The 144,179-nt window shown below is 38.2% G+C and overlaps 1 pseudogene; it reads right to left on the bottom strand.

Annotated features, from left to right (window-relative positions):
* Positions 1-24,979: 24,979 nt before the first annotated feature.
* On the bottom strand, positions 24,980-123,627 carry LOC119249952 (60 kDa heat shock protein, mitochondrial-like; annotated as a pseudogene).
* Positions 123,628-144,179: the final 20,552 nt, after the last annotated feature.

Below are 144,179 nucleotides of genomic sequence, written 5' to 3'. Positions count from 1 at the left end.
CTTTGTAGATATCAGCCCCTTGTCAGACATATGATATGCAACTATTTTCTCCCATTCAGTAGGGTGTCTTTGCTATGCAGAGTTTTAGGTTGACGTATTCCCATTATTTATGTTTTCTTTTGTATCTCTTGCTTATTGGGGACAAATCCCCAAATGCATGTCTGATGCTTATATTGTAGACTGTTTTGCTGGTGTTTTCTTCTGTGCATTTTATAGTGTCAGGTCTTACATCTTTAATCCATTTTGAGTTATTATTAAGTTTTTGTGTGTGCTATAGGATAGTGGTCTAGTTTCATTCTTTTGCTTGTGGCTTTCCAGTTTTTTCCAACACTACCTATTGAAGAGACTTCCCTTTTTCTACTGTATACTTCTGTATCCTTTGATATAGATTAACTTTCCATATAAGTATGTGCTTATTTCTGGTCTCTTAATTCTATTTTTAGAATTCTATTTTTATTCTAGTACCATACTTTTTTGATTATTGTGTTTTGGTAGTATAGTTTGAAATCTGGGAGTGTGATAAAACCATTTGTCTTTTTTGTCAGAATTTCTTTGCCTGTTCAGGGTCTGTTAGAGTCCCATATGAATTTAGGTAATGTTTTGTTCTATTTATTTGAAGAATGCCATTGAAATTTGACAGGGATTGCATTGAAATATATATAGTGATTTAAGATGGTCATTTTAATAATGCTAATTTTCCAATTTATGAACACAGTATATTTCTATTCTTTGTGTCTTCTATTTCTTTTAGTAATGTCTTACAGTTTTCATTGTACAGGGCTTTCACCTCCTTAGTGAAGCTTATCCTTAGATACTTAGTTCTTTTTTATATGATTGCTTGCTTGATTTATCTGCTTTATAATTCATTTGTGTATAAAAACACAACAGATATTTGCACATTGATTTTGTAGCCTGCCACTTTACTGTAATGACTTATCATTTCTAACAGTTCTTTTTAGTCAAATCTTTAGGGTTTTTCTACACATATATAATCAGACCTTCAAATAATGACAGTTTTACATCTTTCTCAATTTGGATTCCTTTAATATATTTCTCTTGCCTAATTGTTCTAGTTAGGACTTCCAATACTATTGAATAGTAGCAGAAAGAGTGGACGTTGTTGTCATTTACTTGATAGTAGAGGATACATTTTCCAGTTTTTACCATTGAGTATCATGTTACCTATTGATTTGTCATATATGGCTTTTATTTTGATTAAGTATGTTCCCTTTATCCCTATGTTTTAGAGAGTTTGTGTCATGTTGAAACTTATTAAATGCTGTTGACTCATTATTAATATGACCATATAATTTTATCTTTATTGACTTGGTGTATGACATTAAATGATTTGTGAATGTTGAACCATCCTGCATCCCTGAAATAAATCTCGTCGGTCATAAAGTATAATCCTTTTGATATATTGTTTGAATTTGGTTTGCTAAGATTTTGTTGAGGATTTCTGCATCTATCTTCATCAGGAATACTGCTCTGTAGTTATTTTATCTTTGTCTAATTTTGGTACCAGGGTAATATTGACCTCATTAATGTGTTTGGAAGCATTTTCTTCTCTTCAATTTGATTGGATAGTTTGAGATAGTCCAGCTTAGATGTTTCTATAGAATTCATTAGAGAAACCATCTAGTCCTAGGTTTTTGTTTTTCAGGAGACTTTTGATTACAATTTCAATTTCCTTTCTGATTAAATTTTCTGTCTCTGCCTGGTTTAGTCTTGGGAGCTTGCATGATTTTAAGAATTTGTCCATTTTCTAGACAATATAATTTGTAAGCATAACAGTGTTTAATAGCCTCTTTTTTTTTTTTTTTTTTTTTTTTATAGAGGCATGCTTTATTATTTATTTGTTTGCTGGTTTCTTTGTTTGTTTTGTTTATACATGCACTGGGTACAGTCAGAAGCGCGGGAGGGCGAGAGAATTCACCAGAGCCAGAGCGGGGAGCAGAGCAGGCAGAAGGACCGAAGTACACTGCTGAGGGGAGCAGCGGGCGGCAGGAGAGGTCTGCGCGCCATGTGGGACCCTCCTCCGGTGGCCGGGGAGCAGCCGGGGATCGAACCGGCGCCGCAGAGGCCGCGCGCAGCTTCGCAACCCAGCGCTCAACAGCTGCGCCACCGGGGAGGCCCGTTTAATAGCCTCTTATTTCTTGTATTTCTCTGTGCTTCTTGTAATTTCTTTTATCTTTCATTTCTGATTCTATTTATTAAAGTTTTTGCTCCCTTGTTCTCTTATTGAGTTTGTCAATTTTATTTTTTTTTCAGAGAACCAATTCATGATTTCATTCATCCTTATTATTTACTTTTTGATTTCTATTTCATTTATTTCCACTCTAATTTTTATTTTCACTTCTTTCAAATTGCTTTTGATTTCATTTTTTCTTCCTTTTCTACTTCCTTAAGGATGTAGTATTAGATGGTGCACTTGAAATCTTCCTTACTTCTTGGTTGTATATCTGTATTGCTATAAAACTCCCTCCCACTATTGCTTGTACTCTATTACATAGGTTATGACAGCTGTTGTCTTTATTTTCATTTGTTTCTAGGTATTTGAAATATATCCTTTGATTTCTTATTGACCTAATTGGTATTCAGTCATATGGTGTTTAATGTCTACATATTTGAAGTTCTTCTCTTTTCCATTTGCCATTGATTTTTAGTGTTATACCATGGTGATCAGAGAAGATGGCCATTTTAACAATGCTAACTTTTCAATACATGGACATAGATATCATTTTTTTTTTAAGATTTCTTTATTTATGCATACAAGAGCTGGGATGCAGGCTAGAGATGTGGAGGGGGTAAGGGGATTCACCAGAGACAGAGTGGGGAGCAGAACAGGCAGATCTACTGAAATACACTGCTGAGGGGAGCAGTGGGAGAGACAGGAGAGGTCTGCTGCACCATGTGGGTTAGCTCCTTCATCGGGGATCGAACTTGTGCTGTAGTGGCTCTGGATAGCTTCATAGTGCTGTATCTTAACCCCTTGTGCTACCAGGGAGACCCCCATGTCATTCTATTTTCTATGACTGATGCTTGTTTCGTGACCCAACATGTGGTCTAGCCTCAAGAATGTTCCATGTGTACTTGAGAATAATATGTACTTATTATTGTTAGTTTTTTTGAGTGCCCTGTAAATATCTATCAAGTTTGTATGCTTTAATCCCTTGTTTAATGTTGCTTCATTGTTGATTTCTTTTTTTTATTTTATATATTTTTTACATCGTTTTTCATTTTTGCACAATGTGTGCATTTTCATCTTGGTTATAGTCCCCATACAAGTCCCACCACCCTTGTTTTGATCCTACTCGCTCCTCTCCCCCTCCCCGCCCCTGTAGTGTGTCTCTGGTTTACAAGTGCTTGTTGCTTGTTGATTTTGATTTGTTTCCTTGTTGATTTCTATTGTCTGTCTGATTAAGCTGCCTATTGATATAAGTGGGGTGTTAGAGTCTCCAATAACTATAATATCACTGTTAATATCTCTTCAGGTTTGCTAATAGTTGTTTTATATATTTTGATGCTCTTTTGTTTGGTGCATATGTATTATTGAGTGTTACATTTTCTTGATGTATATATTCCTCCCTGTCTTTTGATACTGTTTTCAGCTGAAAGGCTATTTTATCTGATATAAATATGATTCACCAGCCATTTGCTTGTAGGATTATTTTCTGAGCTTTTACTTTGAGTCTATAGAGCTCAGGGGAGTCTCCGGACAAGTAGAAAATTGGGTTTTGTTTTCCAATCCATTCAGCCGCTTTATGCCATTTAAGGAAATTATTGATGAATATTTCTTGCTATTATGATTTTTGTTTTGGCGTTTCTTTTTTTGTTGTTGTTGTTCTCTTATTCTCCTCCATTGTACTTTAATAGCTTCCTTTTTGTGTGATATTTGCGTTTTATTTTCATCTTATATGTTTCTCCTAAGTATTTTTATTCTGAGGTTACAATGAGGTTTACATATAGTACTTTTTGCTTTTAAGTTATTTTGAATCAGAAGGAAGTAGATATAAGCTCATTGTAATAGTGCCTCTTTTTACTCTTCTCTCCATATTTTATGTTTTTGGTGTATATGATGTTTCTTTTGATTTTATAGAAATGTATTAGTATTTCTTATAAGGCCCGTTTCATTGAGATGATTCCAGCAACTTGTTTGTAAAGCTCTTACTGCTCCTTCAATTATGAGTGTTAGCCAAGCTGGGTAAATTATTTTTGATTGTAGGTCATTTTTTCCCCAGCATTTTGAATATACCATATCATTTCCTTCTGTCCTATTAAGTTTCTGCTGAGAACTCCATTGATAATCTTCTGGGGTTCCCTTATGTGATTCTTTGCTTTTCTGTAGGTGCTTTATCTTCAATTTCTGGCATATTGATTATAATGTGTGTTGGTATGCATTTATTTAATTTATTTTGTCTGGAAACTTTTGAACTCCCTGGATCTGAATGTCAGTTTCTTTCTCTGGTTTGGGGGAGTTCTCAGCTATTATTTCTTCAAATAACATTTCTGTTCCTTCTTTTCTCTCTCTCTCTCTCTCTCTCTCTCTCTCTCTCTCTCTCTCTCTCTCTCTCTCTCTCTCTCTCTCTCTCTCTCTCTCTCCCCTCCACCTGTAACCCCTGTGATGTAAACATTCCTTTGATGCTTTCACATAAGTCTCTTATGTTATCTTCATTTAAATACAATGAGTATTATTTTGTTGATATTTCTGAATGCTTGTCATCCCCCTGTGTTCTAACTCACTGATTTGGTCCTCTGCTTCATTAAGTCAGTTGCTGAGCCCCTCTACTGTATTTTTAGCTAAATTATTTTAATTTTTGGCTCTATGATTTCTGTTAGGAACCTTTTCATTTTTTTTTTCTCTGTTCTTGTTATAATTCTCATTTTGTTCATCCAATTTAATTTCAGTGAACATCATTAAGACTGTTGCTTTTGGGCCTCCCCGGTGGCGCAGCAGTTGAGTGCTGGGTTGCGAAGCTTCCCGCAGCCTCTGCAGCACCGGTTCGATTCCCGGCTGCTCCCCGGCCACTGGAGGAGGGTCCCACATGGCACGTAGACCTCTCCCCCAGCCCGCTGCTCCCCTCAGCAGTGTCTTTGGTCCATCTGCCTGTTCTGCTCCCCGCTCTGGCTCTGTTGAATTATCTCACCCTCCCGCGCTTCTGACTGTACCCAGTGCTTGTATAAATAAATAAATAATAAATAAATCTTTAAAAAAAAAAACTGTTGTTTTTAAGTCTTCTTGTTATTTACTTAGTTCTACAGCATTAGGGTTTTCCCCTGGGTTTGTTTTGATCCATTGATTGGGATGAATTCCTGTGACTCCTCATTATGTTTGGTGATCTGTGTTTTTATCTATGTGTCATGCTAAATTGTTTTCTTCCCACTCCTGCAATAGATTTGTGTTAGAATAAAGGCTGTAGTGTATTATCCTAGGGTGCTGACTTTGGATGCTGTGCTTTCTGCTGTCGTATTGGTTGAAGTCTCATCACCAATCAGGATATTTGGAGCTCAAGGACCAGCATGGGTTAGTGGCCCAGGAAACCAGGGAGGTCCCAACCCGGATGTGGTCACTTGTGCCTTGTTGCTAGTTGCTAAAGCTGAGAGAAGGATATGTAATCACTGCTAAATCTAGTCAGATTCCACTATTGTGTGTCCCTGGACTCCCACATTGCAGCTTCCTCCCTCAGCTGCAGTCTAGCTCTGATAATGGAAATCTGGGGACTGAGTTTTTTCCTACAGTCTTAGGCAGGAGCAGAGTGATTCAAGGGCTTGGTAAGGGCCTTGGTCAGGCACCATGACTATTGCAATCTAATTAGTAGCCAGGTTGCTAAGAAGCTTTCTGAGACCAGAAAGGAAGGGGGTATGTGTTTCTTGGGCATGGGGTAAACTGGCAAAAAGCAAGTTCATGGAGTCCAATGAGAGGGTGTGGGAGTTTGACCAGATGTTTAATACAAACAGCTGTGGGTGTGATCTGAGCAGAAGTGCGTGCTGTATGCATAGCCTATTAGAGAACTTCATGCAATGGAGGAGGGAAGTGTGTAACCGGCCCAGCCTTTACAGTTAAACGGGTGTCTGGTAATTCTCTGCCTTCATAAAGTACATTCTTAAAAGTGACAAAGGAACTTAAAGTAATGCCTTCAGCCTGCCTTCAAGATGGGAGGATTGTTGTGTCCTCAGTGCTGGCTGGTCCCAGGGTGAATTAGAGACGAAACTATTTCCTCTGAGGTCTTTTCTTATCCTCTGCTTTTCTCCATCTTGTCTTTTGTGTTTGTGGAGGAGGGGAATGGCTCTGTAGAAATAAACACAAACATGTAAAATATAATAATATAAATGCAATCACTATATGATGATATATTGCTTTTAAATGCAATAATTAAAAAAAAAATACCCTCTTTTGTTGCTACAGCTGTCATAAGACACTTATCTACACCTTACAAGAAGGATCCTGTCCTGATCCTGATCTTTCAAAATTCTTTGCAACACACCTGGGGAAAAAACAAAACAAAACAAAACAAAACAAAAAACTCAAAACATGTCTCACAAGAGAAACAAAAGTATGGTGAGAATACGTCACAAATGTCAATGAGTTGTAATGGAAACTACATTTGGACTTATAGTGTTGGCTTTTCTTGGTGGGCAATAATGCTTGAGAGTCATGTTTACATGATAAATACTGTTGTGAAGCAATCACTTCCATATTGATAAGCCTAAGACAGTGACAATTCTTTCTCGTGGCCTTTTAGGTTGGCTGGGCTTAGCTATGTAGTTTCTCTGCTGCTTGTGGTCCTTGCTGGGTTCATTCATATGGGTTCATGGCTGGACTGGGCTGGAAAGTTCTGAAAAGTTTGTCTCACACATTTAAGACCTTAATGTTTATTATGGATAGGGTGCCTTGCTTCTTTATGTGGCCTCCTTTCTCACTAAAGGAGAGTGGTGATTTTCCTAGAGTATGGCAGCTGGGGTCCAAAAGGGAACTTTCTGGGACAAGACACAGCAGGAAAGTGCTTATCCACTGGCCAATGTGAGTGACATGGCCAAATACTGAGTCAGTGTGGGAAAGGACCTAGAGTACTGGGAGGTATGCTCATTGGGGGTCACCTATGTTGGGACACAGTGGGAAAGTGCTTATTCACTGGCCAATGTGAGTCACATGGCCAAATACTGAGTCAGTGTGGGAAAGGACCTAGAGTACTGGGAGGTATGCTCATTGGGGGTCACCTATGTTGCTATCTATGCCATACTACTGTGTGACAGAATAGACCAACTTAGGCAACTGCATAAAAATGCTCCTGATGGTGGGGTTCATTGCTGAGAGTCTATACACAGGAACAGAAGAGGAATAGAGAATTCTGTGACAAAGTGTGGAGATTAAAATATGTCTATTGCCACTGTCCATGTGTCCTTCTGTGGATATTCTCTGCCATTCTATGCACAACTCCCATAGAGGCAGGGTCTGACATAGCTTGTTCAACTATACTACCAATGCCTGGTGTTTCATCAGTTTGGGAACATAAGAACTTACTTTGGTATAGAGCAACAAATCTACTATTGAGGTCAATATTCAATAAAGTATCCAGCGTGACCAATGCCCAAGAGTTACTCTCAGTAGTTTGCATAGATATCATAACTGGGGAAATGGAAATAGGTCCTGTTCTGCAATGACTGAAGGTTTCAGCGTCAGGGCCTCAATCCTTATTCATCTTTTAAATCTCATCTTTACCTTCATTTCTCAGAGAAGTCCCTTAGATTCTGTTACTTTTAATTTTAATTTTTTTCTATTACTTTTAATTCATATCAATCCTCTTTCCCTTATTTCTATTTTGATATGTATTGCTCTTACTAAGTCAATGTCTACCTTCTTATTGGCCTATCAGCTCTGGGAATAGAAGAATCATCTATCTTATTTATCACTGTATCTCTAGTGCCAGTACCCTGAGTGTTGTCATTAAAAATTGAAAACTGTTTTTCTTCTTATTTGCCACCCTCTCTCCCCTCCCCAAGGTATCCATTCACCTGTGAAACTTGCTGACCACAAATCAGAAGGCCAGTCACTTGAATCACTCTGACCATGGCCCCAGGTAAGAACTCTGTTATAAGGAATGGTGTCCCCAGATGCAGTACAGATGGAATAATGTGACCCTGACCTTTGACATACTCATGTATCTCAGATGTCAGTTGGGCACTAACTTCCTGTCCTTCCAGAGTCAAATGACACTAGCTCAAACTCCATTCTCTTTGTAATGGGACTCTTAGACAAAGTCTCAATCTTAATGTGAATTCTTGAAAGTCAGATGTTTCATGGGGTCTCAGACTCAGATTTTCTGCCTCTTGTAAACCCTCAATCTCTCTTCCTGAATATTTTAAGATTTCCTTTCTCATCCTGCATCTACCTAGGGATACATAACTCCTTTGTTTCCCATAAGCAACACTCATCTAGTGTCAATTACATTTATATTACAGATTCAGAATGTAAGTGTGGTGGTTACATCAGAGAACAACACAATAGGCAGAACAGAGTGTCATGGATCTTTATTTTTAAAGCCTTTGGGGTACCCTCTCTCCTGGGGCACCGAGCCTAACCAGGCAATGTGCACTAATCCCTTCTGTTAGCACTACACTCAACTGGACCCCCTTTGTTCCTCTATCTCACCTACTCCAAATTATCCCACCAAAAAATCTATAATCCTCTTTAAAAATGTTCTGTTTTTATTTTTTAGAGAGCTTAACAGCTCTTTTTGAGGTATAATTGATGTACACTGAACACATATTTATAGTCTACAAATTTATCAAATTTGATATATTACACCCAAGAGACCATGATTTCTTAAATAATATTTCCATCCCCTACTAAAATTTTCTTGTGCCATATTAACTCCATTACTCCCTCTATCCCATCCCTAGGCAACTGTTGATCTGCTTTTTCTCAAAATAGATTACTTTGTATTTTCTACAGTTTTCTTTTTTTTTAAAGATTTATTTATTTATGCATATAAGAACTGGGGTACAGGCCAGAGGTGCAGGGGGTGAGAGGATTCATCACAGAGTGGGGAACAGAACAGGCAGACTGACTGATATACGTTGCTAAGGGGAGCAGCAGGTAAGACAGGAGAGGTCTGCTGCACCATGTGGGTTTCTCTCTGTCCTGTTGGGGATCAAACTCATGTTGCAGAGGCTGGGGACAGCTTCACAGTGTGGTGCTTAACCCCTTGCACACCAGGGAGGCCCAATTTTTCTACAGTTTTCTATAAATGAAATCATGTAATATGTTCTCTTTGCCTAACTTCTTTCATGCAATGTAACAACAAATTTGAGATTCTTCCACATTGTTGTGTATATCAACAGTTGTTTGTCTTAATTGCTCAATACTCTTCCAATACTATATGTCCTAGTTTGTTGACCCATCATCTGCATATGAATTTCAGTTGTTTCTGATGATTACAAAAGGAACTCCTATGAACAGTCTCACACAAGTCTTTGGGATTCATTCTTTCATTTCTCTGTGGTTAATGGCTATCAGCATGATCTTAGACTTCCACTAACGAAGTTTCAGTTGTTCATGTTCTAATTAAAAGTTGGCATAGACAGTCATTTTAAATTCAATCGTCTTATGACTGTTCCTTTACCATTATTTTCTTTATTTTTAGTTAACACTGCTACTTGATTCATTTCTTCTGAAAGGGAGCATATACCTAGGTGTACAAGGAACAATACCAGAAAATGTCTGTTATCTCAGTGAAGTCATTATCATTACCCCACCATTCCCTCCAAAGTGTCCTGGTTTGGGTGATAAAATATGTGATTCTTCTACTTCTAGCCCAATTGGCCATGGCAGGGTCACAGGAGGAAAGGACTGGCTCAATGTAACCTGCTACTACTCAGAGGACCAATCTTGCCATCAAGCAAGAAGAGCTTGCCTGAAAATGAAAGCAACAATAAGCAAGTGGAGGCAAACAGGGGAGGAGTCATGTCGTATCTGGAGGGCATTACCTACCGTCTTGGATCTCTGTACTTTTGTTTTGCTGAGAACCTAATACTGCTCTGAAAAGTAAGGCCTATTGAAACAAACAAGCATTTGTCAAATATAATGGATTAAATCTAGTTGAATGACCTGGCTGGATCATAGAAAGTATCTTGTTGACCATGTGTATTTTTCATTACATATTTAGAAGTGGTTTTGGTGGCGATATCCTTCCTCAAATCCAGGTAAGTGTGGAAGCCCCCTCTCAGTCCTTATTGAATCACTGCATGGACTATCCAAAAATGTCATTCTCCTATTGGGTCGTTTGTTCTTTCTTACTTTCATCACTTAACAAATCTGTCTGCACAGACCCACAGTTGGCAGCAGAGAAACTTAAATTATCTTCCAAGATTTATCATTTTGGATTTTGTATTTGCTGTAAGGCTCAGAAAATATATATCTAGTCAAGGTGAGTATTAGTATTCATATAAATATTCTTTTTTAATTTTAGTGATTTAAATAAATTTAATATATTGCATCAGAATTTATATTGGTTTATATTATGAAGTATGGGTATACCATTTTAAAGTTGATGTAATTTTAAAATTATATCCTCACTCTTGTGCCTAATATTACATATCTTTGCATCCTTTTGTATTTTCCTGACTAGATATTATGTTAGTTTCTTCATTTACTAATAGATATTATAATTATTGAAAGTTTTCTTCAGTTTTCATTTAGTCTTTGTAGGGTAAATGCTTTTCAGGCTTTTCTGCCCTCCCATCATTAGGATTGCATGCCGATGGGGGCACCTGCATTTTGTTACATTGTTATTTTCAGTTGTGTTGTTTACTCTTATGGGCCATGGCTGCAGTGTTGATATATTCGCCAATGGAAGCAGAGAACAGGAGGAGAGAGAAGGGGAGAAAGAACACCAGAAAGCCTGGGGTGAAGACTTGGCTGGGGGCTTGCAGCCTGCCGGCCTCCTGGTCCCCTGGGCGCTCCTCCCAACCCTCTGCACTGCTGCCTGCTGTGTACCTGGTTGCTGCACTACATGAAAAAGCTCAATAAAAGCCTGGGAAAGCCACCAAGGGCTCATGGGCTCTTACTTGCCTGACTGCTTGGATCCTAGATATCCTGCTCTGTGCCTTCCTGCCTCTAAAGTCTTTTATTAGTTCTTTAGTTTTGAAAAATTATTCATTTACATCTTTATGTTGTGGGAGTAATAAAGCCATCTAGACATGTAATTCCTGACGAGCAAAGCTTCAATATGTCTTGTAATTTAATGTGCCATTCTCAAATTGACATTGCATTTTTTACAAACTTTTATACATGAATTTTTACTTCCCCTTTGACCACGGAGTTATTTAGAAAGCTATTACATAATTTCTAATTGAAAAAAATATTTACATAAACCATTACCTTTAATGCTAATTTTATTTTATTATTTTTTTTTTAATTTTTTTTTCTTTTTTCTTTTTTAATAGAGGCATGTTTTATTTATTTGTTTGTTTGTTTATACATGCACTGGGCACAGTCAGAAGCACGGGAGGGTGAGAGAATTCACCAGAGCCAGAGCAGGGAGCAGAGCAGGCAGAAGGACCGAAGTACACTGCTGAGGGGAGCAGCGGGCGGCAGGAGAGGTCTGCGCGCCATGTGGGACCCTGCTCCGGTGGCCGGGGAGCAGCCGGGGATTGAACCAGCGCCGCAGAGGCCGCGGGCAGCTTCGCAGCCCAGCGCTCAACCGCTGCGCCACCGGGGAGGCCCTTTAATGCTAATTTTATATTGAAGACTGAGAATAAGGTTTTCCAAAGATTAGGATTTAGTATGTAGCTTAAAATAAGATCATTTTTCTAAAAATTGCTCAGAAACTTAGCAAAGTGATACTTTGTTTATGAAGTAAAAATTTAAAAAAATGAAAGTTTTGAATTGTTAATGTTGTATTAATAAATTGTCTTATAATCTCTTGAAATACTTGTTCACTTATTTGATAAAGCCTCAAACAGATGCTCACTTCTTCTATTGTTATGTTTTTTTCTCATAGTTATTTTTATTTTCATTTTTAATTTGAACATCTAGACATAAGATTATCTGTCCATAAATCTTTGCAATTGATATATTCTTATTGTGAATTATACTTTTGAAAACTTGAAATGACTGACGTGTCTCACTGCTACTTATAATATGGGTTATTATTTCAACCTCAGGCTTTTATATCGTTTGCATTTGTCTTGGACACACATTTAACTTTTTCTTTGACTTATTTTATCTATTTGTTTTAAGATGACAATGGTTTCTGATGTTGAAATTATCTGTCCTGTCTCCCTTTGACACACTTTTTTTAGATTTATTATTATTTATGCATACAAGAGCTGGGGTTACAGGGCAGAGGTGTGGAGAGTGAGAAGATTCACCAGAGACAGAGTGGGGAACAGAACAGACAGATTGATCAAAGTACACTGCTGAAGGGAGCAGCGGGAGAGTCAGGAGAGGTCTGCTGCGCCATGTGGGTTGCTCCCTGGCCATGGATCTAACTCACGCTGCAGTGGCTGCGGACAGCTTCATAGGTTGTGTCTTAACCCCTTGCATCACCAGGGAGGCCCCTTGACACAATTTTTTGAAAAGATTTATTTATTTACTTTTTCCATGGAATTTTTGTGGTTCTCTATGCATATTATAATACTATCTGCAAATAATAATAGCTTTATTTCTTTCCCAAATTGGATTCATTTTATTGCTTTATTTTGCCTAATTGCTCTAGCTAGGACTTCCAATACTATGTTGAATAGTAGTGGTGAGAGTAGACATCTTTGTCTTGTACCAGATCCTAGTGTAAAGGCTTTCAGTTTTCCAACATTGAGAATAATACTTGGATTGTCATATATGACTTTTACTATGTAAATATATGTTCTATTTATCCCCAGTTGTTCAAGGTTTTCATCATAAATTTATGCTTCACCTTATCAAATGATTTCTTAGCATATGTTGATAGGATCATGTTTTTTTTTTTTTTTTCTTTCCTGATGTGGTAGATTGCATTTGTTGATTTTTGTATACTGCACCATTCTTGTGTTCTTGGTATCAATCCCACTTGGTCACATGTTGTATAATCTTCTTAATACATTGCTGGATTTGGTTTGTGAAGATTTTATTGAGGATTTTTGCTTCTGTGCTCATTTAAGGAGATTGATCTATGTTTTTCTTTGTTGGGGCTGTATTTGTTTTGTTTTTGGTATTACCATGATGTTGACTTCATAAAATGTGATTGGAAGAATTCCATCTTTCTCAATTTTTGGAAAGAGTCTGAACAGGATAGGTATTAGTTGGACTGTGAAGGTTTGGTAGAACTCACTTATGAAGTCAGCTTGTCCTGGACTTTATTTATTTATTTATTTTTTGGTTTAAGTTTTGATTACTATTTCAATTTCCTGCTTGTGACTGGTTTGTTCCAGTTTTCTATCATTTAGAGTATTTTTGAATGAATGTAAATCGCCTATTTTTCACATCTCCAGCTCCCTCATGCCTTACATTATCTTTATCCTCTTTGTTTCAGCAACCATCCCACATTTGGGAAAGGTGAAAACTTGATTCTCTGAGGATTATTCAGCCTTTCATACCATCCTAAGGGAGTGGAATGTGGAATGTGAAGAGGGTGGAGAGAGGATGATGAAGGGTGAGTTTGGATCATGTGGCATATAGAGGAGCTCAGTCCCAGGTTATGTTTGGGGGCCACGCATGCCCAAATGAGAACTTTTAGGTCCTTGCCTTAGAAATAAAACCCCATGCTCTTGATGAATGACACCTAGTTTTTCTGAAGTGAGAAACACAGGCAGCTGTAGAGGATGTAACAAACCCTCAATGCCCAGCCCCTATTTTCAAGCTTCAAGTTCTCTTTGAATATGTCACTCATTGCTGCTCTCTCTACCACTAAGCTTAAAAGGCTAACTCACTACATGAACACGCTAAGGTTTAAATGCCTCTGCAGGGATGAGAGGGGGAAGACCTCAGACTGGCCAAAGCCTACCTTTCTGCTGACCAGAGCCACTCCTTCCAAGCTTGGGTGTCCTCTTTAGAGCTCCTACTCAAATGATTGGCTGCCTAAGGAAAAGCTTCTTCCTCTAAGAAATGTCCTCTCTTTGCAAATAGCAACCTTTTACCCTAACAACCTCACCAAAACACAGGAAGTACAAGATAACTTCAATATATATCCAGTCAATGGGAATGATGAGGGCCAGGATGGATTAGCCCTTTGGGGGTAAGGGAAGCAGCAAACCAGAGGAAGCAGAAAATGAAATATACTAATGAGGTTACAAAATTGCCCACTTTCTCTCTATTGTGGGGGAGGAAATACAATTACTTTGTTCTCTGGAATCCTTTAAAATTGCCCTACCGTTGGTACTGGAATATTAATTTCAGTCTAGCCCAGTGATTCCCAAATGTGTGTACATATTGAATCGCCTGTGATCCTAAATCACCCCAAATCCCAAGCCTCAACCATACTGATTAAACCACAGCTCCTGAAGCTGGACCCCCATGGTAGATTTAGAGATCCACAGGTCATGCCAATGTGGACAAACTGGAGAAACTCAAGTCTAGACTGGTGGTTCTCAAAGTTTGGCAACATCAGAATCCCCTGGAGGCTCTGGCTCCCATTCGCTGAGTTTCTGATTTAGGAGAACCTGAGAGGCTTGAGAATTTGAATTCTAAGAAGTTCTCTGGTGATGCTCATCTGCTGGTCCTGCGACCACAGTCTGTGAATCATTGGTCTAAATATTTTAAAACTTAACTTTTGTCAATAATTTACATCTACTTTTATGATTTATTTCAACCTCTATGGGGAAAACTATTTGGCCTTTAAGATGCCTATCTGCTGTGAGAGATAAAATTTCACAATCTGTGGGTAGGGGTCTTTCCATTGGTTCTCTGGACTAAGGGATTGCTGCTCTGTACCCATTCTGGACTCTTGGTATTCAAGGCTTATGTCTATAGATGTTGAACTTGAAGTTTATCCTGGTCTGATATAGCTGGTGGCTATATAGCTGATATAGCCACCTGATATCCTGGTCTGATATAGCTGGTGGCTATATCAGCTGGTGACTCAGCTTATGAACTTGGCCTTTCACTCTTATCAATCCCATAAACCTAGACCCTGCCTCTGCCTTTGTTTGCAGTGCATCATTTTGCCCCCACCATACAGACCCTGGCCAGACCTTGAGTCTGGGGAAGGAGGGAATCCAAGGCAAAACCTCTGTCTGCCCAACATGCTGCTTTTCCCTTTTAGCTTTATCTTAACAGAGAAGAAGTCAAGGTCCTAGTGCTTCCCACTTTGAGTTCTGGAACAGAGAGATGAGAGACCCCCCAATCATATGTAACTACTGAACTAGAGAGAAACTCCTTCAAGAATGCCAGGTCGATGTATCTGAAGAAGCCAGGGCTGGGGCAGCAGTGCCCTGCTCTTTCAAGCACGACCTCTTCTATCACTCATAGCAACTGCACTATGATTATGCTCTTTTCTGGTTCAGCTCTCATTAGATCTGGCTCTACTTCCAACTCATGAATTTTGTGACATATTCCTGTATCCCATCCCAGGGAGTCCCATACCTGACCAGTCAGACCTGTTTGGTGCCTGGATCCCAGTCCTCTGGGATGCTTATTGAGTGGTAAGTTGTCAAGCCTTAGCCCAGAACTACTGATTCATAAACTCTAGGGATGGGACACAAGAGCCTGTACTTTAATAGCACCCCACATAATTCTTATGTACACTAAATGTGAGGACATCTGTACTAGGCTATTGTCTCCAATCCATGTGTGTTTATGTGTTGTTGACAAGCGTATCTTCACCATCTGGCATAGAGCAGACAAGAGTCACCATAGGAGAGCTCAATTTCAGAGTGAAGGTGACAATCATAGGTATTGCAATGCCATGCTTTCAAGTTTTTCCTCTCAACACAGTCTGAATTCTCTTCTGCTTTGGAACAGATCCTGGATTTTGCTTACACGGTACTCACCAGAAATGATGGTGACACTTTAAACACTCAAGTCACAGCTTGTTGCTCATAGAAGAGACGCAAGGAAACTAAGACCCACACGATGGAATAGCTGGAGTCTCCCCTGTCCAGACTTCTGTTCTCTCAGGAGCACTTGCTAGAGGATGAGCAGTTGGGACTGTGCTGTTTAAATGTTTCTTTCTCTTTGAGTCTGTGTGGTTTACATTCACATGAGCTGAAAGCATATATGACATAATTCCACTTTCAACACAAATAAATGCTTGTTGAATGAATGAAGAAACAACACAGGTAGCAGCTTATGGTCTGCCATGAGACTGCTAGAATAAATTAAAAGAGCTATCATATAGTTAGCACTTTTCATGCAGGCCTTGTTCCAGACGTTTTATATATGTTATTCATTTTAATCTCTGATTTTAAAAAGTTTTCCATTCAACAGAAGGGGAGGCACAAATTGATGAAGAAACTCATCCAAGATCACAGAAACAGAGACTGAGGTTGGTGTGAACACCGGCAATCAGTCCTGAGTGCCAGCTACCTCCTCACTGCCTCTGTGAGCATGCCTTCAGGAGACTCAAGGGTGCATGTCTCAAAGTCTTTCTCAGGCAGACCCTTTTTCATGAGTATACAATGCCATCCTCTTGAATTAGGTCAAACCAGAAGTCCAGGTAGAAACATTTCTGAAGACAGAATCTGCCTTATATGACAAGGCATGTTTTATCAAATGTTTTGAACCCATGAGAAATGGATATTTGGATAGAAGACAAAACTCTTTTCATTTGCAATCCACCAAAAGAAAAAATGCCCACAGCTCATATTTAGTTTGCTTCCTCCTATACTTTATATTATGTTGAATACAGGAAGAATTTTGATATTATAAGTCACTGTATATTTTATAGTTAAATAAACATTCAAACCGCATGCCTTATTCCATAGTCAGGGTTGGGTGTAAACATGAGAAGGTTTACTGGAATTATTATAATATCTAACTTTTTGCATTTCAAGACTATAAAAATTCTACTCAAATGAAGTAGTATAAACAACATAACAATGAATTATGTCATAATCATTGCACATCACGCACAAAATTTGGAGGCATTACATTGATAATGATGGATAGTTTCAATAATTTGTACCTTTTCGAACAAAACTAGAGAGTCTGTTTTGCTTGTTAAAATGCCTAGTGATTTACAATAGTCAAAACTACCTTTGGCAGCAAGTTATGTTGAAGACAAGATAGGTAGGAAATATTTTCTTGATTAGATAATGGTTGGTTGAAATTCCTTCCAGCTTTTGTGAAACAAAAGTTAGCAATTGAAAGCATATCAGATGATGCATCAATTTTCCATAAACAGAAGACTGTGCAACCTACTTTATTGAAAAACCTTTATGCCAAGCTAGATTTAATCTCTCAATTTGAGAAGCAGTGCCATGAAATAAGATGTTTGCATGAAAAATCTCCAGATTTCCAATGGAAATATAAAACAAAGAGGCACTCTGTTCCCTGGGGGATGGCACCTATCTTGAGTTAGTTTTTTCTCTGATGTTCTTGCCTGGTTTTATCAGTGGCTTCAGGGAAGTGAAACAGTAGTTTGCTTCCTCGAGAACAAAGGCTTGAAGAATTTCTGAAGAAGAAGATAATATATTAAAAGTACTTTTTCCTAGTGTTCTTTTTATTTGTTATGAATTTCCTGAGGAGTAATCATTGTTCCAAGTAATTTGTCTCTTACTGATTTTAATATTTAATCTGTCTACTAAGTATGACCGAATTTATGCTTTGTTTTCCAGGGCTTTTTTGTTTCCTTAAATCATACATGAAAATGTTCTTTGCAGTAGGCAAGTTCTAACAATATGAGACTGAATAGTATGAACTAAAAAGCATATAGAGCAAACTATTTTCCATAAGTATCCAGTTATTTTGTTAAAAATTACACCTTTACTAGCATCCTTAAATTTAGTTGGTAACAAAATATCTTGTACCAAAAATCAAGTACATGGTATGTGCTTGATAAATGAATGAATGACAGATAAGACATGGTCCTGTAGTCAAGGTTCAGCAATGTAATTATGCATGACTGGTATATGCTGCGAATTGGTGTCCACGGAGAAAACGCATCTCTTCCAGCATGTGTCCCTCATGACTTTCTGGCAACCACTTAGTTTCTTCTTTCAGTTTCTAATGACAGTCATTTCACATTCTGTAACATAGTTATTTACAGATTTCTGGTTTTTATTGTCAAATGTCCCAAAGTTGTATACACTTATTTAAAGTACTGCCACAAAAATATTAAGATTATTCAGTTTGTTTTTATAAAGCTGTATTTCTTTTTTAAAAAATATTTTATAATTCTTACATCATTTTTCATTTTTGCACAATGTATGCATTTTCATTTTGGTTATATTACCCATACAATTGCACCCCCCCTTATTTTGATCCTAATCCTTCATTTCCCCGCCCCCCCCCGCCCCCGCAATGTAATATGACTCTGGTTTATAAAGCTATATTTCTCAATTTATTTGTGTTTTAACTGACAGTTTTAAGCAAATTAAGTATAATTTCTTACAAAAGCAATATAAGCAAACAACAGATTAATTATCTGAAGCCATAAAACTATGATCTGCCTAGATTGCATTCATTAACTACCATTTCCAGGTAAGGGAAGCTGATATTCTTGGGAAAAGCACCAATTCTTGATCTAATTCATGCAGATGGAAAGGGACAAGATAAGCCTAGATCATTTTAAGATTGTGTTAAAAGGAGGGGCCTTCCTGGTGGCATAAAGGGTTAGGTCTCAGCACTATGAAGCTGTCTGCAGCCACTGCAGCACTGTGAAGCTATCCATAGCCAATGTAGCACAAGTTCGCTCCCAGCCAGGGTGCTAACCCACATGGCTCAGCAGACCTTTCCTGTCTCACCCGCTGCTCCTTCAGCAGTATTTTTCAGTCACTCTGCCTGTTCTATTCCCTACTCTGTCTCCAGTGAATCCTCTCACTCCCCCCACACATATCTGGCCTGTACCTCTGTTCTTATATGCATAAATAAATAAATCTTTTTAAAAAATTTAATATCTGGGAATAAACCTAACAAATGGGATGAAGGACCTATATGAATAAAATTATAAAACATTCTAAAAAGAATAGAAGAAGATACAAAGAAATGGAAAGGTATCTATCCCCACACATGAATAGAATCAACATTGTCAATATGCCCATCCTATCCAAAGCAATTTACAGATTTAATGCAATCCCAATAAAAACCCCAGTGTCATTCTTTAAAGAAATAGAATGAAGATAACTGATACCCCCAAAGAGTGAAACCCTAAAAAACCCACTACTGTGAAAATTGTCCTTATTCAAAAGGAGAAAAAGGGGTCTCCCTGGTGGCACAAAGGGTTAAGCACAGCACTGTGAAGCTACCCACAGCCTCTGCATGATGAGTTCGAACCCCGGCCTGCCAGTGAGCTACCCACATAATGCAGCAGGCCTCTCCTGTCTCTCCTGCTACTCCCCTCAGCAGTGTATTTCAGTCAGTCTGCCTGTTCCGCTCCCCACTCTGTCTCTGGTGAATCCTCTCACTCCAGCACCCGTGGCCTGTACCCCAGTTGTTGTATGCATAAATAAATAAACCTTTAAAAAAGGGGGGAAAGAGGTATCACACTTAAGGGTAACAATGAAACTATACTACAAAACCATAACAATGAAAACAATGTGCTACTGAAACAAAAACAGGAACACAGAACAGTGGAACAGAATTGAGAAGACAGAAATAAGACTACACATTTATGTTCAATTTATTTATGACAAAGGAGAAAAGTATATACACTGGATCAAGGGGAAAGCCTCTTCAATAAATGGTATTGGAAAGACTGGACTGCCATACACAAAATAATGAAACTAGACCACTCTCACACCACACATGAAAATTAATTCAAAATGAAAAAAGGCTGGGATGTAAGACCTGAAACTATAAAATATATAGAATATATAGGCAAAACACTTTATAACAAACTTCAGAAATAACATTGAAGAATCATCTCCAAGTGCAAGGAAAATAAAGGAGAAAGTAAACAACTGGGGCTACATAAAAGTAAAAACTTCAGTAAGTGAAGGAGACAGTAATCAAAACAAAGAGACATCCTATCTTATGGATGAAAAATATTCACACACCATACATTTGCCAAGGGACAGATATCAAAGGTACATTAATACAAAGAGCTCATACAACTCAACAAAAACAAAACAGGACCTCCCTGGTGGCGTAGGCGGTTGAGTGCCGCACTCTGAAGCTGTCCATAGCCTCTGCAGCACAGGTTCTATCCCTGCCGGCTGGCGAGAATCCCACATGGCGAGCAGGCCTCTCCTGTCCCACCCACTGCTCCCCTCAGCAGTATATTTCATCAGTCTGCCTTTTCTGTTCCCTGCTTTGTCTCTGGTGAATCCTCTCACCCTCCCGCACATCTGGCCTGTACCCCAGTTCTTGTATAAAAATAAATAAATCTTATAAAAAAAACAAACAATGCAATAAACAAGTAGACAGAAATGCTAAATAAGCACTTCTCCAAAGAAGACATATGGATAACCATCAGACATTTGAAAAAATGATCATCATCATGGATTACTAGGAAAATGCAAGTCAAAACCACAATGAGATACCACCTCATACCCATGAGAATGGCCCATATCAAAAACTAGAAGAATCAAGTGCTGGTAGGGATGTGGAGAAAAAGGAACCTCTGACACTCTTGTTGGGAATATGTAGTAGTCCAGCTTATATGGAAAGAAGTGTGGTGATTCTTCAAAACACTAAAAAATGTTTCTTCCATATAACCCAGCAGTTCCAGTCCTATGTATCTACCCAAAGAACACAAAAATAATAACTTGAAAGAAAACTGCACTCATGTTTATAGTAACACTATTTATAATAACCAATACCTGGAAACAACCTAAATGCCCCCAAATACATGAGTGGATGAAGATGTGTGTGTGTGTGTGTGTGTGTATGGAGGTATATGTATATTACATTTTCTTGATCCACTCATCTTTTTCTATATACTCATACAATGGAATGCTACTCAGCAATTAAAAAAGATAAACCTGCATTTGTGGCAACATGGATGGAACTGGAAGGGATTATCTTGAGTGAAGTGAGCAGGAGGAGAAAGATAAATACCAGATGGTTTCACTTATGTGTGGAATACAGAGAAACTATAATTAATCAGATAAAGGCAAACTTTAAAACTGACCCTTGAAAGCTGACCATAGATCTGGTCTGTGGCATCCATGTGGGATGGTAAGTGGAGGGAGAGTTGGAGTGAAGAAAATGGGGAAGGAAGGGGAATAAAATGGACTATGGTGGAGGACTGTGGTTGCCTTCATGATGGGAAAACTATGATGACCATGCCTAAGTGGAGAAATCCTGTATTGTAAAAAACAAACAAGGATAAAAAATAATACATCATTAATAAAAAATGTCAAGTGAAAGGTCAGCAATCTATATGTTAAATAAATATCTTGACATAATTTAAAAATACTATAAATGTGTGATAATATGTATTATTAGCATAAATGACTCAACACCAATTATTTAAGGCAACAACTAAATTACAGACATATATAAGAAGCTGCGCAGTCCATGGAGTAGTGCTCAGTTCTAGTGATTGATACAGTACTGACAACTGCAATTCATTTAGCTACAGCTCTAGGGGTCTCTCTCTCTCTCTCTCTCTGTGTGTAATTTGCATGTAATCTTCAATCATGCTCTTATGAAACCTCACAATTCAATAATAAGGATGGTAATAGGGAAAGCTGTTTTGTCACTCCTGTGACATAAAGTATATTTACACATTTGAAAATAACCTTTGGGAGCTGTAGAACTCAAACTTGCAGTATTAAGTGGTTGTCTGTGGAACTGAGACCTTGAGGGCAAAGGGTAGGACATGAAACTGTGGGTTTAGTTTTGTGTGAGAAGGGACAGGTGAAGGAACTGAACAGAAAATATAGAGATGTTCCAGCCTACATTTGGTGTGACTGACAACTGAAGAGCTTATAAAGACATAATTGCATTATCTACCCAGAAACCTAGGATAAAACTCAACCTGAGGAAGGGGCTGGGTGACCTTAAAGGGAATGAACTTTCCCTCCATTTTTTATCCTAGGAAGAGGGGAGCCCTGATATGGGCAGAACAGGTGGGGTGCAATGTCTTTTCTCACAGAGTGTAGTGGTCAGGCCTCATTCATGTCTATCATCTTATCTCAGAGGAGTGACACCTCACTGGGCTAGCACAACTGAGGGGGCATGTTGGGACTTATTATTGGAAACCTAATTGACTGCACATAGAGGTCACATTCTTCAAGCCTTGCTGTACCAGTTAAAAGAGATGATGTTGCTTTTGTCTAATTCTTCAGCTTGTCGAGAACTTGGGTAGAAAAAGAAGCATGTTGTACTGGGCTCTGTCAGTCCCCAATAAAATATGAATAACAAATGAGGGCTGAAAAATCAACCATGGAGAAAATGTGCTTGAATAAGATGGTAGTGATGGTTGTACAACTGTGAATATATTAAAAAAAATCAATTATACACTTCAAGATGATGTATTTTAAACTATGTGAATTTTATCTCAACGAAAACAAAGAAGATTTTTAAAAAAGTTTTTAATATGACTCACACAATGGTATAAAAAAGGGGGGTATCTCTTTGGAGCTTCCTGGTGGGTTGACCACCAAAGCTCTCCCAGAGCGCTACACAAAGTCAACCCCATTTGGCAGAAGTGCAAGCAAGCATTCAGAGAGAATGTTTTTTTTTTTTTTTTTAATTTAAAGATTCACTTATTTATGCATACAAGAGCTGGGGCACAGGCTAGAGATGCAGGGGGTGAGAGGATTCACCAGAGACAGAGTGGGGAGCAGAATAGACAGACTGACTGAAATACACTGCTGAGGGAAGCAGCAGATGAGACAGGAGAGGTCTGCTTTGCCATATGGGTTGCTCCCTAGCCATCCGGGCATCAAACTCCTGCTGCAGAGGCTTTGGATTGCTTCATAGTGCAGTGCTTAACCACTTGCGCCACCAGGGAGGCCCAAGGAGAATGCTTTTTGAGGCACCCCAACCACGTCTTGGTAGGTGGACTCTTTGTAAGTCCATATTTAGTTCTTCATTCGTCTTTGTGGTGTTACCTATGTTTATCCATGACATGTAATTGCTATCTCATAGGGCATTATAGTCTGATCCTTACTCTAAGTCTAGGCAATGGAATACAGTGTCGGAGCCCCCATTGGACACTTATGTGCAGAGAGCAGTAACATGAAGCTGTAAGTTTTGAAGCGATGGGAGACCTGTAGGTGATCAAGCACTTCCCAGGGGACGATAGCAACAGGATAGGAAACCAGACGAAGGTGGTGCTAGAACCAACCATCAGGAGTTCCTCCAAACACATAGCAAGAGGGCTTTCTGCAAGGGCTGAAATGATGATGTTGTACAAAGTGTCCATGAGGATTTAAGCCACCACTTGGTGGTTATTTGGATATGAAAAGGAAATTTTCCCTTAATTTTTAGTCACATGCTATATCATTTGCAGGATATAACTTAAAAGGAAATTTAATTCATGCTACATTTACCTTTTTGTAAAAAATTACATTTCCCCTGCAAATCAAAACCACAATGAGATACCACCTTATTCCAGTGATAATGGCACATATCAAAAAAAGAGGAAACAACAAATGTTGGGGAGGATGTGGAGAAAAGGGAACTCTCCTGCACTGCTGGTGGGAGTGCAAACTGGTCCAGCCACTATGGAAAACTGTCTGGAGGTTCCTCAGTCTACTAAAAATGGAGCTACCATATGACCTGGCAATTCCACTTCTAGGGATCTACCCAAAGAACACAAAACCATTAATTCAAAAGGATATCTGCACCCCTATGTTTATTGCAACACTATTTACAATAGGTTAGCTACAGAAACAACCCAAATGGGTTCTCCCTGGTGGTGCAGTGGGTTGAGCACAGCGCTGTGAAGCTGTCCGCAGCCTCTGCAGCACAGGTTTGATGCCGGGCAGGCCAGGGAGATATCCACATGGTGCAGCAGACCTCTCCTGTCTCACCCGCTGCTCCCCTTAGCAGTGTTCTCGGTCTGTCTGTCTGTTCTGTTCCCCGCTGTCTCTGGTAAATTCTCTCACCTTCCCGTGCCTCTAGCCTTACCCTGGTTCTTGTATGAATAAATAAATCTTAAAAAAAAAAGAAACAACCCAAATGCAGAAATAGATGACTGAATCAAGATGTGGTATATATACAAAATGGAATATTACTTAACAATCAAAAAAGATAAACTGATGCCATTTGCAACAATACAGATGGAACTGAAAAGGATTATGCTTAGTGAATTTTTTTTTATGCTTAGTGAGTTAAGCCAGAAAGAAAAAGAAAACTATTGGATGGTTTCACTAAGAGGAAGAATGTAGGGGAAATGAATAAGGGATCAAGAAAAAAAATAATTATAATAAATTAAAAAAACTAAATTAACAGACAAACATAAATCAGAGATATTCTGCAGGGGATGGGGAGGTATCAAAACAGGAGAGGAAAGGGCAACAAGGACTATGGTGATAGTGCATGGGTGAATTGGTGGTGGCAATTTTATGGGTTCTAAACCTAAGAGGAGAAAACATACATTGTAGAAAAAGGAAGAATGATGTAAAAACTGTCTTGGTGATTAAAGTTAAAAATGATACATTGGTGCATGGCTCTTGCACTCAGTTATCAGGAATATACAAATGTTTTTATTAAAAAACACAAAATAAACTATCTGTGGGCATAGACAATGATAGCAATAAGCCATTTTATGTTGTTAACTGAAACATATAATGATGATTATAGTGATTTGTCTTAAACATCAGCCAGTCATTTTCAGTCATTTCCTTCACTGACTCCTCTGAAGTTAGAGATGAGGAACACTGCTTTGAGATCCACTTATAATTCATCAGTCCTGGTAAATGACTATTCTAGGAAATAGAATATGCCACTTCACATACCAACGACCATTCCACGCATTCTGCCCATTTCTGACTCCTCTTCCTTAGGGATTTCTGTAACTACAGCTTCTGCTGTAATCAACAGAGATGCTACTCCAACAGACTCCAATAAAGCAGTTCTTACATTCTTACAACCTTGGTTGAATCAGTGATTCTTTTTTTCTACCATAGCCACACAATCTCCAGGCATAGCAACATATAGCCAACTTCTAAGGAACTCCACAAAATTTTCTCAATTATTAACAATCCTGCAACACCTGCATTCTCAGCAATAGTCATTGCAGAGAGCTTAAGTGTCCTTTTAATAATTTTTTTTTGATTTATTTATTTTATTTATACAAGCACTGGGTACAGTCAGAAGCGCAGGAGGGTGACAGAACTCACCAGAGCCAGAGCGGGGAACAGAACAGGCATAGTGACGAAATACACTGCTGAGGGGAGCAGCGGGCATGGCAGGAGAGGTCAGTGCTCCAAGTGGGACCCTCACCGGCGGCCGGGCATCAAACCAGCGGGGCAGAGGCTGTGGGTAGCTTCGCAGCCCAGCGCTCAACCAGTGCGCCACCAGGGGAGGCCCCCTTTTAATAATTTCTATACAAATTTTCATTTAATGAGTCAAAGGCTGGAACACACCAAAGCAGAACACAACTTTCTCCCAGAAAAATGCCTTCCTCCACAGCAGCTCTTGTAACATTGCGGACATCTGTAACTCTTTCTTTTTATTCACTTCAACATCACTTATTCAACCAAACTGCAGCACAGCTACTCCATATGAGAGTTTTTCCAGATGTTCATTTAGCTTTTCCTTCTCATATTCACTAGTGGGATATCAAATTGCTTGATGATTTCTTGAATACATTTTTTTTTTTTCAATTTGAGGTTGTCAATTTTTCCTTTCAACAGTATGGCATCACCTTTTGTCACAATGACCACTCCAACTTTTGCTAAGTCATGAGGCTGAACATCTTCAAGATTTAGTAAATTCTTCTTATCCAAATACTGCACCACCAGTAGCAATAGCTACATCTTTCAGCTGGTTCTTTCTATTGTCACCAAAACCTGGAGCTTTGCTACAACTTGAACACCAACTTTTAACCCATTCAAAATAAGTGTACACAATGTTCCTCCATGAACTTCTTTAGCAGTTATGATCAGAGGATTATGCTAAGTATTGGCAATTGAAATATTAGGTACAATTGACTGGTTGCTAGAAATTGGCTTTTCACTCAATAGAATATATCATCTTGGAATTCACATTATAATTCAACACTCATAACATTCATAACATTCATTTTTCCATCCTTTTCCTTGTGATGCCCTTTCTTTCTACCTTTTCCATTGCATCAAAAATGATGTTGCCAAATATCTTTCTTTGCATTTGCAGAAATCACAGCAACCTGAGAAAATCCTTCAGGGATTGTTACAAGTTTTGAATGATTCTTAAATTCAACAATTTCAGCATCAGCAACTAACAATATAGCTCTCCACATTTTCACTGGATCAGCATTGTTGCTATTCTTCTTGAAGACTTCCTTGGCAATAGAGAAGGCCGGTATAGTGGTATAAGTAGTAGCACCATCAGCCTCTTCATTTGCGTTATTGACAATCTATTGGACAATTTTTTCCAATATTTTATAGTTATATATTTATGGCCAATATTTTATAGTTATCTTTTTTAAAGATTTATTTATTTATGCATACAAGAACTAAGGTACAGGCCAGAGTTGTGGGGGGTGAGAGGATTCACCAGAGAGAGAGGAGGGAACAGAACAGGCAGACTGACGAAATACACTGCTGAGGGGAGCAGCAGGAGAGACAGGAGAGGTCTGCTGCGCCATGTGGGTCAGCTCCTGGGGCAGGGATTGAACTCGTGCAGTAGTGGCTGCAGATTGCTTCATAGGTTGCGTCTTAACCCCTTGTGCCACTAGGGAGACCCTGTAGTTATCTTTGAACCAATGGAATTTGTAACAGTCACACCACCTTTTGTTATTTTGGCACCTCTCCATCTCTAGTTAGTGATCACTGGTCTTCCCTTTGGCCCTATAGTAACCACCACTTGGCATCTGCACCAAATTTTACATCTTTGGCAAAAACCTTAGTGAGATGAGCAGCCAGTGCCCTGAACACCAACCTAAGAAAGACTGTGGTTAGTCAAAGCATTTCTGTGAGAGACAACAGGGTATATGGTCTATAAGGCAGGCCATAGGCAGTGAGAGAGGGATATTTATATTTATTTATTTTTCAAAATCAAATTTAATGTAGTCAGCAAGTCATTCCACACATAATAGTCATCAACTCCTCCTCTTCACCATTTTTATTCTGATGATCACTTCATTGACTTTATCTGAAATATTTAAAATTGTAAGAGAATTGACACAGCTGTATTAGTCAGTGTTATTCCAGAAAAACAGAATCACTTGATTTGTGTATATAGGGAAGGAGAGATTTGAAAGAATTATCTCCTGTGACTGTGGGGCTGGCAGGTTTAAAATTTGCAGGCCAGGTCAGTAGGCTGGAAACCCAGGACAGACTTGATCTTGCATTCTCAAATCTAAAGGCAGTTCAATTCTTTTTCCCTAGAGGGTCCACAGTGTTTTCTCTTGAGGTCTTTAACTGATTGGATGGGACCCACCTGCAATGTGAAGGGTACTAAGCTTTACTCAAAGTCTGCTGATTTGAATGGTTATTCCATCTGAAAAATAACTTCACAGCAACCTCTAGTGTTTCACCCCAAATTTGGGACCATGGCTTAGTCAACATGGCACATCAAATTATCCATTATATAAGCCATAAGATTTTTGTCTTCTCTTATACTGAAATATAATATGATTGGGATTTATTCAAATCTTCTTTTATGTGTATCAATACTTTCATATATTTTTCCTATTGCCTTAAATAACTCATGAAAATTTATTTATAAATAGTTAAATAATTTTTGTCACCATTAGGAGTGTGACCTATTTATTCTCTTAAATTTGTTTATAGGTTCTTTGGTGGAGACTGTGTGAAACCAGCAGAAGGCTCCCCGAGGAGCCAGAGGTAAGCTGGGAGGCTTGCCCATGCCAGGCGCCTTCTAGCCTGCAGTCCCAGCCCAGAGAGGAGTGGCACCCACCGCTGGGGCAGACCAGGCGTGCAGGGGAGCGCGTCCCTGGCACCGGCATTTTGCAGCAGGGACCTTTCTTTGGTGGAGACTGTATGAAACAAGCAGAAGGCTCCCCGAGGAGCCAGAGGTAAGCTGGGAGGCTTGCCCATGCCAGGCACCTTCTAGCCTGCAGTCCCAGCCCAGAGGGGAGTGGCACCCACCTCTGGGGCAGACCGGGCATGCAAGGGAGCGCTTCCCCAGCACTGGCGTTTGCAGCAGGGACCTTTCTTTGGTGGAGACTGTGTGAAACCAGCAGAAGTCCCCCAGAGGAGCCAGAGGTGAGCTGGGAAGGTCGCCCAAGATGCCTGCCAGTACCAGCAACACAGGGTCACAAGGAATACGGATAATTAGAAAACAGGCAGTAGGGAGTAGAAAAACCACATGCAACCCAGCAACTCCTCAGTAAAAAAGCACACCGCAAAAAGAAAACCATCTACCAGATTGCAACGACAGTAACTTGGAAGAACTTCTGAGCCTTCCAGATAGAGAATTTAAAATTGCTGTGATTAAAAAACTGACAGAAGTCATAAAGGAAAACAATGATAAGGGAAAAATAATTAATGACCAGAAGAATGAAATTGAGTCCCTAAAGAGGGAAGTAAAAGAAATGCAGGAGATCAAAGAATTAATGGAGGCGCTAAAGAACTCTGGGAAAAGCAGAATAGATGAAATGGAAGAACGAATAAGTACTCTTGAAGACACAGAAGTAAGAAGAACTAAAACAGAAAAGGAAGGAGAAGTATGAAGGAAAAAGACTGAAGAGAGACTTAGGGAACTATCTGACTCCATGAGGAAAGGAAATGTAAGAGTTATAGGAATCCCAGAAGGAGAGGAGAGAGATGTAGGAGCAGAGAAAATATTCAAGGATATAATTGAAGAGAACTTCCCAAACGAGAAGAAGGAGCTGAAAATTGATATACAAGAAGCAAGAAGAACACCAAACTTCCATGATGAAAGGAAAAATACAGCAAGACACATAATAGTAAAGCTCCCAAGAATCCAAGACAAGGAAAAAATAATGAAACTGACAAGAGGGAAGAAACAGATAACATTCAAAGGGAAACCAATCAGACTGAAAACAGACTTATCCGAAGAAACACAATGGGCAAGGAGAGAGTGGAGGGACATAGTCAACAGACTCCAAGAAAACAGATGCCAACCAAGAATACTCTATCCCGCAAAGCTCTCCTTCCTCTACGAAGAAAGAATAAGGACCTTCCCAGACAAACGGAAACTCTGGAATTTCATTATGACTAAACCCCCACTCCAAAAAATACTACAAGGAATCCTAAAGCCAGAACCTCAGAGGGACGAATAACAACAAAAGAAGGCCAAAAAAAGTTATTAAAAGAATAAATAAATAAAATCAAAGGAAAGACAAACACAATGGCAAATACAGATGCTAACATATCAATACTAACTCTAAATGTAAATGGACTAAACTCTTCAATAAAAAGACACAGAGTTGCAGGCTGGATTAAGAAACAAAACCCAACCTTTTGCTGTCTCCAGGAAATATATTTAGCTGCAAAAGATAAAAATAGACTCAAAGTTAAAGGATGGAAAACAATTCAACAAGCAAATGGACCAAAAGAGAAGGCAGGAACAGCTATACTCATATCAGATAAAACAGATTTCAAACTCAAAAAGATAAAAAGAGACCCCAGTGGTCATTACATTATGATCAAGGGGACAATACTTCCAGAAGAAATAACACTCATTAACATATACTCACCAAACGAAGGAGCACCAAAATATATCAGACAACTGTTGTCCTCTCTGAAAACAGACATCAGAGAAAACACATACGTAGTGGGAGACTTCAACACACCACTATCAACAATGGATAGATCAACAAGACAAAAAATAAGTAAATACACTAAAGCTCTAAATAAGAATCTAGAGCGCTGGGCTTAACAGACATCTATAGAACACTAAACCCCAAAAAATCTGAGTATACATTTTTCGCAAGCGCACACGGATCATTCTCCAGGATCGATCACATACTGGGGCACAAGACAAACATCAATAGATACACCAAGATTGAAATCATACCAATCATCTTTTCTGACCATGAAGGCATCAAACTAGAAATAAACCATAAAAAGAAGTCAAGGTACTCTCCCACCTCATGGAGATTGAAACCCACACTACTGGAAGTCCACTGGACTAATGAGGAGATCAAAGAAGAAATTAAAAAATTATTTGAATTGAATGACAAGGAGGACACCAATTTCCTAAATGTATGGGATGCAGCAAAAGCAGTAATAAGAGGAAAATACATAGCAATAGATGCTCACATCAAGAAACAAGAAAGAACTCAAAGAAACAACCTAATCTCGAAGCTCAAAAATCTAGAAAAAGAACAACAAAAAAACCCCAAAACCAGTAGAAGAAAATAAATAATAAAAACCAAAGCAGAAATAAATGAAATTGAAACTAAAAAAACAATCCAAAAGATCAATGAAACCAAGAGCTGGTTCTTCAAAAAAAATAAATAAAATAGATAAACCCCTAGCCAGGCTCACAAGGGAAAAAAGGGAGAAAGCACAAATAAACAGGATCATAAATGAAAGAGTTGAAATCACAACGGACACAGCAGAAATCAAAAGAATAATCAGTAACTACTATGAACAGTTATATGGAAACAAGTTCAACAATCTAGAGGAGATGGACAAATTCCTACAACTCTACAATCACCCAAGCTAGATAAAGAAGAAATAGAACACCTAAACAGACCAATTACAACTAGCGAAATTGAAATGGTAATCAAAAACCTCCACAAAAACAAAAGCCCAGGACCTGATGGATTTACAAATGAATTCTACCAAACATTCAGAGACGAATTGGTGCCTATCCTTCACAAACGCTTCCAAAAAATTGAGGAGGAAGGTATAATACCTAACATGTTCTATGAAGCCAACATTACACTAATACCAAAACCGAACAAGGACAACACAAAGAAAGAAAACTATAAGCCAATCTCCCTAATGAACACTGATGCAAAAATCCTCAATAAAATTTTAGCTATCAGAATCCAACAGTGTATCCATAAGATAGTTCACCACGACCAAGTAGGATTCATTCCAGGGACACAAGGATGGTTCAACATCCGAAAATCAATCAACATTATCCAACACATCAACATAAAGAAATATAAAAACCATAATTAATATCAATAGATGCCGAGAAAGCTTTCGACAAAGTGCAACACCCATTCATGATAAAAGCCCTTGAAATCCTCGGGATACAAGGAACATACCTCAACATCATAAAGGCCATATACGACAAGCCAACAGCCAGTATCATTCTCAATGGTGAAAAGTTGAAAGCATTTCCATTAAGATCTGTAACTAGACAAGGATGTCCACTCTCACCACTGCTTTTCAATATAATACTGGAAGTCCTAGCCAGAGCAATAAGACAAGAGAAAGACATCCAAGGAATCCAAATAGGAAAAGAAGAAGTCAAACTATCACTATTTGCAGATGATATGATAATCTACATAGGGAACCCCAAAAACTCCATAGAAAAACTAATTAAACTCATCAATCAGTTCAACCACGTGGCAGGATACAAAATCAACATGCAAAAGTCAGAAGCCTTCGTATACACTAACAATAAATCTGAAGAAGAAGAAATGAAAAAAACCATCCCCTTTATTATCGAAACAAAAAAAATCAAATACTTGGGAATAAATCTAACAAAAGAGGTAAAGGACCTTTACAAAGAAAACTATAAAACACTGTTGAAAGAAATAGAAGAAGATACAAAGAAATGGAAAGACATCCCCTGCTCATGGATTGGAAGAATAAACATTATTAAAATGGCCATCCTACCAAAAGCAATATACCGATTCAATACTATTTCAATAAAAATTTCAATGTTATTCTTCAAAGAAATAGAACAATTATTGATGAAATTCATATGGAATCACCAAAAACCCCGAATAGCCAAAGCTCTCCTGAAAAAAAAAAAGAAGGGAAGGGAGGCATCACACTCCCAGATTTCAAACTATACTACAAAGCCATAATCATCAAAACTGCATGGTATTGGAACAAGAACAGACACACAGACCAATGGAATCGAATAGAAAATCCAGAAATAAACCCACAGATTTATGGTCAACTAATCTTTGACAAAGAAGCAAAGAATATGCATTGGAGCAAAGAAAGTTTGTCAAATAAATGGTGCTGGGATAACTGGGTCGCTATATGCAAAAGAATGAAGCTTGACTACTACCTCACACCATACACAAAAACCAACTCAAAATGGATTAAAGAACTAGACATAAAACCTGAAACCATAAAATACATAGAAGGAAATACAGGCGAAACACTACGGGATATGCACATCAAAGACATCTTTATAGACATATCACCCAAAGCAGTGATAGTGAAGGCAAAGATCAACAGCTGGGACTACATCAAATTAAAGAGCTTCTGCACAGCAAAAGAGACAATAACAAAAACTAAAAGAAACCCCACCAACTGGGAGAAAATTTTTGCACACAACACTAATGATAAAGGACTGATCACAAAAATCTGCAAAGAGCTGATGAGACTCAACAACAACAACAACAAAAAATCCAGTGAAAAAATGGGCAGAAGAGCTAAAAAGAAACTTCTCTGAAGAGGAAATGCAAATGGCCAAAAGGCATATGAAAAAATGTTCACCATCACTCGTAATCAGGGAAATGCAAATCAAAACTACCATGAGATACCATCTAACACCAGTGAGAATGGCACATATTTTTTTTTTTTTAAATATTAAATTTTATTTTTATATTCCCCCATACAATTGCAAACGCCCCATTCTGACCCCAATCCTTCCCCTCCCGCCCCCCACCCCCCAAAAAGTGTCTCTGGTTCATAGTTTTTTGTTGATTTTGATTTTCACTTTCTTATATTCATTTTCCTGGTCCCTTATTTAAGTTTTCTAGATTCCTGCTATGAGTGAGACCATCCGGTATTTTTCTTTTTCTTTTTGGCTTATTTCGCTGAGCATGATCCCTTCCAGTGCCATCCATGTTGCTGCAAATTGCATGTGTTTATCTTTTTTGAATGCTGAGTAATATTCCATGGTATATATGTACCACATCTTCTTGATCCAGTCATCTATTTTTGGGCATTTGGGTTGTTTCCAAAGCTTAGCTATTGTAAACAGTGCTGCTATAAACATAGGAGTGCAGGTGCTCTTTGGAATTGATGTTTCTGTGTCCTTTGGGTAAATACCTAGGAGTGGAATTGCTGGATCATATGGAAGCTCTATGTTTAGTAGGTCCAGAAATCTCCACACAGCTCTCCATAGTGGTTGGACCAGTTTGCACTCCCACCAACAGTGCACAAGAGTTCCTTTTTCTCCACATCCTCGCCAACATTTGTTGTTGCTAGTTTTTTTAATATGTGCCATTCTCACTGGTGTGAGATGGTATCTCATGGTAGTTTTGATTTGCATTTCCCTGATTACGAGTGATGGTGAACATTTTTTCATATGCCTTTTGGCCATTTGCATTTCCTCTTCAGAGAAGTTTCTTTTTAGCTCAACAAATGTTGGCGAGGTTGTGGAGAAAAAGGAACTCTTCTGCCCTGTTGGTGGGAGTGCAAACTGGTCCAACCACTATGGAGAGCTGTGTGGAGATTTCTGGACCTACTAAACATAGAGCTTCCATATGATCCAGCAACTCCACTCCTAGGTATCTACCCAAAGGACACAGAAACATCAACTCCAAAGAGCACCTGCACCCCTATGTTTATAGCAGCACTGTTTACAATAGCTAAGCTTTGGAATCAACCCAAATGCCCAAAAATAGATGACTGGATCAAGAAGATGTGGTACATATACACCATGGAATATTACTCAGCATTCAAAAAAGATAAACACATGCAATTTGCAGCAACATGGATGGCGCTGGAAGGGATCATGCTCAGCGAAATAAGCCAGAAAGAAAAAGAAAAATAATGGATGGTCTCACTCATAGCAGGAATCTAGAAAACTTAAATAAGGGACCAGGAATAATGAATATCTATAAGAAAGTGAAAAATCATAATCAACAAACAACTATGAACCAGAGACACTTTATGAGGGGAGGGGGGTGGCGGGGGGGAGGGATTGGGGTCAAAATAAAGGGTTGCAATTGTTTGGGGAATATAAAAATAAAAAAATTAAAATTAAAAAAATTGTTTATAGGTGATGGTTGACACATAAAAGAGTTATGGGTCGGAAAATGCAATCTGGTTATCAACAAGCACAATTCAAACCACAGATCTGTTCTAGGGGCTATACACTTGTAGCCTGGCTGCAGTGCTTTTTGTTTTTGTTTTTGTTTTATTTTGTTTGTTTTTGAACTTGAGTTATATATACATATATATGTATAATTATTATTAAAATCAGGAGATTATAATAGCAATCTCGAGTTTCAAATTCTCTTATAGTCCAGAAAATCTTGCAACCCTCGACCTCCTCTTTCACATGGTAATGCCCAACAATGTTTTTCTGCAGCCATTCTTTTCAGCTGGAATATACAGTCTCCCAGGGAACATAATAGCTCTGTTCTTCCTCTGGTTTCCTGGACACTGAGGTTGAATGTCAGTGTCACTTCCAGTTATATTTGCAATATCACTTCTCTTATCTAAAGTTGTATAAAATGAATTGTTTTTCTTAACTATGTCTTTTTTAAAATATTTATTTTATTTGTTTATATAAGAACCGGGGTACAGGCCAGATGGCAGGAGGGTGAGAGGATTCACCGAGGCAGAGAGGGGAACAGAACAGGCAGACTGACTGAAATACACTGCTGAGGGGAGCAGCAGGAGAGACAAGAGAGGTCTGCCATGCCATGTGGGTAGCTCCCCAGCTGGCCAGGATGGAACCCACATTGCAGAGGATGCAGATAGCTTCACAGTGCTATGCTCAACCACTTGCACTACCAGGGAGGCCCCTGTTTCTCTTAACTATGTCTTTACCAAAATTTGGAACAACAAATGACTGAGAAAGTGTATTTAAAAAGAAAAATGGAAGATAAATTATGGAAGTGGAAAATTTCATTTCAAGTGTAAGATGCAAATTTTATTGAGACGTCATATAAAAGTATTTGTTGCATATTTGGGTATATGTATGTGTTTACCCATATATGTAAGAGATAAATGGTTAAAATCTTCATAAACTGAAATAAAAAGACTAAAAATTTAATTTCAGAATTGAACAAAATAGATGTGCTGCAGTAGTTTGAAGTCATATGTTAATTCACAAAATTGTCTAGTCATCAAAATATTTTCTAGATAATACATTTAAGACTTCCAATTCAATCCAGAAAAATTTTCTGACTCTAACAAATGAAAACTTAGTAAAATAATAGTCTAATGAAAAATACTGACACTTTCTCTGGTAGAGGTGATAGTTTTCTGTCAAACACTATATGGAAACCATGTTGGAGACTGTATTTCCCACATGGCAATGGTAGCCATGTAGTGAATTTGAAACCTGGGCAATGTGTCAGCATACAGAATGTGAACAAAAGGGAAAATATTAATTCTGTATTGCTTACTAAGAAAAACACTTGTCAAGTTCTTCAGCAATTCTTTTTCCCTGCAAGTATACTCCCAGAATCCTGTCTCAAACATGTGGAGAATGTAAACACCTCAAAAGAAGGTTGAATAACAGGACAGAACTTGGTGGCAATATCTGATGGTGATATTCTAGCATTATCTTAACTATAAATAAGTAAAGAAGTTGGGGGAAAAACAGAACCTTGGTTTTCCAATTCCTCCACAAAGCAAAGCAACTTGGTCAAACTGGGCCTTTCACACCTTGAAGCTATTACCTGAAACTGAAATAAATTTCTCTTTTGTTATGTCACTCACTATTTTGTTCCAGAAACCTAATTTTACCAAATACCCTCAGCATGTTGCAAATTGGCTGAGAACTTACAGAACAACTGGCATGGAATTTTATTTATTATTTTTTATTAGTTTCTTTTTTTAATTTAAATTTTATTTTTATATTCCCCATACAATTACAACCCCCTTATTTTGACCCCGCCCCCCACCCCCCATAAAGTGTCTCTGGTTCATAGTTGTTTGTTGATTATGAAATTTTAAACCACTCATGACATTGTTTATCATAGTTGATACTATCACCTCATTAGTTTAATTTATGATGCCAATGAGAAATTTTATGTGTCAAAGAATTAATTAATTTATTTATTTATTTATTTATTTTTTAGAGGCATGCTTTATTATTTTTATTTATTTATTTATTTTGTTTGTTTGTTTTGTTTTTACATGCACTGGGTACAGTCAGAAGCGCAGGAGGGCGAGAGAATTCACCAGAGCCAGAGCGGGGAGCAGAGCAGGCAGAAGGACCGAAGCACACTGCTGAGGGGAGCAGCGGGCGGCAGGAGAGGTCTGCGCGCCATGTGGGACCCTCCTCCGGTGGCCGGGGAGCAGCCGGGGATCGAACCGGTGCCGCAGAGGCTGTGTGCAGCTTCGCAACCCAGCGCTCAACTGCTGCGCCACCGGGGAGGCCCGTGTCAAAGAATTTTTGAACACATTGTCCATGAGAAACAAAATAAAGAAATAACTTATTTTTATGCGTTGCTATATCTTAAGAATTTTAGTAACATTTGTCAATTGGTAAGTCTACCTACAGATGATATTCCTTCAATGCTGGTGCTAACACCTTACTTGTCAGGGAATAGTTTCATTTACTCACTGCCCCCATTAACTCCTTTTGAGTTAAATAATTAGAAATGGAATTTAACAAGGATATGGGGGGAGTTAACACCATAACTCCTGGATACACACAAGTCACTTGACTCTGAAAGGAAGGTTCAATGCTGCTTTTCCTGACATGGAAACACATCATAGTAGTCTGCTGTTCTGCTCAGGAGGCAGTAGCTTGAAGCACTGGATTGGAAATGAATTGACTTTTAGATTATCCAAGGATTGGCTTATAGATTACCCAGCTCACAATGAAAGTTTGATCAAGGACTTGGTCTTTGCTTTACCAAATAGGCCTATAAACTTTGGAAACATTCGATGAAGGAGCCTGTAAGATCGATATCCATCTTTCCACAGCCTCTTCTAACACTTGTTGTTTCTTGTCCTTTGAATAAAAGTCATTCTCAGAGCTCATCATCTATTGAGCAGCTGCAGGTCTGCTTTGCATGTGATCTGCTTATACCACTTTTAGGAATTTTCCCAAAGAATGCAAGAATAGAAATTTGAAGAAATGTATGCACAACCATGTTTATTGCAGCATTTTTCACAATAGCAAAGAACTGGAAATGTCCTAAGTGCCCGTGACAGACGAGTGGAAAACGATGTGTTTTAAACACACAATGGGATTCTTCTCAGTTATTAAAAAAAAAAAAAAACAAAAAAAAACCACGATGGAATTCTGCCATTTTCAATAACATGGATGGATCTAGAAAGTATTTTGCAAAGTGAAATAAGTCATAATGAGGAAGACAAACATCATGAGTTCACACATATGTGGTACATAAACCAATTTAAATAAGTTAAAAAAAAAAAACTTTTAGATTATAAGGCCAAATTGGTGTTTACCAAAAGGGAAGTGAGTAATTCAGGCAAAAGAGTCAATTTTAAGTTGAACATTGGACTTTTAATGATGAACTTAATGTATTAATAGCATGTACAGCTATTAATTTATAATGATGTATACCTGAAACTAACATAAGTTTGCAGTATTACTTCAACAAAAATATACATGTGTATGTGTGTCTATATGTGTATATATATATATAAAATTATATGTATATATGTGTTTATATATGTGGCTGTGTTTATGTATTCATATATATGTATATATATGCATGTATGTACCCAGTTATGGTTTGACACCCTAAGACATGGTGAAATTGGACTTGATTCACTTTTTTACATTGTACTCAGTTTTCAAAATAGAAAATATGCAGGAATGAAATATGAACTATATTCCCTAAATAGTTCAATTAAAGACTCAATTCAAAACCAGATTATTCAATTAATTAAGTTTTTTAATTGAGGTAACATTGGTTTATAACCTTATATGTTTCAGATGTACAACATTACAATTTGATATCTGCATATATAACATCACCATCAAAATTCTAATTTCCATCTATCACCTTAAATTGGCCTCTTTTACCCATTTCACTGACTCCTCAACAAAAACAATAATAAATAATTCAATGTGCTTACTATGCAGAGGCCACAGTACATAGCTAATATACTTCACATAGGAAATTGAATCTTCCTTTTGCTCTAAGGGCTACGGTTGTTATCACTTTCCATAGATTAACTGAAACTGAGAGAAATGGAGAAACTGACCCCAGTTCACAATTCCTGACTGTTGTAAACAGGACAGAATTCAGGCATTCTGGCCATAGAATCAATGCTCTAAATTTCTAAACTAAATAGTCCACACACTGTACTATGTGAATATTTCACATTTTGTAGAAAACAACCAATAATGTTAGCTTCATCTTTATCAGAAGACTGGATGAAGAGGTATAGATGAAATCTTACAAGCTCACTGCAATACTGTGGGACATGCTATTTACATCATTATGTCAGAATTCTACAATTCTGCAAATATCCAGAGTGTGGTTGCACTAAATTGAAAAATCATCATACAAAAATTGTGAGTTTAGGAATTTTCTAAATTTGTGAATAGCTGTTTTCTGAAATATGAAGCCATATAAAACATTGTGTTGCTCCCAGTTAAAAGATGCAAAACTGAATTTTGTCTGTATATTACAAAGAAAATAAAAAGTGAGGCCAATATCTTAATACAAATATGTCAATTTATTTCAGGCTTACATTTTTAATGGTATTTTTTCTACTTCAAATTTGCATATAATATTGAGTATAGCAGACTCTTATTTATATCAATTGTTTAAATCAAAACTCAATAAGATAAAGATTTGTATTACCTTGTTAGCAGTGTTTTTCATTCATTTAATTAGACAAAAATACTGTAAGCATTTGAACTGTGGCTCCAGTTATTGATCACCATGAGTTTATTGATTTGCTGGCAATCTTACTCTCAGTAGTTCTAATTTTTTTTCAATGTATTTTTGGAGATTCCAGAGGAAATCTGCAAAGAGTTAACAAACGGAAAATAACTCTAAAATAAAAATGATGTTAATGTGTGTTCTGTCTTTCTGAGATGTTATGTTCTGTGGAAGGCACAGATTTCTAGTGTTCAGTTCTATGAGTTTTCCACCAAATGTGAGCTCCATGTAAACCATACTTCAATCAAAACTCGATATAAATCATCAAGAGGATCTTAGTTCTATTTCCTGTCCCACTAACTTGGGAAATTGTTACATATTTGATTGCAGCAGGATGGCACACATAGACAGGAACATATCAAGACTTCATAAAAGCTATGCAGAGTTGAGGAAACTAGATATGGCGACCAGACCAGGTCTTTGATATTTGGCACTCCCCCTTGCCTCCCACATCCTAGAGTGGGTAGATCGTTTTTGCTTTGGATGGGTTTGTGGATGGCTTGTAGTCCAAAAGTTGACTGGTGGGGTGGCGACAGAGATCGTGATCCATGGAGCTCTGTAGGTTCAACGTTTGGGCTTCCCTACCTATTAGGGTAGTTTCAACCCTTTAGTATGCACATTATAGGACAGGGCATCTGATATTACCAGGAAAGCTTAAAGTCACAGCCCAAAGGGGCAGTGGAAGAACACAAACACTTAAAAAAAAAACAAAACAAACAACTGGCTACAAGTGTAAAAAACCTTTAGCAAAAAGTGATGAGATCAGATGAGAAAAGAATTTTAAAAAAGCAAAATTATACCTTCAAGGCATATGGGAGATATTATTAAGAAGCTGAAAGATGTCTTAAAAACAGCCAAATAAAATATAAAATGCAAGGTATAGGAGTTGAAATAAAAAAATAATTCCGCAATCTCAGTCAAAATTCTGACTGGAAATTTTATAAAGAAATGGGCTTATTCTAAATGTCTATTGAAGGATAAAGGTCTATAAATAGTTAACTTGAACTAAAAAATAACATTGAAGAGAACTTAGTCTCTCTGATATTAAGGCATATCACAAAGTCACAATAAAGCAACAGTATAGAAATGACATGAAAATAGAATAGAATTGGGAACTCAGACAGGTCCATGTATATAAATGGAAATTAATGCATAATAAAGAAGAAAATTATTCCTAGGAGCAAAAAAAGGTGATCACTATACAAATAAATAAATAAATAAATAAAACTGGATCCTTATCTAAAATGGCATACAAAGGTAGCTTCCAGATAAATAAAAAAACCTAAAGGTAAAATAGATAATGATAATAGAAGGAAATTATAATAGAAGGAAAGAAGCATGAAAAGAAAAATAGAACAAAAAGCTTTTGCGATTTCTCTGTATTGTGTATATCAGAGTTTGTTCTCTTGAATGTTGTGTTGTGTGAATATATGCGTGAAGTATGCCACCGTATGTTTATTCTTTCTCCATTGATGTTGAGGTTCTTTTGTCTAGTTTTAAACTTATGAAAAATAAAATAAGCACTGCTATGACCAGTCTTGCATAGCTTTTCTTGTGAATACATACACTTGTTTCTCCTGGGGTTTAGGAATGAAAGTGCAGGACCATAGAGTAGCAAGTGTTTACTATTGTCAGAGTGCCAAACAGTTTTCTGAAGAGTTTGAACAAAGTTATGCTTTTCCCAGCTATAAATGATAGTTCCAGTTGCTCTTCTTTTTTTGCTGACACTTGGTAATCTCACTCACTAGTTTTAAATATGGAGAGTGTGTAGTAGTATTAGACTACTGCTTTAAAAGTAATTTACATTTATCTAATGGCTAATAAGGTTAAATGACTTTTATTTATTTACTTTATATTTATTTTCTTGCATTATTTTTTTTCATTTTTGTACAGCATTTGATTTCTCCCCTCAGCTGTAGTACCTGTAGTTCTCCCACCACCATAGTATCAATGATCCATCACCACACTCCCCTGTTTTCACTCCTGCCCACACCCTCCCATTCTGTAAGTTTCAGATCTATGATCAGATTATAAATTTTGTCATCTTGCCTAATCCTTTGCTTTCTCTATATTCTACATGTAAGGTGAAACCATCCACTATTTCTCTTTTTTTAATTTTTAATATATTTTTACATCATTGTTCATTTTTAAACAATGTTTGCTCCCCTCCCTTCAGATGTAGTCCCCATAGATTTTCCTTCACCAATGCTGTGCACCATCACCATAGTCCCCTGTGCTCCTCTTTCCCTCTCTCTGATTCTTGTCTCTCCTCCTCCAATGCAGGATGTCTCTGATTTATAATTGTTTGTTTTTGATTTGTTGTGTTTTGTATTATTATTATTTATTTCCCCTGATGTCTTATTTGGTTCCCCTATATTCCTCCTATAAGTGAAACCATTTGATATTTTTCTTTTTCCTTCTGACTTATTTCACTGAGCATAATTCCTTCTAGCTCCATCCATGTTGCTGCAAAATGGTATGAGTTTATCTTTTTTGATGGCTGAATAGTATTCCACTGTGTGTATATACCACATCTTCTTGATCCCGTCATCTATTTTTGGGCATTTGGGTTGTTTCCAAAGCTTAGCTATTGTAAATAGTGCTGCTATAAACATAGGGTACAGGTGCCCTTTGGAATAAATGTTTCTGTGTCCTTTGGGTAAATATCTAGGAGTGGAACTGCTGGATCATATGGAAGCTCTATCTTTAGTAGGTTGAGGAATCTCCACACAGCTCTCCATAGGACCAGTTTGCACTCCCACCAACACTGCAGGAGAGTTCCTTTTTCTCCACAACCTCGCCAACATTTGTTGTTGCTAGGTTTTTTTTTTAATATATGCCATTCTTACTGGTGTAAGTTGGTATCTCATTGTGGTTTTGATTTGCATTTCCCTGATTATAGGGATGTTTTTTCATATGCCTGTTGGCCACTTGCATTTCCTCTTTGGAGAAGTGTGGACATAAGACCTGAAAACATATAATACATAGAAGAAAATATAGGTAAAACACTACAAGACATACATCTCAATAATGTCATAAAAGACTCATCACCCATAGCAAAGAAAGTCAAGGAAATGAGAAACACCTGGGATTACATCAAACTGAAAAGCTTCTGTAAAAAGAGACATTAACCAAAACAAAGAGACACCCCTCTGATGGGAAAAAAATCTTTGCACTCCATTATAACGATAAGGGACTGATCACAAAGATATACAATGAACTCACATGACTCAACAAAAGCAAAGTAAACAATCCAGTCAAGAAATAGGCAGAAGAACTTAAAAGACATTTCTCCAAAAAGGAAATTGCAAATGGCCAATAGGCATCTGATATTTTTCTTTCTCCTTCTGACTTTTTTCACTTAGAAAAATCCCTTCTAGTTCCATCCATGTTGCCCCAAATGGCATAAGTTTATCGTTTATAATTGCTATGTAATATTCCTTTGTGTAGATGTGCCACATCTTCTATATCCCCGTCATCTGTTGTAGGGCATTTAGTTTGTTTCCATATCTTGACGGTTGTAAATAGTGCTGTGATAAACATAGGAGTGCAAGTGCCTTTTGTGTTCTTTAGGTAGGTTCCTAGAAGTAGAATAGCTAGATTGTATGGTCTATTTTTAGTGTTTTAAGGCAGCTCAACACAGCTTTACATTGTTCCTGGTCCAGTTTACATCCCCACCAGCAGAGTAAAAGGGTTCCTTTTTCACCACATTCTCATCAGCATTTACTGTTTCTGACTTTTTAAATATGAGCCATTCTCACAGGTTTGAGGTGACATCTCATTATGATTTTGATTTGCATTTTCCTGATAATAAGTGACACTGAACATTTTTCAAATATGCCTGATGGTTATTAGCATTTCTTGTTTGGAGAAGTATCTTTTTAGGTCTTCTGCCCATTTTTTGATTGGGTTGTTTGTTTTTGTTGTGTAAGCTCTTTGTAGATCTTTGGTATCAGTCCCTCATCAGAAGTATGGTGTGTAAATATTTCTGCCCATTCAGTAGGGTGTCTTTTTTTTTTTTTTTAAGATTTATTTATTTATTTATACAAGCACTGTGTACAGTCAGAAGCGCAGGAGGGTGAGAGAATTCACCAGAGCCACAGCAGGGAACAGAACAGGCAGACTGACGAAATACACTGCTGAGGGGAGCAGCGGGTGGCAGGAGAGGTCTGCGCACCATGTGGGACCCTCGCCGGTGGCCGGGAATTGAACTGGCACTGCAGAGGCTGCGGGCAGCTTTGCAGCCCAGCGCTCAAACATTGTGCCACCAGGGGAGGCCCTCAGTAGGGTGTCTTTTTATTTTGATTTCTATCCCTTGCTAAACAGAAGCTTTTTAGTTTGATGTAGTCCCAGCTGTTTATCTTATTTGTTTTCCTTGCTGCTGGGATGAATCCTCAAAGGTGTTTCTGCAGTTTATGACATGGAGTGTTTTGCCTGTGTTTTCTTCTACTATTTTATAGTTTCAGGTCTTATATCCAAGTCTGATAGCCATTTTGAGTTGATTTTTGTGTATTGTATGAGACAATAGCTTAGTAATTTTGCATGTGGCAGTCCAGTTTTCCCAGCACCATTTATTGAAGAGACATTCATTGTTCCAGTGTATATACTTTGCTCCTTTGTTTTAGATAGTTGACTATATATGTGTAGTTTTATTTCTGGGCTTTAATTCAGTTCCATTGGTCTGTGTGTCTATTTTTGTTCTAGTACCATGCTTTTATTATTATTATTATTATGGTTTTGTAGTACAGTTTGAAGTCTGGGAATGTAATACTTCTGTTTTTCCCCCTTTTAGTCAGAGAAACTTTAGCTAATCAGGATTGTTTGAGATTCCATATGAATTTCAGCAATATTTGTTTGATTTCTTTGAAAAATGCCATTGGGGTTTTTATTGAAATTGCATTGAATCTATAAATTGCTTCGGGTAAGATGGCCATTTTGATAATATTGATTCTTCTGATCCATGAGTAGGGAATGTTTTTACATCTGCTTTTTTTTTTCTTTTAACAATTGTAATTTTCCTTGTATATGTCTTTCACCTCATTTGTTAGGTTTATTCCCATACATTTTTTTTTTTTTTGGTACACTTGCAAATGGGATGGTTTTCTTAATTTGTTCCTCTTCAGACACATTGTTTGTATATAGGAAGGCAACTAGTTTTTGTGTATTGATTTTATAAACTGCTACTTTACTGAACAAGTTTATTGATTTATCATCTGCAAATAATGATCATTTTACTTCTTGTTTCCCAATTCAGATTTCTTTTATATCTTTCTCTTACTTAATTGCTCTAACTAGGACTTCCAGATTTATATTGAAAAGCAGTAGATGAGAGTGGACATCCTTGTTTTGTTACAGAATTTTATGAAAAAATCTTTCAGTTTTTCACCATTGAGAATGATCTTAGCTGTGATTTTGTCATTTTTGCCCTTTATTATGTTAAGATATGTTCTTTTTATCTCAAGTTTCTCAAAGGTGTTCATCATATATGGATGTTGAACTTGATCAAAAGCTTTCTTTGTGTCTATTTAGATGATCATACGGTTTTTCTTTTTGTTGATATAGTGAATTATGTTAGTTGATTTTTGGATATTGAACCACTGTTATGTGGTTGGACACCTTTTGCTATACTACTTAATCATTTAAACATCCACCTAGGTGCCTATTTAAAATGTTCTCCTATTTTAATAAACAGGTATCTATCCTTTTAGATCATAGAAATTCTTTGTATAGTATGAATATTAATTCCTTGACAGATATGTTTTATGATTATATTGTCTTAATCAGTGATTTGTTTATTCACATGCTTAATAACATCTTTTGATAAACACAAGTTAGCAGTTAAGCTAATGTCAAAATTATTTTTTTTTTCTTTTTTGCTTAATGCTTGTGGTCATATATTTGCAACTCCCAAATCCTAAAGATATTCTTCTATATCTTCTTTGTGGACATATGGGGCTACTATCACCATAAATTACTTTTTTGTAAAAAAAAAGATTTATTTATTTATGCATACAAGAACTGGGGCACAGGCCAGAGGTGTGGGGAGGTGAGGGGATTCACCAGAGAGAGAGTGGGGAGCAGAACAAGAAGACTGACTGAAACATATTGCTGAGGGGAGCAGTAGGTGAGGCAGGAGAGGTCTGCTGTGCCATGTGGCCAATGGCGCGGATCAAATTTATGCTGTTGAGGCTGCAGATAGCTTCACAGTGCTATGCTTAACCCTTTGCGCCACCAGGGAGTCCTGAATTACATTTTTTAATATGGTGTGACATAGGCAGAGAGTCAAGGATTCTTTTCTTTTATGTATAAACAATGGCTCCAGCACTATTTTTGACTCTATCATCTTCCTTGAATTGTAGTAGTGTTGTTATATGTGTGAGTGTATTTTAGGACTAATCTATTTTAGTGTTTGTCTAATCTTGCACCAATATCATTGTATCTAAATTATTATAATTTTATAGTAGTCTGAATATCTGATACTGAAAATCCCCTAACATTGCTTATTTCAAGATGGCTTTGGTTCTGCTTGGTCTACTGTTTACCCTATAGTTTTAACACATAGATCCTTTATCTGTTAATTTTCCAGAAAAAAATTCCTTCTGGAATTTTATTTATTTATTTTTTTTTTTTTTCTAGGTTGTTATTCTGGATTTTTTTTTTTTTTTTTTTTTTTTTTATAAATTTTATTGTTATATTCCCCATACAATTGCCGCCCCCCATTCTGACCCCAATCCTCCCCTCCCGCCCCGCCCCCCTAAAAGTGTCTCTGGTTCATAGTTTTTTGTTGATTTTGATTTTCACTTTCTTATAGTTTTTCATTTTCCTGGTCCATTATTTAAGTTTTCTAGATTCCTGCTATGAGTGAGACCATCCGGTATTTTTCTTTTTCTTTTTGGCTTATTTCGCTGAGCATGATCCCTTCCAGCGCCATCCATGTTGCAGCAAATTGCATGTGTTTATCTTTTTTGAATGCTGAGTAATATTCCATGGTATATATGTACCACATCTTCTTGATCCAGTCATCTATTTTTGGGCATTTGGGTTGTTTCCAAAGCTTAGCTATTGTAAACAGTGCTGCTATAAACATAGGGGTGCAGGTGTTCTTTGGAATTGATGTTTCTGTGTCCTTTGGGTAAATACCTAGGAGTGGAATTGCTGGGTCATATGGCAGCTCTATGTTTAGTAGGTCCAGAAATCTCCACACAGCTTTCCACAGAGGTTGGACCAGTTTGCACTCCCACCAACAGTGCAGAAGAGTTCCTTTTTCTCCACACCCTCGCCAACATTTGTTGTTGCTAGTTTTTTTAATATGTGCCATTCTCACTGGTGTAAGATGGTATCTCATGGTAGTTTTGATTTGCATTTCCCTGATGACAAGTGATGTTGAACATTTTTTCATATGCCTGTTGGCCATTTGCATTTCCTCTTCAGAGAAGTTTCTTTTAAGCTCTTCTGCCCATTTTTTGACTGGATTATTTTCTTTGTTGTTGTTGAGTCTCATCAGCTCTTTGCAGATTTTTGTGATCAGTCATTTATCATTAGTGTTGGGTGCAAAAATGTTCTCCCAGTTGGTGGGGTTTCTCTTTGTTTTTGTTATTGTCTCTTTTGCTGTGCAAAAGCTCTTTAATTTGATATAGTCCCAGCTGTTTATCTTTGCCTTCACTATCACTGCTTTGGGTGATGTGTCTGTAAAGATGTCTTTGATGTGCAAATCACGTAGTGTTTCGCCTATATTTCCTTCTATATATTTTATGGTTTCAGGTCTTATGTCTAGTTCTTTAATCCATTTTGAGTTGATTTTTGTGTATGGTCAATCAACGTTATCCAACACATCAACAAAAAGAAATATAAAAACCATATGATAATATCAATAGATGCTGAGAAAGCTTTCGACAAAGTGCAACACCCATTCATGATAAAAGCCCTTGAAGTTCTTGGGATACAAGGAACATACCTCAACATCATAAAGGCCATCTATGACAAGCCAACAGCCAGTATCATTCTCAATGGTGAAAAGCTGAAAGCAATTCCATTAAGATCTGGAACAAGACAAGGATGTCCACTCTCACCATTGCTTTTCAATATAATACTGGAAGTCCTAGCCAGGGCAATAAGACAAGAGAAAGACATCCAAGGAATCCAAATAGGAAAAGAAGAAGTCAAACTATCACTATTTGCAGACGATATGATATTATACATAGAGAACCCCAAAAACTCCACAGAAAAGCTAATTCAACTCATCAATCAGTTCAGTAAAGTGGCTGGAATTTTAAATGTGATGGTCTGGATTTCTTTTTTTTTCCTTTTATTTATTTATGTATACAAGAACTGGGGTGCAGGCCAGAGGTGCGGGGGAGGGGGTTGAGAGGATTCACTAGAGACAGAGTGGGAAGCAGAACAGGCAGATCTATTGAAATACACTGCTGGGGAGCAGTGGGTGAGACAGGAGAGGTCTGCTCTACCATGTGGGTTATCTCCTTGGCCAGAGATTGAACTCAGGCCTCAGTGCCTGGCTATAGCTGAGACTTTAACCCCTGAGCCAACAGGGGAGCCCTGGTCTGGATTTCTAATCACTTTTAGGATAATTTCTAATGTCAGAAATATTGATTTTACTATCTCATGGACATGTTATATCTTACCATTGTGATGTCCATGATCTCCATCTTCTTGGATTCATTCATTCTTATAATCCCTCTTTCTGTTTTCTTTTTTTTTTCCAAGATGACATTTTCACTTTTATTTTTTAATACATAACTAACCATATTTATTCCATGAAGTTAAGTTTTAATTTGAAAGGAGCTAGAGTGATGGTTCTCAGACCATATGTATCAGAACCAGCTGCTGGACTTGTCATGTGACTGATTATTGAGTTTCAGATACAGAAGACTGGGATGGGGCCTGAACACGTCTTTTTCTTTTCTTTTTGAAATTTTTTTTGTCATTTTTATTGAGGTAACATTGGCATTGGTTAACTCAATATATAGTTAGAGTTGTGCCTATTTTCAAACATGTTGCCCACCACCGAAGTACCGGTAATCTACCATATTCTCTCTCCTCACCTTTGCTTCAAGCCCTCAAATTTCCCTTCTGGTAACCTCAACTCTCTAGTTAGATTTCAAGGGTTTGTTTTGTTTTATTTTTGTCTGTTCCTTTGTTTTGTTTCTTTATCTTTCACAATTAAGTGGAATCATCTGGTAGTTGTCTTTCTCCTTCTGACTGATTTCACTTGTCATAATCCCCTCCAGTTCCACTCCACCCATGTTGTCACAAATGGCAATATTTCATCATTTTAGAAAAGGGCTGAGTAGTATTCCATTTTGTAAATATACCACATCTCCTTAATCCACTTATCATTCATTGGGCAGTTGGTTGTTTCCATAATTTGGCTACTGTCAATAGTGCTACAATGAACACTGGGATGCATATGTCCTTTCAAATGAGTGTTTTTTTGTTCTTCAGATAGATACTGAATCTTCTGGATTATAAGGCAGATCTACTTTTAATATTTTGTGCAACTCCATATTATTGCCGATAGGTGCTGGAACAATCTAAGTTTCACCAACTGTGTACAAGGCTTCCTTCTTTCTACACCCTAGACAATGCTTGTTTTCTTTTTTATTTTCTTTTAATGTGGTAATTCTCAAGTGTGTAAGGTGCTATCTCATTATGGTTTTGATTTGCATGTCCCTGATGATAAGTGATGATGTGTATTTTTCTCATGTGCCTGTTGGCCATCTGTATGTCTTCTTTGGAGAAGTGTTTATTTAGCTCTCTGCAGATTGCCTGCTTTTAAAATTAGGTCATTTGTTACTTTGTTGTTGTTGTTGGGTCATATGAGTTCTTTGTAGATCTTGGATATTAGCTCTTTGTCACATGTGTGATGTGCAAATATATTATCCCACTCAGTAGGGCGTCTTTTCATTTTTGGAATAATTTCTTTAGCTGTGCAGAAGCTTTTTAGTTTGACGTAGTCCTGTTTGTTTATTTTTGGTTTTGTTTCCCTTGTTTTTTGGAGTAAAGGCTCCATAGACATCCCTGAAGTCAATGTCTCAGAGTTTTGCCTATTTTCTACTACCTATTTTATGGTTTCAGATCTTACATCCAAGACTTTAACCAACACTAAATTAAATTAAAATGGAATTCCCTTATTTTGAGTATGGAATAACAACTTGATCCTAACCAACAAAATGCAGGTAATTGACTGTCACTGCTTTGGTTGCATTGTTATTAACACTTCACCTTGTTATCAGATTTACTTTTACTTACCTGGTAACCTTGAAAAAACATGTTACATTCTTGTAAACTGCCTACACACAGCAGGCACATAGCAAATAACTGCGGACTAACTCCAGGAGAAGCCAACAATTGTACATACTTATGTGGTTGTAGTATCAAGATTTTACCGGGACTGTAAAATCATAGGAAGATGTCTTCCTTTTTGTTCTGAGAAAGAATTTATGTAAGATTTTTATTTTTTTAAATTAATTGTATGAGGAGATTCACCTGTAAAGCCACCTGGTCCAGCAGTTTTATTTGTGGGAAGATATTTAATTCATTTTGTGAGACTATAGAACATTTCAATTTTTCAATTTTTTCTTGTTTTCCTTTTGGTAAGTTTTGCTTTTTTTTCCCTCAAGTAATTGGTTCAGTTCATCTAATATTGCAAATTTATTAGCATAAGTTTTTTTTTTTTTTTGTAGCATCCTTGAATCGGTTAAGCACGGCGCTGTGAAGCTGTCTGCAGCTTCTGTAGTGCGGGTTTGATTCCGGGTGGCGGGCCTGCAAGGGTCCCACATGGTGAGCAGACTTCACCTGCCTTGCCCGCTGCTCCCCTCAGCAGTGTATTTTGTCAGTTTGCCTGTTCTGTTCTCTGCTCTGTCTCTAGTGGATCCTCTCACCCTCCCGCACATCTGGCCTGTATCCGGGTTCTTGTATAAATAAATCTTAAAAATAAATAAATAAACAAACAAACAAACAAACAAATAAATAAATAAATAAATATTAGAGAATATGGAGTTATGTTCTTTTTTTTATGAATGACATTGATCACTTTTGTTTCTCTTTTTTCTTGCAAAGCCTTATTATTTATTAAATTTATTTTTTCAAAGAACCTACTTTTGGCATTGATTTTCTGTATACATTTGCTTTATTTATTTCATTTACATCTACATTTAATTTTATTATCCTTTTCTTGTGCTTTTTAATTTGCTTTCTTTGTCTAGATTTTGGACTGAATACTTAAGTCATTGCTCCCACTTAAAAAAAAAATATTTAAGTCATTGTTCAGATACTTAAACTTATAATTTTTTCTAAGTAACTGGGATAATCTCACAATTTCTGTATGCATTTTTAATCTTTCAGGTCAGAATAATGATCTGAAATTTCTATCATAATTACTTCTTTTACCTATTAATCGTTTATAAGTGTGCATATGTTTGATTTAATTTTTAAGAGATTTTCTATTTATCTTTCTTTTTTGAGTTACAATTTAATCCCTCTTTCTTTTATACTAACTTTAATTTTACTTATGTTAGATATTTTGGTTTTTGTCCTACATAAATATTTTCTTTTCTTTCTTGGTTTGTGTTAATTAATTTATTTATTTGGTTTATTTTTCTCTATATACTTCCAATTGGTTATTTTCTATCAATTTGTCCTTAAGTTCACTAATTCTGACTTCTGCTGGCCTCCAGTTGTTAGTTCACCCATTGACATCTGTTGGTTTTCACTAATTCAGACCATTCAATTCTCATATGTGAATTTAGTCCTTTAGGAAAAATTTAATTCTGTATAAAATATCCATCTTTATTACAATTATAATAAAGTAAAAATCAAAATCAACAAGCAACAAGCAACTATAAACCAGAGAAAAACTATGGGGGAAGGGGTGGGAGGGGTAGAGGGATTAGGGTCAAAATAAGGGGTGTGTGTGGGAATTGTATGGGGAATATAACCAAGATAAAAATGCATTCATTGTGCAAAAATGAAAAATGATGTAAAACATATATAAAATACAATACAATAAAATATCTAAAGTGTAAAAAAAAAATTAAAAATCCATCTTTCCAACCATTTTATCCATTTTTGCTTGTGCTTTTAAAAGCATATTAATCAAAGCTATTTTTAGTCCTTGTTTGCAGGCCCAAGCTAGCATGAGACAAGTGAGTTCCCAGAGCACAATATTAAAAGAGTCACCCTCAGAATCATGCATGTTTGCTCCCTGGGACCTCATCTCAGCATTTGCTTTTGTTCTGGGACATAGCATTTTCTTTTAGAATGTGCACTTTTCTGGGTTCTCTAAGGTATTGACCAAAATCCTTCCTCTCCGAATAAACCAGAATTATTTTAACATACGTCCACTCCGTGACCCAAAAAATCTCTAGTCAGCTTTCAACCTCTCAGAAATTTCTTGAGTCTCATCTTGGGAATGCACGATTTCCATTCTGCAGTTTCTCGTTGTTAGCTTCTTTTTCTCTAGTGCCTGAAACCCAAATTCCTGTCACCTTAGCAATTTCAAACTCCTGTCTTTTATCTTCCATCCTAAAAGATTGCTATTCATTGCTCAGGCTCCTGTGCTATGGTTTGGAAAATGCTCCAAGAGAGAAAACCTAGGTGAATGTGGAGCTAACTTCACATGCTTCTCTGCTTCTCAAGGAGTCTAACTTTGTGTTGGTTGTTGTCCAACACTTATGAGCCACTGTGCTTTTTTTTGTAGCTTATACAGTTGTTGATAAGAGACCACTTAAGGCTGGGAAAGTCTTTTTTAGGTATGATACCAAAACTATAAACAATAGGGGATACATGATATATTTCATTATCTAAATTTTAATGCTGCTATTATTTAAAAAGATGATGTCTAGGGAGTAAAAATAGGTGTAGGAAATGAAGAGGCATAGATAATTAAATATGGGCCCAGCAACTTTATTATCAATGGATAAATTGAAAAATGAGTAAAATAAGTGGCCTTTCTTGGACAACATTGTGAGTGTGCCATGTTGTTCAAGTAGTAAAGGGCAAGCTCTGCTGGAAAGGTTGCCATAGAGTGAGATGATATTGATAGGTCAGAGGGGTGTTAAGACAACACTTGACATTCTACACAAAGTGGCACCTGATAACAAGGAATTGTCTCTGGTTTGCTTGAATTTTTCTCTAGATCTTTGGACAAGTAGATAGATAAATGTAAGAGTATGACTCAGAAGAGAGAGGGTAAAAATGTTGATTAACTCCCAGATAAGATCTTGGATGTAGAATAATGTTGGTAGTTTCCTTTTTGCTATATGCCCTAAATATTTACTTCTTGGGATAACAGGTAGGAGATGTTGTAAAGCATATCTTTTCTTTGCCTAGGTAGTTTTGATTTCATTAAGCAAAGCCAAGATATTCTATGAGATAAGCCCTGATCTCCTTTTTCTCATTCACGTGTCATCTGACATATAATTGGTGTGAATATTATATTAAGTTAGCAGCTTGACTTCAACCTTTCCTGTGTCTTCATGGAAATTTTGGGGAGACCCCAATGGAGAACAAACTGCAGACTGATATCTGATTGCCCTACTCAAAAAGAGGTAGCTCATTAGAATAACTTATTACAGTTGTTAAATCAAGGAATTTGTTAAATCAAAGTATTTAATTTTTGAAATCTTCCCAAACTCTTTTTGAGTCCACAACCATATAGCATGGAATCTTTGATACTTTTCCTTTAATTTTTTCTGACATTTAAAGTATATGTAAATAGTTTTTTAAAGTATGTGTGGGCAGTTATTTTATTAACAATAATTAATATAAAATATGTAAAAATAAATCTAAAGTGGAATATAAAGAAACTAAGTAAGAAGTTGAGACCTTAATATAGACTTGTCTAAAGTGAAAGGCTAAGGATGTTGCTGGCCCCTAAATTACCATATGTTATCTGAGAATTCCATTTTAACCAATGTTGTGAAATTTAAAAATGTTATTCATAAATTCATCTGGATTAGCACAATAGATATCCTGTATCTTTTTTTAGAAGAAGAAATGGGATAGGAGAGAAACTTGTTTATTTAATTTGAAATAATCAAAATGTATTATAAAAATCACTGATTAACTGGAACATAGTGGGCCACAAACAAGACCTAAAATATATTGGAATTTTGAATATAGTTCAAACAATATTGCAAATTACAGGACAGAAAAAATGATTCAAGAAATGTTTCTGCAATGTTATTTGATGCCTTAGAAAAAATACTACACTAGGTCATTTTAGTGCTAAATAAGGTTAGTGTTTACAGTGTGGATAACAGAATAAAGTTAATTCACAAAAGTATTTTAAAAGTTTCATAGTAAGTAGAAAAACTCATTTAAAGTACATAAAATATGAATAGAAGAGTAAATCCAAATAAAACAAATAACTTAAGTGGTAAATTCAATAAACATATAGGAATATTCTCCACGTTCCTCAAAGTCAGAGAAATTACAATTTGAGATAACAGGAGAATATAATTTATAACCACCAACTTGGTAAAAATGAATGAATGAAATCAGTCTTGTACCAGATCTAAGTGGGAAAGGTTTCAATTTTTCATCATTGAAAATAATGTTAGTTGTAGATTTGCCATATATGCATTTTATTATGCTAAAATATGTTCCATTTCCCCCAGTTTTTCAAGGATTTTCATCATAAATGGATGCTGAATTCTACCAAATGTTTTCTCAACATCTATTGATAAAATCATGTGGTTTTTATTCTTTTTGTTGATGTGGTGAATTATGTTGATATATCCTGCGTCTCTGGAATAAATCCCATTTGGACATGCTGTGTCCACTTTCACCACTACTATTCATTAATATTGGAAATCCAAGCAAGAGCAATTAGGCAAGAGAAGGATATAAAAGGAATCGAAATAGGAAAAGAAGAAGTAGAGCTATCAGTATGCAGAAGACATGGCCATATGCATGGGGAATTCTGAAGACTCCACTGAAAAACTAATTGAGAAGATAAATCAGATGAGCAAAGTGGAAGGTTATAAAATCAAAACAAAAATATCAGTTGTTTTCTTGTCTGAAAACAATGAGCTTGAAGAGGAAGAAATTAAGAACATGGGAGGCCTCCCTGGTGCAGCGAGGGGTTAAGGTGCAACCTATGAAGCTGTCTGTAACCACTGCAGCACAAGTTTGTTCCCCAGCCAGGGAGCAACCCACATGGCACAGCAGACCTCTACTGACTCTCCAACTGCTCTGCGTGGTCTGCTTCCCACTCTGTCTCTGATGAATCTTCTCACCCCCCAACACCTCTGCCCTGTACCCCAGTTCTTGTATGCATAAATAAATAAATCTTTAAAAAAAATCTTAAAAAAAGGAAATTAAAAACATGATTCTATCTACAATTACATCACATACACACAAACCCTAAATAACTATGAGAAAACTTAAGAAAGCAGGACCTAACGAAGGAGGTGAAGGACCTATATAAAGAAAAAATATGAGAGAGCATTAAGAGAAATGGAAGAAGAAACAAAGAAATGGAAAGATTATACCCTGCTTATGGATTGGATGAATTCATATGGTCAAAATGACCATCTTTTCCAAAGCAATATACAGATTCAATGAAATCCCTATCAACATTTCAATGGAATTCTCAAAGAAATAGAACAAACATTATTGAAATTCATAGGGAACCACAAAAGAACCTAAATAGCCAAAGAAATCTTAACAAAAACAAGGAAGAATGGTGGCATCATACTCCAAGACTCAAACTATACTACAAAATTGTAACAAACAAAACAGGGCAGAGTATTGAAACAAAAAGAGACACACAAAAAGAAACCTGCACCTACATGAACAGTTAGTCTATGACAAAGGAGCCAAGAATATACACTGGAACAAGTAATGTTTCTTCAACAGTTGGTCTTAGGAAAACTGGAAAGACTCATGCAAAAGAATTAAACTACACAACTATCTCACACCACACACAAAAATGAAGGCTGAATGAATTTAAGACTAGAATGTAAGACCTGACCTGAAGCCATAAAATACAAGGAAGAGACCATTGGCAAAATACTCCATGACATAGTCTTCAGAGATGTCTTTGTGGCTACTTCTCTAGCACAAGTAAAAGAAAAGAGGATATAATTGGGACTACGTCAAATTAAAAGTCTTTTTCACAGAGAAAGAAACTGCCACCAAAACAAAATGGCATCCTGTGAAATGGGAATAAAACATTTGCACACCAGACATCTCACTGGGGTTTATACCAAAAATTTACAAAGAACTTATACAACTCAACAAAATGAAAACAATAAAAAATGGGCAGAAGAGCTAAATAGGTTTTTCTTGAAAGAAGACATACAGATGGCCGAAAAGCACATGAGAAAATGTTTATCATAATTTATTGTTAAGAAAATGCATATCAAAACCACAGTGAGGTACCACCTCACAATTGTGAGAATGGAGCATATAAAAAAAGACCAGAAACAACAAGTGCTAGCAAGGATGTAGAGAAAAAGAAACCCACTTACACTGTTGGTGGGAATGTAAACTTGTCCAGCCCCTACGGAAACAGTATTGGGGTTTCTCAAAAATTAAAAATGGATTTTCCATACAACCCTAGGCATCTATCTGAAAAATACAAAAACATTAAATTGAAGGTAAACATGCACTCTCATGTTCTTTGTGACACTATCTACAATATCAAAGCTGTGGAATCAACCTAAGTGCCCAAATACAGAGAAGTGGTTCAGAAAGATGTGGTATGTATACACAATGGCATACTACTCAGTGATCAAAAGTGATAAACTCTTTGCCATTTGTAGCAACATGGATAGACTTTGGTGGGGGAGGGAGAGTGTGCTAAATGGAATATTCAGAAGGAAAAAGAGAAATATTGGATGGTGTTATTTATATGTGGGACATGGAGAAACCAACAAATGGTAAAATATAGCCAAACTAAGAATTAACCCTAGAAAGCCGATCATAGATGTGAGGTTACTAGAGGCAGAAAAGGAGGAATAGAGACGCGGACTACGTGGGGGCCTATGGGTATCTTGGTGGTGGGCACAACACCTGAGGTGGTAGAGCCTATACTTCTAAAATCCAAACACTGATATAAACCAATATTACCTCAATAAAAAGTATTTAATGCGTGATAGCACCAATTCTCTGAAATGGATGTTAGAGAAGATTTTCATCTTACTGCAGTTGGAAGTATACACTGTTTCAGCATATTTGCAAAAAAAAATTGAAAACATCTATTAAAATTGAAAATAAGCATACTTTTGACTGAGTATTTGACTACCAGAGATCTAGCCGATAGAAATCTAAGCATAAATATGGAAAACAGTGTAGGGCAAAGAAGTGAATTACATATCTGTTTATGACAAAAGTCATATGACAGTATGAACAAATAAAGGGTTGGAAAAAATTTGGACTATCAGTAAAATAAAATATAGAGTTAACAAAAGAATTAGTAAGATCTTTGTAAACTTACACAGAGTAACTTTTAAAACATTGTTAATTAACTTGAATGGGAGTGGGAATGAGTAGGAATTTTGCTCTCAAATCTGAGATGCATAATGGAGTAGCAAATGAGAAGGTACAGCAAAAGAAAGCAAATCTAATCCACAATGAAGTATGTATGTAATTGTATGCCTTAAGATTGAGTTGGGAATTTAGAGCAGAGGAGTAGATAAAGGGGAACAGATCATTTTAAGTGTCAAAAATAATTATCAATATTAATTCAAAATAAGGGTTTGCCCCATCACTTGATGGGGCAAAATAAGCTGATCGTGTGTTGGCAGCACTTTCATTCCTATGAGCCAAAACTGGACCTGGGTGGGAATCTGCTCCTGGGAAGGGATGTAATGGGTGTGTAGTGCATGCACAACAAAACAAGATACCCATGTTTGTATTTATTTTATGTGACTTTGAGCTGAGTGTAGTCTTCATAACTTTACAAGCCTACAGAGTCTTGGAGATCAGACAATTTTACAACATAGCTACACTTGTTTTGGGATCTCTAGAAAAAAGAAATTCAGGCTCCCCACACCCAATCCTGCCTCATCAAGAAACTTGAACCAGGACTCCTTGGTGGCACAGGCATTAAAGACAGCACTATCAAGCAATTGGCAGCCACTACAGCACTAGTTCAATCCCCAGTTGGCCAGGGAGGAACCCATATGGTGCAGTAGACCTCTCTTGCCTCGCCAGCTGCTCCCCTCAGCAGTGTGTTTCAGTAGATCCTCCCATTCTGCTCCCCACTTTCCCTGGTGAATCCTTTCACCCCCCACACACTTCTGGCTTGCACCTCAGTTCGTGTATGCATAAATAAAATAAAAAAGAAAAATACCTGAACCATCAACATAAAGAGGGTCCTTCAATCCATTTAGTTCCTGGCCCCTGGCTGATTGCCACCAACCATCACACTAGGGGCTGAGATTTTACAACAGGTAGAGCTCACTCCACTACATGCGTGACCAAAAATTAAAACCAGTTTTTCCAGGTGAACATATCTTTGTTATTATTTTTTTAAACTGTATTGATGTATTTACTTAAGCAGTACTACCAGTATAAAATAAGGAACATCTGGGTCTGTATAATGGATCAATATCTTTTATCATCTGTAATGAAATTAACCCTAAGGATTACTCTGAAGATAAAATCATACGTCTGATATCATACTGTATATGCTAAAGAATATGCAAAGAGTAGGGGCCTCCCTGGTGGCAAAAGGGATTAAGTCTCAGCACTATTAAGCTATCAGCAGCCACTGCAGCAAGAGTTCAATCCCTGGCCAGGGAGCTAACCCACATGGTACAGCAGATCTCTCCTCTCTCGTCTGCCTCCCCTCAGCAGTGTATTTTAGTATATCTGCCTGTTCTGCTCCCCACTCTGTCTCTGGTGGATCCTCTTACCACCACCACCCCCATACCACTGGCCCACACCCCAGTTCTTATATGCATAAATAAATAAATAAAGAATATGCAAACAGTAGATACTGACATTAATGATCACTAATATTATTCTTAAAGATATATTAGGCCAAGTGAAAGGAAAAAATAAAGAACAAGTTTATCTTTTAACCTTTCATTATTATGAGTTTTTGGAGATTTCTGACTGAACTATTTCGGATGAATAATGACCCTAACACTTCATGAGCAGATGAGACTTAGAAATGCTATGCATATGTGTATATTACACTTAAGGAAATGAACAGCTTCTCAGTTATCTCTAGCTTCGGGGTTGGAGTTGCGTTCTGCTCTCACATTTCAAAATAAAGTGATGCTCATCCTAGCATAACCAGGAAGGGGGTGACCAACAACTAATTTTGTGACCCTGGTCAAAAAGTTTGAGTTTGGAAATTCCAGAGTGGAATTCTATGCAGAAATTTATGAGGGGAGTACTGTGATGTCTGCCTCCTTTCATGGATAGAGGTTTTTCCCTGATCTCACATCTAGAGAAAGAAAGAGAAAAGCCCTGGGAGAAAAAATCAAGGCTGCCTCTACCAGTAGATGGCTGTGTCTGGGAAATAACTCAATTACCATCCACCAACTACCCTATGACTAGATGGGGCCGAGCATGTGATAGAGAAATAATCCTGGCACCTTCTTAAAGGCATGACACCACCTGGAGTGAAGATAGAATTTCAATAGAGAAGCTCTGAATGACTGACAGCAGAGGACTGAGACTCAAACGGAAGGCAGAGCAGGCCATCTGAGTGTGCTGCGTCAGTGTGAGTGAGCTGCACAAGTGGCAATATGTCATCTTCAAGAGAATAGAGTCACTTTAAACGCACAACATGGGCAGAACCAGCACCAGGTTGGTGCCACTGATTTATATCTGGGATCACATCATGGCCTCGAAAGCAGGAACAACAAAAGAACCTACAGAAGATTCAATTCAAGGACTGGAGAGCTAGAGACAATCCAGCAGTGCAGCCAGGTCTTTCTTTACCCAAACCCTCACTCTTTGTCTCTTTTCCCCTCTTTCTGATGTCTACAATGCTTTTAGTTACATTTGAACCTCTGCTTTTTTTCCTTCTATTTCTCCCCAGTGTCTGTATGAATGGTGCAAAGACTCAAACACAGCCCTGACTTACAAATTTTCTTATTTCTAGAGAACCCCAAACTGGCTAGCATATATAAGGTCCCAGTTCCAAATTCCATGGAGAAAGATTTGTCCAGCCCAGTTAGAGTCAGATATCTCCCCTTAGTTCACCAGACTATGGCTATTGTTGTAGGGTCCTACTGCATAAATGTGACTGCAAAGGCAACATCCATAGGGCTGCGAGGAGTAGCATTCTCAGGCAAAAAGGCATAGCCTGAGGAGATACCAAGCATTGTCTACCATGTGTACATACTAAACTATGGATAACATAATGCAAATAAAATAGAGTCCATTTAGCAAAATATGGAAAAATGAAACAAAACACAGTAAAGAGAAGACCATAGTAATTAACTAGGTCACCGAATGTAAGTGGTCTAGATGCTTCATTAAAAGACAAAGACGTTTGGGCCTCCCCGGTGGCTCAGTGGTTGAGCACTGGGTTGGAAAGCTGCCTGCAGCCTCTACAGAGCCGGTTAGGGTTCTATCACTGGCCGCCCGGCAGGGGTCCCACATGGCTCACAGACCTCTCCTCCTGTGCCCGCTGCTCCCCTCAGCAGTGTGCTTCATCAATCTGCCTGTTCTGTTCCCCGCTCTGGCTCTGGTGAATTATCTTACCCTCCCCCGCTTCTGACTGTACCCAGTGCTTGTATAAATAAATAAATAAATCTTTAAAAAAAAGAGACAAAGATTCTTAAGTAACATTATAGAGAAATTAAATAAAATTCAACTTTATCTTGTTTACAGGTGATTATGCTGACTTGAACCATTTAAATTGGTAAAAATGTGTGATTCAAAGATGTAAATAAATTTTATCACCTTGGAAGTTACTCGGACATCACTTATTGTTCTGGATAACATAAAGAAAGATGTAAAGAATCAAGCAGTGGGCCTCCCCGGTGGCACAATGGATTGAGCACATTGCTATGAAGCTGTCCACAGCCTCTGCAGCGTGGGTTTGATTCCCAGCTGGCCAGGGAGATACCCACATGGCACTGAAGACCTCTCCTGCCTTGCCTGCTGCTCCTCTCAGCAGTGCTTTCAGTTTGTCTGCCTGTTCTGCTCCCCACTCTGTCTCTGGTGAATCCTCTCACCCTCCAGTGACTCTGAACTCTACCCCATCTGTTGTATAAATAAATCTTTAAAGAAAAAGAATCAAGCATTCATCAATCCTCTCTGGGAGTAGATATTATATTTCAGGGTGATGTTTGTAGATAAATTCCACCTAATAATAGCAGAAAGATTAATAAAATTAGATAACCCTTTTGTAATACCTTTAGGGGAGATGCACTTAGGCAATCACCGCGCTGCCCGTAAAACCATTTGCTGGATGGGGAACATATAATAACTGAATGAGACTTACCACACATAATCTACTGACTCAATCCTAACATCCAGTACTCTGAATAGGACACCTATGCTGGATTCTTGACAACAAAATTTAATCAGCATCTTATGCAGTCTCTTCTGCCGATTATTAGTTTGGAGGAAACAGAGAGTAAATGATCAAGTTAAATGACACCACAAAGAGGCAACCAACCAAATAGCGAATGTAGGAAAAACAACAGGTTTGGTTGTTTTAGCAAATAAATGACATAAAAGAAAATGGGGTGGGGCATGGTAACTGTTAGACATTAAAAAACTTTAGATCCTTATTAATTAAAAGAAATATAGACTTTATTTGGATCTTGATTTAAATAAACTAACCAGACAAAGTTATTTCTGAAGTAATTAGATAAGTTGAGGAAATGATAGTAAGGAATTTTTTATTTTATTAAGTGATATCGTTGTACCATCATTATCTTTTTCAAATAATAGTAAAGAGATAGATGCAAAGTATATCTGAGTAAAATTATACTAAATACGGAATTTTCTTAAAGTCACGCTAGTCATCCTTTCAAAAATGTGTGTGGGTGAAAGATTAAACAAGATTGCATAAATATTGATATAGCGATTAATAAATATTGATATAATATTGATATATTGATTAATCTAGTAGATTAATGCTTATGTAGCTATTTTCTCTGCTTTTGAGTAGGTTTAAAAAAATCTACAGAATAGGGACCCCCCTGGTGGTGCAGCGGTTGAGCGCTGGGCTGCGAAGCTGCCGGCAGCCTCTGCAGCGCCGGTTCAATCCCCGGTAGACTGTGAGGGTCCCACGGTGGTGAGACAGACCTCTCCTGCTGTGCCCGCTGCTCCCCTCCTGCCTGTTTTGTGCTCCGCTCTGGCTCTTGTGAATTCTCCCACCCTCCTGTGCTTCTGACTGTACCCAGTGCTTGCATAAATAAATAAATCTTTAAAAAAATAAAAAAAATCTACAGAATAAAGATTTATAAATGTATTTAATTTGTGTAAGCAAAAATAAACATTATTTGCTTATTTTAAATAAACATTAATTTCATGTATTCAATTTTCATTCTGGTATAGGCAATATCTTATGTCCCCTATTTCTGAGAACTGCTTTAGATTTCTCTTGAATAACTTTATCTATCACCAAATTTATATATGACACCTTAGCTTAAAATCACCCACCAAATACTTAATCAGACTATCCACAGTCACATCTTGAAAAATAACTCAAGGATAAAGATAGCATGAAAATTAGGAACTGATTCCAACAATGAAAACATTAAGCTGTTCATTGTGATGGTGCTTCAATGATTGGATTGTTTCCATTTCTGGAAATCACATCAACAAGAGCAACAGAGTCAAGTGGTTAAAAGTAGAGACTCTGGATCCAGAGATACCTTCTCTTGCCATGGCTCTGTCGCTGAGAAATGAGTTCCTGAACTTTCTTGTTGCTCTGCAAAGGATTGAGAATCAAAGTGTCTATTGCATAAGTTTATTGTGAACGTGAAAAGAAACACATTTAGTTTAGAAATAGAGAAACACCAATGCATTAGGAAACATGTTAATATAATGTAACATATAACATAATGTGATATAAATGTATTTTAGTGATTTACACTGTTTCTAGATTCATTTTTATACTCCTTCCAAATTCAACATTTTCAAATTATTTTTTCTGTTTTGGAGCTGAAGTTTCTATGTAAAATCAATTTCTTTGTAAGAGAAAAACTACCAAACCAATTTAAACCAATTCATAATTCAATACGTTTGACTGAAGAAAGCATAATCGTTAGTTTTTGTGTATGGTTTGAGAGTGTGGTTCAGTTTCATTCTTCTGTATATATCTGTTTAGTACCCAAATATCATTTTTTTAAGAGATGTTGCTTTCTCCATTGGATACACATGGGTCCATTGTGGTAAATTAACTGTCCATAAAAGGGCGGATTTACTCCTGGGTTCTCAGTTCTATTCCATTTGTCTATATATCTATTTCTTCTCCAATACCATACTATTAGAATAACCAGAGCTTTGCAGAATCGTTGAAGTCAGGGAATATGATACCTCTGTTCTTCTTTTTTGTCAGGTTTGATTTGGTTATTTGGAATTTTTGGTGTTTGCATATTTATTTCAGTAATGTTTGCTCTATTTCTTTGAACAATGCCATTGAATCTTTGGTAGAGATTGCATTGAATATCTATGTAAGGTGACAACTTTAAGAATGTTAGTTCTTCCAGTGCAAAAACAAGGGATACTCTTCCACATTTTTGTGCCTTCTTTTATTTAAACAATAACTTATAGTTTCCCTTGTATTGATATTTTGTTTCTTTTAAGTAATTTATTCCTATGTATTTAGTACTTATTGATATGATGGTAATGGGGTTATTTTCTTGATTTTTTCTCTTCATATTTCTCTTGTGTACAGGAACACAACAGATTATTTGTATATTGATGTAACTTGCTGCTTCACTGTACTAATTTCTTGCTTCTAATAGATTTTCATATCCCATGATTAACTAAAAATGTGTTAAAGACTTGGATGCACCACCTGAAACCAACAAATACATAGATGAAAACATAGGCAAAACCATTTCACTATATTGGCTTGAGGGATATCTTATAGACTTGACTATAGCAGCAAGAGAAATGAAACAAAAAATAAACAAATTGGATCACATTAAACTGGAAAACTTCTGCACGGCAAAAGAAACTGCCATTCAAAAGAAAAAAACACCCCACTGAGTGGGAAAAATATTTACATATCATACATTTGACAAGTGATTAATGTCCAAGATCTAGCAAGAACTCGTACAATTAAAAAGAAAACAAATAGCTCAATAAGAAATATGGACATTGGTCAGAAGCTCTAAAAAGGCACTTATCAAAAGAAGAAATTCAGCACCTCCCTGGTGGCCTAGGGGTTAAGTCTCAGAGCTATCACTGCATCACTGGCATGGCCTGAGTTCAATCCCCGGCCAGGAAGCTGACCCACATGGCACAGCAGACTGCTCCTGTCTCTCCTCTGCTCCCCTCAGCAGTGGATTTCAGTGGATCCACCTGCTCTGCTCCCCACTCTGTCTCTGGTGAATCCTCTTGCCCCTGCACCTGACCTGCACCCCAGTTCTTCTTTGAAAAAATTAACAAAATCTTTAAAAAAATAAACAAAACAAAAGAAGAAATTCAGATGGCTAATAGGCACATGGAAAAATGCTTATCATTATTTATGGTCAGGGAAATGAAGATCAAAACCACAATAAAATACCACCTCACATACTTGAGAATGGCCCATATCAAGAAAACCAGAAACAATGTTTTGGTAAGGCGATAGAGAAAATGGAAACCTTATACTTTTTTGATGGGGATGTAGATTAGTCCTGCCACTATGGAAACCAGTATGATGTTTTTCAAAATATCAGTTAGATCTGCTATATAATCAAGTAATTCCCCTCTTCAATATCTATTTGAAAATACAAAAACACTAATTCAACGGGATAGGTGAGCCTCCCTGGTGGTGCAAGGCATTAAGACACAACCTATGAAGCTACCCACAGCCACTGCAGGGAGCACATGGTGCAGCAGACCTCTCTTGCCTCGCCAGCTGCTCCCCTCAGCAGTGTATTTCAGTCAATCTGCCTGTTCTATTCCCACTCTGTCTCTGGTGAATCCTCTCACCCTCCACACCTTTGACCTGTACCCCAGTTCTTGTATGCATAAATAAATAAATCTTAAAAAAAAGGGATAGGTAAGCTCTTAAATTCTTTGCAACACTGTTTATAATAGCCAAATTATGGAAACACCTTGAGTGTCCCATGATAGATGAACAGAATAAGAAGATGTGGTATATACACATAATGATTAAGGTATTAAAAAAATTGAAATCTAGCCATTTGTGACAGTATGAGTAGTATGGATCCCACTAATTGTAATAAATCGAAATGAAAAACAAATATAAAATGATTTCAGTTATATGTGGAATATAAATAAACAAAATAAAAAGAACAGACAAAACTGTACCACAACAATCCCTAGAAATCAGTCTGCATAATTGATGTTACCAAATTGAAAGGGTGGAGGAACAAGGCATGAAGGGGGAAGGGAGGCAATGGAGCATTATGGAGGATTATAGGTACTTAGGTGGTGGATGTGTATCTTGTGATAGATAATATACATTTGAAGAGTTGTGAACCTGTATCCTAAATCATATGCAGTGTTGTAAGCAACATTACCTCAATCAAAAATGTAAAAAAAAAATAAAAACAAATAAAAACAGAATGGAATGATTCATTTAAAATCAAACTTTTATTTTGGATAATTTTAGAGTTACAAGGGTGTTGTAAAGATAATATAGAGAGTTCCCATATATTCCTTGGCAACTTGTATTTTTATAACACAAGTGAGAATTATTTGATGAATAGAGTTACTAGACTATTTTGAGAGAAACAAAGGAGAATCTCAAATAGAAGCCAATAAATTTATGCATGTTTGAAGACATTGTCATGAGTCTTGATAACTCTTTGTAATTCTTCAATGTGGCATGTTTCTTTGGTGACAGAAAAGGTTTCATCTAGTTCAGGAAAATGGCAAACATGGAGAATAAAAGATTATATTACTTAAGATAATGATTCTCAAATTATTTTAAGTACTCCCCATGGATTCTTTTTAGGCATCAGAGAGATTAAAACTAATCTCAAAATACAATATGACCTTGCTGGTGATTTTAATAAATGTTTTTATATTATAGAATAAAATGTACAACATTTGGAAAATCTAAAAAACTCAGTGAACCAATATTTTTCTTTCTTTTTATTTATTTTTAATTTTATTTTGTATATTTTTACATCATTTTTCATTTTTGTACAATGTATGAATTTTCATCTTGGTTATAGTCCCTGTGAAATTCCCACCACCCATTCACCTGTGAACTATCACCATGGTCCCTTGTACTCTTCCCACTCTTATTTTGAACCTAATCCCTTCTCCCCCATTCTGCTCCCCCTCCCCCCACAGAATGTCTCTTATTTATAGTTGCCTGTTGGTTTTGATTTTTACTTTATTTTGATTAGTTTTTTTCCTGATCCCTTATTTGGATCCTCTACATTCCTCCTATAAGTGAGACCATCCATGACCCGATATTTTTCAAATTCATAAAATAATGTATGCAAGTTCCAACCCAATCTGATAATAAACCAAATGAGCTTAAATGTTGCAATGTATGAGGAGTTCATCATGATTTTTTTTTTTCTTGTTACAACAAAATCTTGAAGTACTTGAAGAACAGAAGATTTCCCCTTCCTTTCTAAGACCTGTAATTGGAAGGATACTTCCTTAACTTGACAGATAATTAAAGAAAACCCCCACAAACATCTATAACAAATCCACATGAACATGCAATAGGCCAATGGAATAAAATAAAGAGCCCAGGAAAAAGCCCACATTGCACAGTTCGGAAGTGTATGCCGAGGTAGGAAATGAGGGAAAAAATCAACTAACTGATAAAATATTGGGTTCTCACTAGGAGTAAAGATACAATCAGATCCCTTTTAATTCCATTAAAAAACTCAAGATTGAGAAAAACATAAAAAAATTAAAATATAGTTTCTTAATGATATTGGAAATGATTTTTTTTTTGTAAATTTTGTATCCAACATTTATCTTAATGTTTGTGCTTCCCCCCATAAATGTATTTATTTATTCATTTATTATTTAACTGAGTTATCATTAGGGTAACATGCATCAGGTATCACCCCTATAGTGAACCTATCACTGAATCACCCATACTCTACCTTCATAGGCCATTTTGCTTCCTTTCCTTATTATTCTTATACCTCCACCGCTCCTCCACTATCTGGAAGCTTCAGTTCTGTAGTTAGTTTTCAAGTGTTAGTTTTAAAACTTGTCTTTATCTGAACTTTGATTTCCCACATATTATTGTCCACATATTCAAGACAAGTGGTATTTATCTTTCTCTTTTTTCCTTATTTCACTCAGCATTATCCCTTCCAATTTCATTCATGTTGCCACAAATGATATGAGTTTTTTTAATTGCTGAATAAATTCCTTTCTGTATATAAATGACATGTTCTTGATCCACTCATCTGTTTTGGAGAACTTAGGTTGTTTCCATAATTTGGCTATTGTACTGCCAAATTGTACTTGTACTTGCTTGGCAGTGCAAGTCTCCTTTCAAATTAGTGTTTTTGAATTTTTTAGGTAGATGCCTAAGAATGGAATTACTGGGTCATATGGCAGTTTTATTCTTTTTGAGGCTCTCCATACTACTTTCCATAAAGGCTTAACTAATCTACATTCCTACCAGCTGTGTAGGAGGGCTCTCTTTACTCCAAATCTTCACCAGCAATTATTTCTGGTCTTCTCTAGCTGGATCTTTCATACAGGTGTAAGGTGTTATCTCATTGTGGTTTTTATTTGCATTTCTCTAATAATAATTGATGGTGAAAATTTTTTCATGTGTCTGTTTGCCAGCTGTATGTCTTCTTTGTGAAGTGTCTGTTTAGTTCTTCTGGCCATGTATTGATTGGGTCATTTGTTTTCTTTTTGTTCAGTTCTTTTGTTCAGAGTTTTTATAGATATTTAATATCAGTCCCTTGTCAGATCTGATACAAGAATGTCCACTCTTACTGCTACTATTCAACACAGTATTGGAATTCTTAGGTAGAGCAATTAGACAAAGAAATAAAAGGAATTCAACTTGGAGAAGAAGTGAAACTATCATTTTTTGCAGATGATATGATCATATACATAGAAAACTCTAAGACTCCATAAAAAGACTAAACAACACAATCAGCATAATCAGAGTGACAGATTATAAAATCAATATACAAAAGTCAGTTGCTTTCCTGTATATAAACAATGAGATAGTAGAGGAAGAAATAAAATGATCCAATTTACATCACACAGAATAAAATTAAATACCTAGGAGTAAACCTAGTAAAGGAGGTAAAGATCTATATAAGTAATGCTATTAGACATTTTTAAAAGAAATTTAAACCACAAAGAAATGGAAAAATATTCCCTGTTCATGGATTGGAAGAATCAACAATGTCAAAATGGTTATCCTACTCAAAGAAATATAGATTCAATGAAATGCCAATGAAAATATCAACAACAATCTTCAAAGAATTTAGCATTTGTGCTTTTAAATGTAGAACGTGTGCTACGAATATTGAATGTGTCAACAGACATTTCATCCAAAGATACAGTTTATCTCAACCAACATGTTTTTCTATTTGCATGTTATAATATTCACTCTTTATTAAAATTTTAATTGAAGTGATATTATGTTTTATGTGTTACCAACATCTGCATACACTACATTAAGTTTATCACTAAAACCCCAATTCTACATTTTTACCTCCTTTGATTGTATTCATCTCACCTTAAAATCGACCCCTTTTATTTGATTTACCCATTTCCACTCACTTCTCTTCTGTTAAATGACTTCTTACAATCTGAAAGTTTGGATCATGTGCACATATGGAAAAGTCTTTAATGTAAAAAAAAAAAAAAAGAGTAAAACAATCAAGAATCAAGCAAGGATAAGGAATAAGGTTCTTGAGTATTATACTCTAGTCCTACAGATCCAGGAAAAAATTTACCAAAAAAAGTTTACCCAAAAATGACTTAGCGAATGTGTACAAAGAATAAAAACAGAAAGAACTAATTGGAACTTTTTTTTTTTTTTTTTTTTTTTTGCCATGTGTCAAGTAATACTCAAAACAAGGCTTAGAGGATAATGTTATAATTTGGGATCATGATAAACTTCCTTCAAAGCTTGGAAGGGAGCTCTGTTCGTTTGAGACTCAAAGTCCTGTGTTGCCAGGCAGCCACCATGCTGAGGTTGTTGGTGACTAATAAGTGACAATGAATGTGCCTCTGTAAACTCTACACAGCGCAAGCACACTCACCATGGGTGTCACAGAACCTATCATGTGTGTGAAAACACAAACATCCCTGTTTGGGTCTTTGATGTTTATCGTAATCAGAGTCACTACTGCAAACTCCTGTATGTTCATGATAAATGTTTGCTTAACAAATGACTGAATATGTTCAAAAGAGTGAGACCACTCTTTTTTCTATATTTAATTTGATTAAAACACAGAAACTTATACTCACAGCTTCAAAAATTTTGAGATGGACTAAGGTTTTACTTTATATGTGTCTTGAGATGTTGGTAAATAATTTCGATGTCCAAATTTCACTTTTTCATTTGTAGACTAAAGAGTTAGTGCAGATTGTCTTTAGCTTTCCTTCTAGGTTGCTGTTAACCCTACCTCCATATTTCTACAACTTCGCAAAGAAAACACATTATTAAAAATTAATTTCAGAATTCCAAACTGCAGATTCACCGTCTCCATGAAATTGGCAGCAAGATTTCTTTGATAATTTAAATTCATTGTCTCTCTTTTTAGTCATCTCTGAAAATGCTTTTGATTAATTTAGCTTTTTTTTCTAGCCAGGCAGTGATATCATTTGTTTGAAGGCTGCAATTAATTGACAGGAAAAAAAAAAAAAAAAAACAAACACCAAATGAGTTCATTGACTAATTACTATGAGTAGAAAACTTGGTTTATGCAAGTTTATTATTATTGAGTAGAAAACTTGGTTTATGGTCTACTGATAAGCTAACAATGAAGGTAATAAGCATCGTCAGCCAACTTGGCATCCTGTAGGTATCACACAAAAGCCCAAACAGAATGTTTCAGAGATTGCCAGTTTTTCTCATATTTCTAAGTTAAAGGGTTAATGAGGAGGCAGGACTGAAAGCTAATGGGGGTAGAATCCTCCTTCTGAGCTTGAAAAACAAACCTGAAAGGAAAACAAATTGTGGTATTAACAGAGGCAGTGGAAGTGCTTTGTGGGACTAAGGATGAAGTCATGACTGAGGCCATATATATATTGTTTACATTTCTTATGTTGCCTCCAATTCTTGTAAAAGTGCAACTAGCAATGTGTCTTTGAAGCATCCCATTTCTCTGGAATCCACTTTCAATGTCAAAGATTGTTTGGAGAAGAAGGGGTCTATATTAATAGAATTTGACACTTCACTTTTTTATTCCTGTTCAATAAATAAATTCACATAAGATGCCCTTTATATTGTCTCTCATTTTCAAAGCAATGTAAGTAGATTCATCAATAGGAAAAGATTATTTTTGTTATTTTTTTCTTTTTGAAAAGCAGAAGGATAAAATAGACTGAAACTCTAGACCTCCCAGCCATGACATGCAAAGCCTTTTTTACTTTGACATTTGTGTGTTAATGAAGCCTTTATTAGGTATAAAATTCTCAGCAGTTACAGGACAAGAGCAGCAGTCCTCCTCTACAGGGGGTGAATCAAGTCCATATGGTGGTTGAAGAGAAAGAGTTTTTCCACAAGAAAGCCAAGAGGTCTGACATCAACATGCTTTCTGCTTGTTTTGCTAGGTTGGTGTCAGCACCCTCTTAGATCTCTGGACTAGATTAGTTATCTGATGCAGGCATCAAGTAAGAATGAAGAAATCCTATGGAGGCAGCCCAGGTGCTGCTGGCAAAAGCCTACCCAGGGATAGATTTTAAGTCGCAGTGCTTTTTGCTTTAATGCGGGTCAGACAAAATCAAATGCAACTTTGCTATTTACAGCGTTAAAAGTAGAAAAATCGGTTTCATAATTTCAATAGACTTTATTTTCTTAGAGTATTTTCACTTTTACAACAAAAGCAAGTTTGGAAGGTACAAAGATTTTCCATATATCCCTTGCCCTGCACGTGCCAGCATCCCCATTACCAACATCACTGGTAGACTTGCCATGGATGAATCTGCATGAATACATCAAAACACCCAAAGTTCAAAGCTTAATTTAAGGTTCACTCCGGTGGTAGTACATTCTATGGGCTTGGTCAAATGCATAATGACATATATCAACCATTATATTATACAGAGTGTTTTCACTGCCTTGAAATTCCCTGTGCACCACCTCTTTGTAGTGTTTTTTTCCAAAAAATTTAAGTATGGATACAATTTCTCTCTTTACAAAATTGAATAGTTAGAAATGGAGAGAAAAGAAAAGGATTGAATTCTCCCTTTTTTCAATTTTAATCTTGTTGTGAGGAAAAATGTTATGTTTTGTGTTCTGCCAGTCCTCTCAGCCAGTCAGGAAAGATCACAAGCTGACTCCTATGTGTTGGGTCCTCAAAGTTTGCGAAGTTGTCTGAATTTTGAGGGCAGTTGGCATCTTCATTGTAGGGATCTATAGAATTCTTCATGGAACAGGTCCTTTCTTAGAACATTGCTTCTCCAGTAACTGGAGGAACACTATTCCAGTAACATGGCTGAACTCTGCACTGACTTCCAACTAATGTCCCAGAGTGTTGCTATCCCACCAGAAGATCTCTTTCACCCAGTCCTACTACATGCACATTAGTGTAGCAGTGGGTACATCCATTGGAGATCATGTGTGTGCAAATCCATGTGCGCAGACATTTGTGTAGTTCATAATAGAGAGCGACTCCCTACCTGTCTATCCTTTCTGTGATTCCCAATCTCAGAAGTAGAATATAGAATGCAGAATTCTAAGAGAGTTAAATCTGAAAATGAATACTCTATTTTCTTATGTCTAAGTATTTGGTCTTGAGCTTAAAATAAGTTGTGAAATAAGAAACTTTGAAAGATGGCTGTCAGCTATGCAAATATAACCTTACTATTCCCAATGATAAACACAGCAAACACAGCCATTAAATGCAATTGAGAGGACTTGCCAAGAAGGGATTAGGAAAGCAAAGATGGGTTTTCCAAGGAGAGGGTTTTATTTTTTTCCTCCCTTTCAATCTCTATTAGTACCTGTTACCAAGACAAAATAAAACTAAACCAATCTACAACAAATAAAACAAACAAAAACACATAAGGGCATGTTGAACTTGTTTAGACCTTCCCTGTTGGTGGGAACTATAGTAAAAACCCTAAATATGAACAAATGGTACTAAGTTTCTGAAATTCTAAGTTCAGAGTGCTGCCAGCAGTTTTGGCCAGACCTCTCACCAGAAGGCTTCCAGACAGTTGGCAGGAGAGAGGCAGCCTAACCCCACCCCCAACCCCATCACTCTAAGGGGAAGCCTTGGGCAACCGTTCTGCTGGGGGAAAGCTGAGCCTGTGAAGAGAGATTACTTTCTCCTCTCAATTCCTGCATTGGAAATGAGTTTGAGTTACTGCTAGTGCTTCTCCTATAAGCATAGGAGGTATAAGGATAAGAGTCAGAATGAAAGTTCCTGCCAGGCAGGGGGCAGGGCATTCACCCTGGTTTGATTGTCTAACCAATACACTTGCTGATCTGTCTCTGGACTACTAAGGCTGTGAGAACCTACGAGAAATTGAGAAGAGATGTCATTTTGGCAGACTTCCAGTTACAGAGGCCAGAACTATTCTGTCTCTAAAGAATTACAGGAGCTAGGACGTATTGGAAATGAGCAGTGGATAGTAGAAGAGTCAGATTTGGGCAACTGGCCCCAGGTAGAGTTTCATGTCTCCCACTGGAGAAACAGCCAAATCACCATGGATATTCAGTGCACCAGGGCAAATTTTTGTCTGTAGGACCAGTGTTGTCTCCTCCACACAAATAAGGAACGACTACCCTTTCCTCTCTACATCTTCTGTGTCCTACAATTAGGGAGTTGTGCCCAGAAGAGACCTAGGGAGAACCCCATCCTGCAACCACCCCAACCACAGCTCCAAACTTCATTAAAGAAAGGAAGAGGGAAGGGCACCGGATTCCAAAATCAATTTTGCCACTGATAGAAGTGATTGGGAAAAGAGAGTTAGACAAGTTGAGTAGTCCTCATTGAGCGTACACTTGAAGGGAATCATAAGTTCTCTGTCACACTCCTTATTATTTGAGTTGAGTCCTGAAAAGTCCCTAAGAACATAACTTTTCTGCGGAGGATTGAGTTTCATTTGTGTGCCATTTTCAGGGATGTACTCTGGAAATGATGAATTTTTCTTGTAGTCAAAGTTGGATAACTGTGAAATCACAGATTTTACTTATAATATAATGTTGCTCATAACCCCAGTTGCTGAAAGAGTTGAAAATGGCAGCTCTCAGTGGAGTTTCTCTCTAGGACTTGTCCTGCCCTGAAGAGAAATGTTTCACCTGAGTCTGTCCCATTTTCCAAAAAAAACATGCAACATCCAGGTTTACAATTCAGGAAACTTACCCTTGATCAGGAAACTTACCTTGATTCAACACAGCTCTGAAAGTCATTCCAGCTCCTATGCTCTCTATAGAACAAGGGAAGAACTTGTAACTGTGTCTCATTTCAACTTTTTCTTCCAACACAGAATCAACAAATACAGCCCTACTGGCCAAATTTGACTTTCTGCCTGTTTTCATAGGGCCCATAAGCCTAAAAGGGTTTTTATACTTTAAAGATTTTTGTGTATTTTATTGTTTTAATAAGCAATGTCCATTTGATTCAAAGTAAAAATTATATAAAAAGGTCCACATAGCAATCTATTTCTTCCCTTGCCATCTTTATTCTATTCTTGCTTTCCCACTGGTAGCTATATTGAGTGGTTTCTGATTTTTTAGATTTATTTTTCCCCCACCACCATCTCTTGCATCCACTTGTCCCTTTCTCTTCTTCCTTCTTCTGAATCTCAGTATGTTTATTGAGTGTCCACTTGTTTTTTATAGTGATTTAGGCGATTAAATTGTCTACCATGTAAATGTCCAGCATTTATCTTTATTGTTCTGACTTACTTTTCTATACCTAATTCTCTCAAATTCTCTCCATTTGTTGAAAATGACTGCATTTCATTCTCATGGCTTTATAACACTCCATGATGTGGATATACTACATCTTTTTGCTTCAAGTGATATCAATCTCAGTTGATAGATATTTAGGCTGCTTCAAGTCTTAGCTATTGTAAATAATGCTGTTGTACTTATTTCTCTTTGTGGTTCCTTTACCACAGAGGTTGAGTCACCAAAAATATCTTTATCATTGATATTGTAGAACATATCATCAGTGTTTTCTTCTATAAATTTCAGTCATAATATATATAAATTTTTAATACATTTGGAGTTTGTGTTGATGTATGTAATTATCAAGTGATCTAACTTCATTTTTTTTATGTATGGCTTTCCAATTTTCCCAGTGCCATTTATTAGAGAGACTGTCCTTTTCCCATTTTATGATCATAGCCACTTTATCATAGATTTGGTGTATATATATATATATATATATGAATTTATTTCTGTTTTCAATTCTGTCCTACTGATTCATGTATTCTGTTTCTGCACCAATACCATATTGTTTTTTAGTATTGTTGCTCTATAGTCAGTTTTCTTTTTTAAAGATTATTTATTTATGCAAACAAGAACTGGTGCACAGGCCAGAGTTGTGGGGGGACGAGCTGATTCACCAGAGACAGAGTGGGGAACAGAACAGGTGGATCGACTGATGTACATTGCTGAGGGGTGCAGAGGGTGAGTCATGAGAGGTCTGCTGCACCATGTATGTATCTCCCCGGCTGGGGATCGAACTCATACTGCAGTGGATAGTTTCATAGGTTGAGTCTGAACCTCTTGTGCTACCAGGGAGGTCCCTCTATAGTCAAGTTTGAAGACAGGTAACATGATACCATTGTTTCTCTCCTTTTTTCTTCAAAGCTATTTTTGCAATTCAAGGCCTTTGTGGTTCTATATAATTTTTAATATTTTTAATTCATTTTCCTTGAAAATCATTGTGTATATTTCTTTGGGGATTACATTAAATTTATATATCATTTTAGGCAGAGTAGTCATTTTGATTACATTGATTTTTCCCTTTCCATGAACCTGAAATATCCTCCCATCTCCTTATGTCTATCTAAGTCCTTTAATAGCATCTTGTATCTTGTAGCATCTTGTAGTCTCATTGCATAGGTCTTTTACCTACTTACTTTAATTCTGAGGTGTTTAATTCTTTTTGAGGCAATTATACATGAAGGTACATTCTTAATTTCTTTTGCTTCTTGCTCATTGCATATAAAAAGTTTATGGATTTCTGTATGTTTATTTTGGAACCTGCCACTTTGTTATTTCAAATAATTTTTAAAAAGATTTATTTATTTATTTATACAAGAACTGGGGTACAGGCCAGATGTATGGGAAGGTGAGAGGATTCACCAGAGACAGAGCAGGGAACAGAACAGGCAGACTGTTGAAATACACTGCTGAGGGGAGCAGTGAGCGAGCCAGGAGAGGTCTGCTGCACCAAGTGGGACCCTTGTGGCCAGCTGGGATCAAACTGGCCCTGCAGAGGCTGAGGACAGCTTCATATCGCTGCACTCAAGTGCCTGTGCCACCAGGGGAGGCCCTCAGTTTTTTTTTTGATGAAGTCTTTTAGTATTTTCTACATATAAAATCATATTGTCTGCAATTAGAGATAATTTAACTTTTCTAACTTGGATTCCCTTTATTTCCTATTCTTGTCTAGTAGTTCTAGTCAAAACCTCTGTCAAATTAAACAGAAATGGTGATGGTAGGTTTCCTTGTTTTGTTACTAACCTTGAGGTGAAAGCTTTCAATTTTCACCACTAAGTATTGGCAATTGGCTTGTAATATGTGTTTTTTATTAGATTGAGGTAGATTCCTTCTATTATTCTTTTGCTTAGAAAATTTATCCTAAGTGGGTGCTGAATCTTTCCAAGTACTTTCTTGTTTATATTGATATTATATCATTTTAATTTTTACTTTTGCTCAAATGTGATTTATTTCTGAATATTAAGCCAGACTTGCACCCATGGGGTATTTGTCCATAATTTTCTTGTGCTCTTTTTGTCTGATTTGGTATTAGGGTAATGTTGGCATCATAAAATGTATTGGGGCAGTGCTGCTTCTTGCTTTTTTAAAAACAATTCAAGCAACATTGGCATTAGGTCTTGAAAGATTTGATTTGCTTGAAAAATCATTTGTAGAGACATCCTGGGCTTTTGTTTCTCAGATTTTTTATTACTGCTTCAATTCCCATACTTGTTCAATGCATCTGTTTCTTCCTGTATTAACCATGGTAGAATGTATTGATCTAAAATTTGTCCATTTCTTCAAGGATGTCATACTTATTGGCATGCAGTCTCTTATGATCTCTTGTTCTACCTATGGTAATTTCTCCTCTTTCATTTATGATGTCTTCATTCTCTTTTTTGTTAGCCTATCTAGATTCTTATCTATTTTGTTTATTTTCTTGAAGAGCCATCACTTACTTTCATTGATTTTTGGTGTAGTCTTTTTGATCTCTATTACATTGTTTCCACTCTTATTTTTATTATTTCCCTTTTTCTGCATTTGTTCCTCTTTTTCAGGTTACTTAAGGATAATATTAGATTGTTTATTTGGAACTTTTGTGCTTTCTTAATACAGGCTTGTGTTGCAATTATCTTCTCTCTTCAGGCCACTTTTGCTACATCCCATAGATTTGGTAGAATGTATCATTATTTTCATTCATCTCAAGATGTTGTTTAATTTCTGCTTTGATTTCATCTTTACCCAATAGCTTTAAGCTGCATGTTCTTTAATTTTCCTGTTTTGTTTTTCCTTATACTTGATTTCTAACTTTATGGCATAATGTTCAGAGAGAATACTTGACATAATTTCAGTCTTTGTGGTTTTGTTGAACATTGACTCATGGCACAAGATATAGTTTATGTCCACTTTAAAAAACATGTGTGCAGTGGTTTTTTGGGTGGTATGATGTGCTGATGTCTGTTAAGCCTATTTTTTCTATTTTGTCTTATTGATCTGTCAGTTGTTGTATTTGGGGTATTAAAATCCTCTATTAAAAAGTATTATAGTACTATTGTGTTGTATCTATTTCTATTTATTCATTTATTTATTTATATTGAGGCAACATTTTTCTTTTTTTTTTTAAAGATTTATTTATTGATTGATTTATACAAGCACTGGGTACAGTCAGAAATGCAGGAGGGTGAGAGAATTCACCAGAGCGGGGAACAGAATAGGCAGACTGATGAAATACACTGCTGAGGGGAGCAGCGGGCATGGCAGGAGAGGTCTGTGGTGCCATGTGGGACGCCACATGGATCAAACCAGCGCTGCAGAGGCTGCAGGCAGCTTTGCAGCCCAGAGCTCAACCGCTGTGCCACCAGGGGTGTCCCTGAGGCAACATTTTTCTGTTTAGGACACACTGTTTATTGTTTCCAAAACTGTATGATTTAGGAGAATAAGTTCACACCTCCTCAGATGTGTATCACCACTACTTATCAACCACCCAAACATTCATAGTTCTTTACCATAGAACATTGGTCTCCCTCTTGTTCTTACCCCTTCCTCCTTCCCCCTCTAATAGCCTCAAATTTTTAGTCATATTTCTTAGGTATTTTTTGGTGTAGTTTGTCAGTTTCTTTCTCTTATTTCTTTATATTCTACATACAAATGAAATTATTCTGTATTTACTTTCCCATTTTAACTTATTCCGTATGCATGATATCTTCAGTTTCTTTCATGTTGTCACAAAAGACAAGAATTCACCTTTTTATATTTTGAGTAGTATTCCATCATGTAAATATACCACATCTTTGTAATGCACTCTATAGTAACTAGACCTATCAACATTCCTGCCATAGTGTTATTCCTGGTCATTTTGATATGGGCTATTCTCATAGTGATGAGATAGTATGTCATTTGGTTTTGGTTTGAATTTCCCTGATAAGTGATGGAGTAATGCTATTTAGCTCTCCTGCTCATTTTTTATTAGGTTCTTTTTTTTTTAAGATTTATTTATTTATGCATACAAGAGCTGAGGCACAGTCCAGAGATGTGGGGGATGAGAGGGTGAACCAGAGACAGAGTGGGGAACACGGTGGGCAGACTAACTGAAATACACAGTTGAGGGGAGCAGCGGACGAGACAGGAGAGGTCTGCTTTGCCATGTGGGTTGCTTCCTGGTGGGCCAGGAATCAAACTCATGCTTCATAGTGCGGTGCTTAACCCCATGTGCCACTGGGGAGACCTTTTTATTAGGTTCTTCATTTTTTGTTGTTACTGAGTTTTAAATAGTTCTTTGAAGATTTTGGATATTAGTCCCTTGTCAGATATATAATGTGCAAATGTTTTCTTCCATTCAGTAAGTGTGTTTTTAATGATAATTTCTTTTGCTGATCAGAAGCTTTTTATTTTGATGTAGTTCCATTTGTTAACATTTTGAGTTTATTTTCCTAACTGCTGGAATCAAATCCAAAAGATATAATTGAGGCCAATTGATGATTAGTGGTCATACATCCAAGTTTTCAATCTATTTTGAATTAGTTTTTGTATATATTGTAAGGGAATAATCTAGTTTCATTTTTCTGTATGTGACGGTCCAGTATTTCCAACAGCCTTTATTGATTAGAATTTCCTTTTTCCATTCCGTACTCTTGGCTCCTTTTAAATAGATTAACTGTACATATAAATGTGGGTTTAGTTCTTGAGATTCATTTTGGTTCCATATTATTTTGATTACTAAAGCCTTACATTATAGTTTGAACTGTGGATGTGTGATTCCCCTTCCTATTTTATTATTTTTTTGGTCCAGATTACTTTGGCTGTTTGGAATGTTGTGGTTCTTTACAAATTTCAGTAATGTTTTTCTATTTCTTTGAAAATTCCATTGAAACTTCAATAGGGATTGCCTTGAATCTATTGCTTTGGGTAGGATATACATTTTGACAATGTTAATTCTTCCAGTCCCTGAGCATGGAATATATTTCTGTTTACTTGTGTTTTCCTCTGTTTCTTTTAGCAACATCTTATAGTTTTCATTGAAATGATCTTTCACATTCTTTGTTAGTTTTATCACCAAGTATTTGATATGTTTTGATATTGGTTTTGCTTTCCTGAATTATCTTCTAGTTCATTATTTGTATATAGGAATGCAATCAAAAGTTGTATTTTGATTTTGTAACCTGTCAATTTCTTTTTTTTTTTTTTAATAAATTTTATTGTTATATTCCCCATACAATTGCAGCCCCCCCATTCTGACCCCAATCCCTCCCCTCCCACCCCCGCCCCCCTAAAGTGTCTCTGGTTCATAGTTTTTTGTTGATTTTGATTTTCACTTTCTTATAGTTATTCATTTTCCTGGTCCCTTATTTAAGTTTTCTAGATTCCTGTTATGAGTGAGACCATCCGGTATTTTTCTTTTTCTTTTTGGCTTATTTCGCTGAGCATGATCCCTTCCAGCGCCATCCATGTTGCTGCAAATTGCATGTGTTTATCTTTTTTGAATGCTGAGTAATATTCCATGGTATATATGTACCACATCTTCTTGATCCAGTCATCTATTTTTGGGCATTTGGGTTGTTTCCAAAGCTTAGCTATTGTAAACAGTGCTGCTATAAACATAGGGGTGCAGGTGTTCTTTGGAATTGATGTTTCTGTGTCCTTTGGGTAAATACCTAGGAGTGGAATTGCTGGATCATATGGAAGCTCTATGTTTAGTAGGTCCAGAAATCTCCATACAGCTTTCCACAGTGGTTGGACCAGTTTGCACTCCCACCAACAGTGCAGAAGAGTTCCTTTTTCTCCACACCCTCGCCAACATTTGTTGTTGCTAGTTTTTTTAATATGTGTCATTCTCACTGGTGTAAGATGGTATCTCATGGTAGTTTTGATTTGCATTTCCCTGATGACAAGTGATGTTGAACATTTTTTCATATGCCTGTTGGCCATTTGCATTTCCTCTTCAGAGAAGTTTCTTTTAAGCTCTTCTGCCCATTTTTTGACTGGATTATTTTCTTTGTTGTTGTTGAGTCTCATCAGCTCTTTGCATATTTTTGTGATCAGTCCTTTATCATTAGTGTTGGGTGCAAAAATGTTCTCCCAGTTGGTGGGGTTTCTCTTTGTTTTTGTTATTGTCTCTTTTGCTGTGCAAAAGCTCTTTAATTTGATGTAGTCCCAGCTGTTTATCTTTGCCTTCACTATCACTGCTTTGGGTGATGTGTCTGTAAAGATGTCTTTGATGTGCAAATCACGTAGTGTTTCGCCTATATTTCCTTCTATATATTTTATGGTTTCAGGTCTTATGTCTAGTTCTTTAATCCATTTTGAGTTGATTTTTGTGTATGGTGTGAGGTGGTGGTCAAGCTTCATTCTTTTGCATGTAGCAACCCAGTTTTCCCAGCACCATTTATTGAACAAACTTTCTTTGCTCCAATGCATAGTCTTTGCTCCTTTGTCAAAGATTAGTTGACCATAAATCTGTGGGTTTATTTCTGGATTTTCTATTCGATTCCATTGGTCTGTATGTCTGTTCTTGTTCCAATACCATGCAGTTTTGATGATTATGGCTTTGTAGTATAGTTTGAAGTCTGGGAGTGTGATGCCTCCATTCCCTTCTTTTTTTTTCAGGAGAGCTTTGGCTATTCGGGGTTTTTTGTGATTCCATATGAATTTCATCAATAATTGTTCTATTTCTTTGAAGAATGACATTGAAATTTTGATTGGAATAGCATTGAATCTGTAGATTGCTTTTGGTAGGATGGCCATTTTAATAATGTTTATTCTTCCAATCCATGAGCAGGGGATGTCTCTCCATTTCTTTGTGTCTTCTTCTATTTCTTTTAACAGTGTTTTATAGTTTTCTTTGTATAGGTCCTTTACCTCTTTTGTTAGATTTATTCCCAAATATTTGATTTTTTTTGTTTCAATAACAAAAGGGATGGTCTTTTTGATTTCTTCTTCTTCAGATTTATTGTTTGTGTATAGGAAGGCTACTGACTTTGCGTGTTGATTTTGTATCCTGCCACTTTACTGAACTGATTGATGAGTTGAATTAGCTTTTCTGTGGAGTTTTGGGTTCTCTATGTATAATATCATATCGTCTGCAAATAGTGATAGTTTGACTTCTTCTTTTCCTATTTGGATTCCTTGGATGTCTTTCTCTTGTCTTATTGCCCTGGCTAGGACTTCCAGTATTATATTGAAAAGCAATGGTGAGAGTGGACATCCTTGTCTTGTTCCAGATCTTAATGGAATTGCTTTCAGCTTTTCACCATTGAGAATGATACTGGCTGTTGGCTTGTCATAGATGGCCTTTATGATGTTGAGGTATGTTCCTTGTATCCCAGAATTTCAAGGGCTTTTATCATGAATGGGTGTTGCACTTTATCGAAAGCTTTCTCAGCATCTATTGATATTATCATATGGTTTTTATATTTCTTTTGTTGATGTGTTGGATAACGTTGATTGATTTTCGGATGTTAAACCATCCTTGTGCCCCTGGAATGAATCCAACTTGGTCGTGGTGAATTATCTTATGGATACATTGTTGGATTCTGATAGCTAAAATTTTATTGAGGATTTTTGCATCAGTGTTCATTAGGGAGATTGGCCTGTAGTTTTCCTTTTTTGTGTTGTCCTTGTTCGGTTTTGGTATTAGTGTAATGTTGGCTTCATAAAACGTGTTTGGTATTGTCCCTTCCTTCTCAATTTTTGGAAGAGTTTGTGAAGGATAGGCACTAATTCGTCTCTGAATGTTTGGTAGAATTCATTTGTAAATCCATCAGGTCCTGGGCTTTTGTTTTTGGGGAGGTTTTTTATTACCATTTCAATTTCGCTGCTTGTAATTGGTCTGTTTAGGTGTTCTATTTCTTCTTTATCTAGCTTTGGGTGATTGTAGAGTTGTAGGAATTTGTCCATCTCCTCTAGATTGTTAAACTTGTTTCCATATAACTGTTCATAGTAGTTACTGATTATTCTTTTGATTTCTGCTGTGTCCGTTGTGATTTCTCCTCTTTCATTGATGATCCTGTTTATTTGTGCTTTCTCCCTTTTTTCCTTTGTGAGCCTGGCTAGGGGTTTGTCTATTTTATTGATTTTTTTCAAAAAACCAGCTCTTGGTTTCATTGATCTTTTGGATTGTTTTTTTAGTTTCAATTTCATTTATTTCTGCTTTGGTTTTTATTATTTCTTTTCTTCTACTGGTTTTGGGGTTTTTTTGTTGTTCTTTTTCTAGATCTTTGAGCTTCGAGATGAGGTTGTTTCTTTGCGTTCTTTCTTGTTTCTTGATGTGAGCTTCTATTGCTATATATTTTCCTCTTATTACTGCTTTTGCTGCATCCCATACATTTAGGATATTAGTGTCCTCCTTGTCGTTCAATTCAAAAAATTTTTTAATTTCTTCTTTGATCTCCTCATTAGTCCAATGGTCTTCCAGTAGTGTGGTTTTTAATCTCCATGAGGTAGGAAAGTTCCTTGCCTTCTTTTTATGGTTTATTTCTAGTTTGATGCCTTCATGGTCAGAAAAGAAGGTTGATATGATTTCAATCTTGGTGTATCTGTTGATGTTTGTCTTGTGCCCCAGTATGTGATCGATCCTGGAGAATGATCCGTGTGCGCTTGAGAAAAATGTGTACTCCGTTTTTTGGGGTTTAGTGTTCTATAGATGTCTGTTAAGCCTAATTGCTCTAGGTCCTTATTTAGAGATTTGGTTTCTTTACTTATTTTTTGTCTTGTTGATCTATCCATTGTTGATAGTGGTGTGTTGAAGTCTCCCACTACGTATGTGTTTTCTCTGATGTCTGTTTTCAGAGAGGACAACAGTTGTCTGATATATTTTGGTGCTCCTTCGTTTGGTGAGTATATGTTAATGAGTGTTATTTCTTCTTGAAGTATTGTCCCCTTGATCATAATGTAGTGACCATTGGGGTCTCTTTTTATCTTTTTGAGTTTGAAGTCTGTTTTATCTGATATAAGTATAGCTGTTCCTGCTTTCTTTTTTGGTCCATTTGCTTGTAGGATTGTTTTCCATCCTTTAACTTTGAGCCTATTTTTATCTTTTGTAGCTAAATGTGTTTCCTGGAGACAGCAAAAGGTTGGGTTTTGTTTCTTAATCCAGGCTGCCACTCTGTGTCTTTTTATTGAAGAGTTTAGTCCATTTACATTTAGAGTTAATATTGATATGTTAACATCTGTATTTGCCATTGTGTTTGTCTTTCCTTTGATTTTATTTATTTATTCTTTTAATAACTTTTTTTTTTTTTTGGCCTTCTTTCATTGTTATTCATCCCTCTGAGGTTCTGGCTTTAGGACTCCTTGTAGTATTTTTTGGAGTGGGGCTTTAGTTGCAATGAAATTCCGGAGTTTCTGTTTGTCTGGGAAGGTCCATATTCTTTCTTCAAAGAGTAAGGAGAGCTTTGCGGGATAGAGTATTCTTGGTTGGCATCTGTTTTCTTGGAGTCTGTTGACTATGTCCCTCCACTCTCTCCTTGCCTGTAGTGTTTCTTCGGAGAAGTCTGATGTCAGCCTGATTGGTTTTCCTTTGAATGTTATCTGTTTCTTCCCTCTTGCCAGCTTCATTATTTTTTCCTTGTCCTGGATTCTTGGGAGCTTTACTATTATGTGTCTTGCTGTATTTTTCCTTTCGTCGTGGAAGTTTGGTGTTCTTCTTGCTTCTTGTATATCAATTTTCAGCTCCTTCTTCACATTTGGGAAGTTCTCTTCAATTATCTCTTTGAATATTTTCTCTGTTCCTACATCTCTCTCCTCTCCTTCTGGGATTCCTATAACTCTTATATTTCCTTTCCTCATGGAGTCAGATAGTTCCCGAAGTCTTTCTTCGTTCTTTTTCCTTCGTACTTCTCTTTCCTTTTCTGTTTTGGTTCTTTTTATTTCTGTGTCTTCAAGATTACTTATTCGTTCTTCCATTTCATCTATTCTGCTTTCATTGCTTTTCCCAGAATTCTTTAGTTCTTCCATTAATTCTTTGATCTCCTGCATTTCTTTTACTTCCCTCTTTAGGGACTCAATTTCTTTCTTCTGACCATTGTTTTCCCTCTCTAGGGACTCAATTGCATTCTTCTGATCGTTGATTATTTTCCCTTATCATTGTTTTCCTTTATGACTTCTGTCAGTTTTTTAATCACGGCAATTTTAAATTCTCTTTCTGGAAGGCTCAGAAATTCTTCCAAGTTATTGTCTTTGCAATCTGGGGGCTGGCTTTCTTTTTGTGGTGTGCTTTTTCTCTGGAGAGTTGCTAGGTTGCGTGTGGTTCTTCTCCTCCCTACTGTCTGTTTTCTAATTTGCCGTATGCGTTGGGACACTGTGTTGTTGGGACTGGCCGGCATCTTGGGTGGGCTTCTCTGTTCCCCTCTGGTTCTTCCAGGAGTCATCTGTCAGTTTCAAGCAGCCTTTAATGGAGAAAGGTCCCTGTTCTAAAATGCCGATGTGGGGACACACTCCCCTGTGCTCCTGGTCTGCCCCGGCGGTGGGTTCCTGCTCCCCTCTGGGCTTGCACTGCAGGCCAGAGGGGGTCTGGCGTGGGCGAACTTCCCCCGCTCACCTCTGGCTCCTGAGGAAGCCTTCTGCAGGTAGTCTTTACTGAAGAAATGTCCCTGTTCTAAAATGGTGATGTGGGACACACTCCCTGCGCGTCTGGTCTCAGGCACACTCTTCTGCGCGCCTGGTCTGCCCCGGCTGTGGGTGCTCGCTCTCCCTGTGGGCTCAGACTACTTGTTCGGAAGGAGCCAGGTGTGGGCTAACTCCCCAGCTGGCCACTAGCTCCTTCAGTAGCCTGTGCTGGGGTCAAGTCGCTAGGTGGCGCCAGAGATCTCTCCTAGAGCCCTTGGGGAGCTGATTTTCCACCCCGTGGGACAGGGAGCAGAGCGGGGATGGTAGGGTACACCTCAACGGCTTTGGGGTGCTGTGTCTGCCTTGTGCCCCACCGTCGTGGGGAACCCACGCCCCTAATTTCGTGCCCCGGGTCTCAGTTCCAAAGCCCTCAGTTCCAGGACGCGGGCTGTAGCCCAGATCAGTGGCGCGGGAATGGCGCCTTTTGAATCCCACTCCCCTGCCTGGGCGCCTGGTTCCTGCTCACTCAGGGAGGGCCTCTGCCGTCTCCCCGCAAGTCTAGGTCGCAGGCGCGGGGACCTGGGCAGCTGCGATCCGGTCTGGATCTGCGCCACTTTCCGCGCAAGCTTACTGGGCGGCGGGGGCTTTGTGCTGGGGCTGGTCTCCTCCTGGGGGGCGGGGCTCTCTTTAATGGAGCCTGGAGCTCACCTCCGCGGCGGATCCTGCAGGGTTCGCCTCAGCTCCCGTTCACGGGGTGTGGTGGCTGCAATAGTTCCTTTCCACTCACAGTCCCGCTTGCTGTGTCCGTTTTTCTTGTGGGCCGTTTTGGTTTGTTGTTTTCCTCCTCTCTGCCGGTCGGAGAGTGCTGACTTTGTGGGCGGGGGAGGGGAGCAGGGTTCTGCGCTTCCCTCCCTTCTCGTCCTCTTTTATGGCAACTTTCTTCTTCGGGCAGTTTGCTGGAGTCCTCCGTTTATCTTCCGTGTCCCAGTTCTCACTGGGACCTGCCGCTTTTCCTCCCTATTAACTTTTTTTAATGGGAGATCTTACTCGCAGCGTCTCCTCGCTGCCATGTTGCTCCGCCCACCTCTATTACGTCCAATTTCTTTTTTTTTTAAAGATTTATTTATTTATACAAGAACTGGGGTATAGGCCAGAGGTGCGGGAGTGTGAGAGGATTCATCAGAGAAAGAGCGGGGAGCAGAACAGGCAAACTGACGAAATACACTGTTGAGGGGAGCAGCAGACACGACAAGAGAGGTCTGTGGGACTCGCGCTGACCAGCCGGGATCGAACTGGTGCTGCAGGGACTGTGGACAGCTTCACAGTGCGGCACTCAACAACCTGTGCCACCAGGGGAAGCCCTAACCTGTCAATTTCTAATCCTAGTTTATTATTTATAATACAGTAGTGGAATCTGTAAGGATGTATATTATCATGTCATCTGAAAATAGTGATTGGGGCCTCCCTGGTGGCATATGGATTACCTCTCAGTGCTATCATCTTTGTGACCTGAGTTTGATACCTGGCCAAGGAGCTAACCTACCTGTGATGCAGCAGACCTCTTCTGTCTTGCCCACTGCTCCCCTTAGCAGTGTATTTCAATAAATTCACCTTTTTCTCCCCACTCTGTCTTTGGTGAGTCCTCTCACCCCTGTACCTCTGGCTGATACCCCAGACCTTCTACACACACACACACACACACACAAATATATGTTGACAGTACTGTTAGCTTTACCTCTACTATTCAATTTGGATTCCTTTTATAGATTTCTTTTGTCTTTCTTTTGGCTAGGACTTCAAATGCTATGTTAAACAGTAATAGGACATTTTTGTCTTGTACCTGCTCTTTGAAGAAATGTTAAAGTTTTTAGTTTTTTATCATTGAGTATAATGTTAGCCATGGGTTTGGCAGATATGGCCTTTGCTATGTTGAAGTATTTTTCTTCTATCTCCATTTTACTGAAAGTTATTATAAATGGATGCTGATCTTGACAAATGCCTTCTCTGCATCTGCTAATATGATAGTATGATGTTTATCTTTCTTTTTGTTCATATGGTAAATTACTTTGATGAGATAAGCATAAGTTGAACCATAATTGTACCCAAGAAATAAGTCATACTTTTTCTTGATGTATGACCTTTTTTTTCCAAATAGATTTATTTATTTATTTGTTTGTTTGTTTGTTTGTTTATTTATTTATTTATTTATACAAGCACTGGGTACAGTCAGAAGCGCAGGAGGGTGAGGGAATTCACCAGAGCCAGAGCGGGGAACACAACAGGCAGACTGACGAAATACACTGCTGAGTGGAGTAGCGGGTGCAGCAGGAGAGGTCTGCTCGCCATGTGGGACCCTCGCTGGTGACTGGATTTTGAACCCGTGCTGCAGAGGCTGTGGACAGCTTTGCAGCCCAGCTCTTAAACACTGTGTCACCAGGGGAGGCCGGATGTATGACCTTTTAATGCATTGTTGAATTTGGTTTGCTAGATTTTGTTGAGGATTTTTGCATCTGTATTCATCAGAGATGTTGGTCCATAAACTTCTTTCTTTCTGTTGTCCTTGTCTATGTATGGTAACAAAGTAATGTTGGCCTCATAAAATGATTTTGGGAGTATTCCCTCTTCATCAAATTTTTGAAAAAGTTTGAGATTAGGTATTTCTCTTTGAAGCCTTGGTGGAACTCACCAGTGAAACCACCTGTTTACAGGTTTTTTTGGGGGGTTAATTTTGACTACTTTCAATATACTTTCTTAAATTTGTACTATTCAGGTTTTCTATCTCTTCCTGATTTAGTCTTGGAAGCTTGTACACTTCTAAGAATTTGTCCATTTCTACCAGATTTTCCAATCTGTTGGCATAAAGAGTTTCATAGTAGCCTGTTCTGGTCTTCTCTATTCATGAGGTGTCTTTTGTAACTTCTGTTTCTTTTATGTTTCTATTTATTAGAATTTTCTCCCCTATTTTCTTGTGAATATGGCTAGAGGTTTGTATATTTTGTTTACTTTTTGTGAGCAACATTTTTTTTTTTATTTTCTTGATCTTTTTAACGTCATTTTGATTCTACTTCATTTCTGAACTAATTTTTATTCTTTTGTTCCTTGTACTGGTTTTGGCTTCATTTTTTTCATCCTTTTTCTAGTTCCTTAAACTGTAATGTTAGATTATTTATTTGGTATCTTTCTTGTTTCTTGATATCAGCCTGTATTTTTATATATGTCCCTCACAGTACTAATTTTGCTGCCTTCATAGGTTCCGGTAGATCATTTTTTCATTTTCATTTATTTCCAACTATTTTCAAATATTTCTTTGATTTCCTCATTAATCCAATTGTCATTCAGTAATGTATTTTTCAGTCTCTGCTTAATAGCCACTTTTCTGGTTGTTTTCTAATTTGATACCATTGTTATCAGAGTAGTTGCTTTATATGATTTAAATCTTCATGAATTTATTGACACTTGTTTTATGCCCCAATATGTGGTTTATCCTGAGTTGTTTCATGTTCACTTGTGAAGTGCACACATACAATTTTATAAGGTATAGTGCCTATAAATGTCTAGTAAGTCCATTTGTTCTAATTCCTCACTTAATGTTCTTGTTTCCTTGATGTTTTTTGCTTTTTGTTCTATCCATTGATATAGATAGGTTGTTGAAATTCCCTAGCACCACTGTATTGCTCTCCATGTCTGTCTTTATGTTTGTTAATAGTTGTCTTACATTTTGGTGTCCTTTGGTGCGCATACGTTGATGAAAGTTATGGCTTCCTAATTCCTTAATAACTATGTAATATCCACCCTTGCCTTTTTTTGCCTTTTTAAATTGGAAGTTTAATTTATCTGTTATACTCTCCTTACTTTTTTTTTTTCAGTCCATTTGCACAGAGAATTGTTTTCCAATCATTTTCTTTGCATCTATACTTATCTTTGGAGCTTAAATGGGTCTCCTTGATATATCATAAAGTTGGGCTTTGTTTTCAGATCCAACCAACCACTCTGTGCCTTTGGATTGGCAAGTTCATTTCATTTACACTTAGAGTGATTATTGACATAATGGGATTTTCCTATGCTATTTTGTCTTTAGTTTTCTTATTCTATTTATTTCTTCTTTCTTTTGGGGGGATTTTTCTTGGTTAGATTTAGATCAGAGTGCTCATTTCAAGGTTTCTTTTTTTAAAACTTTTTTTTTTTTTTAAATCTTATCATGGCCTCCCCTAGTGGCGCAGTGGTTGAGCGCTGGGCTGCAAAGCTGCCTGCAGCCTCTGCAGTGCCGGTTCGATACCTGGCAGCCGGCGAGGGTCCCACATGGCACGACAGACCTCTCCTGCCGTGCCTGCTGCTCCCCTCAGCAGTGTATTTCATCAGTCTGCCTGTTCTATTCCCTGCTCTGGATCTGGTGGATTCTCTCAACCTCCTGGACTTCTGACTGTACTCAATACTTGTATAAATAAATAAATCTTAAAAAAAAAGCATTTTTTTAATCTATACATACAAGAACTGGGTGTAAGCCAGAGGTGCAGGGGTTGAGAGAATTCACCAGAGTGAGGAGAAGAACAGGTAGATCTACTGAAAAACATGCTGAAGGGAGCAGCAGGCAAGACAGGAGAGGTCTGCTGCACCATGTATGTTAGCTCCCTGGCTGGGGATCAAACTCTTGCCACAGTGACTAGCAATAGCTTGATAGCACTGAGATTTTAACACTTGCACCATCAGAGAGGCCCCATTTCAATATTTCTTGTAGTGGAAGTCTAGTGTTTGCAATTTCCTTCATCTTTAATTTGTATGGGAATACCATTAGTTCTCTATTATATATAAAAGTGAGACTTGTAGGATATATAGTATTTTGGGGATGGCAGTTTTTATCTTTAGTATTTTGAATACCTCATTCTATCCTCACTTTGCCTGTAGACTTGCAGTAAGCCTGACAAGAGTACCTGTATTAGTTACCTACCTCCCAACTCCCCACCCAAGTCATCATTAATATTCTTTCTCGGTCTTAAACTCTTGCTAGTTTCACTATCATATGTCTTCTTATAGTTCTCTTTGAATTCAGGTAATCAGGTATCTTTGTAGTTTCATAGATTAGTATATTTAATTCCTTCCTCAGGTATGAAAAGTTTTCCTTTATTATTTTCTTGAATAGACTTTTTGTACCCTTCACCTTCTTGGATACCCATTGTTTTTATGTGGTCTTTCTTAATGGTGTCATATCATTCTCTAATTATCTCTTCATTTGTTTTTTAAATCTCTTGTCTCTCTTTTTTCTGCCTGGATCCTGAGTACATTACCATTTTTGAGGTTACTATTTGGTCTTCCATTAGATTTATTCTACCTCCATTCTCTAGTTTTTAATCTCATTTATTGAGCACTTTACTGCCTGAATTTCTGTTAATTTCTCATTTAAAGCAATTTCTATCCGTTTATTGATTTTATTTTTGAACTCATTAATTTGTTTTCCTGACTTTGGTTTTATATATTTGATGAGCTTTACTATGTTCTCTTGTATTCCTTTGACTTGTCTTGTATTAATTGACTTTCTGATTTCTATATCTTTGAGTTTATTATTGCAATTCTGTACTATCTGTCTAATGAGGAGATACAATCTTCCATTTTTGTGTGTGTTTGGATTCTGGATAGTTTTTCTCAACTTGTAATGTCATATTCTCTGGAGGTCTTGTATTTCAATGTATTTTTTGGTCTGCCCATTTTGTTTCTGGAGATCTCCTTATTTTAGCATTTATGCTTTAATATCTTCAGTAATAACTTAGAAGGCTAAACTATTTTACATTTCTCATAGATGGTGCTGTATTTTGGCAATTAATTAATTAATTAATGTCTTTGCTGGCTTCTGTATGTACTCAGTTCTGTTTTATAGTTGCCATGTCAGTGGGATAGGGAGCTAGGGAGGGACTTAGAAGGATCCAGACATTAGGATGGATGAGTTGGTCTGGGACTGGCTCATATTTTTGGTACCCCTGATCTATCTCCTCTATTGACTCAGCAGCCTGTGTGCTTTCAGTATACCTCAAACGTTTATACCACTACCAAAGGGTGGGAAGTGATAGTGCAGATCAGAATGCCTGCTCTGCTTTTATCTTTATCAGGGACTTAGCCTGAAGGAGCACCTCAGTTCCTCCACAAAATTTTGCACTCTTTCAGGGGAGTGTGCTTTCAAATAATCCGTGTTCTTTCCTCCCCAAAGCCTTTAGATAAGCTGATAACACTACCATTTGTGTATCCTATACCAAGCCACAACCCCCAGGTGAATATCTCTACCTACTTCCTGTTTGATGTAGTGCCAACCTTGTTGAAATCTTCACTGGTTTCTGCTCCTGAGGGGATAATCAATCCCACTCCTATCTACTGGATTTTCTCCCCAAATAATGTCCCATTTATTTACTACTTCAAGATCTGCAGCCTGTAGCCTCCTTGGTGGCACAGGGGTTAAGGTCTCACTGCTCTCAAGTTATCACCAGCCACTGTGGCACGAGGGGCAAAGAGTCCAATCCCTGGCCAGGGAGCTCACCCACATGGCACAGCAGACCTCTCCTGTCTCTCCCACTGCTCCCCATCAGCAGAGTATTTCAGTAAATCCACCTGCTCTTTATTATTACTGTTGTCTTATGTGTTATTTCTATTAATTTTTGGTTCATACTAGAGTAAGTTTAGTTTATGATGGGCTATTTGTTTGCTCCATTGGATGGTTTGGTGTAGGGTAAATGGGTTTTCAGGCTTTTCTCTCCTCCCACCATTAGGATTGCCCTACCTGTTGGGGCACCTGCAGTTGTTACATTGTTGCAAGCTATCTTATTTATTTCTGTGGGCCAGCTGAGGAGTAATGATACAGTCACCAAGAGAAGCAGAAGCAGAGAAGCAGCAGGAGAAGCAGAAGAAAGAGATACAGGAGAGAGAAGGAGAGAGAAAGTGGCCAGAGAAGCCCAGAGTGAAGATTTGCCTGGGGCCTGGAGGCCTCCCAGCTTCCTGGCCCCTGGGCGCCACTGTGTGCCATGTACCTGGTTGCTGCAATGCATGTAAAGATCAATAAAAGCCTGAGAAACCCACTGAGGGCTCCAGGACTCTCCTTTACCTGTCTGCGGGATCAGAAAACCTGCTCAGTGGTCATCCTGCCCCACAATTGCCGTAAGTCGACAGGATGTCCTCATGCAGATGGGTATGGAGCCCTCTAGACCTCAGGGGGGACTAAGGAGTAGCAGACTGTGTTTGCCTGTTACAGTGCTGGATGTGCCATGGTAGCACAGGTGGTGACCAGAGTCCAGGAGCTGTGGAAAGAGCTGAAGATGCTGCAGGAGCACAGGAGGTGGACAAAGTCCAGGAGCTCTGGGACTGGGCTGAGACCTCTCCTGGAGGAGGAGATGGCCCCAGAGGACCAGCCCATGCCTCCTGAGGCAACAGACTCGTGGGGGAAGAAAGGACTACGATTTGGAGCTCGCCAGTGCTGATGTAGAAAAAGACTGATGGAGTTTGACTTACAATCCCACCAGAAGGTGGAGGAATTTTAACAGGGTAATGTTCAGTTTTGGGGACCCTGAGGTGTTTGTACACCCCAGAAGATGGGACTCTGGGGGTGGCCAGTGGGCCTTGATGGCTAAAAACAGCCTGTGGACCGCCCAGCAGCTAGGCAGAGGAAAAAAGCCAACTTAGGAAAGCAAAAGCTGGTCCTGAGATTGGGAAGCCCTGAGTGGCTGTTGAGCAACCTGAGTATGCTAAGGAAGGCCAGCCAGTCTCTTACTATCACCTGTGGGTGATGCCCTGCTCATGGTTCAGTGAGGGTGAGTTGTTGAAGAACCTGTCCTTGAGGGACGGGTGGGGAACGTGGCTTGTGGTGGAGCCCACAGCCAAAGAGGAGACCCAAGAGAGGCCGCATGTGGACCTTGTATCCACGGATCCCCAATCCATTTGGTTGTGCAATGGGTTGGCCTGAGTGCAGGGGCCTGCATGTTGCATTGGTGGCTATGAAAGCTGTGTTGGAGTGACAACAGACAGAAAACCCTGAGGATCGGGTGGTTACCCCCAAAGTACAGAATAGCCAGTCCAAGAGTGAGTGCATTCTGGGGGTGGATGTGGTGTGAAGCTTGTGGCCAGGACCACAGCGGGATGGTTACCCCCATGAATGAGCAGTGCCTTCAGCAGCAGTTTTGGTGGATCATCTGCTGGTACCAATAATTGTCTTTTGCCAATAGGTTGGTGCCCTGCCTGGAATTATTTGTGTTCAGTTGTATTGTTTCATTGCTATTTTCTTTTGTGGGTCATGCATTGTTTATGTTTAAGGGAAAATTATATATACTTGTATATAGATTGTTTAGCAGATAACCCTGAGGGGGTGGACTGTAGGGTAAATGTTTTTTCGGGCTTTTCTGCCCTCCCACCATTAGGATTGCCCTGCCTGATGGGGTACCTGCAGTTGTTACATTGTTGTAAGCTATCTTGTTTACTTCTGTGGGCCAGGGGAGGAGTATTTATACCCTCACCAAAAGAAGCAGAAGCAGCAGAAGCAGCAACCACAAAAGCCCAGAGTGAAGACTTGTCTGGGGCCTGGAGGCCTCCTGGCCCCTGGGCACCCCTGCTTGCCGTGTACCTGGTTGCTGCAATGCATGTAAAGATCAATAAATGCCTGAAAAACCCACTGAAGTCTCCAGGACTCTCCTTTACCCGTCTGCCGGATCAGAAAACCTGCTCAGTGACCATCCTGCCCCACATTTGGCCTCTGATTTGTTCTCATGGGTCATGTTGTCACTCTCGTCTTTCTTCTTCCTCCATGGTAAGTGTAGTGCCAGGAAGGCACAGAGCTGGTTCTCTAAGATCCTGTGCAGACGGGCTAAGGGGAATCCTGGAGCCCTCCATGGCTTTCTCAGGCTTTTATTGAGCTTTCACATGTAGTGCTGCAACCAGGTACCCAGCAGATGGGTGCAGAGGGGCCAGGAGTCTGGCAGACCTCCCAGCCCCTGGCAGGTTCTCACTCTGGGCTCTCTGGCATGCTCTTTTTCTCTCCTATCTCCTGTTCTCACTTGGCAGTATATCAATGCTTCAGCCCTGTCCCACAAAAGTAAACAACACAACTGAAAATAACAATGTAACAAATGCAGGTGTCCTCCATCAGGCATGCAATCCTAATGGCTGAGGGCAGGAAAGCCTGAAAATCATTTAGCCTACAGTAAGCAATTTAAGTATCTCTTGCCTTGATGTTTGTTGTTCTTTGCTTTATAGTAATCCCTTTACAATTTATTTCATGTGTGGCTTGTTCATAAATTCTTTTAATTTTTGCTTTTCAATGGAGCTACTTTCTCTTCCTTTTGTCTTGAATGCTAATCTTGCTGTATAAATGATTCTGGGCTGGAAGTCCTTTTAAGAACTTTAAATATCTCCTTCTAATCCCTTCATGCTTGTAATGTTTGTGCTGAAAAGCCTGCTGACTTTTATATAGGTTAACCTTTTTCCTTTTGATGTTTTAATAGTCTGTTCTTGTTGGTTTTCAACAGTTTTATTACTATGTGTCTTGGTATGAGTCTGTCTGGTATTATTTTTTTCTTTAATTCTTTGGGCCTTGACTCATAATGTCTGGTTTGTTTCCCATATTGAGATTATTTTCAGTTATTATTTATTTAAATACATTTTTCTATACTTTTTTTTCTTTTTCTTTGCCTCCTGGGAACCCATGATATGGATATTATTTCTCTTTAATTTGTCTCAAAGGGCTCTTATACATTTTTCCTTTTTAGATAATTTTTTCTCTATGTTGTTTCATTTGTGTGCTCTCCAACATTATATTTTGGAGTTTATTAATTCTCTCCATTGCTTCTATTGTTTGTTGTTGAGGTCTTTAATTGCATATTTTAAATTATGTATGTTATTTCTTAATTCCATAATTTTAATTGTAGCCATGTTGTATATATTTTGTATTTAGTCTGATGGTTTTTCACATCCTCCATTTTTCATGTGTTCCACAAGCATTGTTAGAAATGTTACTTTGAAATCCTGCTCTATTATTGACTGCATTTCTGTTGGATTTGGGCTCTTGTCAGGTTATTTTTCTCTCTCTAACATCTGTGGTGTAATTTTCTGTATCCTCATTTTATTTTATTTTATTTTATTTTTTTTGTTTCTAATAGGGATGGATTTTCCGGTTATTGTCTTTGCACTTGTTAAAGTACCCTGAGGGCTGGTGCTCAAGGGGTAGCAAGTATCAAGGAGTCCTGGGCAAGTGAGACACCAAAGGAACACTTCCAGTAAACTGTTGCACTGTGGCTGGCAGGCTGCATGTTGGGACCCACACTGATCCACTCCTGTAAACTGGCCCTGAAGTTTTAGTAGCTCTTGTCATCTCAGGCCCACATTCAGTCTAGACTGTTTTGTAACACTAGATGTGTTGTGGGCACAGACTGCAGTTGATGTAGGGCTGGGGCCCAGATTTCTTTTCTTTTTCAAAACTGAGCCTTTTCCCCAGAGTGTTGGACCCAGTTATCGACAGCTACTCGAGCTCTAGTTTATTCAAGAGTTTCTTTTTATTAGTTTTAGCCCTGGTTTGGGGACCAGCAGGTGTTTTGAATAGCTCAGCCTGGCCTTCAAGTAGCTTGCCTTTTCTATCAAGAGACAGACTTCTACTTCTCCCTGCTGATACAGGCTCCAACTGTTCTATATTGAGAGCCTCAAACTCAAGCCATTGATCCTTGTTCTGTATCTCCTCTGGTGTAGCTCTCCAATAGTAGAACCTCCATACTGTGTGTCAACTTGTGAACTGTTTATTCAGTGCAGCGCCAGCTCTCATGAGTCTCTGACATTGGCATGTCCCCGAGTCAACGGTACCAGGGGCCATAAATGAATGAAATAGAAATAAAAAAGACAACCCAAAAGATCAATGAAACCAAAATCTGGTTCTTTGAAAAAAATAAACAAAATAGACAAACTCTTAGTTTGGCTCAATAAGAAAAAGAAGGAAAACCCTCAATAGGATCAAAAATGAAATAGGAAAAGTTACAGCAGAAACTGCAGAAATTCAGAGTATGTTAAACGAGTCTATGGGCATATATAAATAAACAAATTGAACAACCTAGATGAAATGCACAGATTCTTACATTATATAATCATCCAAGTCTGAATAGGGAAAAAAATGGAAAACCTGAAAAATCCAAAATCAAACAAAGAAATTGAAACAGTAATCAAAACTTCCCAAAACAAAAATTCTTTCTGGACCTGATGCTTTCACATGTGAGTTCTACCAAACTTTCAACAACAAAATAATAACTATCCTGCTGAGAATCTTTCAAAAATTAGAGAAAGTTAGAATTTTTCTAAACATATTTTGAGCTCAATTACACTAATGCTGAAACCAAACAAAGACAACACAAAGATAGAAAAGTACAGATTAATTGCTCTAATGAACATAGATGTAAACTCCTCCATTGAATCTTTTTTGAAGGTTTATTTATTTATGCATACAAGAACTGGGGTAAGGTAGGTACAGGCAGAGATGCGAGGGTGGAGGGGGGTGAGAGGATTCACCAGAGACAGAGTGGGGAGCAGAACAGGTGGATTGACTGAAATACACTGCTGAGGGGAACAGCGGGTGAGACAGGAGAGGTAAGCTGTGCCATGTTGGCATGTCGGTCCCTTCCTGGTTGGGGATCGAACTCGTGCTGCAGTAGCTGTGGATTGCTTCATACTGCTGATGCTTAACCCCTTGTGCCACCAGGGAGGCCCCCACCATAGAATCTTAGCAAACTGAATTGAACAATGCATTAAAAAATTACAATTCCTGATGAAGTGAGATTTATGCTATGGACACAATGATGGTTCAATATCCAAAAATCAATATAATTTGCAACCTCAACAGCAAGGAAAGAAAAATCCCCCGATCATATCAATAGATGCTGGAAAAGTGTTTCATAAGTTTCAGAATTCATTTATGAATTTCCCTTTAGAAACTGGGAATAAATAAAACTATCTTAATATAAAAACAGCCAAAACCGAAAACCCCACAACTAACATCATTTGCAATGCTGAAAAACTGAAAGCCTTTACACTAAGATCTGGTACAAGATAAGATGTCCACTCTCACCACTACTATTTACCATAGTATTACAAGTCTTATCTAGAGCGATATAGCAAGAAAAAGCAATAAAAAGGATCCAAACTGGGAGTGAAGAAGTAAAGCTACCATCATTTACATATGCTATGACAATATACATAAGGAACCCTCAAGGCTCCACAGCAAAACTAACTGAAGCAATAAGCCACTTTAGTAAAATAGGAGGATACAAAATCAATACACAAAAATCAGTTGGCTTCCTATAGCCAAATAACGATCTAAAGGAGAAAGAAATTAAGAAAATCGTTCCATTTATAATCTCACCAAACAAAAAATACCTTAGAATATACCTAACAAAGGAGGTGAAGAGCCTATGCAAGAGAAACTATAAGTCACTGTTAAGAGAAGTAGAAGATACAAAGAAATGGAAAGATATTCCCTGCTCATGGATAGGAAGAATGAATCCTGCCAAAATTTCCATCCTGCCCAAAGTAATTTACAGATTCCATGCAATCCCAATTAAAATCTCAATGCTATTCTTCAGAGAAATAGAACAAAGATTACTGAAATTCGTATGGGCTAACAACAAAAACAACAACAACAACAAAAACCTAAAAACCTATGAATATCCAAAGTCTTCCTGAGTGAAACAGAGGAAAATGGAGGCATCACACTTCCAGAAGTCAAACTATACTATTTAATAATTAAAACAGCATGGTACTAGAGCAAAAACAGACACATAAACCAGTGCAACAGAATTGAGAGCCCAGAAATAAAACCACGTATTTATGGGCAACTAATATACAACCGATAGCAAAGCATATACACTGAATCAAAGAAAGTCTCTTCAAAAAATGATGTTGTGACAATTGGACTTCCACATGCAAAAGAATGAAACTAGACCACTATCTCCCACCATGTACGAAAATCAACTCAAAATGCATGAAAGACTTGGATATAAGACCGGAAATCATAAAATGCATAGAAGTAACATGGGCAAGACCCTCCTTAGCGTAAACTTCAGAAACATCTTTGTGCACTCATTTCAGCTGCAGGGAAAATAGAGGAGAAATAAGCAACTGGGATTGTAAAAGGGTCATCCCCACAGAAAAGTGAGTTTCCCTGACCTGCCTAAGGAGCTAAGCAGTGAGGGAAAGCTGGTAAGTACTTGGGAGAGAAGGTTGGAGGGAGAAAAGACCTCCAGAGGCACATAGAACAGAGAGATGTGTGAAGAAGATGCCGCACTTCCTTCTCAGCCTAGGACTTGCAACATGGTCTTGGGGACATTGAAAGAGACACAAAATAGATGTGTGTGAGAGACTTGTGGGAAGGCTGACAATGGCAGCCTTTATCTGAACTTGTGTTTTGATTTTTCTCTTTTCTTTCCACACTTGCCCTTTCTGTCCCTTTTTTACTGTTCCCTACCAGAAGGTGCCTTAGACTTTTGGCAAGCGTTCAGACCTCAGTGGCCCTGCTTTGAGTGAACCCTGCCTCGCTGGGCGTTTCCCAGCTACGGTTTGGGTAACTTTTGGTGTCTAATTGGAAACTATTATCTTCTCTTTTTTCTATTGCACATTAATTCTATTTAAGTTATTTTCTATTGAAAGTCGTATGCACTAATGGTATGTTTGTCTTCATGTGGCAGATGGCAAAACCCACTTAGAGTGTAAACTATTTGCGGGTCTCAGGGTGCCTCTCATTCAGCCAACTAACAGGGCCATTCAAACTGAAAGCTTCTGTACAACAAATGAGACAATGACCAAAACAGAGAGAAACTGAAATGGGGAAAATATTTGAACACCAATATTTATATGTGTTAGACTTGGTATGACTGGGTGGCCGGAAATGATTCAGACTATGAAACATATGATAACACTCTAACGTAAAGCATCTATTCAATAAAATAGGTAATGTTGTTTTACACACATAACTCATTATCTAGGCTGCATGCTTTTATTGAATTTAAATGAGATGCCATGGGATATAGACTGGAAGTTTCTATTTATTTATTCATATTTCTCAGATGTCCATGATTCTGAGTTTGTGAATTACCATTCTGAAGTTTTTAAAAAGATCTCAACCATTCCCTTCCTTACACAATTACTACTTGAATTTTGGGGAAAGGGATTATATATACACACTATTTAAAAAATAAATCACGGGGCCTCCCTGATGGCGCAGCAGTTGAGCGCTGGGCTGCGAAGCTGCCCGCAGCCTCTGCAGCGCCAGTTCGATCCCCGGCTGCTCTCCGACCACTGGAGGAGGGTCCCACATGGCGCACAGACCTCTCCTGCCGCCCGCTGCTCCCCTCAGCAGTGTACTTTGGTCCTTCTGCCTGCTCTGCTCCCCGCTCTGGCTCTGGTGAATTCTCTACCCTTCCGTGCTTCTGACCGTACCCAGTGCTTGTATAAATAAATAAATAAATCTTAAAAAATAAATAAATAAAAAATAAATCACCAACATGACACAAGCTTCTATTCTAAAATTTTCATGAAGTCCTTTTGTACTGTACACTCGCCATCCTGAGCCTTTACTACACACAAGAAAAGAAATGATCCATCTTTTTTTTTTTGATTTAGTGAGTGACACTGAATTGGCGCAACATGGTTACTCTTGTTATGTCTCTAAACATTTTCAGTATCAATTTAGAATCAAAATTAATAAACCAGATATGCTGTTGTGTCCCTGCAGATGGGCATGGTTGTCTGGATCACCCACCTCTCCTTGAAGACTCCTGCCTTTTTTCAGCACAGCCACTGCCATCTTTCAAATTAAGACCAAGTTGTCCTGGTGCAGGGCGTGTGGTTCCCAGCCTGTTGCTCCTGAATCAACTCATTGTATGAATCCTATAAAATAGTTCATGCTCACGTTGTAATACTTTTATTAAACAATTTAAATTGTAGTGGTGTATAAATATTATTAGCTGGTTTAATTAAATTCTAACCATGACCTTTTTCCATAATTTATGGAAATTTTCATTTTCATTCTTTATGTGTATACTTCAGTCAAATCCTGTGGAGTCCAGTCTAGTTCAGATCAATAAATATTTTCAGTCTAGAATTCCATTTTTAGAGATAGGTTCTGAACTATTTATAGACAAAATGGAATTCTGTTTGGCATTTTTAAAAAAATTAATACTAGGGGGCCTCCCTGCTGGTGCAGGGGTTAAGTCTCGGTGTTATCAAGCTATCACCAGCCACCGTGGCATGAGTGACAATGAGTTCAATCCCCAACCAAGGAGCTAACCCACATGGCACAGCAGACCTCTCCTGTCTCACCCACTGCTCCCCTCATTACTGTATTTCAGTAGATCTGCCTGTTCTGCTCCCCACTCTGTCTTTGGTGAATCCTCTCACCCTGTGTACCTCTGACCTATACCCCAGTTCTTGTATGCATAAATAAATAGAAATAAATCCTTAAAAAAATAATACTAGGGAGTAATGATAGAGGAGGGTTTTGGATAAGGTTAAAACTGAAGAAAAACTAACATAAGCTGATAATAATAAAGCAGGGTGATAAGTGTATTCTAGTATTTTACTCTCTACATTAGAAATATTTTTGAAAATCTCTAATCAGAAGTTTAAGAAATGTACTATAATTATACATGCATACTAAATTATAATAAATACGATGTTAATAATAAGGAAAACCATTGGTGAAGAAAAAACTCCTTCAGTATATCTTACTCACTTAACTCCTATCCATATCCTTTAAGGGCCGGTTCCCATGAGACACAGAAACACAAAAGGGTATGGTCTGCTCTTACTTCTTCCAGCACCCTTCCAGATCGTCTCACATCATTGTCAGATCTTCTGGTATGCAAGAAAAATGAGAAGAAATGGAGCCACTCACTCTCTGAGGTGCTTCTGCTTCCCGGTCTCTACTGCTCTGCCCAACATTTGAAGGTGTCTTCTGGATGACAGAGGGTCAACCCCCGCCCTCATGGGCAGAAGTATCAGTTTCTGGAGGCTTTGCTGCAGGCACCTCCCTACTGCACATTTTCATTGAACCAGAAATCTCTTTTTGACTTCACCCCACTGTCTGGCACCTGCTCAGCCACTGCCTGTGGTGGTCAACCCCACAGCAGCCACAGGACATTCATGATCCCCATTGCGCTGTGTGTGGGGTGCAGGCTGCCATATCATCCATACAATACTTTCCACTCTCTTCTCTTTTTCAGGCTTCAAGCAGAAACTTGGGGTAGAGCAGTGAGTCCCCTGCAGATTGGAGACCTGGTCTCACTACAGGATGCTAGTGTTCCCTTTTTAAGAGGCCCACTATTAGTTTTACTGTATGATATTAGTATTGCTATCATTGTTTTGTTGTGTCACATCTCCGATGAAGAGAGGAAAGGAAGTCTTCTCTAACTCTACTCTTCTATTTATGTAGCTTCTGGGTACCCTGAGGCAGTGGTTGTGTGATAATTGAGTATAAAGGGGTAATCCCCTAGCTCTGGCTGAGCACATGGCTGTCTAGTCCTCTCTGCATTGTGACTGGGCTAGTTCCCCACCTGTGCTCTCATCCCTGTACTTCCTCCTTCCTGCCTGCAGACAGGATTTTATAGTCTCTGGAGACTTGTGTGCATCTGAGAATTTGTAGATCCCACCATAGGGGAGCTGCTTCTTTATGTCTGTCTTCAATTTTCCTTCCCTAGGGAGTTGGAAGAGGAGAAAGAAAGTGCATGGAAAACAAGCAGAGAAGTAATGCTGCCATTTATGTTTCTCTGGTAAAACTATGAACTAATTCATACTCAAATTGTAATGGTTTGGATTTTGTCTTTTAAGCATACCAGTAATTCTACAGATTGATCCCAGAAAGATTCCACCTTGGGTCTTCAAAAGGAATCTTAGACAAGGGTTGTGTGGACTGGGTCAGATTCCATGGACACACACAGACACCCCCCCAAAAAAAATAAATAACAGAAACACCATTAGCTGAGGAGTACAGCATGGTGACACAAGCATGAGTTTGAGAGTCTAGGTCCCAAACTGTTTTTGTTTCAGCCTTGCAGTTTCAGTCTCAGTTTTCTAATCTGTGAAAGGAACCTAGTACCCTTCTTCAGGAGCTGCTGTATTTGTTTTATTGAGATAATTGATATATTTAAAAGAGCTTTCTAAGCTATAATGCACCTATACATATGCAAGAGCCCTTGGGCCCTCTTGAGACCACAACGTATTATTATCCTGGTGCTGCTTTTGCTTAGCTAAACCAAGAGAATCTTTGATAGTTAATTTATGGGCTGCCTTTTGTGGTCTTGATCCAGCTATTTTATACTTCTAACAGAGACAGCACTTCAAAGGGGAATCTATTAATGAAAGTTGTGTGCCCCTGAGAGGAGAATCAGTAAGCTTTTGACCTATTAGCTCTTACATAAGGTTTCTCCTCCATAATCAGGGCATGGTGAACTTAAAACCAGGTTTGTGGGTTCTGACCCAGGTGCTTGCAAGTGCAGGACACAATGCTGGCTCTGAGTGTAACAACAGGGTTTATTAACAAAGTGATAAGAGAGAGAAGGATGTTGGGAAGAAGCAAATAGTTTCTAAGGCACAAAACATCTTTTGTCATACCCCAGGTAGACTCTTTAGTGTCCAGTAGTCCAACTTAAAGTTGCTCATTCAAGATGGCATTGTCCCTCCAAAGAGGTACCTGGAGCTAGTGGCACACTGGTAAGTGGACCAGTATCCAATTCGTGGTGGTAGCTGGAGGTGACCATGGGTGGTACTGCTGAGGTGGCACTACAGCAACCAGCAGCACCTATCTAGCTCCTAGGCTGGGCAGTGCTAAAGGGTGGACTGGACAGTGCCAGAGGCCACAGAACTAGAAGGTGGTACAGAATGTACCAGAGGCAGGAGTAGAGGTCAGATGGTGGGGGCCAGAGGGTCAATAATGTGATGGATATTTTTTAGAGATGGTGCCAAAGGACCAGTCACCTGTGTTATAACTCTTTCAGTGGCACCAGGCACAAGCCAACAGTGCCATTTAGGAGGTGACGTCTGAGGCAGGGTCAGAGGCAGAAGCAGGGGTCAGCCAACTAGGCAGCATGTGGCAGTTCCTGAGGTCTGGGATTAGCAGTCAGGGGTGGCAGTCAGGCGGTGGTTTGAAGTGAAAAAAACAAGCTAAGATCTTGAGGAGTCTTGGAGGTCTGCATCAAAGGTCTTCCCAGGAGACGGTCTGAATGGGTGTCTGAAACTATCTGAAGACCCAGCTATATCCCCTTCAGGGTATCTGCCTTTCAGACCTGATTGGCCTGATTTTACAAATGCCTCTGTTTCTAAGACTTGATAGGCACTGGTGCTAGCTCAAACCTGATTGGTCCATTTTCAAAACCCTGCAGGTCTCAAAACCAAAACGCTGCTAGTGTGTGAAATCCAACCTGCACTGAGGTTGGGTCATTTTGCAGCAATGGTGGCCCCACATCAGAGACAGGCAGGGAAGTTCTGCTGCATCTCTAAACCAGAAGCCTTTTGGGAGGGGAGGGAGTCATTCAGTTAAATCTAAATTTCAGACATTTCAGATATTTAAATGTCATTTGTTATTTGAAAATAAAATTTCACTCAGCACCCTATGTTTTTGTTGCTAAATTTGGTGAGGGCAGCCATAAATGGTTACAAGATGCTGTGAGAGCATATATACAGTGTACCCTGACCTTGGTGAGGATGGTGGTATGAAGAATGATACAGACACCAGGAGTAAAAGATAGGTCATCAATTAACTCTGGCTTAACATTTCAAAGGCAGAACCAGCCTTCATACACAGTTGAGGAAGTACATGGATAAGCTCCATTCAAAAAATGCCCCTGGGTTGGACGTTGATTTTTAAAGTTAGATGTTACTAAACAGAGTGATTTATAGATTGCACTATGGGGAGACTTTCTGGGGAGTTTCCACACAGAGTTACAGAACTCAGAGCTGGTGAAGACAGGACTATCTGCCAAGAAGGTCAGGAAATGTTCTCCCTGACCAATTACTAGAAATCCTCTGCTCACAGAGAAAGAGAGACAGCAGGTGAAAACCTTGAGTAGTTCTCAATAGAAAAGTCTTCTTCTTTTTCTTGGCATAGGTAAATTCTTAGTTCTAATAGAGAGTCCACACCACATGGACTAAAAGTCACTCAGATTCTATCCCAAAAGTTTAATTTTAGCCCCACCCAGCAATTTATTACATATTTTTGTTCTTAATATGACTGTGATTCAACTGATTAGGAAAGACCCATATTAATGTAATATTCAATATACATTTATTTAACAATACCCAAAGGACTTATGTCAGCTTGAATTTCTATAAAAACCAGTAAAGGTGGGTTGGGAAATAATAACTCTATTCTGTGGAATAAAGTTTATGCACTTTATTAAGTCACATGCTTTGTGTGTGTGTATATGTATATATATATATATAATATATATACACACATATGTATACATTTATATATTTTTGTTAAAAATAATTAACTCATAAAACAAAAAAGTGAGTCTAGTGTTAATAAGGAGTCCTTTTTCATTAAAGTATAAATGAAATCACAAGCTTGCTGGGCTTGGGAAATATTTCTGTCTCCTGAATTCTCTTTCTGTCATTATCTGTTCCAGTGTCATTTGATAATTACTTTTCATATTCCATATCTGACCATGCCCCATTTTGTTCCATTCAAGGAAACAATTCATTCCCTTTATCATGGTTTCCTGGCTTTAATTTTTTTCTAAAGAATAATGGTATGGTCTGCCTCTGGATATATCTGTTTTTCTAATCCTGGCTCTTCAATCATTTCTTCAATTATGTAATATCAAATATGTTTCTAGTAAACTCCCTATTTTTTTTTTTTTACATTTTAGAATGGCAGGTTTATTAGAAAAAGTTAAAAGAAGAAGAGAAGTACCTGCATAGTCACAGGCAGGCAGGAAATCTCAAACCTCCTACTTCTTTAAGACAGAATTTAGTTCTGTTGCAACCAGGTAACATAAATAAGTTAAACTGATTAGTGAATACCATGGAAAATCTACTGCCCATCTCCCCTCCAAAAGGGGCAGTTACTACTCATATAAGAATTCAATCTGATTTTCCTCTTGAAGTCCAATTTACTCTTCTGAATGTCTTTAAAACAAAGAAATATTGTAAGATAAACTCTCAGAAACATTTCCTGTTTTGTTCTCAATGGTTCCTTTAATTTTTAATGTTAACCACACAATTACTTTATATAATCAGATTTAGAAAATACTCTTCTATATCACCGCTTTCTTGAACTCAGTTCTTCCCAGCTATACACTGGAGTCAGCTCCAGTCAACTTCTGCAAGTCAATGTTGAATTTTCAGGAATTTTTCTGATAGAAATATAGTCCTTTTGGTGGGAATATTTATATCACTGAAATTGGTAAACAGGCTCCATAGTTTCATCCTGTAGCCATTGTTGCCAGAAGGTTTGCCTACAATTTTTCCTAAATCACTTTTGAAACTTGATCCTGAGGATGGGGAGGTATAAGTTGTTGAGACTTCACCTGGAAATGGAAGACGGGGGGCCTGACACACTCATGTGGCCCACTTTTGGGTAAAATGCAAGTACTTTAGTCTTTAGACATTGTCTTTCCATCTCTAATGATCACTAAGTTCCAGATGCCTTCTTCATCTTCCTAGGACATCCCAGACTATTCCTTTTTGGGGGTTTTCCACTGACATTTTATTCTGCCTAGAATGTTCTGCCCACCTTTCTTTCCTAAACTTACTGAGAACTTTACTAAAATTCTTTTCAAGGAAAACAGTCCTGACCACACTACCTACACTTGAATTCCCTTCCCAACACTCCTTATTTCTCTCCTTTCCTCTTGGTTTTTCTTCATGACTCATCAGCACATGGGATATTATTTATTTGCCTACTGGTCTTGCTTATCATCCTCTGTCTTACTACAATGTTCCCAGCAGAAGGCAGAGGCATCTTCCATCTTTGCTCACTGTATAAACACTCTCTAGCATGGAGGAAATGTTCAACAGTTGCACTGAATAAATAAATAAAATCAAACCTTATTGGTGTGATGTTATTTCTTCTTGATAGTAGTTCTTTCCTTATAGAGAGGAAATGGAGACAACAAGTGTGAAGGAGCCCCCTAGAGTACCCTGATGCCCACACTGTGTTAATATCTCTAGGCTCCATAGGTACTGGAAGAGGATGAGAAGTGCAAGTATGGAAGAAATAAAATCGCCTCACCTTAGAGAACATTGAAAGTAATGATTCTTCTCTAGTCATCTTGTCTGTGACAACAGAGGAAGTTCTCCTGGTAATGAACTCTTGCCAGTCTAGTAGGTACTGATGGTCGAGTGTCTTCCTGTTCTTTGTAGGGGAGGAGGGGCGGCTATATTCTACATGCCCCTATTCTGGGGCAGTTCTAAGTTACGTATTAATGAATTTTGACTCCTAAAAATGCTTTCTAGGATCCAAAGAGATATGGTCTGACAGTTTTTTATTTTATTTATTTTTTAAAGATTTATTTTTATACAAGAACTGGGGTACAGGCCAGAGGCACAGGAGGGTGAGAGGATTCACCAGAGACAGAGCGGGGAGAAAAACAGGCAGACGGACCAAAACACACTGCTGAGGGGAGCAGTAGGCGAGATAGGAGAGATCTGCTGTGCCATGTGGGTTTCTCCCCGGCAGGCCAGGGATTGAACCCATGCTGCAGAGGCTGCAGACAGCTTCACAGCGCTGCACTCAACCCGGTGTACCACTTGGGAGACCCTCTGACAGTTTTTAGAGGTGTATTGGCAGGTATTAACTCTGCCCCAAGCTTACCTGTTACAGTCAACAAGGCACCAAAAAATAACTGTCCTTTAAGACTAACCTCAACTTCATGAGTTTTCAGTGGCTACCAGAGCTCAACCAAGAGAAACATTTATCAAGGACTATATTAGAAATTAATTTCTTTAGATTCATAGCTTTCAATCTTGTATCACCTGGGGATTTATAAATATATATATGCCTGATTCTCACCCTTTCAGGACTCTGATTCAGCAGATCTAGACTGTGATCCAGATAACTGTATTGTTAAAAATCTCCATGGGTATTTGGTTACAGATGCCAGTTTTGATTATTTCACAATATTATAAAAATTGATCATGAATTGGAATGCTTAAGAGGGTCAACCAGGTAACATAAATAAGTTAAACAGATTAGTGTACCATGGAAAATCTACTGCCCGTTTCCCCTCCAAAAGGGGGAGTTACTACTCATAGTCAACTTGCATATGGCCATTCAAAGCCAGTGTTACTAAATCCTATCATTCTTTAAGGAATGGTAAAAAAAACTGAGTTTTTATGTGTAATTGCCCAGGTTTTATGTTTACCCAATTAACCCTTATCCCACTCCCACTTTTGTGGGCAAACCAAATTTATTTCAAGCCAAATGTTAGCTCAAAGGCAGTCTTTTTGCTACTTCTGAAAAACCTTTTCTTGGCTGAAACCAGTCTGTTACAGAGCTGTGTTGCTGCACTGAAACAATTTGACTTCCCATTTAAAATTTGTTTAAAAGAATTGTGTCACTTACATATATAAAGAAAAGTTATAAGAACTTAAAAGAATTGTGTCACTTACATATATGAAGAAAAGTTATAAGAACCCCCACAGATTGGTGACTCTGCTCATTGTAATGCTGCTAGGGGGCACAGCTAATTGTACTATTCCTTGTCCTTCTAAGACTCTGGGAATAATTCATTCCTAGTCTTAGTGTAAAGACAGATTGAGGGGCTCCTGAGAGATTTGTTTGTAGATATTCTAAGGACACTGTGAATGATACAACTGATTTTGCTCCTTGATGTTAACTTAATCATGATTAAGCAGAATATCCCAATTTAGAAAGGACATGAAATGACATGGTATGCATTTTTTCACACTGAATTCCTGTTTTCACTTTTATTATTCATTCACTTATGTGACCGCATGGGATATATAATTTTGAACCTCAAACCTGAATGTTGGCATTTCTATGTCCAGAGACTTTTTTCGAGCTAGGAATAGATCTAATTAAATGTGTGTAAGACTTCTTAGTTGAAATTACAAAACTTACTAAAAGAAATTAAAGACAATCTGAATAAAATGGAGGGATATACCTTCACTTTATAGTTTTACTTTGTTTTACTCTATAGGATTTTTCTTCAGTTTATTTTATCTTGCTCTGTGTTTAGTTTCTAGACTAAATGTCTAATTATACTTCTTGGATGGATGGAGAATGAAATAGAAAATAATGAATATTCAATAACAGTTTTGATTTGTTCTGTTTTGACAGAATAAAATTTCATTTAGGGTTTTGAGAGAAGTTAGTCATGAAACAGTACTTCAGTGTCAAACAGCTTATATTATTCTATATTAAGCCTATACTGAAACCAAAAACCAACATTTGCATAGTATCTAACCTACATTTTCAAACTATATACATTGATTAGAGTTGGTGAGATTAAATGGATTTAGCATGACATAGTTCTATTTACAATTAAATAGAATTTCACCTTATTTTCATGTGTCTAAAGGAATGCATATTTAAATATTTGAATAAGTAAATCACCCTTCACAATTTGTGTCTTCAGTTCTCTAATATTCACAATAAAGCCTAATGGTAAAACACCATCTTGTCTGACATTGAATATTGATTATTTAAAATTTTCTGACATTAGGATGGGCAATCAGTTAGTTTAATTTGTTAGTGAATTTGAATATATTTTCATAAGTTTATTCGCCATCAATATTTTATCTTATTTTCTTCTCAGATATTTTCCTGTGGGTTATTTATGTTTTTTTCTTATTGAGTTACATCCTGTTCTTTCATGCTGTTGAAGAAATGTGTAATTGACATTTGTTGTAAACATTTTTTTTTGTCTCTTCTGTTTTGAATATCTATCACAAAAGATATCATAAACTTTTATTTTCACATTGTCAAATCCAAGAATAGTATTTTTAATCTGAACATTTTGTTCAGGAAAATCTTCCCCACTAAAATATTTATAAAATATGGTATTATATATTTTAAATCTTTATTTACAGAGGATCACACATTTCTTCCTATTTATGTTAACATACCACACCCTCTCCCAAGACACCCACCAAGGCACCCATAACAGTCCTCCACTATAGTCCATTAATGGGCTACCTCCTTGCTTTGTTTTCCCTCCTCACCATCCTTCCCTGGTAGCCTCAATTCTAGTTAGATTTCTAGTGTTTGTCATTTGTTTCTGTCTGACCTTTTATTTTGTGTTTCTGTATTCCTCATATAAATGAAACAATCTGGTATTTTTGTCTTTATCCTTCTGACCTATTTCACTTATACTATCCCCTCCAGTTTCATCCACATTGTTACAAATGGCAAAAGTTCATCTTTTTATAGCTGAATAGCATTTCATTATATGTGTGTGTATATATAAAATCTATATATGATACATATATATCAAATCTTCCTAATCCAGTCTTCTATTCTTGGACACATAGGATTATCTACAACTTGGCTATTTAAAATAGTCTTGCAATGAACATATCTCTCTTTCAATTCATATTTTTTGCACTTTACAGGTAGATTCCTGGGAGTGAATTGCTAGGTAACATAGTAGATCTATTTCTAATATTTTGAGAAACTTCCTTACTGTTTTCAGTAAGGGCTGAACAAATCTATGCTCCCACCAACAATTAAGCCTATACTGAAAGGGTTCCTTTTCACCACATCCTTGCTAACACTTGGTATTTTTGGTGTTTTGATTCAGACCATTCTCACAGGTGTGAGATGCTATCTCATTGTAATTTTTATTTGCATTTCTGTGGCAATAAGTGATGTGATAAACATTTCTATGTCCTTATTGATCATCTCTATGTCTTTGGTGAAGTGTCTGTTTAGAGCTTCTGCCAATTTTTTGATTAAGGTTATTAGTTTCTTTGAATTATATGAGTTCTTTGTAGATCTTGGATATTAATTTGCCCATCATTAGACATATAATGTGCAAATATTTTCTCTCAATCAGTAGTATTTCATTTTATTATTTCAAAAGATGAATTTTTATTTATTTATGTATAGAAGAACTAGGGTGTAGGCCAGAGGTGCAGATGGTAAGAGAATTCACCAGAGAGAGAGAGGGGAGCAGAGCAGACAGATTTATTGAAATACACTGCTAAAGGCAGCAGTGGATGAGATAGAGAGGACTGCTGCACCATTTGGGTTAGCTCCCTGGCCAGGTGGAACTCAGGCCCCAAAAGTGGTGATAGCATGATAATACTGAGACTTAACCCCTATGCTACCAGGGAGGCCCTCATTTTATTTTAATGATAGCTTCTTTCAATGCTCAAAAGTTTTGTAGTTTGATGTAGTCCCATTTATTTACATTTTCTTTTGTTTTGCTTGCACTGGAAAGGCATCTACAAAGATAATACTGACACTAACATTGTGGAATGTCTGACCTATGTTTTCTCCTACATATATCATGGTTTCAAGTTTTACTTCCATGTATTTAATCCATTTTGAGTTAATTCTTATTTATAGTATGAGACTGTCTAATTTCATTCTTTTGCATGTGTCTGTTCAGTTTGCCCAATGCCATTACTGAAGAGAATTTCCTTTCTTCTATACATACTTTTGACTTCTTTATCAGAGATTATCAGTCCATATAAGTGTGGGCTGTGGGATCTCAGTTCTATCCCACAGGTCTATGTCTTTTTTGGTTAAAATATCATACTGTTTTTTGATTACTATAGCTTTGTAGCATAGCTTGATGTCTGTAGCCTATACATAGATTTATCATTGTTTTTAAGTTTCTTTTTTCTTTTTTTTTTTGTTGTTTATATTTATTCTTTAATTTACTATTATAAGCTGCATCTTTTACTATTTTATTTTCACTAGTCCTATTAAAAGCTGTATCTTTACTATTTAACTCCTCTATTACTTGCGCTCTTCACCAAAAATGGCTTATTTTACAATTATAGAATTTATAAAATATATTTCTGGTTAATATTTCCCTGTAGATATAGATGATATAAATATAAGAAACATTTGCATTTATACCCCCAAAACTTAATGTAATGTGTTAAATAAAATGATATAGTGAAAAATTCTAAAATTTTCAAATTTTATTGTAAATGCACTAGGTACAATTTCAGAATCATGTGATAATTTTGCAAAGGGCACCCAGTGTCAACATATGACATCTGCAGTGTCATTGTATGTAAAGCAACCATATATTGACAATTTTTATTAATATTTTTTCCAAAAGCAATGCATTGACCACATCAAACATAACACATTAACTGATATATTTATCTTACTGTGTTTTAGTTAATTTTTTTAGGAAATTGGTTATATAATAGAGAAATAAGTAGAGATAAGTAGATAAAGGTAGAGATAAGTATCCCACATATTCCAAAATGTACATAAAAATGCCAAATATATTGAGAAGCAAGTCACAAGTCAGGGGGTAGCAAACTTCCTTCCTTGCTTTCCAGAGAAGTTGTACATTTGTTTCTTTAAAGAAAATTGCTTTTCTATTTTTTAAATAGTATTCTATAGTTTTATATTATCAGTATAGAATTGTACTAGTATAGTGTGTGTTTGTATAGTATTTTGCACAAAAGGAAAGAAAGAGAAGAGCAGGGAGAGATTTGGCACCATCAAACTTGGTCAGTCTGACCAATTCCATTTCCATGCATTTTTATAGAATAATTAAAATAGTAATACTTTTCATTTAATGAGAATTTAATGACTTTCAGTAAATTGACACACACTCTTTTTTTTCAAAGATTTATTTATTTTATTTTATTCAAGAACTGGGGTACAGGTCAGAAGTGCGGGAGGGTGAGAAAATTTACCAGAGCCAGAGCGGGGAGCAGAACAGGCAGATGGACCAAAGACACTGCTGAGGGGAGCAGAGGGCAAGGCAGGAGAGATCTGTTGTGCCATGTGGGTTTCTCCCTGGCCGGTGGGGAATCTAACCAGTGCTGCAGAGACTGCGAACAGCTTCACCACCAGGGAGGCCCGACACACACTTTCTTATACTTATGAAATTGGTATTATGAATTTATTCATTTTAAAGATGAGGCTTTAAAATGAAGACAAAATTATTATATAATTTGTCAAAGATAGTATTAAAAATAATCATGTGTATATAGTATAATTGTGATAGGTTTTATACAGTAACATATATTAATACTTCTTGATCTAATACCATGTATACCCCCTATATAAAATGTGTTGCTGGGTGAATTATAATACCCACAAGTTCTTTATTCTAAATGACTAAATTAAGATTAATCAATATCCATCAAAAAGAGTGCCCTTCCCAATGTAGGCAACATAAAATTTCTTGTGTTTGGGCTAATTAAAGATTATTTTATAACTAATTTGCCAAGAAATAGTAACAAAGTAACAAATCTTATATATGCTAAAGTATTTTATTGCATGATAGGGTAGAAAATCCTCTGTGTTGTTGCAGTGAAGGTGTTAATTCAGGCTTAGAATGAGAATTTAAGAGGATTCCAAAGTCTAATCATTGTGGTGTCAACTTTTGGCATTTTACTTCTTATATTTTTCTTAATTTTTTCTCTCTCATTTTTCTTGTGTCTCAGGGAAGTTTTGACAGGAAAACCTTAATTTGGGAAGGGAAAAAAAAAACATAACCCAGAAACCACAACAATCTATTACATCCTCACAGGAGTCTGCCTGCCAATTCTGCCCCTTCCCTACATTCTTGAGGCACAGTGTCACTCTAGGGGAGATGTTGAGATAATGGAAGCTGCTAAGAAGCAATGACCCCTGGAGTCCCAACCATTATTTTCAGAGACTTGTTTTATGTCTTAAAATATGGCATTTATAGGCCTCCCCTGGTAGCGCAGGTGGTTGAGCAGAGTGCAGTGAAGCTGTCTGCAGCCTCTGCAGTGCCGGTTCCATCTGGGCTAGCTGGCGAGGGTCCCACATGGCGCGGCAGACCTCTCCAGTCTCGCCTGCTGCTCCCCTCAGCAGTGTATTTCGTCAGTCTACCTGTTCTGTTCCCCACGCTGTCTCCGGTGAATCCTCTCACCCTCCTGTGAATCTGGCCTGTACCCCAGTTCTTTTATAAATAAATAAATAAATCTTTTAAAAAAAGGAATATGGCATTTATGTGCATTGAAGAAGAAAGTTATTCATTGCTTTTAGGTTGGAAAATTCTATAAATGTCCTGTAAAACCATATGATATAATACTTCACTTTAGACCTTTATTTCTTTGTTAATTTTGTCTGGATGTGTCAGCAATGTATTGAAATCTCCAACAACAACTGTATTTTTGTTGATGTATTGTTTAGGTCTGCTAAAAGTTGCTTTGTATAACAACTTGGTGAGTTATTGATTATTGATTGTCATATAGTATCTGACTATGTCCCTGATTATCTATTTTAGTTGAAAGTCTAGCTTATTGGATGTAAGAAAAAGCAGTTCCTGATATATCCTCTGATTTATTAACATATATAACCTTATTTCAGCCTGTTTCTTTTAGTTTGTTTTAATCTATCAATTTTAAATGGGTCTCTTGTAAACAAAGTATTGAGTGTTGGAATTTTTTCATCTGCTGTTTATCAGTCATTTTGTTTTTCACTTTTGATTTATTTTTCTGTTGTTTCTTTTCCCCTTTGTGTCTCTCTACTTTTTTCTGGATGGCTTTCCTTAGTATTTCCATCAATTTCTTCGCTTCTTCATCTGTGAGTATCTATTCTGGATTTTTGGTTAATGGTTACTTTGGCAGTTTTACTTGTATCACTGTTTAAGTCCTTTATGAACTGGTGTCTGCTCTTTAACATCTAATTATACTGGTTTTACTCATTTCCTCCCCCTCCATTTTAGTATTGGTGTTGTTAACACATTGCATTCTTGCTCTCATTACTGGTATTATATTACTTTTGTCATTTGCTAAAGAGGTTGTGCTTCAATTTTTCTTTTCTTGTGGAAAAACCCCTTTAGTATTACTTGAAGAGCAGGTATAGCAAATTCTATTAACTTCTGTTTGTCTGAGAAAATCCTTGTTACTCCTTCTTACTTAACTGATAATTTTGTAGACTAAAGAATTCTTGGCTGACAGTTCTTGACTTTTAGGATTATGAATATTTTCTTCCATTCTCTTCTTGTTTGGAGAGTGTCTGGACTAAAATATGGAGAAATCCTAATTTTGCATTCCTTCTGAATTATAATTTTCTCTTTGTTTCCTACAATTATTTTTCTTTATATTTGATTTTTGATAGTTTCACAATGATGTGTCTGGATGTAGATCTTTATGCATCTGAGAATTTAGTAGGTCTCTCTGCTTGCTGGACTTCCATATTTAATTCATTCTGTAGGTTTGGGAAATTCTCATAATTTTTTTAATAGTTTTTTTAGTCATGTTTCTTTTTCTTCACTTTCTGGAAGTCCAATAATTTGTAAATTTCCTTTTCTAATTGAATCGGATACTTCTCATAATTTCATCATTTTACCTCTGTCTTGATGCTCTCTTTTCTCCTAAATGTGTAATTGGGAGTCTTCTATAGCTGAAATTATTTCTTTTGACATTTTGATTTTAATTAATGCATTGTCTAAATTTTGCTGCATTTTTCAGAATCTCTTTTTGTGATATTTTTGTACAGTCAACCTCTTTAGTGAAGAAATCTCTTTGTTCCTGGATTTCCTTTCTGAGATCTTGTGTTTGCATGTCTGCCTTTGACTTGCCTTCCAAGTATATCATTTAACATTTTTAATGTTGTTGTTTTGAAGTCATTGTCAGATAATTTCTCTATATCTGTCTCCTTCAAACTTGTCACTTCTGTCATTCTCATTTTGTTTTTCCATCTTGCGTTGTTGTTCATTGCTTCCTAGTCATGTATATTGCCTTATTTATTTCTATTTATGTGTGTATATGTGATTGGAACATTAGGGATGTGTCTTTGTTCTCCAAATTTACCTTGGTGTTGGGTGGAGGTTTGAGGAGTTTTAGGGATTTAATATTCAATCTTTGTTTGAGGAGTGACTTTAGTCACATCTTCTACTTGTTTTGTTCCAGAGTAAATTGTATTTTGTGCTTAAGTTGTCTTCATTTCCTTCCCCATTTCTCTATTGTTCCTCTCTTCTGGGCATTGTGATCTATGATGCCTGGGTCTCCCAGTACGAAGGGCAATATCTGGATCTCCAGGCTTACACTCAGGGATTAATTTGCACTTAGCTCAGGGGTGGCACTGCATGTAAAGTAGGTACATATTTGCTCAACTAACACTATGGTTGCCCCAAATGACAGTCACTTCTTGTCCTTGTTTTAGCTGCCACTTCTGCAGGGCTGGGAAGAATACAAGCCGTTAGTTTGCCTTCCCAGAGGATTTGTGAGTTCACTCTAAAGTCATTCTTTTGGGTACGGGGCTTTTTATGGAATCCAGTCTGGCTTCTCCTGGTTTTTCCTTGATCTTTTCTGGGGTGGGAGGGAAGGAGCTTTCAATGGACATTGCCTCCCCAGTTGTGGAGTTCCTTAGGTCTACAGTCAGATTTCTATTGGTTATTGGCTATTGGTTAGATTTTATTTTATTTTATTTATTTTATTTTATTTTTATTTATTTAATTTTTTTCTACTGGCTATTGGTTTGATTTTATCTGACCATTTTTCCCCCTCTATAATTCACATATAAGTGCCACATGCAATATTTATCTTTCTCATCTGACTTATTTTGCTTAGTATTATCCCCTCCAGCTCCATCCATGTTGTCCTAAATAGAGTTTTTCTCTTTTTTTAATAGTTGGGTAGAATTCCATTAGGTCTATATACTGCATTTTCTTTACCCACTCATCTGTCATTGTATGTTCAGGTTTTTCCATAACTTAGCTATTATAAATTATCCTTCAATGCATATATCCCTTCTAATTAATTTTTTTTTCACTCTTTAGGTAGGGGGTGGAATTGCTGGATAATAAGGTAGATAAATACTTAATGTTTTTGGAACCCTTCATGTTTTTTCCATAAGTTTTGGACTAGTTTATGAATGACACATATCAAAAAAATGAGAAACAACAAATGTTGGCAAAGATATGGAGAATTAATAATCCTGTTGGTGGGAATGTAAAAGTTTTTGGAAAAGTTTTTAATTATTGATATGTTTTCATGTTCAAGGTAGTGGGTACAAGTTTTATAAAAATTTAATTTTTGTTTGAAATCTTCAGTTAATCATCAACAATAAGCACTGACAGTTGTTTTTCTTTTTTTAAGATTTATTTATTTATTTATTATTTTTTTTTTTTCAAGGGAATCCTTTTACTCTGCTGCTCAATTATCACTTAGTTCTATTATCATCATGATATGTTTCAGTGTGTGATTTAAGATCTTACTACATGAATTTTTCAATATGAGAGTAAATTTTATTCTTTTCTTTAAAGCCATATACTTTGTGATATATTTTCTTTTTTTTTTTTTTTAAATATTAAATTTTATTTTTATATTCCCCCATACAATTGCAAACGCCCCATTCTGACCCCAATCCTTCCCCTCCCGCCCCCCCCACCCCCAAAAAGTGTCTCTGTTCATAGTTTTTTTGTTGATTTTGATTTTCACTTTCTTATATTCATTTTCCTGGTCCCTTATTTAAGTTTTCTAGATTCCTGCTATGAGTGAGACCATCCGGTATTTTTCTTTTTCTTATTTGTACAAGCACTGGGTACATACAGTCAGAAGCACGGGAGAGTGAGAGTACTCACCAGAGCCAGAGGGGAGAGCAGAACAGGCAGACCGACGAAGTACACTGCTGAGGGGAGCAGCGGGCAGTAGGAGAGATCTGCGCTCCATGTGGGACCCTGTCCCTGTGGCTGGGGATTGAACCGGTGCTGCAGAGGCTGCAGGCAGCTTTGTAACCCAGCACTCAAACACTGCGCCACCAGGGAGGCCCCAGTTGTTTTTTCTTGAAGGATGGGCTAACCTCATTCATTTTCAAGAAAATATCTGAATAATACTCATCTGGATAATTATTATTTTTCTGTTGTTCAGTCAATCAAAAATGGTGGTTTGTGGAAAAAGTGGCTTGTTCAGATTAGAGCTGAAGCAATTGTGCTGGCTCTTTTCCTTGAGAGAATCATAACAGCATACGTTTTGCAGGTGCTTCCCATGTCATCACAGAGAATATTAAAAAGGCTGACTTTCCAAGATTGAGATTAATAAAATTAATCTGGAAATTATTAGAAACATACACTATCAAAGACATTCTTGTGTGAAATAGAAATTTTCTTTTTTCTTTTGAAAGGGTGTGAAGGTGAAGTGACTGGGTACAGTAATGATAGTTTCACCAGTACTACTTGGGCAAATTCAAAGCAAGTGTTAACATGATGGAAAGACCAAATAGCAGCTGATTCTGGAAGTAGTACTGACCTCCCAGATTTCTGAAAGGTTCTGGGAAAATCCAGGGTCCGCATACCACATTGAGAACAACTGATATGAAATATAGTCTGTTTTCCTTTTCCTTTTCCATATTTTCTGAAAGCACAAAATTAAAACATAAACAAGCACATAAACTATTTTAAATGTAAGATCTAATTATTGTACTCCTACAGTCTTCACTGTGGTCAGAATCATGTATCTTTCAGAAACAAAAATTGGCTCATAGCACTGTCTTGTGTAAAACTGTGTAAATCCTCTTATTTCTACTGCACTGAGGACAGCAAGACTCCTTTTTATGTCTTGGAAGACTCATTTTGGAGCTCTGATCACCCTTCATGTAGATCTTTAGCTTTCTTCTCTTAGAATCTCTGCTCTGGCCATAATTTATATTACTTCTGATTGAACAGCTTCTTTCTACCATCTAGGTGCCAACTCTGGAGGCATCACTGGTATTTCAAGTTGGATAGGGTCTTCCAGTGTCCTCAGTGCTAAGAGAATGACATAGTTTTCATGTTTAAGAATCTATTTTCTTCCCTGTTCTGTAAGTTTATGGAGGCAGTGATGTCTCTGACTGTTATATCTCCAATGTTAGAATACCTGATGCAGAGGGGAACCCCGTTTTATCTACCTTCTACCAGGATAAGGAAGTTTGCAGTGGGGGCTGTGCTGGAGTGGATTGTTATGTTATATGCATCACTCAGATTTTATTATTTCTGGAATATTTATCATTGTTAAATAAGTCACATATGCTAATTGTGAATCCAATAAGATGTATGCACATATATGATAGTCACATAGAAATAACAATATAAGGTGTTTTAAAACTTGATTTTCATAGAATAAAATGTCTATGATATCCTTTCTTGACAGTAACATATATTCTACTTATTAATAAGAGACACCTGATATTCCTTTAATTTTATTCCATTGTTTACTAGTGATACATTTATAATCTCTTTCTCTCTCGTACTTTATAATATTTCCCAGCTTCATAGGTGGCATTTGTTGTTTAGGTCAGAGGTCTTAACAATCCTGCACTAATTTTCTCTGCCACGGCAATACTTTGTTTTGAGTAATTGAATGTAATTTGAGTTATAGGTTGCGTGTAACTCTTGTAGATTTGATAATACACAACTAATTATCCCTACTTTTCCTTTCTGTGGAAAAGGTGTTTGTTTCATTTTTCTCCACCAAACCACCTGTGGCCATACCCCATCTGTCTCCATGCCCAGAAATACAGTCTATTTCTGATTAACCATTACAAATAAAGCATCATTAGGTATTTTTATGCACATGTATTTTTATTAAGTGACTGTTTCTACAGAGTGGATTCCTGGAATCGAGACTTCAAGGTCAAAGCATATGCACTACAACATAGGGCCCGATGTGCGCTTCCCCGGATTGCATACTGGCCTCCCTCTCCCTCAACTGTGCTGTCAATAACAAAATTTCAATTGATAAATGAAGATGGCATTTTATTGTATTATGGTTTACTTCTTTAATTTCCAGTAGGTTGATGGTCTTTTAATGTGTTTGCTAGTTCATACCCTTCTGGTGTGTTTGTCTCATGGATACATTTTATAAAATTATTGCATTTATATATATACACACACACACACACACACACACACACACACACACATATATATATATATTTTTTTTTGTGGGACCCTCGCCGGCGGCTGGGGAATGAACCGGCACTGCAGAGGCTGCGGGCAGCCTCGCAGCACAGCGCTCAACCGCTGCGCCACCAGGGGAGGCCCTGCATTTTATATTTTATAATATTATTTATTACATTTTATAAAATGTATAAAATACATTTATTTCTATTACATTTTATAAAATTATTTATTTCTTACAAATAATAGCTCACTGTTATATCTTGAAATATTTTCATCAGTGTATGTCCTCTCTGTTACAGAAATCAGAAGTTTTCATATAGTCACACCTTCACTATTTCCTTTTATGATTGTGGTTTTCACGTTAGACTTCAAAAGACTCTGGCATCCAAGAGTGTAAAACATTCTCCTTTATTTTCTTCACAGACAGGGCCATTGGGTGCATACAGCTTACTGGTGGCAGCATGATGAGAAGCCAGGAAGGCCGTCTTCCTTTCTCCATGTGCTGTGGTTGTGTGGTGATGCTTCCTAGAATGGTTAGTTGACATGTAACTAACTTTATAATGAACACTTGCCATCAATTTCAAAGACAATGCATTCACCTATCACCATTGTTCCTCATTGTCTTTAGTTTGGAAATAAGCAAAACTATTTTTGGTGGAAGTTTGGGAGGGAGAAGAAACACAGTGGAGGATTTTAACAACTTAAAAACATGTATATTTCTCTATTCAAAATCAGACACATGAGTATTAATTAAATTAGCATAAATTTTAATATTTAAATAGTATCTTTTAAGATTTTTAAGAAAATAAGCCTCATCATTTTTTTTTTTATTTCTGTTTTCCTTCCTTGAGTTCTGAAATTCCTCCATATAGTCAATTGCTGGAAATAGTAATTTTCACCACCATCATCATAATTAAACATAATATGATAATAGTTAAGATTATGAATCACTGTTTTAATGAATGGTGATTATATTGCTCATTATTATGGCAGTTGCTGTGATTATTATTTTGGGATTATGGACCATCCAGAAATGGCAAGTTCTTTCCTAAGATGATTATCATAAATGAGAATGATGGTGCCAAAAGTAATATAGCAACAGTTTCTATTTTAGGGGCATATACAACTACTTTACAAGTGAAATTCTTCAAATACGCACCTAGCATTTCTTATGTAGAAGGCAAGATAATACATGATAAATGTCCCAATAAGAATATGATGTTTCTCAAGAGGCAAAGGCCCTATTTATTAAAGCAAAAGGGCAAAATGTTTTAATTTATCAAAAGTCTACTTAAGAACTATTCTTTGTGATAAATGATGTAAGTATTTAAAGCTGATCAGAAGTATTTAATTTAAAATTTCTCATGTTATAGCTGTGGGGTACACAGTATGAGAGATACCTAGTGGCATTTAGTAAACAAGGCTCTTTGACCCAATACCCCCACCCTTCCTTGTCCTACTGACAAATTATGCATTTCCCCATAACATACTTACAAATATTTGCTTCTTTGAGAAATAGTTAACAGTAACTTGTTTTCGTTGAAAACTCTGCCAATGGCTTTGAAAATATGTACGTATTTCATAATTTTAGAAAAGGAATTATAAGCAATAATAGATATATAAAAAGATACATAGGAAGCAGACATACTCCATTGAAAATCAGTTCATCTTTCCTATTTTAAGCTCATAATATTGTAATGTTCATTATTACAGATAGAAAATCAATTCTTACTTAGTTTTACACAGAAAATGAGAAAAAAAGATGTAATGTGCCCCAGTATAATACAAACCAAGTAGAATAAAGAAGTTTCCCATGGAAGAAGAACACCTGTTTATTATATAAGCATTTTTTTTTGTAGTTTATGTGCTGTCATTGATAACCCCCTAAATTATATATGGCAAGTATTACATTGCCCAATTTGTGGATGTGGAAAGTGAGATTCAGCCCCAGCATATGATCAAATGAGAGTGAGCAAGTGAGGGAGAGAGAGGAAGAGAGAGCACATGTGAGATTGTGTGGGGTTGACTTATGAGAAGCCCCATGATTTCCACTGCAAACTTGAGGCCCATGTAACCTAGTGGTGTAATCCAGTCCAAACTTAATACTTGAGATTAAATCCCTGTTAAATCCAGAGAATTAAGAGGAAGCATTGATTTCTGGGGTTAAGAGAAGATGAATATTTCAGTTGAGGCAGAGAGCAAATCTGCCCCTTTCAGCCTTTTTGTTTTATTCAAACCCTCAACTAATTGGATGATGCCCACCCTATTGGAAAGGGTGATCTTTATTCAGTTTACTGACTCAAAGCTAATCTGTTCCAGAAAACACTTTCTCAGACACAGTCAGAAACAATTTTTTACCAACTATTCCTTAGCCCAGTCAAGATGACACATAAAATGAACCACCAGAGTAACCCAATCCTAACACAATATTCTCATTCATCAAGAGGAGCTGACACTTCATCCATTTTCTTTAAACTCAAAACACTAATGTTGCTTAATGTCAGGGCTAACTTTTAACCACTCTCAAATAGTTATTCAATAATTCTTCACAAAATTTGATCCATTACAATTTATTAAAAACATACACACACACTCACACTCACATACACACAAACAGGGATATTGAGGTCCTTGGTTACATTTCTGGAAGATTCTTTAGAGGACTTACACACAGGCATTGCAGGCACAGGGCTAGGGGCATTTTATGGTCCTATCCAAAACTACCCCAGTGAAATTCCCACCCCTGTTTTATAGACTCAACTTTACTTCATGTTAAGATAAGCATCTGAAAAGAATGGAAACACCTGCCCTGGTCTGAGGCTCACATTCTCACTAACTGTAACTCTAGCTTTGGCTATAAAGCTCCCCTGACAGACATGCCTGTTTGAAACTTCTAAAACACAATGCTTTTACCTGGGAATTCTCTTTTTGTTAAAAAAAATTCTATTTTGCAAGTTTAAACTTGCAGAAAATAATTTTAATGAAAGACATTAAAGAGAAAGTCAATTAATGAAGATGTTCAATTCACTTGGATATTTTTTTCTGCTTAATTACTGAGGAGAATCCACAAATGATATCCTTCAGACTCAGGCAACAGCCATCACCATGACTCAAATACTCTGTAAAAAGTGATGTTTAGATTGATATAAAAAGAAACAAAGTACCATTCTTTTGTGACTACCAAATTTCAGTCCTCAGTACACTAATGTAGAAGGATTGTTCACAAGGGTAAAAATAAAAGAATTTGCCACTGAAGCCTCAAAAACCAGTAAATTCAATTAATTATAAGGAACATCCTATTCCTAAGCATTTTGATTAACTGATGGGCTATTGTGCACTCATTAAATTTAGTGTGCTAATGCTCAATATGAAAAGAATAATTATGTAGCATTTATTAAATCCCCTAGGATGGTAAATAATTGCATGAAGCCAAAGTGAAGAGGGCTGTGCATCAGAAAGAACAGCCTTTCAAAATACACAAAACAAACTCAAGTTTTGTTGATAATATTTCTAACTCCTTTGTAACAAATTTTGAATACACAGGAATGTTACACATTTTTAATGAAAAGTGGCATTGATATAAGTATTTTTAAATGCAACACAATTTAATAATGGATTTTGTATGCATCTCAAAGAAAAGATAGCCCTGAAATGTACCTCATAAAACTATACATTTATCATTCCAGATATCAAGAGTTTAGCTGGCATTTATAAATTTCAGCAAGCATTGTGACATTTGAACATTTCAGCAACCACTACTACTTCTTTTACAAAACATGTTTTAGTCAATTTTTAATAGCTGATTATTGAGGGAAAATTCCAATAATTGAAAGAAATACACCAAAAGGACATTTCACTTGGTTTGATTAGTAAGATATACTGTGCAGTGTTTACACTAGGCGTGACCAGTAGGAAAATCCTTATCCACTTGCCTTATGCCTCATCATTGCTTGGGGTTCAATGCATAATTGAGATGATGGAGTGGATTATATAAGGGGCCTTAAAAAAACAGTAATATTGCAAAACATATTCCTCTGTGACATTGCAAGAACTTCATGCTGTGTTGGGTTAGGAGACCCCATGCTCCTGAAGCTCCCTGTCATGTAATTGTTCCCTGCTTTCCAAGAAGTAGGAAAGAGATAATGCAAAATTTATGGAAATTTTGGATTCATATCACACTGGGGAATAGAAGGTATTTTGCCTTTGTTCTTGTCATTTTAGCCTGTCCAGGAAACACTCAGGCTATGTCAATTCAGAGCCTTGCTGCTCAGAATACATAGTACTTTCCCTAAAGAATGTCAGTATCTTGCTTGTTTTTGTGTTGCTTATAGAATCCAGCATGGAGTCTCACACATGAAGCACCACTGTTGAAAAGTCACTAAGTGTTTTTCTTTTTCTGTTGTCTAAGTTCATTGCAACAGAAAGGAGGAAGGGTTGTACTTCTTTAGCCTCAGTCTCAAATTGATAGTGATAATTACTTCGTCTAATTGCTAAAGACTCAAATTAAAATCAGATAGTTCATTTTATTTCTGTTGTTAAAAACACATTTTTAGGGCCAGTGAAAGGATGATTTTGGACCCATCTTGGTGATTTGTTCTTATAATGATTCATTAAAATATAAACATAACATACTCCAGTGTCAGCAACCCCGTGCCAAACGGGCCATCACCTGACACTCACACTCAGAGTAGTCACTGTTAAATGACCAAAACCTTCTGGAAACTTCTGAATATATCATAGCACCCCCCGCCGTCACTGCCTCATGAGCATTGACTCATAAAAAGGCCTCATTATCCTTTTGGTAATGCTAATCTTTGATTCTTGGTCCTTAGTCATCTGTCTCCTTCCTCTGACTGCTCTTTTAGGGGTGTCTGGGTGTGGGGGGAGTGGCTGGCTTATGTGGATATGTGATAGACGCTATTAGGAGGACCCCTCCAAATGCTGTTTGTAAGGGGAGGAATGCACAGTGCAGGTTTTCTATGATCCAGCAGAACGGGTAAAGAAGGAAAGAGTCTTGGAGCCCTCACTGGCTTTTGCAGGCTTTTATTGGGATTTACCGGGTACACTGCAGGTAGGGGTCCCGGGGGGCCAGGAGGCTGGCAGGCCTCCCAGCCCCCAGCAAGTCTTCACTCTCTGGTGTTCTCTCTGCTTTCCTGCTTCTCCTTCTCTCTCGGCTTCTGCTGGCATTCCTGTGAAGCCGCCCTTATAAACTCAGTCTCTCAGCCCAGGTGTACCCACTTCAGGCGCCCGCCATCAGGCATGCATTCAGGACCACAGGGTTCCCTCATCTATCCTAATGGCGGGAGGGCAGAAAAGGCTAATACTTTTTACCTTACCCTACACTGTTCAATATTCTTTGTATCTGAGTGGCCCTTGACCTGTTGGCACCTAATTCTGAAGTCTGTGACTCATAAGTTGTGGTCTGTTGTTTCAGCTGGGCAGATGCTCTGTAGGGGTCATTATTTATCTCCCACTGGCAACATGGTCTCCTCTCTGCTTCTGATGGCCACAGAGCACCAAGTCTCTGTGACATTGTTCCTTCTAATCCCATGCCATCAGTACTCCTTGGTGTGGTCCCATTTTGGCCCAGTGCAGTTGATGGGCAGCTGTAGGGGTCATCCAGAGCGCTGACTCTCTGAATTTGCTGTTGGTGTCTTATTTGGTCTAGAATGCACCATGCTGATGCAGGTCTCTGAGTACTACTGTTCAAAAACCATGACAGAGGAGTTTGGGGACACATCTCCTCCCTATGCCTTCTGAATTATTCCAACTTATTTGAAACATTTTAGCTTCAGTGGTTGAATCCAGGAAAGAGGAAAATTGGGATAAATCTCTGTTTTATCATTTTCTATTTTTCTCCCTCTTCCTAAAAATTCCTGGGAGAAGAGGCAGCTTTCCTCTCCTGAGTCAGACTTTCTGGGGCAAAAGCTTGAGACCTCAGGCTACCCAGCTCTCCAGATGATCCCAATCAGCTAATGTTTGAGAACAACTGACTTAAGTCATCACCTTCTTCTTCCTTAATCCATCATGATGAGACATTAGTGGAAAATAGGTTTGTTTTTCCTATAAAGAGGAATTTATCATTGGAGGCCTCAACAGTCAACCCTTAACATGAAAAGGGGGAAAAAGCTATCTGGAATAATCTCCATATTCTGAGGGTCAGAATTCAAATATGCTAACAAATTTTAATCCCTCTCTTCTCCCTACTCCTCTCTCATCCTGCCAATCAAGAGGCTACACTGGTCAATGAGTAAGAAAATCCTGATCACAGAAAGGAAAAATGAAAGCACATTATTTATTTTCCTAGCCATTTAGCCTTTACAATATGCAACAAACCATATGGAGCTTCCAGTGTGACTATTGTGCTTCACAATAACAACTTGACCAGGTGAACATTTCTATCCAACACAGCATCCTCTGACTTACAGAACCTGTTTTATATGCCAGTGTTTGGATTCACATCATTGGAATCACTGCCTCATTGCCTCCCTATGGGAATTATTGCTAATTACAAGGAATCTGAGGTGTTCAATCTGCGGTGACACACCCTCCTCCAGGGCATGATAAGGTGTGCCTTCTCCCTCTGCGAGAAACACTAGTGATTGCAGCTTGTCTCTTGACTCCTCTCTTCACATGGCATTTGGCCAGGTTGACCAGGAAGGAGGGTGTTTTTTGGTGGATACAGTAAAGATATTAGAGACTCTAACCAGAAAAATAATTCCAGTTGCTTCTACCTGATGAATTCTTTAATATTTTTGTGTAATGTAAGTTAATCATCAATACAATCCCTTGCCTCCTAAATCTCACCAGTTACCGAGAGTTAATACCTGTGCCCTATAAATTGTTTCAATGCTTGTTGATGTAGATCAGTGAATCCCAGACCTGAGTGTGTATCAGACTCACCTGGAGGACTTGTTAAGCCAGAGTTACCTGGACCTGCTGTTTGATTCATCCACTGATGTGTAGTAAGTAGAATAATGGTGCTCTATTGATGTAACCTAAAGATATGTTACCTTACATGCAACAGGGAATGAAGCTTGCAGATAGAAGTCAGGTTGCTAATGAGCTAACATTAAAATAAGGATACAATCATGGGTTATTCAATTAGGCCCAATGAAATCACAAAGATCCTTAAATGTGAAAGATGGAGGTAGAATAGAAGGTCACAGGGATATAATGTAAGACCTCAGCCCAGAGGCTCCCCTGGTGGTGCAGCAGTTGAGCACTGGGCTGCGAAGCTGCCCGCAGCCTCTGCAGCACCGGTTTGATCCCTGTCTGCCGGCGAGGGTCCCAGACCTCTCCTGCTGTGCCCGCTGCTCCCCTCAGCAGTGTATTTCGGCAGTCTGCCTGTTCTGTTCCCTGCTCTGGCTCTGGTGGATTCTTTCACCCTCCCGTGCTTCTGACTGTAACCAGTGCTTGTTTAAATAAATCTTTAAAAAAAAGAGAAGACCTCAGCCCACTATTGCTGCTTTTGAAGATGGAATGATAGTTCTATGAACCAAAGATTGTACACAGCCTCTAGAAACTCAGAAGAACAAGGAAACTAATTCTTCTTTAGATCCTCTGTAGTACAAACCCTCCTAGACTGGTGTAGGGTAAGGAAAAAAGTATCAGGCTTTTCTGCCCTCCCGCCATCAGGATAGATGAGGGAACCCTGCGGTCCTGAATGCATGCCTGATGGCGGGCACCTGGAATAGGGTGTGGGCATAGGTCGATGGGATTCACCTGTGCTAAGACTGTGTTTTTAAGGGCGGCGTCATGGGGACGCCAGCAGAAGCCAAAAGAGAAGCCAAGAAAGAAGCAGCAGAAGCTGAGAGAGAAGCAAGAGAAGCAGAAGCCAAGAGAAGGCCAGAGAGCTCAGAGTGAAGACATGCTGGGGGCTGGGAGGCCTGCCAGCCTACCCGCTCCCCAGCGCCTCTGCCTGCCGTGTACTTGGTAATCCCAATAAAAAACCTCCAAAACCACTGAGGACTCTGACTCCTCCTTTACCCGGTCTGCTGGATCATAGAAAACCTGCACCGTAGCCCATCCTTCCCCTTACACATGGATGCAGATTCTACTTGCACCTTTTATCCCCTGAGGTCGTTACTATTTGTGGAATACAAATGTCAGGGCACTAACATTACCCCCACTCCTGGTGTTCCCTTGTGTGATCCCTTCTCATTGAGTGTGGTAGAACATGTGTCTCTCTCTAACCAAGAGTTTGTAGCAAAGAGATGACCTGTCACTCTATGATTGTTATATAAGACTGTGCCTCACCAGCAGACTCACTCTTTTCTCTTCCACTGGTGGTGAAAAGTCAGTTGCTGTGTTGTGAGAAGGTGTATGAAAAAGACTGCATGGCAAACTGGGTGGGCTCTAGATGAGGACAGTGTTCTGTAGTTGCTGATGTAAAGAAAGAAGTCAGGACCCTCAATCTTACAGCTGCCAGGAAACGATACCTGCCAACCTGACTGAGCTTGGAAGTGGATTAGTTTCTAAATTGAGCCTCTAGGTGAGAATACAGCCCAGCCGACATCTTGAATTTGGAAGGCTAAATAGAATATACAGTTAGCCTGTACTCAGCCTCCAGTGAGAGAATAAAAGCATATTGTTTTTGAGCTACTCAGTTATTGTTAAACAGCATTTGTTATATAACATAATAATCTTGCCCAGAGATTGGTAGATTTATCAGATTGGAGTAGACTGAGATAACCTCTGGCAAGAGAAGACTCAGTGGCTCCTAATACAGACAACATCTGTTCATTTGAGCCTACAATGATAGAGCTACTTTTATCAAAACTTTTCTGAAAATTTTATACTTGCTGCCTTACTGAGGCCTTGTAATAGCCATTATCCCATTGCTCATGCAAAGAAATCAAGGCCCCAAGAGCTTAAGTAACATTCTGATGTGTCAAATTTCCTAACAGGATCAGGACTAAATTATTTGTTTGATCCCCAAAGTTACACCCTGATACCTGCTGTGGGGACACAAACCTGAAGAGGATGTGGCCTTGGCATGGTTCAGGGGTTCACCAGCAATAATCATCTCCCAGCAGGACCCTGATGTTCCCTAGGGATGAGCCCCCTATGGCACAGTATGGGAAACAGGAAATGACAATGTCACATCCAGAATCTAGTTTCAATTCAGCAATCTTTCCTTTAAGCCCTGTGATTACTCTATTTCTTGGGAAAGGGATAGAGGTAGAGACATTTCCTTCAGTTTAGAACTTAGGGAGAGAAATAGGACTTGCCAATTTAATAATAAAAAACACTTGTACAAAAACATTTAAATCTGGAAAAGGGAGTGTTTGACTAAATTATTTTTCTACATAACATATTTCCCTTGATTTTGCTTGTAATGAATGATTTCTATATATTCAGGAGTACAGAGAAGAGATATCACTTTAAGCAGACCCACGTGGTTGTGACCACATTCATAACTGTCTCATTTATGAATCTCAGCACACCCATTGAGTTTAATGAAGCAGAAAAATTAGGCGCTCCAAAGGCCATTGAATTCTATGACTGTGCAAATACAATTAATGCACATCTCAAATAATGATGTCAAGGAAGTGTTCTCACCTAATATCCGATTCAAGACAACCAACAGGACTAACCCAGTGCTTTGAAGAAACATCTGAAATACATCAAGGAAATAAATTAACTGTCAAAAAACTTCATTTATTCTACCGAGATTATGAAATGCAGTCCAAGAATTCATCTGAAAGATGGTTCAGGAGCTCAGAGGGGCCTGTGGTTAATACCCATTTCTGAAGGCATCCAGGCAGCAAGGTAAGGAAGCCAAGGATGCATGGAATGAGGCAGAACTGGCACCACTGTAGAATTCGAAGAGGCAAGTGATTTGGGAGCAGAGATCTAGGGCAAGTTATGGCCAGGGCCAGATTAGCAGCTTAACTAATGTGGTTGTGGTAAATTCCTCTACTTAGTTTTTATTGAGGAAATAAGTCATACTCCACCCAGCTCTTTCAAAGTTGTCAACTCTCTCCCCCCTTTATTATTTTGTGGGTGGTGTGTCAGGGGAAGTTGGGGATGAGGCAACATTTCTCAGTTAATGGTTTTCTTTTCCAAACACTGGGTGAGGTGGTTTAAGCCATTAAAATGGAATGAGCCACATGTGACAAAAGGAACCCATGAAGATTGGGCCCCATGACAAAACATAATTGGCTTTTATACTTCTTACACATATGCAGCCTTTTAAAAACAACCCCTTCTTCCACCCTCCCAGAGCAAGAGATCTGCCTTCTCATCAGGGTTAAGACACAGACTTTGGTTTCTTTTCCAAATGCCCCAATTCATGGATCCTGCACTCAGTGAGCAGCCAGCACCTGCCACTTTCCTATGCAGAATTGTCTTTGTCTTCCCAAATACACTTAGGAACATGGTGAAGACACAGTACACCGTTTTGTAGACAAGCAAGCAGCAGCTCAGTAGGTGTGAGTGGCTTGGCCAGAGTCATCCAATTTGTTTTTTTTTTTTTTTTAATTTTTATTATTATTTTTTAATAGAGGCATGCTTATTTATTTATTTATTTGTTTGTTTGTTTGTTTTTGTTTATACAAGCACTGGGTACAGTCAGAAGCACGGGAGGGTGAGAGAATTCACCAGAGCCAGAGCGGGGAGCAGAGCAGGCAGAAGGACCAAAGTACACTGCTGAGGGGAGCAGCGGGCGGCAGGAGAGGTCTGCGCGCCATGTGGGACCCTCCTCCCGTGGCCGGGGAGCAGCCGGGGGATCGAACCGGTGCCGCAGACGCTGCGGGCAGCTTCGCAACCCAGCGCTCAACCGCTGCGCCACCGGGGAGGCCCTGAGTCATCCAATTTGTAATGGAACAGCTGTGCCATCAACAGCAGAGTTGTTAAAGAAGAATTACCAAAATACAAAATACAACATACACAAATGGCCCATCTGAATTGAAGTGTATTTCCAAAATGAGAACAGTTCTGATGTTTACCTTTTTTTAAAAAGATTTATTTATTTATTTATGCACAGAAGAACTGGGGTGTAGACCAGAGGGGTGTGTGTGTGAAGCGTGTATTTGTGAGAGGATTCACCAGAGACAGAGTGGGGAACAGAACAGGCAGACTGACTGAAACACGCTCCTAAAGGTAGCAGCGGGCAAGAGAGGAGAGATCTGCTGGGCCATGTGAGTTAGCTCCCTGGCTATCAGGCTGCAACAGTGATAGCATGATAGTGCTGAGACTTAACCCCTATGCCACCAGCAAGGCCTGATTCTGATGTTTAATCCTAAAGATTAAAATCTAAAGATTAAAAGAGGAAAATCTATGGAGGTAAATACAGCTAATTAAAAGAAGTTTCCCAACAATAAGAAAAACGACATTTGTATAAGTATACATACAGAGATAAAAATGAAGAGAGAAAATTTTTTTTCAAATGAGATAATGTTTTCAAACTTTGACTAGGTATAAGGGGAGAAGGTAGGAGAGAACAAACTCGAGGAGAGATTCGTATGAGAATTAGAGGGACTGTGTGGACACCAGACTACATGCGTGGTTTTCTTCCTTGAGGCGTCACCCTCTCTGGTTCAGCTGGGCCCTTAGATTAGATTTCTTACAAACCATTCCTGAGTTAAAGCTGGTTAGCCCAGAAGCAGGAAGTGCCAGAACTCTTGCATGGAAGTCAATTCTCTTGACATTTTCTGTCCAGAAGACTCAAAGTGCTCAGTGAACCCCTCTGGACCTGAGGGAACCGAGTGGCTTCCTCTGGCTCACCTGAGTCCAGCAGAGCTCTGTCGGTTGACAGCAGCTCTCACCAACAGGAAGGATTTATGCAGCACATTTCAAAAGGACATGCGTTTTAAGGATCTCTTGCTGTGTGAGAAATCATTGGGGCAAAATGGAGTAGAAGAAAAGTACACCTGATTGTAATTAATGCTGACAGTAATCTCCAGCTTTCATTCTGAAAACAGCCAGATGGGAAAGTTGGAACTGTTAATAATAGAAAACATTGCCATCCACAGTTCCTGGAGTCATAACTCTTTAAAGACTGTTTGGATTCCAGATCTCTACTGACCTACCCAAGCCAGCTGCTGCTCAGGCTCGGCAGGCGTGGGCCTTCAGAAAGGCATCAGAGAGTAAAGCTGCTCTTAGACCCCAGGCCCTGATGAGAAATTGATGTGTGGGAGGCCTGGAACTGGGGGAAAGAGAGGAAGGCCAGGAAATAGCAAGAGAATGTGGGGTCAGACTGTGGCACTGAAACATCTTAACTAATAGCCTCCCTGCAAAGCCTAGTGAGAGAGAAGCTCATGGATAGTGTGGGCCCCATCCAAATGAGGTTTAAGGAGCATGTCGGAAAAGGGTGTCATTCTCATGGTTGGGTCAAATGTGACCTAGCAGATGTCAGGGTGTCGGGGGTGCCTGGAGTTGGGGAGTGGTATGGTGCAGAAATATTTTAGGTGGGGTACCAGTTCCACCAGGCAAGAGCTTCTTGGGAAACTGTCTCCCAGAGGCAGCAGACCTTAGTTCTTCCCTCTCTTCTTGCTGGGTCACAGTGATATCTGAATACCTGGCCAACCCACTGGCCCTTCCTGTCCGTGTGAGGCCTGCTGCTGTGTCTGCTGTGCAGACAGGCATAGTGAAGGGTTGGTGGAACCCCCCTTGGGCTTCCTTAAGGCCTCAGATAAAAGAGTTGGATGCTAAGGGATGTCATGGTCAGAGAATTCCTAGGTCAGTAACAATAGAACTTGTGCCATTTCAATAGCTGGGTCCAAGGTGGTCCTTGGTAGAAGGTGTGTGTGTGGGGAAGGGGGGATTGTGAAGGCTCCTGCTCAGTCTATTCCATGTGCTTTGCAAGAGCACCACAGGATGTAGCATCACCAAAGCTGGGCTGACCCCTGCCACTCAGGAAGGGAGGGAAACTTCAGGGACATGGGAGGGGCATGTAGTCCTTCCAAAGGATCTGACAGCCCAAGCTGACTGAGGGGGCAGGTGCCTCGGATGGAAGTAAGAGGCCTGTGTCTCTAACCCTTTTGCACTCAGAAAGAAGCCCTTAGTGAGGCATTGGGAGTACATAGGGTTAAGTACTGAGGAGAGAAGATAAATTAGAGAAGTAGAATGAGCCTCCACGCATTCCTTTAAAAGCTCGAACTCACAAGAGGGTGAGTACTGGGTTGAGTGCAACTTCTTCTATACAACAGCCTGAAAGAAAGGATAAAACAGAAGGCTCATGGCCAAAGTCTGTGTGTGAAGGGAACCCCTTTAAAAGTGAAGCACTGTAAACCTGAAACATATGGACATGCTTTAAGAACAGGCATGGAAGTTCTATGAAGTCAATGGTTTCTGGCTTGATATTGGATGAGGTGTCAAAATCCTTGCTGAAGTGATAGGTAGAGGGACTGTAAAGGTAGAACTAAGTGAAACAACTGATAGGGAACACTTTCCAACAACTACTACTGACATTCCAAACCGTAAATGACAGAATTCTCTTTTCACCAGATATCTAAATTATTATTTTTTGAAAATGCCTCTATTTCATTGCCTTAAATACATATGAATATTTTTCACTGACAGTTGGGTAAATATGAGAAAGAAGGCTCTGAGGTGATCATCTGAATTGGAGGTGCTTTGAATGGGAATTGAAGAAAGTCCAAAGAACTTAGCAATATTTAACCCTGGTCATTTTCAGGCAGAAGAAAGCTTTTCCCTCCCCATGGGGAGCTATACATGGATAAGAGCAGATCATATACAAGACCCCTGGCCCTATCACTCTGGCCCCGGAGTCGCTGCAAACGTTGCTTGAAGAACGGATGTCTGGAAAGAGCAGACTGGAAATCATGGACATCATTAACCCTCTCATTTTGAAAATGAGGCATCTGAAGCAGTTTTGCCAGGGAAAAAAGACAACAAAAAGTAAGTTAGAGGCCAACTTGGACCTCAAGTCAGGGAGACCTCCTCATGCCCTCCCAGATCGTCTTCCCAGTGTCTGGACCCTGGCTTGAGCAACTCAGACATCTGTTCCCTCCACATGAGTGCTGGGGCCACAGGCAGAAACTGGCACAGACCTGCCTTGTGAGTTTGTAGATTGTGCTATTAAAGTCAAACATTACAAACCCGACTTCACCCTCCCATGCAAGTCGGCCTCTCAGCAGCTACGCCTGAGTGAACACTTGGGGAGCACGCGGTGGACCCGGAGGGCCATCTGGCCGCCTGTGCCTGCGGATGCAGCCTTCTGAGCAAGTGCCCTATAACACAGGTAATTACAGAGGCTGAACCCACTCAGGGAAATTAGATGAAGCAACAAGCTATTATTTCTCTTGTTTGCAGAAATAATAATATGTAGTACCTCTGTAGCACCTTTCATCAGGAGACTTCAAGGTACTTCCCAGGCCTTGTTTGATTGTAAGCTCATTTACCACTGATTCACAATAAAGAAAATGAAGAAGAGTCTCTTGTCAATGAACAAGCATTAGCCCAGCAGCAGGAGTAGGGGTGGCCCCAGAAAAAGTGTCTTTGCTTCCCCAGACAAACTGAAAGGCTCTGCTTGGGCAGCAAGGGCTGTGACCATGTAGACACAGATGGGGGTGAAGAATGCAAATAGCCACATTGGGGATTGCTGGAAAGATTTAGCATTTCCACACTGCCTCCCTAGGTCAGCGCAACTGGGCTCTGGGCACACAGAAAGGGGACTGAGGGAAACAGGAGAAGGCCTGGGGATGTTTTAACAAAGTTCACTGAGTTCAGAAAAGGCCCCTAAGGAGATGGGATGACTAAGATCAATAAAGCCACGGTTTTATAAAGGGGCCCATGGGGACAAACTAGGAAACTGCAGGCCGGTACATTTGACATGAATTGTGGGTCACTTTGAACTTCTTTTAAGAGTCAAGGAGGAGAACATTTGCAAAGATACAGATTGACGGGGGTGACTGGGGTGTCTTCAGGAAGGAAGGGGCATTGGATTTCATGAACTGAGGGAATTCTTTACAGATCTGGTTGGTCTGGCTGACAGAGAGGGTGAGCCGGATGCTGGAGAACCCCACCTCCTGGGGCAGGCAAGTGGCACCCACGGAACAAATGTGCTGAGCAAGTTGTGATAAGAAATGAAAACACATATAACAAGCAGCAAGGACTTTAATGATTTCTCTACCATGCACACTCTTTACCTTTGCCATCAATCAACTCAAGAGCATAACCCTTTATCCATGGTTGTAGTTCGCAAAATATGTTCTCCAGAATCATGGTCATGTGTGATGCCCCTCAAAAACTATTAGATATTGAGATACCTTTTAGAAATGCTGCAGAGTGGTTGGAGTTCTCTGTTGAAAATTAACAATACAAATTAACTTACTGAAGACCTTGGGAAGTTCTGCAGGAAATAAACATTTTAGTTTTTATTAAGTTTGTTTATTTTCTTATGTCATTGTTAATTTTGGGCAGGGTTTGATTTCTCCCCCCAAGTGTAGCCCCAGTAGTTCTCCCACCACCACAGCACCTGTGATCCATCACCATAGTCCCTTGTGCTCTTACCTCCCCTGTTTTGGCCCCTCTCATTCTCCTTCCCCTGCTGTGTGTCTCAGATCTATGGTCAGCTTGCAACTTTTGTCTTTTTCCTCACCTTTTCTTTGGTTTCTCTGTATTCTACAATGTATTTGAAACCATTTCATGTTCATCTTTTTCCTGCTGACTTATTTTGCTTAGCATAACCCCTTCCAGCTCCATCCATGTTGCCCCAAACAACACAAGTTTATCTTTTTTGATTGCCGAATAGTATTCCATTGTGTATCTAGACCACATTTTCTTGATCCACTCATTTATTTTGGGTCATTTACATGTTTCCATGTCTTGACAATAACTATAAGAGTATAGGTTTCTTTTGGAATTAGTGCTTTTGTGTTCTTTGGGTAGCTTTCTAGGAATAGAATTTCAGGATAGCTTTCTAGGAATAGATCGCTGACCATTTTAAACTGTCTCTATCCCTGTGTTCCCAAAATTTAATTGACCACAGGGCATTTGCCTTTTTCTAGCAATGGACATTTCTCCAAATAATACTGGCAGGCAATGATATGGGAAGAATATCATGACCCACCTAGTTCTGTTTCCTGTGCAGATGAGAGACTGCTGCTTGAGGCATACTGAGACCAAGTGGCAGCCCTGGGCAGGTAGGGAACGTGGGAACTGGCGAGATCCCTGTTCAATAGTGAGGAGAAGGGCCCCGTAGCATCCAACCCAAGCCCAGAGGCTGACTCTTTCTGGAGCAGCTGACCAATATAAAAACAATGTTGAGAGAGTGGAACCAGTTCAGGTGTGGGTTGAATGGGGCTCACACATGGGGAGTCAGGAAAGGGCCACTCATGAGCTGGCAGATTGTCACTGTCCGTTGGACCTCTCAGCAACTGATTGGTTACTGTGTGCTTGGAAACCCTCAATCTGTATGAATCTTGCTGAAACCTTAAAAAAAGTATGATGGTGACAATAGTGACAGATCTTACAGAAGTCAAATAATTTGTTTAAGACTGTGCAGATAGAAAACTAGGAGCTAAAATTTAAATTACCCATCTGTCTTTAGAGCCTTCCCTTTGAACCTCTGTGCTAAGGATTGGCAAACTATGAACAGAGGGCTGTGTCCCGTTGACTGTTTTTGTAATGAGTGTTTTATGGGAATACTGCTAAGCCTTTTTGTTTACCTATTGTCTATTCCTTCCACACTACAACAGTGACAGAGACTGTAATAGTTTAAGATATTTGTTTTTTTGGCCTATTTTGCTGTACACTGCTTTGTGCTATTCTCCTTCTAGCTGGGGACCGGAAATACCTGGAGCAAGAACTGGCCTCTAGGAGAATAGACTCTTTCGGGGTCTTGGAAAAGTATTGTCTGTATGACAGCAAACAGATGACTTGGGAAGTCACTAGAGGGAAGGACAGACACTTTGGGGTGCTGCTATGGGGTGGAGCCACGAGGTCTTTGACTTGGCACATCACAAGTTTCCTTCATTAAACAGTTTTTTATTAAGTGCTCCTAATGCGCCTGGAACTGCAGGCCACATAGCCAGGAGATCCTGGGCCAATCACAGGAGAACTTAATTCTGAGTCACACCAGAAGACGGTATCAGCTGCCAATAACTTTTCTGTTAGGATGGTGAGACTGAAGTTTTTCTAGACCTGTAATTATTTCTTAACTGCCCCAACTATAGGCCATAGTTGGGCCTCATGGCAACTCTAACCCCAGGGAGCTTGGAGGGACAAGGCTGAGGATGGAGGTGGGGCCTTGGCAGGGATCCCTGATTTGAGCTACAAGCCCTGAGCTTATGACCCCGGGGGAGCTGGAGATCTTGGCCTGCATGGGGAATGGACTAATGCTTCAGGGCTCCTTAGCACAGCAGGTGGGGCCTGAGGATTAGCCCAGGGGTAATGAGCCTTGTACTACACTAAATTTATTCTCAGTTTGAAAGTCATCTTGTCTTGTGTATGCTCGGCTAGGCCTTGGGGACTGTGTTAGAGAGGAGATCTGGAAGTGAAATAAAGGAAACCTCTACTGGGATAGGTTTTATTCAGTCTCTCCTCCTTTCTCTGGCACTAACCCTTAAAGTGAAGTTAACCCCCCAAAATTCTGCTTCATAGCCTACAGTACAAATGCCGAACCTGTATTTTTAACACACAATTAGTTAATTCTTATAGAGTTGATTCTTGGACAACAATGATATTTTGAGGCCTTGAACTCTTTAATTTGGGCTGGCATCTCCCTCCTGTGCTGGCTTATCCTTCCCTCATCTCTGTGAGCCCTGCTCTTAAGGCTACTTTGGTGGAGAGCTCCTCTGGCCTCTGACTTGCTGTGAACCCCAAGAACCTGTTCACCTGGATCTGGGAAGTGGCTGCATAAAACTATGTGCCAATCATTCTAGCATCCTTTGTCAGCCCATACAGGAAGTCTTGGCTTCATACCCTGGCTTTGTGAAAAGCTGTTTCCAGATTGCTCCAGTGTCCACAGGTCCTAAGAAAAGCAGAGGATATGCGGAAGTGCATCAGGGTCTGCAGCTCCCTTAACCTCCTCTTGTTCTTCCTATCCACCACCTGGTGGGCAGTAGATGTGCTGTAACCCAAGGACTATGCTGCCACTCCCCATCTCCCAGTGGACAGTCTAGGAGCCAGGAACTGGCACATGCTTCATTGTCTCCTCATCTGTTGTCTCCTAGGCGGATTTCTCCCCCAGGGACAGCCGTGCACCAGCATGCAGCTGCAATGTGGGATTACAGAGCAAAAGTGCTCTTTCACTCACACCATTACCTTTCTTTCAGGGACTCTGATCAGTGGAAAGGCTCTTGTTTTGGGGAGCTGGTGTGGGACTTCTGGTGGCCCTACAGCACAATGGACTACACTGGCCAAGGGATGTCAACAGACATCTCCTTCAGGCGAAAAGGTGATTTTCCACAGACATCCACTCCTCGTCCTTGGGGAAAGAACAGGTACTTCAGGCCCGGTTTGGTGAAGGGCTAGGAGGGATTTTTATGACTGTGATTTTCTCTTCATGTTTATCCTCTTAGAACACTTCAAGGGCATTCCCAATGTGACAAGATTTCCTCCAAAATGAAAATATGCCTCACTCCACAGAGACAGGTAACAGATGAACTGTGGGCCTTTCATTATTGAGTCATCAGCCTAAAAAGGTCAGCCTCAGAATCACCATTCTTTGGGAGGTGGAAATGAGATGTTATTAATTTAGGATGCACAATGCAGGTTTCACTGCAACATTCACGTTTTGCTTTTCTTTTTAATTTTGGAGTAAATTAAAATCATATAGTAATAGTAGTTCCTTCAGGTTGTCTTTCACCTTCCTCACAATGACCCAGTAACTCGCATGTTTCCTGGTGGCTGTTATGGCAATTGACCCTGTGGATGCTACAGCAGATGATAAAAAGGAAAAACAAGGCCTCCCTGGTGGTGCAAAGGGCAAAGCACTGCTCTGTGAAGCAATCCGCAGCCTCTGCAGTATGAGTTCAATACCCCACTGGCCAGGGAGCAACCCACATGGCGCAGCAGACCTCTCCTGTCTCGCCCACTGCTCCCCTCAGCAGTGTATTTTAGTCAATCTGCCTGTTCTGACCCCCTCTGTCTCTGGTAAATCCTCTCACTCCCCATATCTCTGGCCTGTACCCCAGCTCTTGTATGCAAAAATAAATAAATCTTTTTTTTAGATTGATTTATTTTTATCCAAGAGCTGGGGTACAGGCCAGAGGCACAGGAGGTGAGAGGATTTACCAGAGACAGAGCAGGGAACAGAACAGCTAGATGACTGAAATACACTGCTGAGGGGAGCAGCAGGCACGACCACAGAGGTCTGCTGTGGCATGTGGGAATCTCCCTGGCCAGCTGGGGATCTCCCTGGCCAGCGGGGATCAAACCCGTTTTTCAGAGGCTGTGGACAGCTTCACAGCACTGCGCTCAACCCGCTGCACCACTGGGGAGGCCCAAAAAAAAAAAAAAAAAAGTCTTAAAAACAAAAACGGCAAAGCAGATTATTTGAAAAGTTTATTATTTCAGTTCCCAAGAGCAGCTGAGATATGGTCAAAAGAGTGTGAGACACTGTGTGGTGGGGATTCCACACTGACAAATCAAATTCAGAAGTCACTGTTTGGCCTTCCTTGTGCTTCAAGGATCTTCGGGTGCATACCCCTCAGTCTTCCTTTCCCTCTATATGCCAAGGGCATATTCTGAGGTGAGCACTTGCTTTATGAAGCCCGTGGCCCCCACATACCCACTTTCCCAGATTTAGGGTGCTTTCACTTTGTCCCATCCAAGGAGTCAGAGGATGGACCGTGGGCAGCCTAGGCTCACACCCTGACTTGGACATAGGCTAACTGAGAGAGACTGAACAAGTTACTTAGCTCCTCTTGCCTTGACACAGCTTTCTTATTTTGAAAATAGAATTTTTGGTGAGAATTGAAAATGAAGTAAAGTAAAATGAACTAAAGTAACTTCACTTGGATTAATTAAGTTGGTGAATAATTTTTGTTTTGATTTGGAACAACGATGTTGTAACTATCTGCTCAGCCTCTGTCAGCTTCCATGCTGCCTCTGTCTGCCTCAACTGCTGTACTCCATCTCATGCCTGATCATACTGTGATTAATGAAAAATGTCATATCTTCAACAAATATTTATTAAATGTCTGTTTCATATAGGTCTCTAGGCTAAGTGCAGAAAATAGTGATTTCATGGAAAATAAGGCAACATTACTATCTTCAGGGAGTATGAAGACTAGTGATATCTAGCTTGGGATTTCCTCTTCCTGAATCAACCATTATTCTTCCCACAAGCCCAGGTCACTGGCCCCCTCCCCACCACTACTCCCCACCACCAGAACATCTGGAACTAACAGGCCTCACTCTCATCTCTACATGCAGCTCAAAACTGTGTTGCTTAGCCAGGCTCTGCCATGTCTACATTCACTCTCTCTAAAAGAGGAATATGGGCAAGGATAATAACAAAAGCTAGCAATCATGAGCCCTGACCATGGACCAGGTACTATAATGTGAATTTTTGTTTTGTTTTGTTTTTCCTTACAGCTACCTTTTGAGGTAAATGCTAGCATTACTATCGGGTTGTCAGAAAAGTTATGACACATTTTTCTATGTTTTCCAAAGAAAAAAATACATCATGACTTTTCTGATAACCCAATATATAGAACCAGAAGTGTATTCATGTTGCCTTGCCTTAGGGCCTTCAGCTAATCTGCCAGAATCAGGACTTGAAAGCAAGCAGTCAGGGAGCAGAGCCTATGTCCTGATCTCTCTCTACCACATCATGCTAGCACAGGAACTCATTTCAGACAAGACCTTTCCACCAACCCTCCTTTGTTCTTGGCACCCTTGTTTAGTTAGAGCTTTGGTTAACTGGCTAGAGCTTTGGTTAATTCTTCTTCTGTTGAGAAATATCAAGTATGATGGTTGTTTTCTGTAGGCACTGACCATTGCTTACTTTGATGTTAAATGGAAAGGAATAGGATCATAGACTTAATGTCCTATTTTTGCTTATTATTATGTTTTATTTTATTTTACATAGGCAGCCTCCACTGTAAAGAAATTCAAGGGGTAAGTTTTCTTTTAAGATGTCAGATTAACATTCCTTCTCCCAGTTCCCATTAAATTCCCTATGAAGATGAACTTCCCAGATAAAAGGGCAGTTAGTTAGAAGCATGTTATTTACCTTCCCAAATTCTCATTGGAATAATTATGTAAATTGAGTGATAGATAAAAGCTTCCACAGTGCTGGAAATTAGGAATACAGACTAATGATTTGCTAGATGCCAGGAGGAATTTCTACCAAGTAAAGCTTGGATGGTGCCAGAGGTAGGCAAGTTGGATCAAGCAGAAAGACATTGAGAAATTTCCAACCAGTCTTACTGAGTTATGTGTTTTAGAGTTCTGGAGCCTTTACCAATTAAATGGTGAAGCAACTGCTTTCTATCTTGGCTAAGGCCATTTCATTGAACCAAATTATTTCTTTTGCACTTCTCTTTTGATATATTTTTGGGGAGAACATTTGGTACCAACTTTTCCACCAGTAAATTGTGTTCCCCAGTAAACATAACCAGGCTGGGGAAGCAAACTCCTCATCAATTCAAAAGGGCCATACAATACAATTGATAGTTAGATTACAAATTTATTTATTTCTAATTTTTTGCATATATTTTTATTTATTTGCAATTTTTAAATGAAGTTTTACATCCTTGCTAATTTTTTTTTGGACAGATTAAGATTTCTCCCTTCAGATATGGTCACCGCTGCTCTCCAACCACCAAAACACACTTATTCTTCCACCATGGTCCATTGTGCTCTTCCCAACCCCTGTTCTCCCCTTTTTTTCTCCCCACCTCACTCTGCCACAGATCTATAGTCAGCTTCCAAGGGATGGTTTTAAAGTTTGCCTTTGTCTTACCCTTTGTTTGGTTTGTCTACATTCCACATATAAATGAAAACATCTAGTATCTCTCTTTCTCCTTCTGGTTTATTTCACTTAAGATAATCCCTTTCAGCTCCATCCATGTTGCCACAAATGGCATGAGTTTATCTTCTTTAGTAGAACTTGAATACTATTTCATTGTGTATATGTACCACATCTTTTTGATCCACTTATCTTTTGTTTGGAGGCATTTAACTTATTTCCATATCTTGGTTATTGTAAATATTGCTGCAATAAACTTGAGTCCAGGTTTCCTTTGAATTAGTGTTTTTTTTGTGGGTGTTCATTGGGTAGATAATAGGAATGGAATTGCTGGGTGGTATGGTAGATCCATTTTTAGTCTTTTGAGGAATCTCCACACTCCTTTCCATAATGGCTAGATAGGTAAAAACTACAAATTTAGATGAGGCTGTGCAGTGAAACAGTCTTCCAGATTTAGGTCTGTGAGGAATATCTCAAAAGTGTTCATATTGATGGAACCAAGTAACTTCCTACATTTGTAAATATTGGTAAACTTCAGACATAGAGAACCCTCAGGTATCTCAAGAATGAGTAAACAGGGAATAAATAAACAGGGAAATAATCCCTGGGAAATGGGAAATAAATCCCAGGGAAAATGGAAAATTAGAAGAAATAGATCATTAATGTCAAATTACGGAAGGGAGATGGAATTCTGAATAAAGATTTACTATAGAAGAAGTTCATCAAGGAAACCACTAGTATACTCTTCTGAAAAATGCTTGAGTACATATAACAATCAATCAATAGACAAAATAAACAGGTAAAAATAGGCAAGTAGTATTATGGAAACTTGGTAAATATTAAGTCTAAATAATTTTTGTTAAAATTGTGATTAGAAAATTAAATGGAAATGTGAAACAATGGAAGAAAATATACAAATATTCTCACATATTCTCACATAACAGTGGAGTTGCAGACAACATCATCATTGTTCGAATCATGCTCTACCTCAGGGGAACCAAGATGATGGGGGAAAATAAGGCTAGCAAAATAATGCTCGTATCGCCACCCTATTTACTAAGTGCAAAGGGTCAACAATTATGTTTCCTTTCTGGGAGAAAAATATATATTGGACAATTTAAAAATTTATGCTTGAATTAACATTCAGTATAAGTAGAAGCAGAATATACATTTTAAAATTATTAGATTGCGAAAGTATTACAAAACACTTCCCACAGAATAAAAGGTTGAAAACAAAAAGCAAATAGTCATGAGTCATAAAAAACATAAAGCATAAATGAAAATAATAGAAGAAATAATATATATTAATGCAATAAGGATTATCTTCAAATATGAACACTTGTGCTGGATGCATAATGAAAAGAAAGGAAGTAGATATAACTAAAATTTTAAATAAAAATAAAGTAGAAGTGGATATCTATTGTGAACCAAAAAACTTTTTTGGGGCATGGTTAGAAAACATTCGCGTTTAAAGGGAATACTTTGTTCCATTATCATAGCAACTATTTTATGTTCTTAATGGGTAGTCTTTTAAAAAAAATATTAAAAACCATTTTCTTTGATATGCATGATATTCTGTACTCCATAAATGAGGCAAATGAAATTCAGTGTAGGTAGGATTCACAGTCTTCTTCATGTCTCATCAACTGAAACCCAAATTTTATTGCCCATGACAAAGGATTAAGAGTGTTCTCATAGTCCAATTTACCATTTTATAAGATCTCTCTTGGATAATGTTGTGGTAAATTGTTCAAGATCAAACTTTGGTATTGTGATAAAAACGAAGCTCACATTAGAGCAATTATGCAGTTATTTGCACTTATGATGCAATCATCTTAAACAAAAAATGTCCTACACAAGTACAATACCAGTCATCATTCTTATTGTGACTTGAAATAAATTCTGCAGTTAATATTTCATATAGAGTGCATTCTACACTATTTGTCTTAGCCAACACAATCCTTTCAGGAAGAATAGATCTGTAGGCAACCTAATATGCATGGATATTTATCTACCATCGTGTAGAGCTCTGTGCAATTTGGCTGGACCTGTGAGGAAATGCAGTGGACTCGCAATTGTGGTCTAAGGAGCTGTTAGAAATGGAATCCATATCTATGAGAAAGGTGAACAAGAAAGTAAAAGAAGTTCCTTAGTATCATCTTCCAATTGAGGAAAGGGTGGGGCTGAGGAAGATTCTCTGTGGTCTCTGTGGCAGTTAGATGAAGACGGCAGGAATCTTTTGAAGGGAGTAAAGCACACACCGGGAAGTGAGTAGGTCTGTACTGAGTGCTGAAGGAAATAGCTGGGTGAAATGGAGTTTAGAAAATTTGTGAGTTGTTTAGATCATTCGAGCACAATCAACAAAGAGATGAATGGCAAAAATCTGCCAGTAGTTTTTCCTTTTTTCTGAAGGTGACAGAGAGTTTAAAAGGATCTCATCAGATCTAGTTTTAGAAATACCACTTCCAGTGGAGTGTGGACAACGAATTAAGAAGGAGGAAGAATGGGCGGGGGGCAAGCATGGGATGTGGAACCCCGCAGCATCTGAGATGGTGAACTTTTGAACTTGGGTTGGGACGCAGTGGCAGTATGTGCCTCTGTGCCATCCTCCCTTCAAACAAATATGAGGAGTGCTTCCCACTTGGCCAGAATGTCACCTGCCATGAGGTCAGTCCTCTTTAATGGCAATGTTAAACATCCCAAATTTGGAAGGTCCAGACAGGTTGGTTGTGTCTATATATACACATTCCCAACACATTTCCAGCAAGTTGTTGGTCAGTTGCTGCTGGAAAATGTATGTTTTCAAACTCAAAAACTGAGGCTCTCTTCCTAAACTTGTCTGCTTTAGTTGTTAGCAAAGCTCTTTCTTGCCATAGGTCTTCACTCATGTTCTGTCCCCTCCACACAGCCTTCAGTTCTGGATATACAGTCATCTCCTGTGACTGTAATCCCTGACTACCTTTCCTAGGCTAATAAACATATGTACATTATCTCCCTTTATTGTCAGCTCTCCTGCCATGTGCTTTCATTCACGCCATTCACATAGTTGGAAAACACATATTTGAAAAACATTTACATGAGCTTTTGAGTACAGCCATTTTATGAACAGATGAATATCCAAAATTATAACATAGAATCTCATTGGTTAGACATTTTTTAAGTGTGGACCTAAATGTCCCTTTCTAGTATTTTGATCTGCTTTAATTTTTAAAAATTGAAGTAACATTGGGTTATCAAATATCACTATAAACAAATATCTATATATATTTGTTGATGGTCACTGTTTAAAGTTTATGTTTACTATTGTATGTTCACATTATACACATTATGTTCACATTATCCCCTGTAACCTGACTGAGTGTCTATCCGCCTCTTTTTTCTGGTAACCATTAATTTGGCCTATGGACTAAAAGCATATTTTTTGTTTAATTCATTCATTTTGTTTCTTTATTTACCACACATTAGTGAAATCATATGGGTTCTGCTTTCTCTGTCTGACTTATATTACTGTCAGGATACTCTCTAAGTCCATCCATGTCGTTGCCTATGTTGGAGCTTCTTTATTTTATAGCTAAATAGCAATCCTTTGTGTGTGTATCATCTCTTCTTGATTCAGTCATCTGTCGATGGGCACTTAGATTGTTTTCAATCTTGACTATTGTGAGTAATGCTGTGATGAGCATGAAGGTGCATATATTTCTCTGAATTTGTGTGTTTGTATTCTATGGAGAAAAAGAGAAGTAGCATAATTGTATTGCATGGATTTCTATTTTAATTTTTTGAGAATATTTCTATATTGTTTTCTATAAAGACCCAAATTTTTATATCTTTTTGAAATCAGCTTTTGAATCCTGCAAGGAGTCCTCAGTTTCTGGTCCCATAGGAAATCTCACATTACTTTAATGTGGACCAGTCCCACAGGTTCCTCCTATCTCTTTGGGGGAACAAAAGCAAAAATGGGGGAAAAAAGACCTGAGAGCAGGTCTTGTTCATTTTGATCACATTTTTGCTCTTCAGTAATAGAATTTTCCCCTTTAAACAAGATGGAACAAGGCTTTTCTCATGGCCTAGGAATTAAGTCTTAGTACTATGACTCCTATGGCCTGAGTTTGATCCTAGCCAGGGAGGTGAGCCACATGGAGCAGCAGACCTCTCCTGTCTGACCCCTACTCCCTTCAGAAGTGCATTACAGTATTGCCTGTTCTGCTCCTCATTCTGTCTCTGGTGCATCCTCTCACCCCCCTAAGCCTCTGGCCTACATCCCAGTTAATAAATAAATGAGGTTTTAAAAAATAAATAAATAAATGAGTCAAAAAAACCAAAATGGAACTTGATAACTTCATAATGAAGAATATTCTGTTCTATTAGTTACAGGTTTTGTTTGAGAATATATCCAAAGTGTA

Source organism: Talpa occidentalis, unplaced genomic scaffold (genome assembly GCF_014898055.3).
Source record: "Talpa occidentalis isolate TD23 unplaced genomic scaffold, MPIMG_talOcc4v2.1, whole genome shotgun sequence".
Lineage (NCBI taxonomy): Eukaryota > Metazoa > Chordata > Mammalia > Eulipotyphla > Talpidae > Talpa > Talpa occidentalis.
Note: the sequence above shows the minus strand (reverse complement) of the source record. Positions and strands in the feature narration are given on the sequence as shown.